At 42.5% G+C, this 121,387-nt stretch overlaps 2 protein-coding genes across 2 annotated transcripts; both read right to left on the bottom strand.

Moving 5' to 3' along the window:
* Window positions 1-4,659: 4,659 nt before the first annotated feature.
* On the bottom strand, window positions 4,660-27,798 carry LOC139155493 (NACHT, LRR and PYD domains-containing protein 12-like). Its single transcript, XM_070730642.1, is given in 18 exon segments — window positions 4,660-7,529; window positions 8,566-8,736; window positions 8,909-9,079; window positions 9,263-9,433; window positions 9,611-9,772; window positions 9,958-10,128; window positions 10,317-10,487; window positions 10,827-10,997; window positions 11,181-11,351; window positions 12,104-12,274; window positions 12,631-12,801; window positions 12,879-13,049; window positions 14,671-14,841; window positions 16,053-16,130; window positions 20,297-21,965; window positions 24,341-24,373; window positions 26,721-27,014; window positions 27,710-27,798. Coding segments are annotated over 17 exon segments (4,164 nt in total). The 5' UTR covers window positions 26,989-27,014; window positions 27,710-27,798; the 3' UTR covers window positions 4,660-7,456.
* Window positions 27,799-50,754: 22,956 nt separating this feature from the next.
* Window positions 50,755-119,555, bottom strand: LOC139155501 (ribonuclease inhibitor-like). The gene is made up of 14 exons (XM_070730652.1): window positions 118,347-119,555; window positions 116,448-116,618; window positions 80,149-80,319; window positions 79,554-79,724; window positions 79,196-79,366; window positions 78,625-78,795; window positions 78,270-78,440; window positions 65,893-66,063; window positions 65,536-65,706; window positions 65,021-65,191; window positions 64,664-64,834; window positions 64,149-64,319; window positions 63,794-63,964; window positions 50,755-51,146 (listed from the first exon to the last, which is right to left on the bottom strand). The coding sequence occupies exons 1-14, from the start codon at window positions 118,397-118,399 to the stop codon at window positions 51,086-51,088; spliced, it is 2,166 nt and encodes a 721-aa protein (XP_070586753.1). The 5' UTR covers window positions 118,400-119,555; the 3' UTR covers window positions 50,755-51,085.
* Between the last annotated feature and the right edge of the window lie 1,832 nt (window positions 119,556-121,387).

Raw genomic sequence — 121,387 nt, 5'->3', positions numbered from 1 at the left:
TTAATTTGGTTTTCTTTAAAGGAAATTGATTTTGTTATTTTCCAATTATACATCCATATCTTTTCCCATGTATCTAAATTTATCTCTTTGCCTAATTTTTTGCACCAACTAATCATATTATCTTTCAATATCCAACCTATCGTTCTATAATTTAATAATATATATACACATTTCCAATTATTTTTGGATAATTTTGAAATAATAATGCTCCCCCTTTTCAGCTCCAACTCCATGTAGGATTGGTTGATCTGAGTCAGAGAAACTCCCATTTCGTTTAAGCTCAAATTTAGTCTCTCTTCCATTTTGGGGCCTCTCAGCCTTGGAGGGTGGGCGCTGACTTTCTACATTGGTTTTTAATTGTTTAATAATGATGAGAAATTGCAGGTGCGTTACCTTTCCTTCTTCAGGTTTCAATGTTCCTTCAGGTTTCTCTCACAGTATAGAAAATCTCTATGACTTATTGTCTACCTTTCTGTCATATGGATGGTTTTGGTGCCAATCTTTGTAGATCGGCATTTTCTAGCTAAACATGTGGTGGGGGGACGACGACACTATGGATACCTCGTGCTCGGCTCGCAACTCTTTTTCAAAGACTTTTACATCTTTCCCTTCCTAAGAAAAAACTCTTAGGAAGTTTGCAGATTTGGCGCTGTGCGGTCAGGCGCTGCCCCCTTGCGGCACAAGCTGGGAGAGTCTCAAAAGAAAAAAATGAACAGGCGAAGCATCGGCGTCTCCGCCCCCTCCATCTTCGGCCCTTTTCTGTCCAAAATCGCCGGTGTTGGAGGGGGCGGAGACGCCGATGCTCCGCCTGTTCATTGGCCCAGAAGGCGTAGCGAGTTTTTAAAAGAAACTCCGTTTCTCAAGTTGGAGCTATTTCCACCCGAAGGAATTAGGATCAAACAACAAATTCGCCAGGCGGAAGAGGCCGGGGGTGCGTGTATCCGAATTGGCGATTTGAGACGGACAGCCTGTCTTCCTGCTTCTGACTCGATGACCATCAAACGTCTTTTGTTTCTTCTCATCAGAAATATCCATTAGCTGAGCAGACAGTATCTCTCAAGCAGGGATACTGAGATTAAGACCATCTTGCCTTTTCCCATCAAGTTCACTGATGATGTTACTATGTTTGGTAATGAAACATCTGAAAGAAAACAACCAAGCTCAGAGAGCACCAAGGACATCACATTTCAACCCTGAGTTACAAATATTCTCTTCCATCAGTACTTTTGTTTTGTTTTACTGGTGTTTCTCCACAGAATAGTATGTGCATTAGATGATGCAAAAATCAAGTTGAAAAATGCATTAGCCACTCTACATCAACTTTGGCCTGTTAAATCTCCAGAGTTTTTAGAAATGTGTTCTACTATGAGCTCTGGCTTTTTAAAACTAATTTTAAAGAGGATAAATCAGCACCTAAAAAACAATAACTTATTGGACCCAAATCAGCATGGCTTTACTGAAGGCAAATCATGTCAGACTAATCTCATTGATTTCTTTGACTATGTCACAAAGGTGTTGGATGAAGGTGGTGCCGTGGATATTGCCTATCTGGACTTCAGCAAAGCCTTTGATACGGTTCCACATAAAGAGCTGATAGATAAATTAGTGAAGATTGGACTTAATCCCTGGATAGTTCAATGGATTTGCAGCTGGCTGAAGCATAGACATCAGAGAGTTATTGTTAATGGCGAGTATTCTGAGCAGAGAAAGGTTACAAGTGGTGTGCCACAAGGGTCTGTTCTGGGTCCTATTCTTTTTAATATGTTTGTGAGTGACATTGGGGAAGGTTTGGTAGGGAAGGATTGCCTAATTGTTCTGAGTTGGGTTTTGCCCCGTGTAATATTTTGCATGTCTATGCAATGTTTCGGTGAAATCACATTCACCATCATAAGGCTGAAGTTGTAAGCTTCGTGCTGCTGTAAATATATGTACAACTATATTTGCAGCAGCACGAAGCTTACAACTATATATATCCATCCTAAGATAAAATACCCAGAAATAGTATAAGGGCAGACTAGATCAGTGTTTCCCAACCTTTTTTGAGCCGCGGCACATTATTCATATTTTCAAAATCCTGGGGAACATTGAGCCGGGGGGGGGGGGAGGGGTAAAAAAAAGTTTGGACAAAACTTTCTCTTCCTCCCTTTCGCACTATTTCTCCCTCCCTCTTTCTCTCTCTTCCTTCCTTCCCTTCTTTCTCTCTCCATCAGTCTTTCTTTCTCTCTTCCTTCCTCTTTTTTGCTCTCTTTCTCTCTCCCTCCTTCCTTCCCTCTATGTCTTTCTCCCTCCTTCCCCCCTCTCTTGCTCTCTCTCTCTTTCTTTCTCTCTCTCTCCCTGCCTCTCTTGCTATCTCTTTCTTTCTCTCTCTCTCTTTCTCTGTCTCTCTTGCTATCTCTTTCTTTCTCTCTCTGTCTCTTTCTATCTCTCTTTCTCTCTCTCTTGCTATCTCTTTCTTTCTCTCTTGCTATCTCTCTCTTTCTCTGTCTCTCTTGCTATCTCTCTTTCTTTCTTTCTCTCTCTTTCTGTCTCTCTTGCTATCTCTTTCTTTCTCTCTCTCTCTCTCTTTTGCTTTCTCTTTTCTCTCTCCCCCCTCTTCCTCTTTCTCTCTCTCCCTCTCTTGCTATCTCTCTTTCTTTCTCTCTCTTTTTTGCTTTCTGTCTTTCTCTCTCCCCCCTCTCTCCCTCTCTTTCTCTCTCTCCCTCTCTTGCTATATCTTTCTCTCTTGCTATCTCTCTCCTTTTTTGCTCTCTTTCTTTCTCTCTCCCTCTCTCTCTCTTTCTGTCTCTCCCTCTCTTGCTATCTCTCTCTTTCTCTCTCTTTTGCTTTCTGTCTCCCCCCTCTCGCTCCCTCCCTCCTGAAATGACCGAGAAACACGGTGACTAACTTTAAATCTTTATTCTCTGTAGGAGATTAACAAGACGCGGATGTACTTTCACTCAGACGTGAGCTATAGAGAAGTGCGTAAGACCAGAGGCGATTCCCTTTTATACAGTTTCACCCGGCAACAAGTGACGCCTGACAGCTCTGCAAGATTGGCGCCTAAACCGTACAGCCAATAGAAAGCAGGTAAACAACTTTTCATACAACAGTGATTTCTGCTTAACAACTCTACTTTTAAACTTTACCCAGCTACAGAATCTTGTGGAATCTTCTGGTCATAACACCCCTCCCCCTTCTGGATGGATTTTTACAGGTTTATTCGGACAAGCAAGTAATGAAGTCTTCAAGCCGAGCAGGTTTCCTGGGGGTGCGTTCTGACCGGGGAGGTTCATTCAGGAGGACGACGGTTCTTCTGGTCCTGCAGGTGAAGAACTTCCCCGGTTGGAGCATGGTGGAGTTGGGGCAGCGCTGGAATGGTCACTAAACCCAGGTAAGTCCCAATCTATTTGCTCTTGGGTATGGCTGGGTCTGGTACAACTCCCTGTGGGGACTGAAGCATTAGAAACCCCATTACTAATGTCAGCCATATTCCCTCTGATACTGGCTGTTTCCAGTCTACCCCTGACATGGTCTATGTGCCTCTTCCAGAGGCGTCCATCATCCAGTTTGACCATATATGTTTTGGGACCTGTTTGCTCAGTTACTATCCCAGTCTCCCACTGTTTGCCCCTGTCAAAGTTTTTTACATACACCTTTTGTCCCACAAACATTGACCTTTCGGGAATTGTTACATTATCAGGCTTAATTTTAATATAGGAGGGGTGCAGCCTGTCTAAAGGAGACCTTAATCTCCTTCCCATAAGTAATTCAGCTGGGCTTTTATTGGTAGTTAGGCTCGGTGTTATGTGCTGCGTTAATAGGAAGGTGTCCAGTCTCCCTTGTATCTCCCCTGGTGCTGACCTTTTAATGGCCTCTTTGGCCACCCGAACATATCGTTCAGCCATACCATTAGCCCAGGCTGCGTGGGGCGAGACCAAGGCATGTCTTACTCCCAATTGGGCTAAGAACAACTCCAGCTGCCTAGAGGTGAATTGGGGCCCATTGTCCGAAACCAGGACATCTGGACACCCATGGGTTGCAAACAACCTCCTTAGGACTTGTATTATTGCAGAAGATGTTGTGGACCCTAACAGTATAACATCCAACCATTTTGAGTATGCATCCACCACAATCAAGAACATATTGGTCCCCATCGGTCCAGCCAGAACTATATGTACCCTTGACCAGGGGCCTTGGGGTGCATCCCACTGTGCAGGGGTGGTTTTAGGGGGATTTGGCCTTGTTTCCTGACAAGGGCTACATGTGGACACCCAATCTTCGATTCCCTTGCCCAACCCGGGCCACCATAGGTATCCTCTGGCCAAAGCTTTTATCCTGACCACCCCAGGGTGCCCCTGATGCAGCATGTGCATGACTTGAGGCCTTAGTGCAGTGGGTATAACCACCCTGTCACCCCACAAAATGCAATCCTGCATTACAGAGAGTTCCACAGTAGTTTTGAAATAGAGCCCTTTTTCGGCCGTTGTCAGCATCTTTCATGCCGGCGGCTTCTAAGAAAATTTCAAATTTGGCCATATAGGCAGTCCAAGTGGACCTCTCAGGGTCAAACAAATCGGGTGGCTGGATGATCGAAGGGGTTACCATAATTATTTTTTTTCCGTTAAAAAAAATCGCCTCTACACCCTCGTCGCCAATGAAATGACCGAGAAACACAGTGACTAACTTTAAATCTTTATTCTATGTAGGAGATTAACAAGACGCGGATGTACTTTCACTCAGACGCGAGCTAGAGAGAAGCGCGTAAGACCGGAGGCGATTCCCTTTTATACAGTTTCACCTGGCAACAAGCGACGCCTGACAGCTCTGCAAGATTGGCGCCTAAACCGTACAGCCAATAGAAAGCAGGTAAACAACTTTTCATACAACAGTGATTTCTGCTTAACAACTCTACTTTTAAACTTTACCCAGCTACAGAATCTTGTGGAATCTTCTGGTCATAACACCTCCCTCTCTCTCTCTTGCTATCTCTCTCTTTCTTTCTCTCTTTTGCTTACTCTCTCTTTCTCTCTCCTCTCTTGCTATCTCTTTCTCTCCCTTGCTATCTTTCTCTTTCTTTCTCTCTTTCTTGTACACCACGCCGTAGCAGCGGCATTGGGCAGTAGCTGTGGGGTGGCGGCAGGGTGGTCAGCTGTGAGGCGGAGCTCCGGAATGGAGGCACCGACGGTGGTGGCTGGACGTGTTGCTAGATGCCGTACATGCTGGCGTTGCGCTGGGCAAGGGCATGGGGCTAGAGCCTCCATCCCGGCCCAGCCAGCAGGCAAGTGCCAGCCACGCAATGTCAGCTTGTACGGCGTACAGCAATATGTCCAGCCGCCGTCAGTGCCAGTACCTGTTGGCTATAAAAGCTGAGGAGAAAGGCAGCAATATGTAGTAATGTTGGTGTGCCGCAGAGAGGGAAAGAGGGGTGTGTGCATTTGTCTTTGGAGATAAAGCTGCCTGTAAAAACCTACAACGAATATGAAGAGAAACTGTTCCCCATCAGTAGGACTCAGTAGGAGTAATAATTAGAAGTGCAGTTGGTGCGGTAGAAGTGGGAAAAAGTGGAGCAGTGAGTACTAACCTTTGAGTTCTTGTATGTGACCTAAGTTTAGGTTAGCTCTCGTGGGTTTTGAGCCCACTGACTTGGGTGTACATAAAAGAACCTGTTGGTTTTAATTTTTACTATGGTAAATATTGATAAATATAAGCCATACAAACAAAAGCTCTTTTGAGATTCTCCCTAGTTTTTGAAAGTGAGAAGGGTTCTGAAAGAAAAAAAGTTTAATTAACAGCCTTAGAGCTCTTCAGCATTGCATTAAGTCACCCTCATCCTGTATTGATTCTTCTTCTTCTTCCATATCCATCATCAGACATTGGTGATTATGTTGGCAATCTTACTTTTGTCAACAGCCGCATGAAAAAGTGCTGCTGAGTTTTGTCCAAACCATGTTGAAGCCATAATGTTCTTCTTCTGCCTGGACCTCATTTGCCTTTAATCATTCCCTGGAGGATTAAGTGAAGGATGCCATATTTGTCTGGGTGTCGTATCACATGTCTGAAATATTCTAACTTTTGCTTTTTAATGGCTTTGATTATTTCCTTTTGCTTTCCCAGTTGGCTTATCACGTTCTCATTTGTGATTTTGTTAACCCATCTTATATGTATTAGCTGTAGTGATGCTGTCTAAATTCTATTCCAGTTCATGGAGACTCTGCTTAGATTGTGATGCTTCAGCAGTGACTAGCCAAGTGCTCTGTCTGAAGTGTGGGATAGCTACCTGTGTCCCCATTGGCCAATTCTCTGCTCCTGCATCCTCCCACTGCTAGAGCTTGCTGTAGGTGGACACATAAGGCTGACCCTTCTATGGGTTGCCTTTTCCTGCCTAATTGATCAATTTTTCCTTCTTCTTCTGAGAACACTGAAAGAAAACGGGAAGAGACCAGGTACAAAATTTATTTATTTATTCATTCATTCATTCATTCACTCATTCACTCACTCATTCATTCATTCATTCAGGGGTTTTTTTTATGCTGCCCTACTCAGACTCAGGGTGGCTTACAACATGTTAGCAATAGCACTTTTTAACAGAGCCAGCATATTGCCCCCTCAATCCAGGTCCTCATTTTAGTTCGAAGGATGGAAGACTGAGCCGGTGATGAGATTTGAACCACTGACCTGCAGATGTAGCAGTCAGCTTTAGTGGCCTTGCAGTATGTCCAGAATCCATCATGGATTTTCCCATGGGGAGGGGGGGTCAAAGGAAAGGACTGCAGTAGTTTTACTACTCCATCAGTGAACTTGTGGAGGAAATTGGGAGGACAAAAGAGTGAAAACAAGTAAGTTGGAGGTTAAATGTTCCAGGACCAAAATGGTCATGCAGGGCAATAATTGCATCTCAATGCTAAATAAAGGGCAGGAGTTTTCTAGATGGAAGAAAAGCAGAAGCAGCAAACTAAGCTCTGCTGTAATTGGTACAATCCAGATAGGATTCCTTTCATCTTGGAGCAGGAAGACAGGAATGGAGATGGCATTGGCAGTGGACTGGGGATAAGTGCAGCACATCAGATCCTCCCTTCTGAGAACGGTTGGGGTCCTGAACACCTGGCTGGCTACCTGGCCATACAAATACTGAAAACCAGACAGCTTTAGTCTGCATAGTCACTAGGGGTCAAGGCGAAATTGATGGCCCTTAATCAAACAGTCAAGCAACCAATGTTTCCTTCTCTTATTCAGACTTCAAAAGACAATAATCTGACAATATAAAAGAATTGTTGTCACTTATAATTTTGGGGGCTAATTTTGATCCCCCTAGTTTGGTATTTTTCATTTTCAAAAGTCTTCAGTTCAAATTATAGTTGCTGAAGGAAAGTTCTTTAAACTTTCACTTGAAAATACCATATTAAATCCCGGCTCCTCCTAACCATATTCTGAATGAAAATAAAAATAGATGAAACAAATAAACATGAAGAAACAGTGTCTACATGGAGGTCCTAGCAATGTGGTTCATGTCCATCCATTCTCCATACCGTGCGATATATTTTCCATTCAACCTATAATGAAACAAAAACTTATTTTAATCTATCAAACGATGAGTGCTCAGTAATGTCTCTATCAGAGCTATGAAGGGACCCACCTAGATATCTCTGAGGGTAGATCCAGATATCTAATTATCTGATCCACCCCACAGAATTCCACGGTTTATTTGATTTCACAATTTCAAGGTACATTTTGTCTGTTTCAAAAAACTTGATTTCCATTGTCTTTGGGGGGATTTGCTATCCCTATAAATTTATCCATTTTAGGAGGGGTTATTATGATTTACCACACAGTCAGCCAGATGTTCAGACTGGATTTGACATTTTTTGTCTACCTACCATGGCTGCTGCTTCTCAGTGCCACAGCGCTTTCCGGACGGGACTTAAGAGGAAAGTGGCGGCTCACAGATGCTAAATTGCACAAGATGCTCTCCCAGCAGTGTGAAGAGAAGCAGCCATTGCCCTAGAGAGCAGAGATGGAGGGGAGGAGGCCCCGAAAGGCTGCTCAGTCAACCTCACCACATAGAGGAAGCTACATGTGTGCATTCATGTGTGGAAACCATGCGAATATGCATGGAAGCCATGCATGAATGCATATGTAGAAGTTGCACGTGCACACACTGAAACGCACATGCTCGTATTTTCAGTGAACTAGTGGTGGAATTATTTGACTCCCACCACTGACTAAAACTCACCCCCTTCACTGTCACATCACATGGCCCAATCAATCCCCTGTGTCAGCTGCTGTCAAACTTCACTCCCTCCCCTCCAGTTGCCAGTAGCCAGACCTTGATCACATGTGAAAGAATGTTGTTGTTGTTATTATTATTATTATTATTATTATTATTATTATTATTATTTATTAGATTTGTATGCCACCCCTCTCCGCAGACTCTATACTATAGTTCCTTTGCTACTCTCCCATTCCTACTGTGGCAGCCCTGTAAAGTCTGACCAAAGATGGATCCAGGGCTGACAGATATATTTCCAGATAATAAACACTCAAGAGATGATTAGCACATCAACTGAAAAGAAAACAATGGATACTTACTCTAGTGCCTCAATATTACATTGAGGATGTTTGAGCCCTTTACACAGCACTTCCATTATTTTATCATCTGGGTTTTTGAGGGACAGTCTTAGCTCTCTCAGTCTCTGATTTTTCCTGAATAATAAGGCAAGATCCCTGCTAGAGGATTCATTCAAGAACTCTCCATCAAGCCTGCAGAAAGGATCCAAAAATTATTATTATTTCTTGAAAAATAGGCACGGAGTGTATTTGTGAATTGAAGTGGATGTTATTATGTATGGCAACTCCCTGGATATATTTCAGGAATATTAACTGCCAAAAATACATTTGTACAAATCAATCTGAAAGAATAAAATTCACTTACTGTAGCATCTTTATTGTACATTCTGGATGTTTGAGACCATCACACAGAAGTTCCATTTTTCTGTCATTTGCATCCTCAAAAGAGAAGTACAACACTCTCAAGCTGTGGTTTTTCCTGAATACTTCTGCAAGATGTCTACAGCAGGATTCTGTCACACTCTGAAAAGAAAGTCTGCAGAGAAAGGCCAAGAAAATATAATTACCTGTTTAAAAATAAGTATTTTTAATAGAAACTGAAGGGAATGTAATCATATATGCCAACCAAACTGCCTCTCTCTGGATATATTTCTAGAATATTAACAGTCCGTAGACATGTATGTATGACATTGAAAGGAAAAAAATAACAATGGCTTACTCTAGTGTCTGTATTGTACATTCTGGATGTTTGAGCCCATTGCATAGCAATTCCATTATTTTGTCATCTGGGTTCTTTAGGAACAAGTATAACACACTCAATTTTTGGTTTTTCCTGAGTAACTCTGCAAGATATCTGCTGCAAGATTCAGTCAGGGTCTTTCCATCCAGCCTGCAGATAAATAGACTGAATAATTAAAGTTATTTGCACAGAATGTGTTTTGTAGGAACTGAAGGAAATGGGATTATGTTCAGCAACTTAACAGCTTTCTCTCTTGATATATTTCCAAAATATTAACCATCAAAAGACAGTTGCGAAGATCAAACTGAAAGAGGAAAAATCACTTACTCTATTTTACATTCTGGATGATTGAGCCCATCACACATTAGTTCCATTCTTTTGTCATCTGTGTTATTAAGGAACAAATATATCTTTCTCAATCTCTGGTTTTTCCTGAGTACTTCAGCAAGATGCCTGCTGCAGGATTCTGTTTGGATCTCTCCAGCAAGTCTGCAAAAAAAAGTATGAAAAAATCACCATTATCTTTTGACAAAAAAGTCTAGAATATATTTTTAGAGAATGAAGTGAATGTTATTCTGAATGGCAACTGAACTGCCTCCGCCAGATATATTCCCAGAATATTAATAGTCAAAAACAGTTGTGCAGGTCAAATTGAAAGGGGGAAAACCATTTACCGTATCGTTTCTATTTTACATTCTGGATGACTGAGCCCATCATACATCAGTTCCATTATTTTGTCATTTGTGTTATTAAGGAGCAAATCTAACTCTCTCAATCTCTGGTTTTTCGTGAGTACTTCAGCAAGATGCCTGCTGCAGGATTCTGTCATGATCTCTCCGGCAAGTCTGCAAAACAAGTATGAAAAAATCACCATTATCTTTTGACAAATAAGTCTGGAATATATTTTTAGAGAGAATGAAGTGAATGTTATTCTTGATGGCAACTGAACTGCCTCCACCAGATATATTCCCAGAATATTAATGGCCAAAAAACATTTGTACAGATCAAATTGAAAAGGGAAAAGATCACTTACTGTAGCGTATTTACAGTACATTCTGGATGTTTGATACCCTCACACAGCACTTCCACTGCTTCGTTATTTTCATTGTCTAGGTACAAGTTTAACCTTTTCAATCTCTGTTTTTTCCTGATTACTTCTGCAAGATGTCTACTGCCAGATTTGGTGATGAACCCTTCAGTAAGGCTGTCCAAAAAAGGAAGGAAAATAACAATTATCTGTTGAAAAAAGAAGCATGCAATTTATTCTCATAGGAATTAAAGGAGTGTATGGCAGCAGAATGTATTCAAGGGAAAAAACAAAGTCCAATTGCCTTTTGGGAGGGGAGGGGGAAGCACTTTTGGGACAACCATAACCTGGATGATTGAGAATATCCATGGACAAAAGTATGGAATGTGTTTTATAGGAACTAAAGGAAACGTGATTATGTGTGGCAAATCCTCTCCCTGAATACATTTCCAGAATATTAATTTCCAAATGATGGTTCTGCAGACCAAACTGAAAGGAAAAATAACTGTCGCTTACTTTAGTGTCTCTATTGTACATTCTGGTTGTTTGAGCCCATCACACAGCACTTCCATTATTTTGTCATCTGGGTTCTTGAGGGACAGTATTAACGTTTTCATTCTCTGATTCTTCCTGAGTACTTCAGCAAGATGCCTGCTGCAGGATTCGTTCAAGACTTCTCCAGCAAGCCTGCAGAAAGCAGTCTGAAAAATTACAATTAAGTCCTGAAAAACAAGCATATAGCTTATTTTTATAGGAACTGAGGGGGATGTAATTATGCTTCAGCTGCTTTTCTCTGGATATATTTCCACAATGTTAATCATCAAAAGACGATTGCAGAGATCAAACTGAAAGGACGGAATAGTCACTTACTCTATTGTTTCTATTTTACATTCTGGATGACTGAGCCCATCACACAGTAGTTCCATAGTTTTGTCATCTGTGCTATTGAAGATCATATGTATTGTTCTCAATCTCTGGTTTTTTCTGAATAATAATGCAAGATATTTGCTAGAGGATTCAGTCAAGAACTTTCCATCAAGCCTGCAGAAAGGATCCAAAAAATTATTATTATTTCTTGAAAAATAAGCATGGACTGTATTTATATATGAATTTCCCTCCTGTCTCCAACCTTCCCTTTGTGGGAAGGTTGTAGAGAAAGTGGTAGTGCTATAGCTCCTAAGGTAATTGGAAGAAATGGATTATCTAGACCGTTTTCAATCTGGCGTCAGGCCTGGCTACAGCATAGAAACTGATGACTCTGATGGATGATCTCTGGCAAGCCCGAGATAGAGGTCATCCTCTATCTTGGTGCTACTTGACCTCTCAGTTGCTTTCAATACCATTGACCTTGCTATCCTTCTGTGATGGCTAAGGGAGTTGGGAGTGGAAAGTACCATTATACATTGGTTCTCCTCCTATCTCTCTGATCAGTCAGTGTTGGTGGGAGGACAGAGGTCGACCTTAGGCCTCGCCTCAGGGCTCGGTCCTCTCTCCTCTTTTATTTAACATCTGCATGGATAGATGGATAGATAGATAGACAGACAGACAGACAGACAGACAGACAGACAGACAGACAGACAGATGATAGGTAGGTAGGTAGGTAAGTCTGCAGAGAAAAGCCAAGAAAAATACAATTACCTATTGAAAAACAAGGTGGTTTTTTTACAGAAACTGAAGGGAATGTTATCATACATGCCAACCAAACTGCCTCTCCCTGGATATATTTCCAGAATATTAACAGCCCATAGACATGTACATTCTGAAACTGAAAGGAAAAAACAACAATCACTTACTGTAGTGACTGTATTGTACATTCTGGATGTTTGAGCCCATTGCATAGCAATTCCATTATTTTGTCATCTGGGTTCTTTAGGAACAAGTATAACACACTCAATTTTTGGTTTTTTCTGAGTACCTCTGCAAGATGTCTGCTGCAAGATTCAGTCAGGGTCTTTCCATCTAGCCTGCAGATAAATAGAATGAATAATTAAATTAAATTATATTTGTTCAAAAACAAGCATATAATGTATTATGTAGGAACTGAATGAAATGTGATTACGTACGGCAACTTAACAGCTCTCTCTGGATATATTTCCAAAACTATTCCTAAGAGGTCAGTAAGGGGCATGCATAACTACGCGAGAGTGCCTTCCATCCCCGTCCTAATGTTCCTCTTTTACTAGTATCATGTATATAAATATTATTATATTTTTGTATACTAATACGTACTGGACAAAACAAATAAATAAATAAAAAATAAAACATTTAACTATCAAAAGGCTGTTGCAGTAATTAAACTGAAAGGAGGAAAATCACTTACTGTATGGTTTCTATTTTACATTCTGGATGACTGAGCCCATCACACAACAGTTCCATTGTTTTGTCATTTGTGTTAGTAAGGAGCAAATATAACTCTGTCAATCTCTGGTTTTTCCTGAGTACTTCTGCAAGATTGCTGCTGCAGGACTCTGTCAGGATCTCTCCACCAAGCCTGCAGGGAACAGTAATCATGAAAAGACAGTTGCTGCAGAGATCAAACTGGGAAAAGGTGGGGTGGGGATCACTTACTGTAGTATTTCTATTTTACATTCTGGATGTTTGAGTCCTCTACACAGTAACTCCATTGATTTGTCATCTACGTTCTTTAGGGACAAGCCTAATGCTTTCAACCTTTGCATTTTACTGAGTACTTCTGCAAAATGCCTGCTGCATGATTCACTGATGGCCTTTCTTGCAAGCCTGGAGAAAAGGGGAAATTACAGTTATCTTTTGAAAAAGAACACTTGAATGTATTTTTATAATTATTGAATGAAATGTGATTATCTGTGGTATCTGAACTGGCTCCCTACTATTATGTGCACCAGGGTGCCTATTGTCCCTCTCCTAATGTTTGTTTGTTTGTTTGTTAATTGATTGATTGGTTGGTTGGTTGGTTGGACTTATATGCTGCCCCTCTCTGTGCACACGGGACAGCTTACAACATTCCCTCTTATTAGTACCCATCTTTTAGATATGAATAATGTTATATCTATGTACTGTATATTACCCACACGTACTTGACTAAATAAATAAATAAAATTGTCTAAATTAAGAATATTCATAGCTTCCCCAGATTGGAAGCTTTGTCTGCATTTTGGGGTTGAAAAGGGAGACATTTTAGCCTCTCCAGAACTGAACGGCTTCCCTTTGTCTTAATCCCTGCCAGTTAGCCTTCCTTTCCCTTTTTGTTAAGTTGCTAATGATGCACTCTCTTTGCTAGCCTTTCCCTCCTAGCTTCCTGCATTGTCTTCACAAATCTTTCTGAAGATGGTGCAGCTTTAGACATATGTAGGGAATGTTTACTAAGAAGCTGTGTCTAAAAAGGAAAGAGGTCCTGGGTGCTGGGAACTGAGAGTTTAAGTAGCTATGGGAATAAATGCTTGCTGGCACTTACTGAGTCTTTCTGGGCATGCTGTGAAATTCTGGGCATGCTTGTCACCTTGCAAACATAGTCCAGTGTAGTATTCTTTGTATAGGTCAAATGCCATATGGTTGGGCAAGCCCAGATATGACCAAAAGCCACATGTGGATGCTCAGTTCATATAATTCTGTTAGCACGGAGTTTCTGGGTAGGCCTGGGAAGCTCAAGCCTGGGGCAAGAGAAATGTGCCAGGGGGCTTGTTGCTAAGACTTCCTAAAAATAACTCCCTAAAGTTTGTCCTTGCTTCTGCTACATTATCAATGATATATTGTTCATTGTATACAAGTTATCACATCATGTAAAATTGTGCATGTGCACAGCCGAAGTAGGTTAGAGATAACAATTCTTTGTATAAGAAAGCTGGCTGGAAAATAAAAATTATTTTACTCTCTCCCACACGGTCTCTGGCTATCTTTGAACCCTTCACAACTATTCAGTCCAGCCAAATAACAAAATGATTGCTGTAAATTTCAAATAAAAACTTGAGATAGAGTTTTTAAAAAATTAAAGTATCTTGAGAATTTACAAAAAATGACCAAATACAAAATATGTAAAGTCCATCTCTAAACTTTTAACACATTAGAATTGAATTGAATTGAACTGAATCCTTTAGTTGATATTTGCAAATTGCTTAATTATCATTTATAAACTTGTGAGCTCAACTACTAGGAATCCCCCCTCCATCTAATATCTTCTAGAAAATTGTTATATTAAATTTTTGTGGTCTTTCGATTATGATCACAAATATAGTATAATTGTATCTTAGAAAACAGTAATCTGGAAGGAACAGAAAAGAATATGGTTAAATTTCAAAACTATAACCGTCTTTTCCTGGCTCTTTTCCAGAGCTCAAGAGAAAGCATCACACATCAAACTGTGAAAGAAATACTGAACACTCACACTAATGTTTCTATTTTACAGTCCATGTGTTGGAGCCCCTCACACAACAGTTCTGCTGCTCTGTCATCTATGTCCTTGGGGGCCAAGCGTAACATTTTCAATCTCTGGTTTTTCTTGAAGACTTTAGCAAGATGCCTGCTACAGGACTCTGTGAAGGACCAGCCATCCAAACTGAAAGAACAGTAATCACTCAGAAGAATTAAAATGATACCTTCTGATTAGTAGTACCACATATAAAAATAGATGGTAAAGACAATAATAATTAAAAACAATTAAAAGCAATAGTTATGGGCAGTTAATCAAGAAATTTTCAGAGTTTATATTCTCTTACATTCCATTTATTTTATTTTTGAGGCTTAGAACAATTTTTTCTGTGCCAGCACTAATGGCTATCAGGCAGCAAGGTAGTAATGTGGATGCTTTCCCAGTCCAGTGACATGCAAGCTCCCACAGACCCTTGAGATGTTTTTAATCAATATTCAATGACAATGTAAATGTAGCCACAAACTGACATAGATTGATACTGGGAACCCAATTACAAGTGACAACTGCAAATTAAAAAACCCAAGAAACCCAGTAATGGGAAGCCTCACAGATCTGAGGCTTACAAAGTTGTTCTCAGCATTTGCTCTCAAGAAGTGAGGCCAATAAATCAACTACACTGAGCTCCCATTCAATATGCAGCTGTGGCAGTTTCCTTCTCAGCTTTGACTCTTCTGCAGGTTTCTTGCCAAATCTCTCAAATATTCCACATTTTTCTTTATAGGAGTTGTTGCTGGGTGCAAACAAGGCATCCTGGGGGCTTACTGGAATTGAACTTTGGCTCCACTGCAACTGGAATCATCCAAGCCAAGACAGGTCAAGAAACTTCTCTTTCTCTCCATCCTCTTTATCAAAGGACATGACCAGTACATTTATACAACTTTGGAGTCAAGAATGGTATTTTAAAGAATAAGATTGCCATGGCCAAAGCCACTTTAGATCATCTAGTCGAGGATGTCAAATTCCTGACCTGTGGGTTGGAAGCGTCACTGGCCATACCCACGCCCATTTTAGCAAAGGGGGAAAAGTTGCAATATGTCATGTGACAACTTAATGCTGCGAGTTTCACCCCCCGATCCAGTCAATCAGTTACACACAGAACTATTATGCATAGGCAGTGAAGGACTACCAAACTTATGCAGGATGGCCTGCATTTTCTTTCAACATCTTTCAATGCAAATTGGGTGGTCTGGGGTGGAGCTCCATTTTTGTTACCCAACTGCGTCGTCGTTGTCATCTTCCCCGCCCCCCCCCCCCCCCCCGGTTCAGGCAGTAACCCACCCCTGTGCATAGGTTTCTGTATCAATAACATTTAGGATAAAATTCATGCAGTTTCTTACCGCAGATCTCTTAGCTTTCTCAGCTTTGTCAGTGCTTTAAAGAAATCTTCCATATACCTTTCATCCAAATTCCATTCCCTATAAGGGGAAATATATTTTTGCTGTCACTTTTCGTTCAATATTTTCAGTTCCATAGTTTACAACTATAATTAGCATGCCAGTCTATTTGTAAAGTAATCATAAATAAATGTATTCATGTTCCAATATGGGAAATTAATAACAGAAAAAGATCATTTGTAAATGAAAAGTTTATAGAAATTGGTAGTCCGCAACTAGCAACAATAATGGAGCCTGCCAATTACATTCAGAAATTGTGACACTGTCAAGTGAAGTGCCAATGTAATTGGCTTATGACTGCCCCATTCAGTCTGCCCTTGGTTTAATTATTAAATGAAGAACAGGATGCAGCAGGGTTTCAGAGAGAAGTTCCAGGACAGAATGGGACAACTCTCCGAGTCTTCGGAGAGAGGCGGCATACAAAGCTAATAAATAAACTTGTTTCAGCCAACTTGACACAGTCCACTTGCCATAGTCAACTTGACATGGGACAATTCATTATGGGACAATTTAACAATACTATTTAAGTATTTTTAAAAATATATTTTTAAAAAATCTTGCTATTTGCATTTCATTTCCCCCCCTCCTTTTGCATTCTTTCTTTAATGATTCAACCCCACCATTTCTTTGATATTAGTGTAACTCTTGTCCCAGCAAGTTGCAACAAGACCGCCTTCTGCCGCACGAATCCCAGCGACTGGTTAGGTCCCATAGAGTTGGCCTTATCTGGGTCCCATCGACTAAACAATGCCGCTTGGCGGGACCCAGAGGAAGAGCCTTCTCTGTGGCAGGCCCAACCCTCTGGAACCAGCTCCCCCCAGAGATTAGAATTGCCCCCACCCTCCTTGCCTTTCATAAACTTCTTAAAACCCACCTCTGCCGTCAGGTATGGGGGAATTGAGACACCTCCCCTGGGGCCTATACAGTTTATGCATGGTATTTTTGTGTGTATGTTTAGTGATTTTAAATTATTAGATTTGTTATACATTGTTTTATTGTTGTGAGCCACCCTGAGTCTACGGAGAGGGGTGGCATACAAATCTAATAAATAATAATAAATAATAATAATTATGGCGAACCTCTATGGCATGTGTGCCACAGGTGGCATGCAGAGATATCTCAAAGGGTATGTAAGGCGTTGTCAACTCCAGTGCACATGCATGTACTGGCCAGCTGATTGTTTTGTCTTGGGGAAGGCTCTTTTCACTTTCTGGGGGCTTTGTGGGGGGGCTTCCCTTAAACCTCTGGAGGGTGAAAAATGGCTCAATGAGCAAACCGAAAGTTGAGAAAAACAGACTTCTCTCTTACCCGTTAGAGAACATATGCACCAAGTCAAATTCCTTGTGTGTCCAATCACACTTGGCCAATAAAATTCTATTCTATTTGGGGGAAATTACAGTTACCATTATTAGGTAGCAAGGTAAGGGCTGGGCCGGGTGGCAGAACAGGTTGTGAGCGGGCTATTTGTGGCGGAGCGGCCGCTTACAGTGGGATAAGAGGGGGAGCGGTGGAGCGAGCGGCAGTGAGCAGGCGGTGAGAGAGCAGTGGGAGCAGCTGCGAGCGGCGGTGGTCACTTACCTTGTTTTGGCCTATTTGCAGGCCTTTTTGCTTCTCCGCATGCGCAGAAGTAAAAATAAAAAGAAATCTCACACACGGGCATCCCTGCGTAGATTTCAGCTTCTGCGCATGCACAGAAGCTGAATTCTGCGCTGGGCACGAGTGATCCCAGCCCATTCCGGTAGCACCTGGAATAGTGGCCCACCCCTGGATGGGAGGAATAAAATAAGCATTGGGAGCTGTAGTGAGCACAGTCTGAGCAGAACATGAGCTCACCCTTATGGCTACAGCAGAAGAAGACACTGAAATCTGGAAAAAGCTCTTCAGACAGCTTCATTTCCAGTAAATAACAAACAGCTCAAAACTACAATGAGGAAATTATCCATGTTTCAATTTTCATTTAAGCCAAAGTTCACAAGTATTTTAAAAAGTATTGCAAAATTAATAGGAGTTCCCTTAAATGTTAATCCTACAGTATTCAGTATAGCCATTCTCCCAACAACACTAGAAAATGTGTTCTTTATCAATTCAGTGCTGAAACAGAGAAAATATTCTAAGAACTGGTCCAAGTCACACCACAGGGAGGAATTGCTTTAAATTCTCAATCTAACTCCTTATTTAAGATGAAAAATGAGGTAGCGTTTGAATTAAAATTCTAAGATAAAACTATATAGTCCATTTTTTAAACTTGCTAATTTCAAAATGACCTTTTTAAAAGGGGATACTTAAGAGGTTTCCAATTATTACAGATGCATCTTCTTATGCTATCTGCAACTTAAGATGAAAATTTTATATACTTTGGAGCATTTAAGGGTGTTAAATGTAGCTCTTTTTAGTTAAAAGGTGATTTCTGGTAGAACTTTAGCAATTACAAATAACTCTTACTAAATGCAGTATTTCATGAACAAAGAAACTCCATTTTATTCTCTTCTCTTCCGTATTCAAACACATTTCATACTAGGACATTGCTCTCAGCCCCCTATCTTTCTAAACTGCATTCCTCGCATTCCTTCTAGCCTTCTCCAGTTAACAAGATTTATGTCCTCACAGCATGATTCTAAAACAGCAGAACTGACTGTTAATCAACACAGAATGCTTTTGCTTACTTGGAAGCCGAACGGAAACCTTCCATCTTTTTTCTCTGCAACGTTGAAACTCCACTCTTCTTCCCCACTGACCCCCTGACGTACCAAATACATCACTACAGTATTTAACTCATTCCTCCCCTTAATATCTTCTTCCAAACACCTGTTCCTTACGTTTTTGGACCCTTCTGAATTTAGGATTTACCCAACGAACGTCTGATTCTTCCTCGCTAGATTCTGAACTCATAGCCCCATCCTGTGGCTGGCCTCCCACCCGATCTACTACCTGTAACCCCGGGCCCATTATCTGTATCAGAGTCCTCAATTTCTTCATCATCCTCCAACTGACCAGGAGTATGTACAACAAAAGGGAGAGAGATACTGGCCTTTGCTGTGGCCAAGAGAGCTTCCAATCAATCTTTAAAGACATTAGTGTCAGGCTATGTATAAAACAATAATCCTCCGCCCTTTTTGGTGGTTTATTTAAAATTACTGCATCCTGTAGATCTCAACAGCAATTGTCTCTCTGATCTTGAACTGAGCACTTCCTAGAGATATCATTATTAGGTTCTTTAAGTGCAAGAGAAATTGACTGCTATTGGACAACTGCTTGTTTTCAGTTAATCATCCTCTGAGCCTATCTAGCTAAAGCCATCTTCACTCCTTCACTGTTAACGCCTTCACTGCCAAGAATTGAGCTCTCTAACTTAGCTGCTCAAAGACATTTATGCATACTTCTAAGTGACATTTTTCTGGTCTATTGTTATGCTCGCATCACTTCGAGGTTTGACTACTGCAACGCTCTCTACATGGGGGTACCTCTGAAGAGTGTTCGAAAACTCCAGATCGTGCAGAATGCGGCCGTGAGAGCTATCATGGGGCTCTCTAGATTTGCCCATGTCTCATCAACACTCGGCGGCCTGCATTGGTTGCCGATTAGTTTCTGGTCACAATTCAAAACATTGGTAATGACCTATAAAGCCCTACATGGCATCGGACCAGAATATCATTGGAACCGCACGAATCCCAGCGACCGATAAGGTCCCACAGAGTTGGCCTTCTTCGGGTCCTGTCGACAAAACAATGTCATCTAGCAGGCCCCAGGGGAAGAGCCTTCTCTGTGGCGGCCCCAGCCCTCTGGAATTAACTCCCTGCGGAGATCAGAACTGCCCCCACCCTCCTTGCCTTTCATAAGCTATTGAAGACCCACCTATGTCATCAGGCGTGGGGAAATTGAGATACCCCAGGGTTTATATTGTTTATGTATGGTATGATTGTGTTGCATGGTTTTAGAAATGGTTTTTTAGATGTCTTTTAAATATATTAGATTTGTTACACTTTTGGTATTGTTGTGAGCCACTCCGAGTCTCTGGAGAGCGGCGGCATACAAATCTAATAAATTATTATTATTATTATTATTATTATTATTATTATTATTATTATTATTATTATTATATTTAAGAGTATAGGTTAGAGACTAGTGGTGGTAGAATTGGAAGCTGAATTAAATGCCCAGTGGGTTATAAACTTACAAAGAATACTTACTCAATTTTTGAAAAAAATATTTTTTCCTCTTCCCGATATGGAAATGTAGGGATTTCAATATAGAATTCCTTCAAATTTTTGCAGTGTTGTATACAATAGGCCAGGAATATCAATTCCATATCAGAGTTGCATCAAAAATTTATTTTAGTGACACCATATAGTGCATCATTTACAAAATTGTCATCTTGTGTCTCATATAAATAAGCGAATGTTTTTTTTTTTCTTTTGTCAATTTTAAATTTCACCCAGTCTAATAAGAACTCTTTATTCTTAGGAGAAATTTCCCATCCAAATTCTTTTTTCAGCTGTCTCATTCTTTTTTCTTCATTTAAAAAACCAAAAAGAAAGCGAAATCCTACTGCAAAATCACTCCTAAAAGATTTATGACACTTTAACAGTGTCTGTAAATTTGTATTCCAGTTTTCAGAATGGTGCTCCTGTCCTACTTCTAGGACATAAAACAAGGCAGCAAAAAACTCCTGGAAGCTTAAATGAATGAAGCTATAGGTTTGAATACAATCAATGTCTCTTTTGAAGACATGTTGATTTAGAAAGAGGGGGAGGTAGTCTCTTTGATCTAAACCATGCTTCTTGACATCTTTCTCCATAAACAATATTTTCCGTTTCCAGACTCCCTCTGCAGCTAAAGAGCACAAACCTTTAACATTTGCTTGGACATCCTGTTTGGATTCTTTATGATGAAACTTTAACAAACTGGAGAAATATAGCATATATATTGCAGTGAGGGTGTATGGTGTCTTCTGGAGATCCTTGCCTCTCTCCAGCTCCTGTTTCATCACTGTGCAGATGATCCAGCTCACAAGAGGAATCACACACATGGTGAAAATAGTATCATTTTGTTTAACAAATCTGAGAGCTTGCATTGCTTGGTCTTTGTTTTCAAAAAACTTGTAGAAATATTCTTCTCTCTCTTTGGTGGAAAACCCCAATACCTCAAAATAATGTGGATGTTCTAAACATTGATTGAGTTTCTCCAAAGCAGTTGGTCTTGTTGTGATTATAAGAGAGGATTTAGGAAGAATCTTCTTTTGAAATAAATTACTCAAAAGAATTCTCACTGGCTCCTTCTTCCAGGGATCAGTGCAACAGTAGTTTTCAGTCTGATTAAAGGAATGTCTTAATTCATCAAACCCATCAATTATGAACAGAAGCTTCTCTTCATTCTTCAGTATGTTTTGAATGACATTTTTCACTTTTTGACACTTGAGCCATTCATTTGAAATTATTTCTGCAATGCTAGTTTTCTGGGACTCTGCATGAAAATTCATCTCACTGCAGCTAATATAGAAAACATAATTAAATTTATTTTGGTAAAGTTGTTGAGAAGCCCAGTCAAACATGATTTTTTTGGCCATCATTGTTTTTCCAATTCCTGCAGCTCCTTGCAACACAACAATTTGTGGAGTTAATCCATATTTATCAGGGTTAAATAATGTTTCAATGCTGGTTGAAATCTCAGCTCTTTTGTTGATGATTTCAAGATGTTTCCTTCCCATAGCCAGAATTTCATCTTCTTTCTCTTCTTCTGACTGGTGATAATCTAGCAAGATTAGCTCTGAATATCTCTGGTTTAGGGGCACGTATTCACCAGGAATAGCATTCGGATCCTTGATCATTGCAAATTTTTGTTTAATGTAGTTTCTGTATTCTAAGGGAAGAATGAATGGAATTAGAAGCATTAAAAATAAGCCTGCACAAGACACGCAATTAAGTGTTTTGTTTCTGTATCTTTTTCTTGGGACCATCTCATCTGCTCTCTGAATTAATGAATTCTGGGAAGTTTTAGAGTACTTTTTAATTGGTTTGTCAGAATTGATGAGAATAGAAAAAAATCTTGTTAATCAATACATGAAATATTTCATTTTAAACTCTTTTATTCCACATAATGTTTCTCAAATGATTGCATTAAATACCTATAAATTATATAAAGATCTTTTTTTGGACCTCAATAAATGGAAATCTTTAAACAATACCCCCTTGGGAAATAATTAATACTTCCATAATTAGTGTAATCCAGGATTCCTACCAGTTCAGACCAGTTCTATAAAATCGGTAGTAACTTGGCGACCTAGGTCCCTAGAACCAGTAGCAACCTAGGCCTGCCATGCCCCTGAACCAATTTTGCTTTTTGCTTCATTGCCTGCACAAAAGTTAAGTACTGTGTATGCGAGCGCACATGCGTGGCACATAATAGGTATGTGTGCATGCACAAAGTGCGTCCCTGAGTGAACTGGCCGCAAAACAAACCGGAACCACTCCTGGTGTAATCCCCAGCATATTTCATATTTAATATGGATGTCTTTTTTATTCAGAGAACATATACATATATACGCAAACACAGAGATGATGGATTGTCCATAAATTAAATATATTATTTTATAAATTTTTATGGGGTTCTTCAATTCAAGCTAGTTATCTCAATGTATTATTATCAAAGGTTGTTGGTTTTTTTTAAAGATGCACTTGTTACTGAAAAATGTGACTTGGGTTTCCATAATTCTGAATTATACTATTATGCATATATTCAGATGATACCAAATTTGGAGCAACTTCATTTAATATAAATTCTTCTTCCTACGGTCTTTTGGAATATTCATATGTGGCATTCTTGGAAGCACTGTCCTCAAAGCATAATAGATTAGACATAAACCCTGTCACAATAACATTTCTGAATATTGTGAGATATTATTTCAGGAAATGTTTGATCTTATTATACTTTTTCTTATGTTAAATTGATGCAGTGCAATAATCCAGAACTTACAATTAAGATTTGGATACATGCTTAATTTTTTAAAATTTATTTTAGATTAGTTAAGGGAGTTAAGGGAGAGAGGCCAGCTTATGCCGCCTTTAAAGGGCAAGGCACCCTGCAGCCGCGTCCTCTCCGCGGTGGGCCGACACAGAGGGAAGGAAGCCTCGCCCGAGAAGAGCAGACGTTTTTATTATTATTTAAATCTTCTCGCCTGCCTGCCTGTCATCGCCATGACCGAAGGAGATATTGCATTGATTGGCCTGGTGGTCATGGGTCAGAATCTCATCCTCAATGATAATATTGAGATTTTATTATTTCCTTTTTTAAAGGATAAATATGTTTTTATTTCATTGATAATAATAAGTTACAGGTAGTTCCCTCTAACTGCAATTGGAAATTACAACTCAGTTGCTAAATGATGCAGTCGTAAAGAGAAAAATCAGAGACTACACCTGATTTATGACTTTAATTCTAACTGTGGTTGTTAGCAAATCACCACAGGCATTTAAGGATAATCTCATGTTACCATGATTTGCAATTTTCTCCCAGCTTCCCCCTTGACTTTGATTTTTGGAAGCCAGCTATGGAGATTTCAAATGGAATGCTGGTGACCATGAGAAGCTGTGACCCACCATAAATGCATATCAGTTGCCATCCTAATTTGGACCAGTAGTATTTTAGCTTGAGAGAGACACATAAATCATTAGAAGGGATAATCAAATCTTATGACACTCAAAATCCCACAATTACTCTTTATAAATAATGGTATTCAATAAATCATTTTGATTTGCACATTTTAAAAAGTGAATAGAATAAATCAGTAGAGATTGGATCCAATTTAACAACAAAAGATTAATAATTTTGACATCAAACCTACATTAAAATGTTTAATAATATTGATATAGATTATTTTAAAAAAAATTCAACATAAAATAATACTTTTTACTTATATATCTCTATCACATTTGTACAGAAAAAGAATCAATAAGCATTGCCATTTTGGAGATGTACCAAGAATTACTTAGTTTCCTTTTGGGAAATTCAAAATCAGGAATCATTTAAATTTGTCCCTTTCTCTTTCCTTTCGTCTTTCCCTTCTTTTTCTCCTGGTCAGCATTGCAAAACCATCCTGGAGTTTTCCCCATCAAGATTTTTGAGATGATTAATATTTACAGTGGTTTGCATAGAAGGGGAAGGAGAAGGGAGGAATTGCTCATGCTAAATTAATTTTACACATAATACAATAATCCTTTGAATGATTCCTACCTTACCTTATAAAACTGGAAGTTGGTGAGCATCAACATCTACAATTACAGATAAACTAGAATTAGTAAAACACACATTATAAAAATTGGTAAATCACAGAGCATTTAAAAAAATAGATAAGTGCATCGGTATACATTTTCTATCAATGTCTACATTTACAATGTATATTAGATTTCTTATAATTCCTGTTCCTTTCTATATACTTATTTTCCTCTTTCCCCTTCTTCTTTCATAAGCAGGCTTGAATGGACTAAGAGGCCACATGTAGTGGTGAAAATTACAGTACTGCTCTTGCCCTCTCTCCCAGCCCTGCATTGCTTAGAAGGGGAGCTGCCATCAAGCCTTTCTCTCGGTTCCTCAGATACTAAGCCAAAAGAATATTGTAATCAATAGTATCAATATCATTCATAAATCAAGAAGGGCTAGGACAAATATATTACCTATGTCCTAGGTCCATGATGGTGAACCTATGGTATGGCATGTGGGGCCATCTCAGCGGGCAAGTGAGCCAACATTGGGTTTTGGACAGAGATGCAGGAGCATGCGCAGGGTAGGGGTTCACACAGCCTGTTTTTAGTTCCAGGCGGCTTCAGGAATCTCTGCTAGCAGAAAAACGGAGCATGCAGGAGTGCGGCACTCTCCCTCCGAAGCCCATTTTTAGTTCCAGGTGACTTCAGGAATCTCTGCTAGCAAAAAAAAATGGGACATACGAGGGTGTGTTTCTCTCTTTCTGCAGCCCGTTTTTTGTTCCAGGCAGCTTCAGGAAACTCTGCGGCCATGCAAGAAGCCTGCTCGGCTTGGGAGACTTATAAATTTGATAGAAATCCCTGGCCTCCTACAGAGTGGGAAGAAAGTTTCTCCTTTAAAAGAGGAGGGGGTCCTCCTCCAAGCAGCTTTGCCTCCCCCTTGTCACCCTCCTTGTGTGCTACTAAGAACAACTTTCCAAACCAGGGTAGATGCCTTTCCAAGCCAAGGGAGACACCGGGGGGGGGGAGGGTGTTTGATCTGGGGGATTGTTGCCCCCTCCCAGGCAGGGAGTTGCTGATGTAAATCTGCCTTAGCCATTTTGGCTTCGCTGAGTTGTACTAGACAGCTGGTTAGTGGAGGAGCAGGAGTGGCTCTGGCCCCATCACCCCGCCCAGATACCTTTCTGGATTTCGGGTGTCCTGGAGGGCGGAGGGAGGGGGTCCACCTCTGGGAATTTTTCCAAGCCAGGGGAGATACCTCTTTCTTGGGGGCTGATGGATGTTGCCCACCTGTCCTTGCCACTGCCACCTCCTTGCCTCTGGTGATGGTGGTACTTGGCAGTGGCAGGAACAGTAGGCCACGGCTTCCTTCCTTCCCTCCTGGAGAAACCACTGGCATGGAGGGGAGCTGTCCCAGGAGGACCAGAGGAGAGAGCAGCTCCTCACTTATGAAGACAAGCTGGCTGGGAAGTGGTAACAGGTACACTGGCCCAAAATAGATGCATGCGCAGGGGAGATACGCATGCATTATGCATGGCACATGCAGAGGGTGAGCATGGGAAGCACATGTGCAGATGGGGTGTGCATTGCATTATGGGTGCAAGCACATGCATGGTCTGTCGAGGGCACACCCACATACTTTGTGCATGCAATGCCAAAAGGGTTCGCTGTCACTATCCTAGACTCTTTCATTAATGTTATCAATACCCAACCTGAAACACAAATGGAAAGGATCTGTAGCCCAACCTGAAACACAAATGGAAAGGATCTATATAATTGTTCCCTGCCTTAGAGCTGTAAGTCTATCATCTTCTCAAAAACCTTCCCCAAAAAGGGAAATTTGCAGATAAGGATAAAATTATTTACTGAAACTGGATCCAGTGATAGATCCTTTCTTAAGGACAGGGTAGACAGTTACTTCCTTTTTAAGTAGGTAGAATCATCCCTCCCATCAAAAATAATTTTTATCTCTTGGACTCAGTTACATGTGACCACCTGGAAGGCCTTAATTAACCAATAGGGACATCAGTCTAAAAGAGGGTAGGATTCAACACCCCTCCCCCTAAGGACCCAAGGCATTTTCTCAAGACTTAAGTGGCTCAAAACCAGAACAAGATGCTCCAATTTCAGTTCTTTTACCCTCTGTGAACTTAACATTTTTATTTGAGAGTGATAGGAAAGTGCCAAATTGAGTTACAATGTTGGTGCTTAGCTTAGATTTGATTCCAGGCTCAAGATAAGGTATTTCAAACGAAAGTCCCACTCTGAAGTTCCAGCATACCATTGCTAATCATAATAAACAACAAATAATTGGATTCAAGGTTGAATCCGAACAAGATTCAGCTGGAAAGAATAGGTCTCTATTGCCATTTGATCTTAAATGGAAATAACATTTGTGTAATGTGTTGGATTTTCTTACCTTTATTTTCTTCAAGATTTTTTGCAAGATCATTTCTATTGCATTTTCGAAGGACATCAATGCATACCTCTAGAGCACCTTCTCCATAATATTGAATCAGGAGTTCTGCAACCTCTTGTTGTAGATCAGCTTTATCCAATAAAGCCATAGGACTGTTTGGCCTTCCATCATAATTAATACTATTGAGCCTCCATTTAAATTCTTTAAATTGCTTCTCCACGACTTCAATCAATGCATTGAAAATATCTTCTTTCACAGTGCTACTCATTGCAACTGTGATGGAGAATATCCAATCTAAAATTTAAATTTAAAAATTAAACTAATGTGAAAAATGAAGTCTGAAAGGATCACATACCTAAGACCGCCTTCAAACAACCCAAATGATGCCTCTATATATAGACATCACCAATGTTCCCTCTAATTTTTTCCCGGTGTGGGCGGAAAAGTATAGTGTATGAGCGACAGTTCCTTTGGGACTGGGCGGCATAGAAGAATAAATAAAAATAAATGAATAAATAAATAAATAAGGAAAAAAAATCCTTTTTTATTAAAAGAAATTAATAATAAAACAAAACCAAAATCTATTTTATTACTATCTTCTCCTCTTTTTCCATCCCTGTCTCCTCTCCCCTTGTGTGTGTGTGTGTGTGTGTGTGTGTGTGTGAACTCTTGAACCATTTCCAATAACAGGTGAGCTATTGGAAATGGTTCAAGAGTTCACACACATACACACACACACACACACACAGCTGGGGTTTTTTTTCTCTGTTATTATTTGGGTGCTTTTTACCACATGCTTTAAATCAGAGGTCCCCAACCTTTTTTGCACCAGGGACCGGCTTTAAGCTAGACCAGTTTTCCATGGCCCGGTATGTGGGGGGGGGGGGGGGGGCTTTGGTCATATGGGGGTGGGGTTATGGAGGGGTGGAGCTTAGTGCATACTTATCATATAATTATGACATTTATAATGAGAATGCAATTCAACTTACCATAGGTTCAGAATGAGTGGGAGCACCAGGCTTGTTTCCCTGGATCAGTGGGAGCACTGGGCTTGTTTTCCTGCAACAAGACGGTCCCATCTAGGGGTGATGGGAGACAGTGAAACCCGAAGTGTGTTCCTTATGTCCAGTCTACTCCGTAATCTCGTTTTTGCTGTTGTCATGGCAGAAAACCCAGTTTCACAAAGATAGGATGTTGGAAAAGGAAGCAGAGTTTTCAGTGCTTTGGTGGCGATCCCAGGATATTCAGCCTGGACTTTAATCCAGAATGTTGGGAGATTTGAAGTCTCAAACATACTTTTAAGGCTACCATCATTTGCAATCTCAAGCAGTTGGTCTTCTTCAAGCACGGACAAGGTCGATTCACCTGGCTTGTTCACAAATGGGTTGCGAATCCATTCCTTCCTAGTTCGTGGGTCTTTTGTGGTCGGAAAATAGCGCTCAAACTCTTCTGAAAGCTGAGATAGGTGATCATGTACCAGCTGGGAGAATGAAGGCTCAGGCTCGGTCTCTTCCAAAATTCCTGCTAATGTTTGAAACATGTCAAATATCCCTGTTCTCACTCGCAGTCCCCACCAGAGCCGCCATCAGGAATTTTGGGGCCCCATACAGCCTAAGTGTCTGCCCCCCCCGGCCATTTTAAAACTACTGCCCCCCAAATCCCGTGCCATGCCCACCATGGCCACACACCCTGGGCAAGCCATCCCCCGGCCCTCTGAGGTCAAACACAGCTCTGATGTGGCCCTCAATGAAATTGAGTTTGACACCCCTGGCCTAGAGGCTAAATCCTATGAACAAGGGCTTAGAGAATGAGTATGTTTAGCTCAATATAGAAAACTGAGGGGGAATATAATAGTAGTTTCCCAATCCTTAAAGGGCTGCCACAGAGCAGATGGCATCTATTTATTCTCCATGCCACCTGAAGATAGTACAAGAAGCAATGAGCGGAACCTCACCAAGAAGAAATGCAATCTGGAAATAAGGAAAAACTTGGGACTGGGCGGCATAGAAATAAATAATAAATAAATAAATAAATAAATAAATCCCTTCTTTTTTATTAAAAGAAATTAATAGAAACATAGAAGACTGATGGCAGAAAAAGACCTCATGGTCCATCTAGTCTGCCCTTATACTATTTCCTGTATTTTATCTTAGGATGGATATATGTTTATCCCAGGCATGTTTAAATTCAGTTACTGTAGATTTACCAACCACGTCTGCTGGAAGTTTGTTCCAAGCATCTACTACTCTTTCAGTGAAATAATGTTTTCTAAGGTTGCTTTTGATCTTTCCCCCAACTAACTTCAGATTGTGTCCCCTTGTCCTTGTGTTCACTTTCCTATTAAAAACACTTCTCTCCTGGACCTTATTTAACCCTTTAACATATTTAAATGTTTCAATCATGTCCTCCCTTTTCCTTCTGTCCTCCAGACCAGCGTTTCCCAACCAGTGTGCCGCGGCACACTAGTGTGCCGCAAGACATGGCCAGGTGTGCCGCGAAATTCCTAGGGCAACTCCAGCTGGGCGGGGCGCTGCCGGTGCGGCTACTGCCCGATGCCGCTGTTGCCGGCACTCTCCTGCTGGGCCCCAAAGAAGGAAGGCGGGAAAAAAGGAGAGCTTCATTCTTTGCACCGGCAGCAAGAGGAGGAGGGCGCCATCAGCAGCGGCACCAGGTAGTAGCCGGGGGATGGCGGTGGCAAGAGCTCCAGGGCGGAGGCACCAGCAGCACCCCGCCCAGCTGGAGCTTCCCTGGCGGGGGCGGCAACCAATGTCCTTTGGGGCCCGGAGGGAGGGCACTGGCTGTGGGAGCAGGAGGGTGCCGGGCCACGCACGCCTGTGCCAGCACACCCCAAAATGCACCCCCGCGCACCCTTTTCCAAGGGCGCACCCAAAGCCGCGGCTTACTTTGAATGTGGCAGGGGGAGGGGGAGAGTGCACGCCGGCCCGCGCCCCCGACATTGAAAATCACTTTCGCCAGCCTCCGGAGAATGAGAGAGATCGCCTTCGCCGCCTCTCCTGCAGCCCCCTCGCTGAGAGCCCGGGACAAAAGCACTTTCGGCAAAGGCAGCAACGAGTAGCCAGGGGCGCGAGGGGGGTAGAGGCGCGTGGGGGGTGGCAGCGGCTTCGGGTACGCCCTTGGAAAAATCACTTTCGCTAGCCTCCTGAGAACGAGAGAAGGAGAGCGACAGAGCAAGATAGAAAATGAGAAAGAGAGAGAGAGAGACAAAGAGGGGGTAGAGAAAGAGATAGCAAGAGAGAGAGAGAATGAGAGAGAGAAAGTGTGAGAGAGAAAACCAGAGAAAGGTAGAGAGAGAAAGGGGGGAGAGAAAGAGATAACAAGAGAGAGAACGAGAGAAAGAAAACAAGAGAGAAAGAGAGAGAAAGCAAGAGAGAGAGAAAGAAAACAAGAGAGGGAAACTGAGAAAAAGAGAGAGGAGCAAGAGGGGGAGAGATAGAGAAAGAGAAAGAGGGGGAGAGATAAAGAGAAAGAAAGAAAGAGAGATGAGAGAGGAAGGAAGAGAGTGAGTGAGAGAGAAAAAGCAAGAGAGAGATAGCGAGAGAGAGAGAGAGAAAGTGAGAGAGAAAGACATAGAGGGAGGGAAGGAGGGAGAGAGAAAGAGAGCAAAAAAGAGAGGAAGAAAGAAAGAGGGTTGGAGAGAGAGAAAGAAGGGAAGGAAGAGAATGAGGGAGGGAGAAATAGAACAAAAGGGAGGGAGATATTTTTTTTGTCCAAACTTTTCTTTAGCCCCCCCCCCCCCCGTTCAATGTTCCCCAGGATTTTGAAAATATGAATAATGTGCCACGGCTCAAAAAAGGTTGGGAAACACTGCTCCAGACTATACAGATTGAGTTCATGAAGTCTTTCCTGATACGTTTTATGCTTAAGACCTTCCACCATTCTTGTAGCCCGTCTTTGGACCCGTTCAATTTTGTCAATAATAATTTAAAAAAACCAAAATCCATTACTATTAAAACTAAAACAACCAGCAAAACTATTAATAAAAACAGGTGAGGGCTGGGTTTTTTTCTCTGTTATTATTTAAGTGCTTTTACCATATGCTTTAAATCAAGAATCACTTCTCTCTCTGTTTCTCTCTCTTTTCTGTCATTCTCTGCCTCAATCATTTTCTCATTTCTCTTTTTTTCTCCCCTTTTTTCTATCATTTCTCTCTCTCTTCCTTCCACTCTTCTCTCTCTCTCTTCCTTCCTCTCTCATCTCTTACTTTCTTTCTCTCTCTCTTTCTCTATCTTGCTTTCTCCCTCTCTCTCCCTCTTCCTTCCTCTCTCATCTCTCTCTCTTTTCTTTCTCTCTCTTTCTCTATCTCTCCCCCTCTTTCTCTCTCTTTTTCTCACTTTCCCTCTCTTGTTTTCTTTCTCTCTCTCTCTTGCTTTCTCTCTCACACTCTTTCTCTCTCTCGTTCTCTTTCTCTTGCTATCTCTTTCTCCCCCTATTTCTCTCTCTCTCTCTCTCTCTCTATCTATCTATCTATCTATCTATCTATCTTGTTCTGTCATTGCTCTCACTCTCTCTCGTTCTCCGGAGGCTGGCGAAAGTAATTTTCAATTACTTTCAATTGTAATTTTCAATTACAATCAACCTATCTCTCCTTCCTTCCTTTCCCCCCTCCCTCTTTTCCTTTCCTTCCTTCCCTTCCCATTTCTCCTTCTTTCCCTTCTTCCTTCATTCCAACCAACCTATCTCTTCTTCCTTTTTCCTTCTCCTCCCTCTTCCCCTTCCTTCCCCTCCGTCTTTCCCTCCCTTCCCTCCCTATTTTTCCTTCCTTCCTTCCCTTCTGTGTCCTCCCGGCCCTCTCTTCCCTCACATCGTGTAAACTTCACTCAATCTCGGCCTGAAAAAGGGATGCAATTTTCCTCATGTAGGATGCTGTGCTTCACCCCAGGAGGGCACTCAGATACAAATACTGTACAGATATAAAGAGGGAAACCGGGGAAGTGACTGTCATAATTTATTAAGGTGCCACTTCTTCAGGTGGGTTTTTTTTTGGGGGGGGGGGGGACATGCTAAAACCAAACAATCTGAGGTAAAATTAAAGATCCGACATGTCCATGAAACTGCCGTCTGCAAGTCCGCTGAGAGAAGAAACGGAGCACGGATCTTAAAAGGCAGGAGACCGGCCATGGGTCAACTCTGAGTGACCCGCCAACAGTGCTGAGGGACCCTGACCGCTGTGGGGGCCAGCAAGGTCCTCCACGAAGCCACGAGGTGCTCGGGTGGGAAAGCAGAGCCAGGCTGAAGGCCACGGCGGCGATGGCAGAAGAAGAAGGAGGGATCCAAGAATGCCTGCAGGGAAGAGAGGCGGAGCAGACGGGCGGGCAAGGGCAGCGGCGAGTAGCCACGGGGGCGCGAGGGGGCTAGAGGCGCGGGGGGCAGGGGCGGCCGCGGCTTCGTGCATGCCCTTGGAAAAGGGTGTGCAGGGGGGGGGCTTTTGGGGGACGCTGGCGCACGCGTGCGAAGCCTACAACTTGCGCTTGTGTTAAATTTTGTTTCTTTCCTAAGCAGCCTTCTGTGTAAAAAAATCCATTTGGGAACGAGTCGTTCCCAAATGGATTTTTTTACACAGAAGGCTGCTTAGGAAAGAAACAAAATTTAACACAAGCGCAAGTTGCAATCGCCACCCCGAAGGGGCTCCTACCTTCGCCGCACGCTTTACTGGGACTGGAGGCCCGCGCCGCTGCCAAAGGCTCCGTCGGGGCTTCTTCAAGTCCTGCCTCACGAGGGCCAGAGGGCCCGCCTTTTTCGTTGGTGAGGCAGGCAAGAGAGGGCCGGTACTGCGCATGTGCGATGGCGGGCAAAACCGGGCCCCCTCATGGCCGGGCCCGTTACACCACTACCAGTAATACCCCCCTATCGGCGGCCCTGGTCCCCACACTTCCAGTTTGGCTTTAAATACAGCAACTTTATCTGCCAACTTGAAGGCAGTTGTCATTCTCCCCTGAAGTGACAGATTAAGTTCGTTCAAAAAGTTGAATATGTCACATAAGTAAGCAAGTTTTGTGACCCATTCCTTACCACTGAAATGTGCTGCAAGTGGCGATTCTTTTTCTAAAAGAAATCTATAAAGCGGGTCTCGTAACTCAAAAACTCTGGCCAGTGCTCTACCTTTAGAAAGCCATCTGACTTCTGTGTGTAGGAGAAGACGTTTGGGCTCCGCGTCCATCTCCTCACAGAGCTGCTCGAACAGACGTGAGTTAAGGGCATGTGCTTTTATGTGATTAATAACTTTAATCACATCTTGCAAAACGCTGTTAAGTTCAGGTGACATTTTTCGGCTTGCCAGCATTTCTCTATGGATGACACAGTGCGTAGAGTCGCATTCAGACGCAACCTCTTTGACCCAGGTAGTTAAACCAGAAAGCCGTCCAGTCATGGCAGCTGCTCCGTCTGTGCATATACTGACACAAAATGACCAGTTTAGGTTTCCTGATATGTAATCATCCAAAGACTTGAATAGTTCTGCACCTGTGGTGTTGGCTGGCAACAATAATACACATAACATATCCTCATGCACATCCTCTTGAAAAATATATCGCACATAAACAAGCATCATTGCCTTGTTGTCAACGTCAGTAGACTCGTCAACCTGGATTGCGTACCATGGTGACGCATTAATCCTCTCCAACAATTGTACCTCGATGTCTTCTGCTATTTCATTAATTCGTCTACTGACAGTGCTCGCTGAAAGAGGAACCTGTGCCACTTTTTTAACCGCAGCCTCTCCTAAAAGTTCCTGGCAAATGTCCTTAGCAGCAGGCAGGATCAACTCTTCACCAATAGCCTTGGCAATGCGGTTAGCCACTAAGAATGATGCTCTCAGAGCAGACACATTTGTTGATGTGGTGGCCTTCAATAATTGCTTCTGTCCTTTGTGTTCGTGTTTTTTTCTTTCAAAAAACTCCAAAGGCTTGTCTTTTGATGCAGGGTGCTTGGTCTGTAAGTGGCGAACCAGTTTTGAAGGCTTCATGGCCTCGTTGGATAGCCGGTCGCCACATATCAGACAGAGTGGGCTTGGGGCATGTGAATCGCCAGTTGCGATGAACCCATAATTTAAGTAGGACTCATTGTATTTTCTTTTAAATGCAGCTTTCTTTTTTTTAGCAGTCATGGAGTCTTCATCTGTCTCATTGGGTCTTTCTTCCTTTTCAAAGAAGCTCTTCAGTGATGTTTGTTTTTTACTCATTTTACAAGGGTTAGAGGTGAAGGCGTAGTGGGCCCCTAACACAGAAAGATGGCTATTGCTACTGGAGACGGGCACTGATGATGATGACCACTACTGCTGCTACTGGACACAGCCACTGCTGCTATGAATTTTCACTGTTATTTGCTTTTTTCACTTTAACCAGAAAATCTGCTGCTGGGCCGCACGACACCAGAACACAGCTACAGGAGTCATAAGGGTGGGACACCTGACGTCATATCTAGCTTTCCATTAGCATCCAGAGCCCCACCCCCTCCAACTCGCAGCTAGCAGGAGGGGAAGGAGCGCTGGACACACATGACCTGCTTGTCCCTGTTCCTGCCTGAGCACATTCTGCGAGTAGCAGCACTGTACATTGAGTTTCAGTGTACAGCACTGCTACTAGCACTGCTATATGCACCAGACAGCGCTGTATGGGGAGGATGCTGGCGGGACCTCTGTGTACAGCGCTGCTAAGTAGCAGCATTGTACATTGAGCGTCAGTGTATACAGCGCTGCTGCTTAGCAGCGCTACACACTGAACACCGGTACCGGGAGCCGCGTCACTGAAGCCTGTCTGCTGCCCCAGCACGCCCCACATAACATGTTCTGCCGGGGGCGTGTCAGTAAGGAGAGCCTGCCGCCCCACCCCGTCAGGAACACACCATGCTGTGCAGGAGGACCGCGTCACTAAGACCCGCCCCGTGACGTACAACAGGTACCATGCTGTGCTGTGGAGGGCTGCGTCACTAAGACCCGCCCGACGCCCCACCCCGTCCTGAATAATGTTCTCTGCCGGGAGCTGCGAGCTGTCATGGCTATGGCAGAAAACATTATAAATCCACACAGAGCGAGCTCTGACCAGGCGCAGGGCCGCGGAGCTAGCTGTCAGTGGCGCCGCGGACCAGCTGAAAAACCCCAACGGCCCGGTCGTGGTCTGCGGACCAGCGGTTGGGGACCTCTGCTTTAAATCAAGAGTCATTTCTGTCTCTTTCTCTCTCCCCCTCTTTCTCTCACACACACCCCTTTCCAATTTAAGGGAACAGAGAAAGTTTATAAAGGTAATTGGGCAGCTGTGGGGGGAGGAGAAGAGAAGAGAAAAGACAAGGATGCAACAAAGACAGCGATGCAACTTTCCCAAACAAGTTTAAACACGATGGGCGAACGAGTCCAGGGCGCTGCCGAAGACGGGCAAAGGTGGCAGGAGAAACTGCCCCGCCAAGGTTTCCTTGAAACGTAGGGAGGGCTAACACGGGATTTCATTGCAGGCTGACTTGGGGACGGTCAAAATAGTGAGCGTGTGTGTGTGTGTGTGTGTGTGTGTGTTTGAATGGGAACTGAAGCAAAAAAAATAGCGTTTTTCCTTTCTTGCCTTCCAACCATCCTTCCTGCATCTATAAACACTATCTTCAAAACCAAACATTTTCAATCAATCAATCGTAAACTAGCACCCCTTTTCCATTCCATGTCTTCAGGCTGCCTTTTGCACTCCCCGCCTCTAGCGTTCTCCCCCCCCTTCCTGCTTTCTTCCTCCTCCTCTCTTCCTCTTCTTTCCCTCCCTCCATGTATCTTCTCTCCCTCTTTCTACTTTCTTCCACTTTCTTTAAAAGGAGCATTTCGCTCGCTTCTACGCCAAGGAAGAGGCTGGTGGGGAGGAGGGTGCGCCACAGCATCCTGACTAGTCCGGCCATCTGACGGTCCCTTTCAGGTTCAGTAATCCACACACACACACACAAAAAAAAAACCCCATGACCGAGCGAGCCTAACTAAGGTGCCTCTCGGCCGATCGCCTCACCCTCTTCCCTCGGAATCCGAGACTCGCACGTTGCCTTTTGTTTTCTCTCTCTCTATTGCTTTCTTTCTTTCTCACTCACTCACTCTTTCTTTCTATCTCTCTTGCTTTCTTTCTCTTCTCTCTCTTTCTATCTCTCTCTCCTCCCCCTTTCTCTCTCACTCTCTTTCTCACTTTCTCTCTATCTTGCTCTGAAGCTCTCACTCTCGTTCTCTTTAGGCTGGCGAAAGTGATTTACAATTTTGGGCGAGCAGGCCGGCGCGCGCTCTCCCCATCTCCCTGCCAACATTCAAAATAAGAAAACCCTTTGCTCTTATTTTGAATGTTCCCGCCAGCCTCCGGAGAACATCTGCCCCGCCTCTCTTGCAGCAGAGGAGAAAGAGATGTGGAGCGTGCATGCGAGTGGGCGGGCGGGCGGCAGCCGGTGCGCGCACCCGCCAGCCTCCGGAGAATGCCTGCCCCGCCTCTCTTGCAGCGGAGGAGAAAGAGAGGCGAAGCGGGTGGGCGGGGGGCAGCCGGCGGGTGCGCAGGCAGGGAGATGGGAAGTGCGTGACCGAGGAAAAGGGTGCGCGCAAGGGTATTTTGGAGCACGCGCACGCTCACATGCGCAGCTTACGGGGAACAGTGGACATCACTAGAGTGTATTATTGCTAAAGGGAGGTGGAGGACCTCAATTATAGCATCAAAGGCATGGTCAGCGCTTACAGTATATCAGATCAAGAACTGCTAATATGAAGAAAAAAGAGATAAGGTATGATATTGAATATATACCTGTATTTTCAGAGTATAAGACACTCCTGAGTATAAGACACACATTAGTTCTTGGGGAGGAAAATAAGAAAAAAAATCTGCCTCTGCCTACCAGTGCCCATTGGTATTCATCTGGCTAACAGCCTTGCAATAATCAGCAAATGGCTGGTAAGCTTCAGCACATTATTGTAGCCTGATTCAGCACAACCAGCTGATTGGCGGGTGGATAGGCCTTCTGGAATACCCCAACCAACTTTTCCAGGCTCTGGGATCATCACAGCCCATTGCCGCCCCCACAAGTTGTGTTTTTTGCCTCTGCACATTGTGTATTTGGACTCTGCACTTCACGGTTTTGGGCCTTTGTGCTTCACATTTTTGGCCATCATGCATCACATTTTGGCCTCTGTGTGCTGCGCTTTTGGCCTCTACCCTTTCCGTTTTAGACCCTTTCCAGTGAACATTGCTAAAGCTCTACCCACCTGCTGCCCCCACCTTTTGGACATTTCTGCCCTCCACGCATTGCATTTTCAGCTCCATTTTAGACTCATTCCATGCTGCAAAGATCAGCACAGCACATCGTTGCCGATCACCGCCTCTGTGCATCGCATTTTCAGCCTCTGCAGGTCACATTTTTGACCTCCACATGCTCTATTTTATACCTGTTCCAGGTGTGGGGATCCCCACAGCACATCACCACTGATTACTGCCTCCGAGCATTGTGTTTTTGGCCTCCAAATATTGTACTTTCAGCCAGTTCCAGGTGACAGGGATTGGTGGTGACAGCAATCCCCACCACCTGGAAATAACTGAAAATGCAATGCGTGGAGGCCAAAACAACTTTTTGCTATATTTGCCAACCTAGGGTTTTTTTAATATAAAAATAATTAATAATAAAAAGGTAAAGTAAAAAACTAAAAATAAAATAGCTAATGCTGAGAAAGGTGGAAGGAATTAGAAGATCACCAATCGGAATGTGGATGGATTCAGTTACAGTGGCAATGGATGGTTGGAAGACTTGAAGACTTGAAGGATCAGGCTGGGGACAGTCTATCATGGATGAAATCTAGGTACTTATTAATAGTCAGCACTAAATTGATAGCACATAATCATGACCATCAATGGGAATTACAAAAGAACTACTTTGGGATCACTTTTTGGCAATGATAAAATCAACCTTAATGCCTGAGAAGGAAATTTTCTGGGGATTTTATATTTCAGAGAATTACTGGTAGGACAATTCTCTCAAAGAGGAAAGCTATATTTACCATATTTTTTGGAGTATAAGAGGCAACTTTCCCCCCCCAAAAAAGAGGATAAAAATCTGGGTGTGTCTTATACTTCAAATGTAGCCCCACCCACGTGCTCTACACATTGTATTTTCCAGGTGGCGGGGATCCTAAGTTCCACATGGAGCCTGATTCCTGAGGCATCCTGGGAAAGTGCATTGAAAGCCAGGCTTCCCCTCAGAAAGTCCCGATAGAGAGGCAGCATATCAGTCCTCCTGGACCTGCCATTTTGTAAACATGCTACCTTTTTAGCAAGCCCCTGCAACTTGGCTACCTCCGTCGGAGTCTGATTCCTGAAGCAGCCTAGGGAGCTGCATTGAGAGCCTTTTAAAGGGAAGTACTTTCAGGTGGCAGATTCCCCTCCGTTTTCCCCCAGATCTTTCGCATTTCAGGCACCAGATTCCCCCTCTCCAATTGCAGGAAGGGGGCCTGAAATGCAAGCATCTGGAGTGCACACAGCCATGGAGGGGAGGCCCATTTCTAAGCAAAATAAATAAGCATCAATTTTTTCATTTCAATTTTCATATCATTGTGTTCAGAAATGTTCAAATTAGTTATTTCAATGTCAAAGATGGTCAAAAAAGTAATATTTTGCAGCCCAATCTAGATGAAAACAAAACTCATTTCACAAAAATGGGGGGGGGGGGCTTTTCTGAGAAAAATAAACAAATCAGCATTAATTTTTTTCATTTCAATTTTCATATCGTTGTGTTCAGAAATTTTCTAATTAGTATACTAGTGAAAAAAGTATTCAAAAAGACCATTCCAGTAGCTAGAACCAACCCAGAGGGTAACATTGGTAACTTTTTTGGCCCAGCAAAAACTGTACCCCCCCCCCCCAAAAAAAACACCCCACCCTTAGAAAGATGAGAAAAAGTCATGGAATTTCAAGTTTCAGATATGCAGGGAATTTTTTTTACAGGGTCTCAAACTTCATTTCGGACCCTTTTAGATCTGAGGAGAACACCAGGGTTAAGCTCAGCTGAAGGGCTTCTTCCTTTCCAGGACACTTTTCGTGCCTGCAGAAATGATCGAAAAAAGTCTGTATATTTGGACCAGGCACTGGTTCCTGCAACACAAGTCTGCCACTCAAATATGTACCTCAAAATACAACCTTCCCATGTTTAAAGTTTTTCAATGTGAGGCTTACCGTTCTGTGGTGAAGAAAATGAGGTTAAAAGCTACATCGATCCTGAATTCGTAAATAGAGAGATAAAGCATTGGCCTCGTTCTGCTTTTAAAAAGCACTTTCGTTTTCAAACATGCCCCTCCCTTCCTCCTTGTAGCTTAATGGGTGAATGGTGTTTCCTGTGCTGCTGCTTCAAGAGAGGAAAAGTTTCACACCAGTTCAGCTTAATCGGTTATCAAAAACTATGTTTAAAAGCCTTGAAGGTGCCTCGCCACTGCAAAGCTTATAAAATAAATGAAATAAGTCTGCGCTTCTATTTCTACTAGTTTTTTCTCATCATTCCTATCATTCTTTCCTCCCACTGAGGACTGTATGACTGTAACTTTAACGGTAACTTGAGATTTTTATTAATATTGATTGTTTCTCCATTGCTTATTTGACCGTTATGACAATCATTAAGTGTTGTACCCCATGATTCTTGACAAATGTATATTGTTCTCCCATTTGCAAGTAATGCAGAGAAGGCTACAGGGAAAACAAAGCTCTTCTAAGAGGAACCCTTCCTGCTCACACAAGGGCGGCATACAAATCTTAATAATAATAATAATAATAATAATAATAATAATAATAATAATAACAACAATAACAACAACAATAATAACAATAACAATAATAACAATAATAATGATGCTCCCGTTTCAGCTCCAAGTCCTTGTAGTCAGAGAAACTCATTTTCTCAAGTTTAGTCTCTGTTCCATTTTGGGGGCTCTCAGCCTTGGAGGGTGGGCGCTGGCTTTCTACATTGGTTTTTAATTGTTTAGTAATGGTGAGAAAATGCAGGTGGCTTACTTTTCCTTCTCCCGTTTTCAAGGAAACCACTCTCTCGCAGTATAGAAAATCTCTATGACTTATTGTCTATCTTTCTGTCATATAGATGGTTTGGGTGCCAATCCTTATTCTTGTAGATCGGCATTTTCCAGCTAAACATGAGGGGGTGCGCTGGGCTCGCAACTCTTTTTCAAAGACTTTTACATCTCTTAGGAAGTTTGCAGATTTGGCGCTGCACGGTCAGATGCTGTCCCCTTGCTGCACAAACTGGGACAGTCTCAAAAGAAAAAATGTTCTTTTGGCCCGGAAGGCATAGGGAATTTTTAAAAGAAACTCCGTTTCTCAAGATTGGAGCTGTTTCCACCCGGAGGAATTAGGACCAAACAGCAAGTTCGCCAGGCGGAAGAGGCGGGGTGTGTGTGTGGCTTGGCTGGAGTTGGAGAGAAGGGTTGGAGCTGCCGCGCTTCCTTTTGGCTGAAAGTTTGGCGTTCATTCGAGGGCTAGTGGGACTGATTTGGGTCATACTGGTGATGTCTTCCTGCTTCTGACTTGATGACCGGCGCCTCTTTTCAGAACTTCTTCTGTTCCTTGGGAATATTTCTGGGCAGATGGGCTGGCTGTTCCCGAGACAGCAGCAGCCTGAAGTTTTGGACTACATATTTTCCATTAGTCTACTAAAAGGTGATCAGGATTTGCTGGTGGGTTGCTCCTTCTCAAGATCCTGTAAGACTTGCCTGCCTGCCTGCCTGTCCTTTACACCCTTGCCAAACAGAATGGATTCCACTTGAGTCCTTCTTTCCATGTGGATTTTAAGCTGATCTTCAGTGCCAGGCTCTGAGTATAAAAATCCATCTCTTGGCACAATGCCATGCAAACAGAGCAGTGTTTCTCACTCTTGGGAACTTTAAGATGGGTGGATTCCAGGTACCTGGGGAATTCTGAGACTTGAAATCCACCCATAAATTCCCTAATGTGAGGAAACACTAAGATAGAAGACATATTATTGTGTGCCTGGCTTTCTTTATTCTTTTTTTTTTGCAGCTGGAACTCCATTGATTTCTTTTAAAAGGGGCTTTTTGCAAAAATGGGGGCATTTGGCTGGATGAGTACCAATAGGCTCAGACTCAATCCAGACAAGACGGAGTGGCTCTGGGTACTGCCTCCCAAGACACATCCATCTGTCCGTCCATCACCCTGGGGGGGAATTATTGATCCCCTCAGAGAGGGTTCACAACTTGGGCATCCTTCTCGATCCACAGCTGACTCTAGAACACAATCTGTCGACTGTGGCGAGGAGGGCATTTGCCCAGGTCTGCCTGGTGCACCAGTTGCGGCCCTATCTGGACAGGGAGTTTTTGGCCACAGTCACTCATGCCCTTATCATCTTGAGGTTCGACTACTGCAATGCTCTCTACATGGGGGCTACCTCTGAAGAGTGTTCAGAAAATGCAGCCACGTGAGCGATTTTGGGCCTTCCAAGACATGCCCATATCTCATCATCGCTCGGCAGACTGCATTGGCTGCCGATCTGTTTCCAGACACAATTCAAAGTGTTGGTTATGACCTATAAAGCCCTACATGGCATAGGACCAGACTATCTCCGAGACCGCCTTCTGCCACATGTATCCCAGCGACCGGTGAGGTCCCACAGAGTTGGTCTCCTTAGGGTCCCGTTGACCAAACGATGTCAGCTGGCAGGACCTAGGGGAAGAGCCTTCTCTGTGGGGACCCCGGCCCTCTGGAATCAGCTCTCCCCAGAGATTCACACTGCCCCTACCCTCCTTGCCTTCCGAAAGAGCCTAAAAACTCATATTTGTCATCAGACCTGCAGTTACTATATCTTCCCCGACCAACGAATGTTTTTAGTATGATTGTTGAATAAATGGTTATGGATGATTGTGAGCCTCCTTGAGTCCTCAGAGAGGGGCAGCATACAAATCAAATTAAATAATAATAAATAACTGTTCTGCCAGGCTCTATGTTATGAGTCTCCTGAAAATTCAAGGGTAACAATTTCAGACACACACACACTTGAAAGTCCAAAAACAATGTTCTTTATCACAAAATTCAAAAGAAACAAAACACCCTTTTTGTATTGCAAAGAGTACTCGTCCCAAAACAACCTTGTATGCTGTGCAATCCATATGACCAGGTTGGAGTGACTTTCTGGCCATGTGACCAGGTGGGAGTGGCTTGACAATCATGTGACTGGGGTGCCTTAAAGCTCATGTGACTGGGTGGGAGTGACTTACTGACCAAGATAAGTTTTCAAATAGGTGCTTGGACTCTTTTTCAGTTGATTAAGTCATATTATTTTAATAGCCACAAAAAGGACAAATAATAGACAGCAATATTTGTTTTGTTTTATTTTTTAATTTCTTTTTATTGTTTTCATAAATACATATATCACATTTTGTTTGTTCAGTTTACAGATCTTGTCCAACGTTTTTACCTGTTACAATCGTTCTTAATTATGTTAGGTCTTATAAGTAACTCTATCTTAATACTATGCAATAAAGAACAGAATAAAAGCATTCAAAAGGTATTTGTTGTTTACAATTTGTACTGCAATTTTGTATCGTATTATACAAGAAATTTCTTCTGAATCCATTCGTGCCAATTACACCACATGCTTTTAAATTTATTGATTCTATTTCCCTTAAGTAAGTTTGTCATCTCGTCCATTTCTGCACATGAGTATATCTTGTCTATTATTAAGTTTGTATTGGGAGTCTGTTCATTTCCCCATGTTTGCGCTATCGCAATTCTAGTAGCTGTATTTATATGTGTCAATAAGAAAAGTGTTTGCTTAGAGTATGATCCTTTCCAAATTCCAAGAAGCATACCCTCGGGTGAATATTCTATTTCTTCCTTTGTAATTTCCTTGAGCCAATTGTGAATGGTTTCCCAGACTTTTTGAATTTTAGAGCAGGGCCACCACATATGGAAAAAAGTGCCTTTTTCTTTTTTACATTTCCAGCATAAGTTTTGTAATGCTGGGTAAATCTTGGCTAATCTTGCCGGCGGTAAATACCATCTGTATAGGAGCTTATAATAATTTTCTTTATATGCTGAGGATAAAGTAATTTTAGTTATTACATTCCATGTTTTTTTCCCATTCTGCTATATGAATTTCTCTTTGTATATTTTTCTCCCAGGCTACCATAGGGTTTTTAATCACCTCTTTTTTTTTGTCCTGTTCTAATAGAATCTGATATAATTTGGTTATCTGTTTATCCTCACATCCTGTTAAAATCTTGTCCAGAGTTTGAGTAGAAATTGTTATGCCTGGTGTTTGTTTGTCCTTATTGTATCTAGATTTTATTTGTATATATGTCCACCATCAATCTTATAATTTTGTGACTCAATTCTTGTTTAGTTTTTAGGTCCCCGTTTGGGTGTAAGATATCTTTGCAACTAATAGTCTTAGTTGGATCTACCAGGTTTGGATATGCTCTAGCTTCCTTGACCTCTTAGTGGCTTTTGATACCATTGACTATGGTATCCTTCTGCGCCGTCTGGAGGGGTTGGGAGTGGGAAGCACCGTTTTACAGGGGCTCTCCTCCTACTTCTCCGGTCGATCACAGTCGGTGTTAGAGGGGGCTCTTAGGGTCTGGTTGGGTGCCAACAGGCTCAAGCTCAACCCTGACAAGCTGGAGTGCCTGTGGGTTTTGCCTCCCAAGGACAATTCCACCTGTCCGCCCATTACACTGGGAGGGGGATCATTGACCTCCTTCAGAGAGGGTCCACAATTTGGGTGTCCCCCTTGATCCACAGCTGACTTTTGAACGCCATCTTTCAGCTGTGGTGAGGGGGGTGTTTGCCCAGGTTCGCCTGGTGCACCAGTCCAGCCCTATCTGGACAGGGAGTCCCTACTCACAGTCACTCATGCCCGTATCACCTCAAAGTTTGACTACTGCAACACTCTCTACATGGGGCTAACTCTTAAAAGTATTCGTACAGATTTTGCAGCTTGTACAGATTTTGACACAGCAATAACCAACTTAGAACTCCAATCCGCATTACACGGCTTGAGGTTTCAAAACATTGATGAAGAAAGAGATGAAAATTTGCCCACAAAAATGGCAGAAGTCATGGGATATCTTGAAATGAGATCCAACAGAACTGATAAGAGAAATTGATGAAGTCTACCGAGTCGAGACCAGCTATGTAAGGCGTCGTAATGTACCTAGAGAAGTCCACATTAAGTTTTCAAGAAGAATCATCAAAGATGAGATATTGAGATTGACAAAAAATGAGACCTTTCAATGTAATGGGAAAGAAATCACAATTCTGAAACAAGTTCCGGGGAAAGTTCGAGAGAGTAGAAGACAATACTATTTTCTTACAAATATCTTAATTAGAAAGAACATTGTTTTTAGATGGCTGATACCAAAAGGTTTGACTTTAACTTGGCACTCAACGAGAGTGAAAATAGAAAGTGTGGAACAAGCAAGATCTTTTCTAGCATGCAGCGGATTGGATAGCGCCGTACAAATCCAGATCCAACCAAAGAAAGTGAAGACACGATGGGGGCTACAGGTGGTGGAGGGGAAGAATCATTGGTTGTGAAGCAAAAACAACCACAGATTTCACAGGAGCTAATCTTGGAAACTCGACTTCAAGAACCAAAAGAAGCTAAAAGGTACTATAAATAAAGATGACACTTGACCTGAAAATATTTTCAGTCAACGTAAACGGATTGAACATCCCAAGGAAGAGAAATCAAGTATTAACTAAACTTACGAAACAAAAAGCCCAGATAAATATTTTACAAGAAGTTCACATTAAAAAATCAAAAAGAAATCTTCGTAAAAACTCAAAATTGGGAAAACTATACACCAGTTTGGCCAATCAAAAGAAAAGAGGAGTAGCAATGTATATTGATGAATTAATTGAATTTAAAGAAATATATAATGATAGTGATGGAAGGATGTTGATAGTACAATTAGATTTAGAAACAAAACCACTTACAATTGTCTCAATTTATGCACCAAATGATAATCAAAAACAATTTTACAAAGATTTACATGAAAAAATTTATGAGTTATCAATTGAAAATAGGGGATTTTAATACAATTTCAGATGACCAAATGGATTATAATGGGAAAAGAAAAGAAAAAAAAGGTGACATTTACCGGTGACATTTTGGAAAATGAGCTCAGAATTATCATTAAAGGATGTATGGCGAGAACAGCACTTAAAAGATAAACAGTATACCTTTTATTCCAATCCACACAAGACATGGTCTAGAATTGACATGGCTTGGGCCCCTACACATATAATGGAACAAATAAGTAAAATAGAAATAGAGACAAATACTTGGGCAGATCATAACCCTTTATCTATATATTGGAAAGGTAAAAGGAAAATAAAGAATTGGTCAATGAATAGAACTATAATAAAAGATCCAGAATTTAAAAAATGGATAGAGAAAGAACTAGAGATCTTTTTAAAAATAAATAAAAATACTGATACTACTCCTCAAAATCTATGGGATACAACTAAGGCATACATACGTGGACTAACAATATCATTTATAGCAAAAAAAAATAAAGAGAAGAAAAAATACTATGAAAAATTAGAAGAACTAAAAAAATTAGAAATCTTAATGCAAAAAGAGGATAAGGACGACAAACTAAAAAACCAGAATGAATTAATAAGACAAACTGAGATTAATGGAACAAGAACCAATTTTAGAAAAGATAAAGAGAGCGAAACAATAATATTTTGAACATGCGAATAAACCTGGAAGATGGTTGGCATACAAATTAAGAAAAGAGAGAGAAAACAAAATTATAAAAAAATTGACAGATTCAAAAGGTATAATAAAACATAGAATAGAAGATAAAAAGGAAATAGCATTGGAATTTTATAGACAATTATATAAGAAAGAAGAGATAAGTATTTTTAAATACTTGGAAAAAATAGAACTACCAGTCTTAATCGAAACACAACAGCAAAGATTAAATAAACCCATTACTGATATAGAATTAAAACAATCTATAAAGAATCAAAAAAATAATAAAGCGACTGGCCCAGATGCAATACCAGCAGAATTTTATAAATTAGAAATAGAAATACTCTTCTCAAATATGCTTGAGACATATAACCAAATACTGACAGTAGGTAAACTACCAAAAACCTGGTCAGAAACTTTAATAACTTTAATACATAAGGCTGATACCAAGAAAGAAAAAATTGAAAACTACAGACCTATTTCATTGTTGAACATTGATTATAAAATTTTTAGATCAATATTTGCTAATAGACTCAAAAGTATTATAAATAATATGATACACAGTGATCAAAATGGATTCCTACCAGGAAGACAAATTAAAAATAATTTAAGAATAATAGTCAATTCTTTGGAATATTATGAGCAGCATCCAGAAAAGCAAATGGCAGTTATATTTTTAGATGCTAAAAAAGCATTTGACAATGTAGATTGGAATTTTATGAAAATACAATTAAACAAGATGGAAGTAGGAACAATTTTTTTTAATATAATAGATGCTATATATTCCGAAGAAATAGCTAAAATTATAATAAACAGTGAACAGACGGAAAAAGTAGTTATACAAAGAGGAGTAAGACAAGGTTGTCCAATATCACCATTATTATTCATTTTAACATTAGAAGTATTGTTGATAAAAATAAGAGCAGATAAGGAAATAAAAGGACTGAAGATTAAAAAAGAAACTTATAAAACACAAGCATTCACCGATGACGTAGTGTTTGTGCTGGATGATCCAATAGAATCTATTTTAAACTTAATAAATGTGATTGAAGAATATGGGAAAGTTGCAGGATTGAAAATAAATAAGGAAAAGACACAGATATTAACAAAAAATATGACTGAAATACAGAGAAAGTATTTAGGAGATCTATCAAACATGAAAATTACAAAAAAAGTGAAATACTTAGGTATATGGATGACTTCCAAAGCTGTATCTTTAAAAAATGATAATTACTTAAAATTATTAAGTCAGGTTAAAAAAGATTTAGAAATATGGAGTAATTTACAACTATCATTTGTAGGAAAAATCTCTACAATTAAAATGAATATCCTTCCAAAAATTTTGTTCCTTTTTCAAGTAATTCCAATAAATCCAGGAACTACATTTTTTGCCGAATTGAATAAGACAATAAGAAAATTTATTTGGCAAGGTAAAAAATCAAGAATAAAACAAAACTCATTAGAAGATCATAAGGAAAGAGGAGGCCTTGGTCTCCCAAATTGGAAATTATACTATCATGCCACCGCCTTGACATGGATAAAAGAATGGTTGACCCTAGAAAACCAAAGGATGATTAACCTAGAAGGTCATGATTTGATGGTTGGTTGGCATGCACTTATATGGTACGATAAATTAAAAACACATTCTTATTTTAGAAATAATATTATTAGGAAAGCATTGATAGAAGTATGGAATGAAATAAAGAAAAAACATTTTTTAGTAATGCCAGAATGGGTTTCACCTATTGAAGCTATTACACACCCGAACCTTAAAGAAAAAGGTAAGATGTGGAAATATAGGGATTTGTTAGATGATCAATTTAAATTAAGAACAAAACAAGAACTATATGATTTAGGTATTGACTTAGATTGGTGGCAATACAGTGATCCCTCGAGTTTCGCGATCTCGAGTATTGCGAAACGCTATATCGCGAGTTTTCAACCCGGAAGTAAACTCCACCATCTGCGCATGCGTGCCCTTCCACGCATGCGTAGATGGTGGAGTTTCCCCGCCGGGCAGAGGCTTCCCTGGGTCTTCCCCCTCTTGCCCCGGTAAGACAGCGGTGGCGCGAGCAACGGCGTGGGCGGGCGGGCGGCACGTGCGCGGGAAACCCCTGCTCCGCTTCCCAGCTGGGAAGCGGCCCCAGCAACGGCGTGGGCGGGCGGGCGGCGCGCGCACGCTTCGGGACACCCCCAGCTCCGCTTCTCAGCTGGGAAGCGGAGCTGGCAATGGCGGGCGGTGCGCGCGAGTGCGGGGATACCCCAGCTCTGCTTCCCAGCTGAGAAGCGGAGCTGGGGTGTCCGCAAGCGCGCGCTTCGGGACACCCCCAGCTCCGCTTCTCAGCTGGGAAGCGGAGCTGGCAATGGCGGGCAAAGGGCGGGCGGCGGTGGAAGTAAAAACACCATCTGCGCATGCGCAGATGGTGTTTTTACTTCCGCACCGCTACTTCGCGAAAAATCGATCATCGCGAGGGGTCCTGGAACGGAACCCTCGCGATGATCGAGGGATCACTGTATATGCAGATCAGTTCTAGATACCAAACAGATGTAAATACTTATATTTTAAAAAAAGAAAATAACGTACTGAGTAAATTATTACTTCAAAATCATCCAAAAACAATTGGAAATGTGTATAAATACTTATTAAATTACAGAATGATAGGTTGGATATTGAAAGACAATATGATCAGTTGGTGCAAAAATTTAGGCAAAGAGATAGATTTAGATACATGGGAAAAAATATGGATGTATAATTGGAAAATAACAAAATCAATTTCTTTTAAAGAAAACCAAATTAAGATGTTCTACAGATGGCACCTTCCACCATATAGAATTTCTAAAATGTTTTCGTCTGTATCGCCTATTTGTTGGAAATGTGAAAAAGAAATTGGTACATATTATCATGCGTGGTGGACATGTTCTGAGACAAAAATATTTTGGAATAAAGTAGAGAATTGGATAAATGAAATAACAAAGGAAAAGATAAAAAAATCTCCAGAACTCTTTTTATTGGGTATTTCAAATACAAAGTATAAAAAAGAAACTTATTATTTAATAATACATATATTGCTTGCGGCTCGAATAGTATTTGCACAGAAATGGAAAGAAAAAACAATACCAAAAGATACTGAAGTATTTTAAAAAATTATAGAATGTGCAGAACTAGATATGATGACTAAACGTTTAAATAATCAAACTGAAACAGAATATTATAAAATATGGAATAAAGTATATGATTGGTGGAATTTTAAAAATGGTATTAATAATCAATCATAATATAGAATGTAATAGTAAATAGTATTACTAATAATCTTTTTTCTTCCTTTTCTTTTGTATAAGCATAGAATATTTTAAAATATAAAGAAATTCAATTAATAAGTTTAATATTAAAAATATAGAGTTAAATCTAACAAGAATGTAACTTACATGTGTGGTATTTCTGCTTTGATCTGATTACAGTTAGGATTTTTTTATATTTTTGTATTAGTTAGACTTCTACAACAAGCGGAGCAATGGTAGCTCCTTAAATGTTTAGTGTTGTATGTCCTTGTTTGTCCTTTTGAAAATTTAATAAAAAATATTTTTTTTAAAAAAAAAGTATTCGGAAACTTCAAATCATGCAGAATGCGGCTGCGTGAGCGGTCATGGTTCCCCAGATATACCCATGTTTCTCCAATACTCCATAGACTGCATTGACTGCCGATTGGTTTCTGGACACAATTCAAAGTGTTGGTAATAACTATAAATCCCTACATGGCATCAGATTACTTACGGGACCGCCTTCTGCCGCATAAATCTCAGCAGCCAATTAGGTCCCACAGAGTTGGTCTTGTCCAGGTCCCATCGACCAGACAATATCGTCTGGCGGGACTTAAGGGAAGAGTCTTATCTTTGGCAGCCCCAGCCCTCTGGAATCGGCTCCCTCCAGAGATTCGCACTGCCCCCACCTATGTCGCCATTAAATGTTATGTGTGGATGTGACTGAGTTAATTGACTGCTTTTTAATGTAATGGGATCTTAGCTTATAGTTTTAACTAATTAGATTTGTATACATATTGTTTTTTTGTACTGTATTCTGTGAGCCGCCCCAAGTCTTCGGAGAAGGGCATCATACAAGTATAACAACAACAACAACAACAACAACAACAACAACAACAACAATTTTCCTTCAACATCTTCCAATGCAAATTGGTTGCTCTGGGGTGGAGCTCCATTTTTACTACCGCACGGCATTCCCCTCCATCCGGGCAGTAGCCCAACCCTGGCTACATCCCCACTGGCCAATGCTAGACTAAAATAGCTATTAGCATCGTCCATCCAGTATAACGTAGCTTTCTCTTTTTTTTTTAAGTGTTCATTTAAAGTTCATGCTCAGAATCACAGTTTACAATATTTCCTTTTGTTTCATCTTTATCACCTTTTTAAAAAAAATCAGCAGTCCAGCTGGTTTCTTTTTTTTTCAGGCCAACTGAATAAACAAGTGTTCTCAAATCAACAATTTTTTCACCAGCAGATGGCACCATCATTTAATCCCCCCAAACTCCTTAAAACTTATTATAAATCCAGAAAAAAGGAAAAAGTTTAAAACTTTAGGTCTTTTAAATCTTTAAATTATTTTTAAATTCAGCTTTTAAATCCACAAGCAATCCAATTTTCCTCCAGCATGGGTTTTAGTTATAGCTTTTCTACTCATTCCTCGCAAATTAAACAGTTCCGGTATCTATTTAGCAGCTTCCCCCAGCTTCTCTGTATGCTTTCACCATTAAACACAAGGCACAGTTCTCTCTGTCTTTTTTTAAAATTCCTTTGGCAAAAATGCTCACCCAAATCATCAATTCTCTGTCTCTTCTTCCTCCAGCACAACACTTACATTTCCTTTTCTTCCCAGATGACTTCCATCTCTTCAGTTCAATCTTCCCATTACATAGTCGTCATGGCTAAGAGCAGCTAGCCGCTTTCACATCGCTACTGGTGGAGGCTCTCGGTCAGCCCTCTGTGGGGTATGCAGACCCCAAAACGGATACCTGACCAGGTCCCCTTCTTCACCTCCCCTTCAGGGAGCTTCTGGGTTGATTAAAAACTGAATCAGCACAGTAGGCGATTCGGCGTTCCCTGCATGAGTGCAAAGAACGCAGTGTCGCCACAGTGCTTGACCATGCCCCTCTCTAGTCAAAGTGAATTTGATGGCACTTAATCAGTCAAGCTGCCAGTGTTTCCTTCTCTTATTCAGACTTCAAAGAGCAATAATAACCTGAGAATGTAAGAATTTTCATTTATAATTTTGGGGGCCAACTTTTATCCTCCTAGCTTGGCATTTTTCTTCTTCTTTTTAAATGTTTTATTTTTATTTTAATAATGAAAAACAAAACAAAACAGAAATAAACTTGCAAACATAATCAAGCACAGGATCAATCAACTTCATATGTTACAATTCTGTTTTCAACTATTCTTTTTCTTAGACGTTAATTTGATTCTTTTTTCATTTACAGAAGTCCGGAGTCCAAGTCATAATTGCTGAAAGAAAATTCTTTACACTTTCACTTGAAATATCGTATTAAATTCCAGCTCTTCCTAACTATATTCTGAATGGAAAGAAAAATAGATCAAACAAACAAGCATGAAGAAACAATATTTATATGGAGTTCCTAGCAGTGTGATTCATGTCCATCCATTTTCCGTGTGATGCAATATATATTTCCATTGAACCTATAATGAAAAACAAAAAACTTATTTTAATCTATCAAAATATAAGGGCTCAGTAAGTCACCAGAATAAAATGAATTACATTCCATCAAATCACCAGGACCAGAAGGATTGCACCCCAAGGTTCTGAAGGAACTGGCAGATGAGCTCTCAGAACCACTGAACTATATCTTTCAAAGATCCTGGAGCACCAGAGAACTGCCAGAGGACTGGAAAAGAGTGATGTAGTTCCCATCTTCAAAAAAGGGGGAAAAAAACCCAGATCCAGGAAACTACAGACCTATCAGCCTGACCCAGTGAAGCGCTACCAAAATTTTTATGACCACACTGTGGGTGTGCCTTAATTTGTGGATGTGGCTTGCCAGTCATGTGAGCAGGTGGGAATAGCTTGATGATCATATGACTTCACCAAGGATTTTCCAAGAACCTCAAAACAATACCCATATATCAATATGCTTGAAATAAGTAGGTCATCGAATTCACCAACATCTATAAGTGAGCAGCTATAGAATAGTAAAATGACAGAAACATCTCACTTAGAATTTTGAAAGCACATTTTGAGCACTGTCATAAAGCTGCCTTCATGATTAAAATGGCCACTCACAAAATAATCACTTACTCAAAGGCAACAATCTAAAGTGTTCCTTGCTTCTTTCACAGCCTAAGTGAATATGTTTAAGTTTATTGGATTTATATGCCGTCCCTCTCCGACAATATAAAAAAGACAATATACAGTGGTACCTCAAGATACGAATTAATTGGTTCAAGGAGGAGGTTCGTAACGTGAAAAGTTCGTAAGACGAAACAATGTTTCCCATAGAAATCAATGGAAAAGCGATTAATGCGTGCAAGCCCAGAAATTAGAAACCCGGAAGCCGGTCTGCCATCGCCAAAGGAGTCCCGAGTCTCCCGTTCTCTTCTCTCCCCCTCCCGCCCCTTCGCCATCCCTGCCTTCGTTGCCAAAGCGCTGAGCGCTGTGAATTAAAGTTGCCTGCAAGGATCCCGAGTCTCCCGTTCTCTTCTCTCACCCCCCCCACCCCTTTGCCTCCCTGAGCTGTGTGAATTAAAGTTGCAGGAACGGATCCCGAGTCTCACATTCTCTTCTCTCACCCCCCCACCCCTTTGCCGTTCCTGAGCGCTGTGAATTAAAGTTGCAGGAACGGATCCCGAGTCTCTCGTTCTCTTCTCTCACCCCCCCACCCCTTTGCCGTTCCTGAGCGCTGGGGGGGGTGAGAGAAGAGAATGGGAGACTCGGGATCTGTTCCTGCAACTTTAATTCACACAGCTCAAGGAGGCAAAGGGGTGGGGGGGTGAGAGAAGAGAATGGGAGACTCGGGATCTGTTCCTGCAACTTTAATTCACACAGCTCAGGGAGGCAAAGGGGTGGGGGGGGTGAGAGAAGAGAATGGGAGACTCGGGGTCCGTTCCTGCAACTTTAATTCACACAGCTCAGGGAGGCAAAGGGGTGGGGGGGTGAGAGAAGAGAATGGGAGACTCGGGATCCGTTCCTGCAACTTTAATTCACACAGCTCAGGGAGGCAAAGGGGTGGGGGGGGTGAGAGAAGAGAATGGGAGACTCGGGATCCGTTCCTGCAACTTTAATTCACACAGCTCAGGGAGGCAAAGGGGTGGGGGGGTGAGAGAAGAGAATGGGAGACTCGGGATCCGTTCCTGCAACTTTAATTCACACAGCTCAGGGAGGCAAAGGGGTGGGGGGGTCAGAGAAGAGAACGGGAGACTCGGGATCCGTTCCTGCAACTTTAATTCACACAGCTCAGGGAGGCAAAGGGATGGGAGGATGAGAGAAGAGAACGGGAGACTCGGGATCCGTTCCTGCAACTTTAATTCACAGCGCTCAGGAACGGCAAAGGGGTGGGGGGGTCAGAGAAGAGAACGGGAGACTCGGGATCCGTTCCTGCAACTTTAATTCACACAGCTCAGGGAGGCAAAGGGATGGGAGGATGAGAGAAGAGAACGGGAGACTCGGGATCCTTTCCTACAACTTTAATTCAAAGCGCTCAGGGACGGCGAAGGGGCGGGGGCAGGGGGAATACAAACTTTTTTTGTCTTATGAACGCCAAACCCGAACTTCCATGTTTGGCGTTCGGGAGTCCGCTGGGAAGCCCCGCCGCCCGGCTGTCAACTTTTAAAACAGCCGGGGGGCTTCCCAGCAGCCTCCCGAACCCCAAACCCGGAAGTTCAGGTTTGGCGTTCGTAAGACGAAAAAAGTTCGTAAGAAGAGGCAAAAATTTTCTGAACCCCGGGTTCGTATCTCGGGTTGTTCGTAAGACGAGGGGTTCGTATCTTGAGGTACCACTGTATATCGAAATCCAAACAATTAAAATTCAAAGTTACAGCTGAAAAAACTAAAGAAGCAATTAAAATACATATATAACCATTCAATCAACAAACACACTACACATTCATCGGCCAGGGGGGAGAATCTAATTACCCCAAGCTTGGCAGCATAGGTGAGTCTTTAGACCAGTGGTCCCCGGCTTCTCTGGCTGTGTCTGGGGGCCATGCCAATGTCCCCTGTAAGGCGTGTTGCCACGCACACAAAAACAAGACCCCGTGCAGTCTTTTCCAAGGCCGCACTGGCAGCACACCTTACAGGGGACATTGGCATGGTGCCCGGACACAGCCAGAGAAGCCGGGCGGGGCTCAGAGCCCATGGGGGTTTCTCCAGGCCGAGAGATTCACCTGCGGGCTGGATAAATGGCCTCAGCGGGCCGCATGCAGCCCCCAGGCCATAGTTTGGGGACCACTGGTCTAAAGACTCACTTACACTGCCAAGCTTGGGGTAATTAGATTCTCCCCCCTGGCCGATGAATGTATAGTGTGTTTGTTGATTGAATGGTTATACAGTGGTACCTCGGTTCTCGACCACAATCCGTTCCAGAAGTGTGGTTGAGAACCGATTTGGTTGAGAACCGAATTAATTTATCCCCTAGGAAATAATGGAAATGGATTTAATTGGTTCCCAGCCCATTGACTTGCTGGGAACCAATTAAATCTACAGTATTTCCTCTATTTCCTATGGGATAAGGATCTGAGGGGACGGGGTGAGAGGGAATGGGAGTCGGAATCCCGACACGCCCCTCCTGGCCACCCTCTTAATAGCCTCCCAGTCTCTACCTTGTAATTGCTCCAAGCTGCAGGAAGGGTAGGGCTGGCTGCAATACCGGCAGTTTTGGGGGGCTCCTTTCCTCAGCAGTTCAGTTCGGTACCTCCAGGCAGCTGCACCAACTTTTTCCTTCCCGGCAGCGACGGCTCCGGCGGCTTACCTTCATCACATGACGTTCCTGACGCTGCTCCTCCTCGTAGGGAAGCCGCCGGAGCTGCCACCACCGGGAAGGAAAAAGTTGGTGCAGCTGCCTGGAGGTACCGAACTGAACCGCTGAGGAAAGGAGCCCCCCAAAGCTGCCGGTATTGCAGCCAGCCCTACCCTTCCTGCAGCTTGGAGCAGTTACAAGGTAGAGACTGGGAGGCTGTTAAGAGGGCGGCCAGGAGGGGTGTGTCGGGATTCCGACTCCCATTCCTTCTCACCTCATCCCCTCAGATCTTACATTTCGGATAGTAAACAAAATTTTCTGTTCAGTATCCGAATTTTTGTTTGGATACCAAAGCAAATTTTTGCAGAAAATTTTGTTTGAAATCCGAAATGTATGAAAACCGAGGCATTTGAGAACCGAGGTACCACTGTATATGTATTTTAATTGCTTTTTTAGTTTTTTTAGCTGTAACTTTGAATTTTAATTGTTTGGAATTTAAGATGGCCTTTTTTAATACAGTCCACTGGGTGCTCGCTCCTGCCATTTTATCCCTCCCCTTTAATTCATTATTTAAATATTCCCCCATTGCATTAAAATTTGTTTTTCTGAAATCTAATACTTTGGTTGCAGTATAGGATTGCTCACAATCAGTTTTTACATCAAATCACAAATATAGATGGTCACTGCAACCTAATTTTTCTCCCACCTTAACCTCTGAAACCCAATTCCCATTCGTAAAGACTAAATCTAGAATATTCCCCCCTCTAGTCGGTGTCTTAACCAGCTGTGCCAGAGCTGCTCCTTTAAAGGCCTCTACTATATTCTTACTTTTGCATGTAAGGGCACTGGGGATATTCCAGTCAACATCAGGCATGTTGAAATCACCCATAACCACAATATCTCCCTTTACTGCCATTTGGGTAATTTCATCTACCATCTTGTTGTCATATTCCTCAGATTGCCCTGGAGGCCTATAGATCACCCCAATTCTAATGACAGAACCTTCTTTATTTTGCATGCAAACCCAGAGAGTCTCCAGATCTTTACATGTATTTTGAATTAGCATTGTTTTTAGACTTTCCTTAACATAAATGGCTACTCCACCTCCCCTTCTCTTTATTCTATCCTTCCTATATAGTGTATATCCTGGGATGGATATTTCCCATTCATTAGAATCCTTAAACCATGTCTCAGTCTTACTTATCTTCGGTGGCGGGGGCAGCCCCCAGCGCAGTGGATGGGAGGAGGTGAAGCTCAGGGATGAGTCCCAGGCCCAACGCCCCTGACAGAAACATGGAATTGGGCAGCGGAAGGAACCTGGTGGTAGGGGGAACCCCCCAGCATGGCAGCAGGGGAGGAGGCGAAGCCGGCTGCTGGAGAAGCGGCGCGTTTGAAAAGCACGCCGTTTCCCTGGGCGCAGGCCTTGACGTTAGCCCAAAGCCCCCTCTGCCACCACCTCCACTCTTCTGTCCCAGTGCAGGCCGAGCCCCCCACCTTGCCCCCTCACAACCTGCTCCCCTCCTTCCTAATGGTAGCGGCAGCAGCAGCACCCATCCCCCCGCCGCTACTTGCCGACGTCCTCGTTGCCTGGGTTCAGCACCCGAAGGTGAGACTCAGGGAAAGGGTGGAAGTGCCTGATGGCACGGCCATCTTTTCCTGAACGGGCAGGGAATAGGGAAGTTGAATAGGGAGTGCACGGTTTTTCAAATGAAGAAAAACCTTGTCGCTCCCCGCCCCCATCTCTGACGCCCGGCTCGGCTGGGCAGCCTTGGAAAAGGCTGCGCGGGGGTATTTTTGTGTGCGCCCCCACACGAGCGCGCACCTTAGAGGGAACATTGCTCCCAACCCCTCCAGTCGGCGCAGAAGGATACCATGGTCAATGGTATCGAAAGCTGCTGAGAGGTCAAGGAGCACCAGGATAGAGGATAAACCCCTATCCTGGGTCTGCCAGAGATCATCCATCAGTGTGACCAAAGCAGTTTCCATGCTGTAGTTGGGCCTTAATCCTGACTGTTGAGGGCCTAGATAATTGACTTCATCCCAGGACCATTGGAGCTGGAGCGACAGTACCTTCTCAACAAGCTTCCCCATAAAGGGAAATTTGAGGCAGGACAATAGTTGTTCCAGGGAAGGCTTCTTGAGGATGGGGCGCACGAGTGCCTCCTTGTAGAGACCCAGAAAGGACCCCTCCCTGAACCAAGTGTTGGTAATCTGCTGGACCCAGCATTGGGTCATCTCCCTGCTGGCCAACACCAGTCAGGAGGGACATGAGTCCAATAAGCTGGTGGCGGAACTCACAGCTCCAATGGCCTTATCCACTTCATCAGGTGTTACCAGATCAAACTCCTCCCAAAGAGATGGACAAACAAAACATATAACACTTAATGGAGCTACAGTCGCTCCACTCAAAGTAGAAGTCTTCATATAAAAGTAAAAAGTTTATCTGTAAAATACATATTGTTATATAGAGTAAAAATTTCAATCTTAATATAAATCTAAATCTGTATCAAAATTTATAAAGATATATGTGAAAAAGAAAAAGGTTTTATGAAAAAACAAAGAGAAAAAAGGGAAGAAAAAAAAGAGATGAAAGAAATTTATATTTGTACTAATAATTACCATCTTATACAATTCTAATACTAAATTCAAATGTGCAACATAATATAGCAACACACTTATCTCTTATTCCTTGTTTCCCACCAAATATATACTTTCTGCCAGATATCATAAAATTCTGATTCTTCTTGATTATTTAACCATCTCGTCATCATATCTAATTCAGCACAGTCTAAAATCTTCTTAAAAATATCTTTCTTTTGGAATCTCACTATCTTTCCATTTTTGTGCAAAAACTAACCTAGCTGCTACTAATATATAAACTATTAAATAATATATATCTTTTTTGTATTTATAATTTGATATGCCCAATAAAAAAAATTCTGGTGCTTTCTTAATATCTAATTGAGTTATTTCTTTCAGCCATTTTTCTATTATGTTCCAGTACTCTTTAGCTTTTGGGCACGTCCACCAACAATGATACCTATTTGTATTTTACATTTCCAGCAATTTGGCGAATTAGTTTGGTACATTTTTGAAATTCTACTTGGTGGTAAGTGCCATCTATAAAACATCTTGATCTGGTTTTCTTTATAAGCAGTTGACTTTGTTATTTTCCAGTTATACGTCCAGACCTTTTCCCAGGTATTCAGATCTATCTCTCTATTTAAATTTCTACACCAGCTAATCATGTTATCCTTTAATATCCATTCTATATTTTTACTATTAATTAGAAATTTATATGTTTTCCCTATCAATTTTCTTTGATCTGTGGCTAGTAATTTACCTAATATATTATTATCCTTCCTAAGTATATATGTTGTTTTGTCTTTATGAAATCTCGACTTGATCTGTGAATATTGCAACCAGTCTATTGCCAGACCCGATTCCAACAGTTCCTGCTTTGTTTTCAAGTTCCATTGATTATCTACTAAATCTTTATATTTCCAGATCTTATCCTCTTGTAATAAATTTGGAAAAGTTATGGCTTCAATGGGAGATATCCATTCCGACATAACTAAAAAGTGATCTTTTTTAACCTCATTCCAAACATCTATAAGTGCTTTCCTAATGATATGTCTTTTGAAGTAGGAATGTATTTTATACTTTTCATACCATATAAAGGCGTGCCATCCTAACATTAAATCATGTCCTTCTAAATTTAATAATCTTCTATTTTGTAAAGTGAGCCATTCTTTAGTCCAAGTCAAAGTTGCGGCTTGATAATATAACTTCCAATTTGGATAAGCAAGGCCTCCTCGTTCTTTTATGTATTCTAAAGCACACTGTCTTATTCTAGGTTTTTTGTCTTGCCATATAATTTTTTTTGTTATTCTATTTAATTCTATAAAAAAATCTTTCCCTGGGTTAATTGGAATTACTTGGAATAAAAATAATACTTTGGGTAGAATATTCATTTTGATTGTGGAAATCCTACCTAGTAGAGACAATTGCAAATTACTCCAGGTCTTTAAATCATTTTTAATTTGTTTTAAAAGTTTGGTGTAATTATCTTCTTTTAATGTCATAGATTTTGCTGTTATCCAAATACCTAAATACTTAACTTTTTTTGTTATTTTCATATTTGATTTTCTTTCTAGTTGTTGAATCTGAGAATCTATCATATTTTTAGTTAATATTTGTGTCTTATTTTTATTTATTTTCAAACCGGTCAGCGATCCATATTCTTCTATCTGGTCTATTAACTTTAAAATAGAGTTTAATGGATCTTCTAATATAAAAACAACATCGTCAGCAAAAGTCTGTAGTTTATATATTTCTTTCTTGATTTGTAAACCTTTCATATTTTTATCTTTCCTTATCTTTATCAATAAAACTTCTAGTGATAAAATAAATAATAATGGGGAGATAGGACAACCTTGTCTAACGCCTTTTTGTATTTCAAATTTTTCTGTTTGATCATTATTTAAAATAATTTTTGCTGTTTGAGCAGAGTATATGGCATCAATTATGTTAAAGAATTTGGTTCCAAAATTCATTTTGTTAAGTAATAATTTCATAAATAGCCAATCCTCATTGTCAAATGCTTTTTGTGCGTCTAAAAATACTAATGCCATTTGTTTTCCCGGGTGCTGTTCATAATAATAATAATAATAATTATTATTATTATTATTATTATTATTATTATTATTTGGATTTCTATGCCGCCCCTCTCCGAAGACTCAGATAATATATTCATGATTGTTCTCATATTATTTTTAATCTATCTATTTGGAAGAAACCCATTTTGATCTTCATGTACTAATCCAGACATAATATTTTTTAATCTATAGGCGTATACTGTAACAAAAATTTTATAATCCACATTTAATAATGAAATTGGTCTATAGTTTTGAATTTTTTCTCTCTTAGTATCAGATTTATGTATTAAAGTTATTAATGCTTCAGACCATGTTTTGGGAATTTTGCCATCTAATATTATATTATTAAATTTTTCTAACATGTTTGTTATAAGTATGTTGCTGTTTAGTTTATAAAACTCTGCAGGTATGTCATCTGGGCCGGTGGCCTTGTTATTTTTCTGACATTTAAGTGCTTGCTGTAGTTCTATCATGGTGAATGGTGCGTTTAATTTCTGTTGTTGGTCTTCTGTTAAGATAGGTAAGTCTATTGAACTTAGGAAGTTGAAGACTTCATCTTCATTTTTATCTTCTTTTTGATATAAATTTTTATAAAATTCTAAGGCGATTGCTTTCTTTTCCTCAATTCTATGTTTAAGTATGCCTTTGCTATCTTCTAGGTTTTTTTATTATTTTTGCCTCTTTTTGGTTCCTTAGTTTAAATGCTAACCAGCGTCCTGGTTTGTTAGCATGCTCAAAATATTCTTGTTTAGCCTGTTTAATTTTTTCAGCTACCAGTTCTTGTTCTATTAATTTTTTTTTGTGTTTAAGTAGCTCTCTTTTCTTTTTATTCTCATCTTCACCTTGATTATTTTGTGATATTATTTCTAAGTCTTTTAATTCTGTCCTCAATTTTTGAAGTTGACATTTCTTTTCTTTATTTTTTTTTGCTGTATAAAATATTGTTAATCCACGTATGTAAGCTTTTACTGTATCCCATAAATTTTGTGCTGTAGTATCTGTGTTATTATTTAGATTTAAAAAAAAATCCAATTCTTTTTCTATCCAATCTTTATATTGAGAGTCTCGTAAAATATTTCTGTTCATTCTCCAATATCTTGGTTTTTTGTTTCCCTTCCAAGTAATTGTCAATGGATTGTGATCCGCCCAATCATTTAATTCAATTTCAACATTTGAGACATACTCAGAAATCTGAGTTGAGATCCATGCCATATCTATTCTAGTCCATATTTTGTGCAGGTTCGAAAAAAAAGTATATTGTTTATCTGTGGGGTGGCGCTCTCGCCATAAATCCTGTAATATTAATTCTGAAGTTTCCAAAAAGTTACGGGCAGGATCGTTTTCTTTTTTTTATTTTTCTTATTACCTGAATAGTCCATTTTGCTATCGGCTATTGCATTAAAGTCTCCAATTATGTTCATATTATCAATAGATAATTCTGTTATTTTCTCATGTAGTTCTTTGTAAATTAAGTTTTGATTTTCATTTGGAGCATAAATCAATATAATGACGAGAGGTCCTGTTTATAGATTTATTTGTAAAATTAAAATTCTACCATCATTATCACTGTAAAGTTGTTTGACCTCAATCGTTTCATCAATATAGACCGCTATACCTCTCCTTTTTTTCGCAGCTAAACTGGTAAACAAATTATCTAATTTGGAATTACATAATAAATCTCTACTTGTATTTTTAATATGAACTTCTTGTAAAATCATAATTTGAGCTCTTAGTTTTTTAAGTTTTGAAAATATTTGTTTTCTTTTTCTTGGGTGATTCAATCCATTTACGTTTATAGAGAAATTTTTTAAGTCTGAGTACATTTCTATACATTCTACATTTCACTGCCTTTCAACTGGAGTCAAGGTCTGTCTAGATCTGAGTGATTTTATCTGTGAAAAACTTATTAAATTCCTCAGCACTACCTGTAAGGTTTCATCAATTCCCCCCTGATTAAGGAGGGAGCAAGTCACCCTTCTGCAGATGCAATCAGGGCAACATTAAACACACATCTTATTGCTCTGAGCACCACTTTGTTAATCTCCATATGACCTTTTACAAGTATTCGGTCAGATTCGGATTGACTTCTCCAATGCTTCTCTAGACATCTCTTCTTACGTTTCATCCCACGGAGTTCCTCAGTGAACCAAGATCTCCAGGGCCTACTCCCACAGAGAGATTGCAAAGGCACAATTCAGTATAGAGTCCCTGCCACTGCCATATTCCAGGCTGCAGCAAGAGACTCTGCCGAAGTGTGTGCAAGCGAATCCGGCAGAATCCTAAGCACCTTCTGAAAGCCTTCTGGATCCATCATGCATCTGGGGCGGAACCTCCTAATCGGTTCCACTTCCCTGTGGGGGAGGATTGGAGTCTTGAAATCCAGCTGTAGTAGAAAATGATCTGATCATGACAAAGGCAAGGTATCTAAGCCCCTTAATTTCAGATCACTGATCAAGTGCTCTGAGAGGAATACCATATCGGGAATACCTTCATGAGTCAGGCCCTGAACTACTTCGGTGAGGTCCATGGTTGCCATGGCGGCCATGAGCTCCTGTGCCAAGCCAGAGGATTTGCCGAGCGATAGCAGATTGAAAACCCCCAAGACAATAAGTCTGGGGAATTCTACCACCAGCCTGGCTACCCCCTTGAGTAGCGCACGCAGGGCTGTTGACATATAGCTAGGAGGCAGGTATGTGAGCAACAAGCCCACCTGTACCCCTAGGTCCAACTTCACAAAAAGGGACTCACAACCCGGTATCTCAAGAGCAGCGAGCCTGCATAGATTGGTGGTCTTCTTGGCTATGACAGCCACTCCTCCCCCCTTTCCCTGGGGTCAGAGCTGGTGTCACACCTGAAACCCAGCTGGGCACATTTCAGAGAGAGGAACCCCTTCCTCTGGACCCAGCCAGGTCTCAGTACACATACCAGGTCGGACTCCTCATACAGGAGTATATCCTGGGTGAGGTGAGCTTTATTTACAACAGACTTGGCATTAAGTAGCAGCAGCCGGTGCCCAGGGTCAGTGTTCCCTCTAATTTTTTGGGGGGGTGGGCAGAAAAGTATAGTGTCTGAGCGGCAGTCCCTTTGGGAGTGGGCGGCACAGAAATAATAAATAAATAAATAAATAAATAAACAAACAAACAAATAAAAAACCCACCCTGTTGTGCCTCAGAGAGTTTCAAAATAAAATACTGTACTGTGTGTCTATAACAGTGAGCTCATAATAGGGCAACTCTATCAATATCAAAATGCCACTTAAATAGTTGAGCTAGTTTCAAACTAGATTTTGATTTTCTTTCTCTCTTCCTTACTCCCATTCTTTTTCTTTTTCTTTTCCTTCCTCTCTTTTTTCTGTTTCTCTCTCTTCCTCTCTCTCTCCTTCCCTCTCACTCTTTCCCTCTCGGCTTCTGGGCAGGTTTGGAAAACTCTGAGTTGATGATTTTTAAGTGAGCGATTGCTCACTGCTCAGCTTAGAGGGAATTATGCCCAGGGTCTATATTTCACTTGTCATCAGCACCCTGGGCTGAGTTCATGGAGCCAGAAGAAGGGATTGGTTTTAAGCAGCAAGCTCTTTTTCCCTAGGAGCGGCCTACCCTATGTCTCCCACCATATCCCACCCAGCAAGACCAGGATCTTCTGGCCCTCTGTCACCGCAGAGATGGGCTCCCCCACTCCTCCTGCCTCTACATCACTAAGCAAACTGATTCTTCAATTCATAACATTCATCCCAATCATACTCTCCGTCCAATCATTCCCAGTCATCCAGCTTAAAATTACCCCCAATACGTTAATTAAAAATAGCAATTAACAATATAAAACCCCCAATATAAGAACAATTCTCCCTTCTTAGCATGCTTTCCATCCATTCATACTCCATTTATCTGTCCCTAAATTTAACCCTCCCCCAAATTAGTTTAAAAGATTAAAAATATAAAAGCATTAAAATATTAAAACTACAATTAATATAATTTAATCAACAATTAATCCATTAATCCATTAATTCATTCAGGCCAGGATCTAAAACAGATATAACCCCCAGCTCAGCCAAGCCCCAAGATCATTCATTGGGGATATGAATTGTCCCCTCTTCAATAGATCCTTTCATAAGTCCGATACATAAATTCATCCTGTGCTCTTCTCACCTAGGTGAGTTCTTAAATGGGAAATCTGTAAGAGTTCTTTTTCAAATCCCTTCCCTCTTAGTTCAATGTCTCAAGCTATTATAATGAATTCAGTATCTCTAACTATTATAATGAAAATAATAGTAGATATAGTAGGGAGTGCTGACATCCACAACCCCTCTTCCCGACCACTCCTCAAAAGAGAATTGTCTTGAACCTCTTCAGGTCCTTTTAGTCCGGAAATGAAATTGCCTGCATATCTAAAACCTTTTAGTCCGGAAATGAAATTGCCTGCATATCTAAAATTGAAATTACATGACTTTGTCTCATTTGAGGGGTTCTTTCTAAGGGGGGAGGGGTTTGTTGTTTAGTTTTTGCTGGGTAAAACTACACTTGTTATCCTCCGGGTCCTTTTAGACCCAGAGTAAAAAAGGTTGGTTTTACCTACTGGAAGTGTTTTTTTGAATACTTTTTTTCATTAGTATACAAATTTGAACATTTCTGAAAACAATGAAAGGAAAAATGAAATGAAAAAATTAATGATTATTTGTTTATTTTGCTTAAATAAGCCCAAAGGAAAAATAACTGCCACTTACTTTAGTGTCTCTATTGTACATTCTGGTTGTTTGAGCCCATCACACAGCACTTCCATTATTTTGTCATCTAGGTTATTGAGCAACAGCGTTAATTCTCTCAAACTCTGGTTTTTCCTGAATAGTTCTGCAAGATTCCTGCTGCAGGATTCTGTCAGGATCTCTCCAGCAAGTCTGCACAAACAATTGAAAAAAGTATTATCTTCTGAAAAACAAGCCTGGAATATTTTTTAGAGAGAATGAAGTGAATGTTTTTCTGAATGGCAACTGAAACGGCCTCCTCCAGATATATTCCCAGAATATTAATGGTCAAAAACACTGGTGCAGATCAAACTGAAAGAGGAAAAACATCACTTACTCTAGTGTCTTTACAGTACACTCTGGATGTTTGAGGCCCTCATACAGCACTTCCATTGCTTCGTTATCGTCATTGTTGACATAAAAGTATAATGTTTTTAATCTCTGTTTTTTCCTGATCACTTCTGCAAGATGCCTACTGCCAGATTTGGTGATGACCCCTTCAGTAAGCCTGTGCAGAAAAGGAGGAAAAATAACAATCATCTATACAACCATGCAAATACAAGCATGCAATTTATTATCTTAGGAATTAAAGGAATGTATGGCGGTGAAATGTATTAAAGGGAAAAAACAAAGTCGTTACATTTTCGGAGGGGAGGGGGAAGCACTTTTGGGACAACCATAACCTATATGACTGGGAATATCCATGGACAAAACCATGGAATGTGTTTTATAGGCACTAAAGGAAATGTGATTATGTGTGGCAAATCCTCTCCCTGGATACATTTCCCGAGTATTAATTACCAAAGGATGATTCCGCAGACCAAACTGAAAGGAAAAATAACTGCCACTTACTTTAGTGTCTCTATTGTACATTCTGGTTTTTTGAGCCCATCACACAGCACTTCCATTATTTTGTCATCTAGGTTACTGTTGAAAAGCGTTAATTCTCTCAAACTCTGGTTTTTCCTGAGTACTTCTGCAAGATTCCTGCTGCAAGATTCTGTCAGGATCTCTCCATCAAGCCTGCACAAACGTTTGAAAAAAAAGTATTATCTTCTGACAAACAAGCCTGGAATATATTTTAGAGAGAATGAAGTAAATGTTTTTCTGAATGGCAACTGAAACTGCCTCCCCCAGATATATTCCCAGAATATTAATGGTCAAAAACAGTGGTGCAGATCAAACTGAAAGAGGAAAAACATCACTAACTTTAGTGTCTTTACAGTACACTCTGGATGTTTGAGGCCCTCACACAGCACTTCCATTGCTTCGTTATCGTCATTGTTGACATACAAGTATAATGTTTTTAATCTCTGTTTTTTCCTGATCACTTCTGCAAGATGCCTACTGCCAGATTTGGTGATGACCCCTTCAGTAAGCCTGTGCAGAAAAGGAGGAAAAATAACAATCATCTATACAACCATGCAAATACAAGCATGCAATTTATTATCTTAGGAATTAAAGGAATGTATGGCGGTGAAATGTATTAAAGGGAAAAAACAAAGTCGTTACATTTTCGGAGGGGAGGGGGAAGCACTTTTGGGACAACCATAACCTATATGACTGGGAATATCCATGGACAAAACCATGGAATGTGTTTTATAGGCACTAAAGGAAATGTGATTATGTGTGGCAAATCCTCTCCCTGGATACATTTCCCGAGTATTAATTACCAAAGGATGATTCCGCAGACCAAACTGAAAGGAAAAATAACTGCCACTTACTTTAGTGTCTCTATTGTACATTCTGGTTTTTTGAGCCCATCACACAGCACTTCCATTATTTTGTCATCTAGGTTACTGTTGAACAGCGTTAATTCTCTCAAACTCTGGTTTTTCCTGAGTACTTCTGCAAGATTCCTGCTGCAAGATTCTGTCAGGATCTCTCCATCAAGCCTGCACAAACGTTTGAAAAAAAAGTATTATCTTCTGACAAACAAGCCTGGAATATATTTTAGAGAGAATGAAGTAAATGTTTTTCTGAATGGCAACTGAAACTGCCTCCCCCAGATATATTCCCAGAATATTAATGGTCAAAAACAGTGGTGCAGATCAAACTGAAAGAGGAAAAACATCACTAACTTTAGTGTCTTTACAGTACACTCTGGATGTTTGAGGCCCTCACACAGCACTTCCATTGCTTCGTTATCGTCATTGTTGACATACAAGTATAACGTTTTTAATCTCTGTTTTTTCCTGATCACTTCTGCAAGATGCCTACTGCCAGATTTGGTGATGACCCCTTCACTAAGCCTGTGCAGAAAGAGGAAAAATAACAATCATCTATACAACCATGCAAATACAAGTATACAATTGATTATCTTAGGAAATACCGCCGGTGGTCTTCATCCCCCGGTGCATTTTGCAAGAGGCCCGGAGGACACAGAGACTGGCGGCAGCCGCCATTTTGTTCTGGGCCGAGATCTCGCGAGGCTTCACAAGATCTCGGCCAAACGATCAGGCCAGAGTGGTCTGATCGTGACGTTGTCCGGGCGGAGCCTGCCGGCCCAATAAAAAGGCTGGCAGGCTCGGAGTCGGCCTTTTCGCCCGGACTCCGTCTTCAGAAACACTCGGCCGGGTGTCTGTTCGTTGCGGCGGCCATCTTAGGTGGACTCGTGGGCTGGCGGCCATTTCAGAAGGCCTCATCGGAGGCTCTAAGTGGTCTTAGTCAGGCGGGAAGCCTTTTTAAGTCCTCCTCGGGACCGAGGCGGGCCTTTCCCCCCCGCGTCTTCCCCTCAGTGGGGCAGTTGTCGGGACAGTCCCAAGGGGGTGGTTCAGCGCTGGGAAGGTGCCCAATAGGCCCGGGTTCCTTTGGGTCCTTGAGCTTTGGGTGCGGGTTTTTCTCCTCGGGACCGAGGAGTAAATTGTTCCCCCGCTGTTTCTTTCCCTTGGGGTGGGTTTTCATCCAGCAGTCCCTTGGGGACAGGGGGGGTATGGCACAGTAGGCCCCAATTTTGTTTTCAAAGCCTTTTGGGCCTTAGGCCGTCAGGCTTAGGTTTATAAAATAATAATAATAATAATAATAATAATAATAATAATAATAATAATGATGATGATATAGATAGATAGATAGATAGATAGATAGATAGATAGATAGATAGATAGATAGATAGATAGATAGATAGATAGATAGATAATAAAACATTCAATGGCCCCTAAAAGGCAGAAGGCCCCAGCTCCACCGGCTTAGCCTGCGACAAGGCTGAGGAGGGCGATTAGGCCCTCGGCCCGGGCTCGAGCGAGTATGGGGGAGCTCCAGGGTGGAGCCCCGAGGGGGGGGTAGGAGGTCCGGGCCCCCGGTTGCTGAGAATGACATGTCTTCTCTTTCTTGGGCCAGGGTCATTCAAAGATTGGATGACCTTGAACATTGGCGGTCTGCGTCCGGCCCAGGAGGTGCCTCCAAATCAGCGCCTGCGGCCCTCGGTAGAGCGCCTGATGAAGCAATGGCCCAGGTCGGGCAGATGGCCCAGCCCGGGCAGATGGCGGCGTTCCCGGGCCCCGTAGGAGCGGGGCTCCCATGGATGGCTTCTACCCCTTTGGGGGCAGGTGAGATCGCACCACACCTAGCATCCTCACCGCTCCTCCCTCTGCCTGGACAGGCCATTGTTCCACCGGGTTTTGGGAGTGGGGTCAATTTTTTAGTACACCTGCGGGCACCTGTAGCCAGGTTTGGACCCCGCCAGCTCTGTCTGCGATTGCTCAGGCCCCTATGATGGCTTTTCCGTCGGGGTCAGGGGTGTCAGGGGCGGGGGTCACCACAGCTTGGGACCCTCTTGCCAGTATTAGGGCGGGGACCATCCCGTGGGGGCTGCCAGCTACGCCTCTAGGGTTTCACTTACATCCCTCAGTTAGGGAAACCATTTGGAAAGGGGAATATGTAGACCTTTTCTGCCTCCTTAATAGGGAAGTCCCCAAAAAAGATAAGGAATGAGAGGCACAGGTTGAGAAGCCTAAAAATACGAAAGTCAGTAAGTGCTTCAGCTCTTGGCTGTATGCTTATCTGACTTACGCCACCTTAATGCTTCAGAGGCGGCCTGCTATGGCTGCCTCGATGCTTAAATATATTGATCTGATAGCCCGTGCTCATTTCGAGTACAAGGGCTCAATTTGGCGTCACTATGACAAGGCTTTTAGGATGCGGGTGACATTCGATCCCACTCTCCCCTGGAACATGGTCGTTCCCGACTTGTGGTTTCAAGCAACTTACATGTCTGGGAAAGAGGGTTGTGATTACACAGATAGTGGGCACTTTATGGAAGAGGAGTCTCCAGCGTCCACCCCAGCTAAGGCCGCCACAGGGGGTGCGGCAAAGGCAGCCCCTCCCCCATGTCATGAATTCTCTGCAAAGGGGGCTTGATTTCGCCCCTTTTGCAAGTTCAGGCATGCTTGTGGGAACTGTGGGGGTACCCATGCCGCCTCGGTGTGTCCCAGGCCGAAAAAGGGGAAGGATAAGAAGGGAGGGGATCAGGCTAAACAACCCCTGCCCGCTGGGGGTAAAGGGGCCCAGCCCAATTAAGCTTCCAGTGCTAAGGGATTGGCTAAAGAATTATCACCCTCGCTCGAGAGCGGCTGCTCTCCTGCAGGGCTTCTCTGAGGGATTTAGGATCCCTTATGTGGGGATACGGAAAGCTTTCATGTCTGACAACCTCAAGTCGGTTGTGGGACATGAAGACATCGTTAGGGCAAAAATACAAAAGGAGGTGGCCGAGGGCAGGGTTCTGGGGCCTTTCCCAGAGCCGCCCTCCCCAACTCTAAGGGTGTCCCCTTTAGGTGTGGTCCCCAAAAAGGCGAGTGGTGAATTTAGGTTAATTCACCACCTGTCTTTTCCAAAAGGGGAATCAGTGAATGATTTCATTCCTGATGAACTTTGTTCACTCTAGTATGCATCGTTTGATGCGGCCGTGGCCATGGTTAGGAAGTGTGGGGTTGGTGCCCTTATGGGAAAATGCGACATTAAGTCGGCATTCCGGCTCCTCCCCATACACCCAGACGACTTCGAGCTCTTGGGCTTCCACTTCGAAGGTGGCTTTTATGTTGACAGGACATTGCCAATGGGATGCTCTGTCTCGTGCTCTCTTTTTGAGAGCTTTAGTACCTTCTTGGAGTGGGTGCTCCGGAGGCACAGTGGTCTGGGTTCGGTCATTCACTACCTCAATGATTTCTTGTTAGCGGGGCCCGCGCGTACAGAGCAGTGTTTTGCTCTAATGCGGGACTTTGAAGCCCTTTGTGATCAATTAGGGGTGCCTTTAGCCCCTGAGAAGACCGAGGGCCCGGCTACCAAGATTACCTTTCTTGGAATTGAATTGGACTCAGAGGAGCAATCTTCTAGATTGCCTCTAGACAAATTGGTTAAGATACGGGGTAAGCTCGATTTATTGTTAGGCTGCCAGAAGGTCACCCTTCGGCAGCTTCAAGAATTAGCGGGGCTTCTTAATTTTGCCTGCCGGGTCATTGTTCCCGGCCGGGCTTTTTCCCGGAGGTTGTACAACGCGATGAAGGGGCTGCGCTTGCCCCATCATCGTACCCGCTTATGCACCGGGGTCAGGGATGGCCTACATGTATGGCGGGAATTTTTAGATCAGTTTAATGTCATTTTGGAGGCATGAGCTTCTTTTGGAAGCTGAGTTGCAGTTATGCTCAGATGCTGCGTGGGCCTGTGGTTTCAGGGTTATATTAGGCGACCAGTGGTGTCGTTCCACTTGGCCTCCGGAATGGAGGGCCTCACCCCTGGTCAAGGACTTGACCTTTTTAGAGCTCTTTCCCTTGGTAGTGGCCTTAGAGCTTTGGGGGGAGCAGTTTAGGGGCAAAACCGTGCACTTTTGGTGTGACAACCTGGCTGTAGTCCATGTTGCGAATGCCCTGTCCTCTAAGAGCGACAGGGTCATGCGGCTTGTCCGCCACTTTGTGCACAGGTCATTGTCCCTAAATGCCTTATTTTTGGCTCGACATGTCCCCGAGTTAGACATCGGGATTGCTGACGCCTTGTCCCGTGGTCAGTTGTCCAGGTTTCAGAACCTGGCTCCGTGGGCCCGCGCATCACCAGAGGCTTTTCCCGACCACCTTTAGAGCCTGGGCGGGCTCCCAAGCAGTGGAGAGCAGAAGCATGCAGGGCCATGGCCCTCTCAGTGGCACCAGGCACCCTGAGGGCTTACCAGCAAGCAGGTAAGGAGTTTGGGGATTTCAGGAAGGATAGGGGTTACACCCATAGTTGGCCTGCCCCAGTAGAGCACTTGATAGAATTCTGTGTCCAGCTTAGGCAGCATGGCCTTTCAGTTAGGACAATTAGGTCCAAGTTGGCCGGTCTCGCCTTTCTGTCCAAGGTGGGGGGGATTTAGGGACTTTTCTGGTGACTTCCGCATTCGGAAGATGCTGGAAGGCTGGGTGAGGAAGCGACAGGGGACCCCTTTGGATAGTCGCCAGGCTCTGACGGTGCAGCAGCTGTCGCTTATTAATCAAGCTTTGGACAGTCTGTGTGCCTCTCTGTACGAGGCCCGTCTCTTTAGGGCAGCGACTTGTGTCATGTTTTTTGGGGCCCTGCGGGTCAGCGAGGCGATGGCCTCCTCACAGGCTGACAGATCGCTCCGTGCCTTCAAGTTCGCTGATCTGGAGTTTAGGGACGGAGGGGTCTCCCTTTTGGTGAGACAGTCCAAGACGGATCAGTTGCATAGAGGGGTTAGGATATAACTTAGTGCGGCCGCCGATCAGTCTGTGTGCCGGGTGGCCGTTCTTTATCACTTTTGTAGCATGAGAGGATCGGGGCAGGGGTACTTTTTTAAACACCAGGACGGTACCCCTCTGACCCGCTATCAATTCTGGGTTCTAGTGTCTAGGGCTATGGTCAAGATAGGTATTGATCCCGCCGGCTATGGAACGCATTCGTTCCGTATCGGCGCTGCCACTAGCGCGGCACTTTCAGGTTTCCTGAGCCAGAGGATTCGGGAGATCGGCCGCTGGCGGTCAGCAGCCTATTTGGGTTATGTACGGCCTGCTGAGGGTCTAGGGCAGGGTCTTAGGCTAGATAACCTCTCTGTGTCCTCTTCCAGATAGCCCCGCTGGTACGAGACCGACGGCGTTGCTTTGCAGTCACAGCATATTTTGGGCCGGCCGCTCAGCAGCAAGAACCGCCGTGGGAACCCAGCTGTCATTGGGCCGATGGGTCAACGTCGTATGGATGGGGAGAAGAGGCATGCGGTGGAAAGGTCTTCTACCACTTTTACTGGGAGGGCGGCATCCCATTGCTGCGCCCAGGTGGCTGGTCTTGCACCTCGGTGGCAATGACCTGTGCATGTTTGGAGGTCTGCCCTTGATCTGCCAGGCTAGAAAGGACCTGCGGTGGCTTCGTACTGTGTGGCCCACCACGCAAGTGGTGTGGTCTAAGATCCTCCCGAGGATCACTTGGAGGGACGCCATTTCCCTTAGGGCCATTCACCGGGTTAGGCGGAGAGTTAAAAAGGCCCAGGGAAGGATATTTAGAGAGTTAGGTGGGGTTGTAGTGGCCCATCCCCACATCACCATAGATCAGCCGTGGCTTTACTGGGCTGACGGTGTTCACCTGTCAGAACAAGGGAACACCATCTTCTTACAGGACCTGCAGCAGTCACTGCACGAGCTGGTGCAGTTAGCGGGGGGAGTCGGGGGTCAAGATAGAGATCTGACCCCCACTCCATGGCAGGTTAGGGGCGGAAAACTGGGTGGTGGTTTAGCAACTGCGTGTTCTCCGTTGGGCATCTTTGGGGATGATTGACAGGTTCTCTCCAAAGGCTTGTGGTTTTGACGACCTGAGCAGTTGGGGGGAACCTGTCTTTGGGTCCTGCCCATTTAATTCCCCTTGTAGGGGTTAGCCAGTGGGACTTTCCACATGCAAGTACATGGCAAGGTCTCACATGAGGGAGTGGTCCCTCACCTGGATGAGCATGAAGCAATTGTTTGACCCTGCGGGCCCTTGTTAGGGTTATAGTTAATTATGCTAATTATGCTAATTTATTTAAAATAAATTATGCAAATTTATTTTAATAAAAATGACCCAGTTTTAAATCCAGCTCTTGTGTCCGTGTCATTACTCTGCCTCTCCTGCAAAATAACAATGATCTATGCAAGCATACAAATACAAGCATGCAATTTATTATCATAGGAATTAAAGGAATGTATGGCGGTGAAATGTATTCAAGGGAAAAAACAAAGTCGTTACATTTTCGGAGGGGAGGGGGAAGCACTTTTGGGACAACCATAACCTATATGACTGGGAATATCCATGGACAAAACCATGGAATGTGTTTTATAGGCACTAAAGAAAATAGCACCGGTGGTACTTACCCACCGGTGCCTTTTGCAGGAGGGCTAGGGAGACCGGCCACACGGCGTAACCACCATCTTGTCAATTTCAGCCGAGATCTCGCGAGATTTCAGCCGATGATCAGGCCAGGGTGGCCTGATCGATGACGTGTCCGGGCGAGGCCTGCCAGCCCTATAAAATGGTGTGCAGGCCCGAGGCTGGTCCTTTTCGCCCGGACTTGCATCTCGAGCAGACACTCGGCGGGGTGTCTGCTCTAGGCTGCCATTTTGAGGCGGCCTCGTGGACGGCCGCCATTTTGAGTGCCTCATCGGAGGCCTTTGGTGGCATTCAGAGCGGCTGGGGTCCAGCGGAAAGACCCTCTTGGAGCACTTCTCTGCCTGGGAGGCAGAGTTTCTTCATGGAGTACGTCCTCCTCAGGACCGAGTGGGACCGCTCCGCGGGCTTGAGGGGGAGGGTTTAGACTGGGCACAAAACCCCATTAGCCTTCGCGTGGCGAGGCCTTAGTTGGGGGGGTATGACTGCCCCCACGTCACCTCGGGACCGAGGTACGTGGAGTGGGGTCAATTCGGCCCCTTGGAGGGTAGCAGCTTCACTGCTATTTCTCTGCTATCTGGCAGAGGCCACCGTTTCCTCCCTTTAGGGCTTGGGCCATTTTGGTTCAGCTTCATTGTTTTTTTTTTTCTTTTAAAAAAAGAGGAAATAAATATAAAAAATAATAAGTAAATAAATACTTAAAACAACGTAGCTTAATGGCACCAAAGAGGCGGCAAGCTCTGGCTCCACTGGCCCAGCCGGTAGTTCGACCAAGGAGGGCGCTGAGGCCCTCGGCCCGGGCTCGGGCAAGCCAGGAGGGGGCTCCCGTGGGGGTCCCAATAGAGGGGATGGGGTTTGTGCCCCCTGGGCTTATCAGGACATCTCTTCTCTCTCTTGGGCCAGGGTCCTCGAGCGCTTGGATGACCTCGAGCGCTGGAGGTCTGGATCCGGCGCGGGAGGGGCCTCCACGTCGGCGCCTGCGGCCCTTGGAAGGGATCCGGAAGAGGCAGCAGCCCAGTCCGGGCAGAGGGCCCAGCCTGGGTAGATGGCGGCATTGCCGGGCTCCGGGGGACTGGGGCTACCCTGGATGACTTCTACCCCTTTTGGAGCAGGTGAGGTCGCACCACACTTGACATCCACTCCGCTCCTCCCTCTGCCCGGGCAGGCCTTTGTCCCACCGGGTTTTGGGAGTGGGGTCAATTTTTAGGGTCCCCAGCAGGCACCTGTAACCAGGTTTGGTCCTCGCCGGCTCCGGTTGCTCAGACCCCTCTGCCGGCTTTTCCGTCGGGGCCCAGGGTGTCAGGGGCAAGGGGTTGGATCCCGCCAACTTCGACAGCGATAGCTCCGGCCCCTGTGATGGCTTACCCGTTGGGGCTGGGGGTGCTGGGGGTTCGGGCCACCACGGTTTGGGACCCGTTTGCCAGCATTAGGGCAGGGGCCATCCCGTGCGGGCTGCCAGCTACACCCCTGGGGTTCCACCTTCATCCCTCGGTTAAGGAGGCTATCTGGAAAGGGGAGTACGTGGACCTCTTTTCTATCCTGAATAGGGAGGTCCCAAAAAAGGATAAGGAAGGGGAGATACCAGGTGAGAAGCCCAAAAAGACAAAGGTCAGTAAGTGTTTCAGCTCTTGGCTGTACGCTTACCTGACCTATGCCACCGTAGTAATCCAGAGGCAGCCGGCTAGGGCTGCATCAATACTTAAGTACATAGCCAGGGCCCATTTTGAATACAAGGGCTCAATTTGGAGGCACTACGATAAAGGATTTAGGATGAGGGTGGCATTTGACCCCACTCTCCCCTGGGACATGGTGGTTCCCGACTTGTGGTTCCAAGCGACCTACATGTCTGGGAAAGAGGGCTGTGATAGAACAGACAGTGGGCACTTTATGGAGGAGGAGTTTCCAGCTTCCACCCCAGCTAAGGCCGCCACGGGGGGTGCTGCAAAGGGGGCTTGTTTTCTCCCCTTTTGTAAATTCAGGCATGCGTGTGGGAACTGTGGGGGTACCCACGCCGCTTCCATTTGTCCCAGGTCTAAAAAGGGGAAAGACAAGAAGGGAGGGGGTCAGGCGAAGCAACCCCTGCCTGCTGGGGGAAAAGAGGCCCTGTACTTAAGGGTTGGTTAAAAAACTACCACCCTCGCTCGAGAGCGGATGCTCTCCTGCAAGGATTCTTTGAGGGATTTAGGATCCCTTATGTGGGGGTTAGGAAAGCCTTCATGTCCAACAACCTTAGATCGGTTGTGGGACATGAAGACATTGTTAGGACAAAGATACAAAAGGAGGTGGCCGAGGGCAGGGTTCTGGGGCCTTTCCCGGAGCTGCCCTCCCCAAACTTTAGGGTGTCCCCATTAGGTGTGGTCCCCAAAAAGGCGAGTGGTGAATTTTGGTTGATTCACCATTTGTCTTTTCCAAAAGGGGAGTCAGTGCATCATTTCATTCCTGACGAACTTTCCTGACAAACTTTGTTCAGTCCGGTACGCATCCTTTGATGCGGCCGTGGCCATGGTTAGAAAGTGTGGGGTTGGAGCCCTTATGGGTAAATGCGACATTAAGTCGGCATTCCGGCTCCTCCCCATACACCCGGACGACTTCGAGCTCTTGGGCTTCCACTTTGAAGGTGTTTTTTATGTGGACAGAGCTTTGCCTATGGGTTGCTCTGTCTCGTGCTTTCTTTTTGAGAGCTTTAGCACCTTCTTGGAGTGGGTGCTCAGGAGGTGCAGTGGTCTGGGTTTGGTCGTTCACTACCTTGACGATTTCTTGATGGCAGGGCCTGCAGGTTTGGAGCAATGCTTTGCTCTGATGTGGGACTTGAAGCCCTTTGTGCTCAGTTGGGGGTGCCTTTAGCCCCTGAGAAGACCGAGGGCCCTGCTACCAAGATTACCTTTCTTGGTATTGAATTGGACTCAGAGGAGCAATCTTCCAGATTGCCCCTAGACAAATTAGTCAAGATTCAGGATAAACTTGATCTGGTATTGGGCTGCAGGAAGGTCACCCTTCGGCAGTTGCAGGAATTGGCAGGGATTTTTAATTTTGCCTGCCGGGTCTTTGTTCCTAGCCGGGCTTTTTCCCGGAGGCTGTACAGTGCTATGAAGGGGCTCTGTTTGCCCCATCATCGTACCCGCTTATGCACGGGGGTCAGGGATGACTTACGTGTATGGCGGGCATATTTAGACCAGTTTAATGGGTTGTCTTTTTGGAGGCACAAGCTTCTTTTGGAAGCTGAGTTGCAGTTGTGTTCAGATGCTGTGGGGACCTGTGCTTTTGGGGTTGTCTTGGGTGACCAGTGGTGCTGGTCTGCTTGGCCTCCGGAATGGAGGGCCTCTCCCCTGGTTAAGGACTTGACCTTTCTGGAGCTCTTCCCCTTGGTAGTGGCCTTAGAGCTTTGGGGTGAGCAATTTAGGGACAAGACTGTGCATTTTTGGTGCGACAACCTGGCGGTTGTCCATGTTGTAAATGCCCTGTCCTCCAAGAGTGACAGGGTCATGCGGCTTGTCCGCCATTTTGTACACAGATCTTTGTCCCCGGGTTAGATAACGGGATTTTGTACACAGGTCTTTTTGGCTAGACACGTCCCCGGGTTAGATAACGGGATTCCTAACGCCTTGTCCCATGGTCAGTTGTCCAGGTTTCGGACCCTGGCCCGTGGGCCCGAACGTCACCAGAGGCTTTTCCTGACCACCTTTGGAGCCTGGGTGGGCTCCCGAGCAGTGGAGAGCAGAGGCCTGCAGGGCTATAGCCCTTTCAGTGGCACCAGGCACCCTGAGGGCTTACCAGCATGCAGGTAAGGAGTTTGGGGATTTCAGGCAGGGTAGGGGTTACACCCATAGTTGGCCTGCCCCAGTAGAGCACTTGATGGAATTCTGTGTCCAGCTTAGGCAGCGTGGCCTTTCAGTTAGGACAATTAGGTCCAAGATGGCTGGTCTCGCCTTTCTGTCCATGGCGGGGGGCTTTAGGGACCTTCCGCATTCGGAAGATGCTGGAAGGCTGGGTGAGGGAGTGACAGGGGACCCCTTTGGATAGTCGCCAGGCTCTGACGGTGCAGCAGCTGTCGCTTATTAATCAAGCGTTGGACAGTCTGTGTGCCTCTCTGTATGAGGCCCGTCTTCTTAGGGCAGCGACTTGCGTCATGTTTTTTGGGGCCCTACGGGTCAGTGAGGCTTTGGGCCGATGGGTCAACATCGTCTGGATGGGGAGAAGAGGCATCCGGTGGGAAGGTCTTCTGCCGCTGTTGCTGGGAGGCCGGCATCCCATTGCTGCGACCAGGTGGCTGGTCTTGCACCTCGGTGGCAATGACCTGTGACAGATCAAGGTCTGCCCTTGATCTGCCAGGCTAGCAAGGACCTGCGGTGGCTTCGCACTGTGTGGCCCACCACGCAAGTGGTGTGGTCTGAGATCCTCCCGAGGATCACTTGGAGGGACGCCATTTCCCTTAGGGCCATTCACCGGGTTAGGCAGAGAGTTAAGAAGGCCCTGGGAAGGATAGTTAGAGAATTAGGTGGGGTTGTAGTGGCCCATCCCCATATCACAATAGATCAGCCATGGCTTTACCGGGCTGACGGTATTCAGCTGTCGGAACAAGGGAACACCATCTTTTTACAGGACCTACAGCGGTCACTGTGTGAGCTGGTGCAGCTAGATGGGGAAGTCGGGGGGCCAAGATAGAGATCTGACCCCCACTCCATGGCAGGTTAGGGGCAGAAAACTGGGTGGTGGTTTAGCAACTGCGTGTTCTCAGTTGGGCATCTTTGGGGATAATTGACAGGTTCTCTCCAAAGGCTTGTGGTAGAAGCGACCTGAGCAATTGGGGGGAACCTGTCTTTGGGTCCCGCCCATTTAATTCCCCTTGTAGGGGTTAGCCGGCGGGACCTCCCACATGCAAGTGCATGGCATGGTCTCAGGTGAGCGAGAGGTCCCTCACCTGGACTAGCATGGAGCTATGCCCAGAAGTTGCCCCGGAAGTTTATTCTACGTCATTTTCCGCCCCGGAAGCATTTGTTTGACCCTGCTTGTCCTTGTTCGGGTCATAATTAGTTATGTTAATTATGCTGATTTAATTAAATAAATTATACAAATTTATTTTAATAAAAATGACCCAGTTTTAAATCCAGCTCTTGTGTCCGTGTCGTTACTCCGCCTCTCCTGCAATAGCACCGGTGATACCCAGAAGCGCCTTTTGCAGGAGGGCTAGGGAGACCGCCCACATTATGTAACCGCCATCTTGTCAATTTCGGCCGTGATCTCGCGAGATTTCGTGAGATTTCGGCCGATGATTAGGCCAGGGTGGCCTGATCGATGACGTGTCCGGGCGGGGCCTGCCAGCCCTATAAAAGGGTGTGCAGGCCCGAGGCTGGTCCTTTTTGCCCAGACTCGCATCTCGAGCAGACACCCACCCGCCCTCGCTATCTTGCAGTGTGTTATTCTGGGTCGCCCTAGGGGGCCGAATAGGAATTTTTGGCGGTCTAGCCTTGACCAGTTTTTCACGTATTCCACACTGTGGAGACGGATAAGGCGGTTAGGGGGTGTTTGCACCTGTTTAGGTTAATTGGCTTACTTTTGGTCATTTGGGTAGGCAGATTAGGGGCTGAAAACTGGGTTGTGGTTTAGCAACTGCGTGTTCTCCATTGGGCATCTTTGGGGATGATTGCCAGGTTCTCTCCAAAGGCTTGTGGTAGAAGCGACCTGAGCAATTGGGGGGAACCTGTCTTTGGGTCCCGCCCATTTAATTCCCCTTGTAGGGATTAGCTGGCGGGAACTCCCACATGCAAGTGCATGGCATGGTCTCAGGTGAGGGAGGGGTCCCTCACCTGGACTAGCATGTAGCTACGCCCAGAAGTTGCCCCGGAAGTTTATTCTACATCATTTTCCGCCCCGGAAGCATTTGTTTGACCCTGCGGGTCCTGGTTAGGGTCATAGTTACGTTAATTATGCTGATTTAATTAAATAAATTTTGCAAATGTATTTTAATAAAAATGACCCAGTTTTAAATCCAGCTCTTGTGTCCCTGTTGTTACTCCGCCTCTCCTGCAATATGATTATGTGTGGCAAATCCTCTCCCTGAATACATTTCCCGAGTATTAATTTCCAAAGGATTATTCTGTAGACCAAACTGAAAGGAAAAATAACTATCACTTACTTAAGCGTCCCTATTGAACATTCTGGTTGTTTGAGCCCATCACACAGCATTTCCATTATCTTGTCATCTGGGTTCTTGAGGTATAATGTTAGCTCTCTCAAATTCTGGTTTTTTCTGAGTACTTCTGCAAGATTCCTGCTGCAAGATTCTGTCAGGATCTCTCCACCAAGCCTGCACAAACGTTTGAAAAAAGTATTATCTTCTGACAAACAAGCCTGGGATATATTTTAGAGAGAATGAAGTGAATGTTTTTCTGAATGGCAACTGAAACTGCCTCCCCCAGATATATTCCCAGAATATTAATGGTCAAAAACAATGGTGCAGATCAAACTGAAAGAGGAAAAACATCACTTACTCTAGTGTCTTTACAGTACACTCTGGATGTTTGAGGCCCTCACACAGCACTTCCATTGCTTCGTTATCATCATTGTTGACATACAAGTATAACGTTTTTAATCTCTGTTTTTTCCTGATCACTTCTGCAACATGCCTACTGCCAGATTTGGTGATGATCCCTTCAGTAAGGCTGTGCAGAAAAGGAGGAAAAATAACAATCATCTCTACAAGCATGCAAATACAAGTATACAATTGATTATCTTAGGAAAAATAACAATGATCTATGCAAGCATGCAAATACAAGCATGCAATTTATTATCTTAGGAATTAAAGGAATGTATGGCGGTGAAATGTATTCAAGGGAAAAAACAAAGTTACATTTTTGGAGGGGAGGCGGAAGCACTTTTGGGACAACCATAACCTGTATGACTGGGAATATCCATGGACAAAACCATGGAATGTGTTTTATAGGCACTAAAGGAAATATGATTATGTGTGGCAAATCCTCTCCCTGAATACATTTCCCGAGTATTAATTGCCAAAGGATGATTCCGCAGACCAAACTGAAAGGGAAAAAAACTGTCACTTACTGTAGCGTCTCTATTGTACATTCTGGTTTTTTGAGCCCATCACACAGCACTTCCATTATTTTGTCATCTAGGTTCTTGAGGAACAGCGTTAATTCTCTCAAACTATGGTTTTTCCTGAGTACTTCTGCAAGATTCCTGCTGCAGGATTCTGTCACGATCTCTCCAGCAAGCCTACACAACAATGTGAAAAAAGTATGATTATCTTCTGATAAACAAGCCTGGAATATATTCTTAGTGAGAATGAAGTGAATTTTTTTCTGAATGGCAACTGACCTGCCTCCCCTGGATATATTCCCAGAATATTAATGGCCAAGAACAGTTGTGCAGATCAAACTGAAAGGGGAAAAACACCACTTACTCTAGTGTCTCTACAGTACACTCTGGATGTTTGAGGCCCTCACACAGAAATTCCACTGCTTCATTATCTTCCTTGTTGACATACAAGCATAACAATTTCCATCTCTGTTTTTTGCTGATTACTTCTGCAAGATGCCTTCTACCAGATTTGGTGATGATCCCTTCAGAAAGGCTGTGCAAAAAAGGAGGGAAAATAACAATTTTCTGTTGAAAAATATAGGCATGCATTTTATTCTCATAGGAATTAAAGGAATCTATGACAGCGAAATGTATTCAAGAGAAAAAACAAAGTCCAGTTACATTTTGGGAGGGGAGGGGGAAGCACTTTAGGGACAACCATTACCTGGAGGACTGAGAATATCCATGGACAAAACTATGGAACATGTTTTATAGGCACTAAAGGAAATTATTATTATTATTATTATTATTATTATTATTATTATTATTATTATTTAGATTTGTATGCCGCCCCTCTCCGTGGACTCCGCAGACTCGTAGACCGTGGCAAATTCTCTCCCTGAATACATTTCCAGAGTATTAAGTGCCAAAGGACGGTTCTGCAAAGCAGGCTGAATGGAAAAATAACTGCCACTTACATTAGCGTCTCTATTGTACATTCTGGCTGTTTGAGCCCATCACACAGCACTTCCATTATTTTGTCATCTGGGTTCTTGAGGTACAGCGTTAGCTCTCTCAATCTCTGATTCTTCCTGAGTACTTCAGCAAGATGCCTGCTGCAGGATTCGGTCAGGATCTCTCCAGAAAGTCTGTAGAAAAATGCATATAAATGTATATATCTTTTTTTTATAGCAACTGAGGGGGATATAATTATGCTTGAGCTGCTTTTCACTGGATATATTTCCACAATGTTAAACATCAAGACGGTTGCAGAGATCAAATTGAAAGGATGGAAAAATCACTATATTGTTTCTATTTTACCTTTTGTATGACTGAGCCCCTTCACACAGTAGTTCCATTTTTTTGTCATGTGCGTTATTAAGGGAGAAATTTAACGTTCTCAATCTCTGGTTTTTCCTGAGTACTTCTACAAGATTCCTGCTGTAAGATTCTGTCATGATCTCTCCACCAAGCTTGCAGAGGACTTAACTGAACGGTCTTCTCGATGCACTGCGAGGAGAATCCAATGTGGGTAATAGTCTAGCCTGATTGGTAGGGATTGAGTTTAAATCTAAATATTTGTTAAGTCCCGCCCTCTACGTGCCCGAATAGGCCAGACACAAAAATGAAGGAATGGTGTAAAAGAACAATACTTTATTTACCATAACTCAACAGGAAAGCCAAAGTGACCGCAAACCAAACAGCACCCCTGGGTCCACTGCTGGGAGCTTTGGACTCTCTTCACAGTGCATCGAGAAGACCATTGAGGTAGGTACAACGGTCCTTCTCCAATACACTGCTATGCAGAATCCATTGTGGGATATACCCAAGTTTTAGTTTACAGGGCGGGAAAGCTGGACCAGGGGTGACGGAGAAACACACGCCCTCTGTAATATCTGCCTCCCAAAGGATGCCTCCACTGAGGCAAAGGAGTCAATGTGGAAATGCCGAATAAACATGGACGGGGATGCCCACGTTGCGGCTCTGCAAATGCCCTCCACTGACAATTGGGCAGCCCATGCTGCCATAGCAGCCGCACTGCGTGTGGAATGGGCAGTAATTCCAGATGGTACTGGGTGACAGCCCGCCCTATAGGCATCTATAATGCAGGCTCTAAGCCAGCAACTAAGTCTGTGTGGAAACCCTTGAAACCATTGATGAAGGGCGGAAAGACACAAATAAAGATAATGTCTATACATGAGAAAAATGTCCCCAAGAGTTGAGACAGAAAGGCCAGGGAGACTCTCTTGTGATGCTGGAGGGAGAGCACCAACTGCTTGATTTTCTCCTGACACTCGGGGAACAAGTACACAGTACAAGTGGATGAGTCTAGGTCAATGTCCCCTCTAATTTTTTTCTGGTGTGGGCGGAAAAGTATAGTGTCTGAGCGGTAGTCCCTTTGGGACTGGGCGGCATAGAACTCTAAATAAATGAATGAATGAATGAATGAACGAATAAACAAATAAATAATCTCTCATCTCTCTTTCCTTCCTCTCCCTCCCTTTCTCTCTTTCCTTTCTCTCCCTCTTCCTATCCTTTCTATCTCTCACTCTTTCTTTTTCTCCCTCCTTCATATCTTCTTTCTCTCCCCCTTCCTCCCTCTTTCCTTTCTCCCCCTCCCTTTCTCTTCCTTTTTCGCTATCCTTTCTACCTCTTACTCTTTCTTTCTCTCCCTCCTTCATTCAATTTTCTCTCCCTCCCTTTCTCTCTCTTTCCTTTCTCACCCTCCCTCCCTGTGCCCCCCCCACACAGAGGGAGATCGGGCTGCGAGGGCAGTGGATCTGCGTCCCCAGCCACCGGAGGGAGATTGGGCTGGCAGGGGTAGTGAATCCACCTCCCCAGCCGGGCGGAGGGAGATTGGGCTGGCGAGGGCGTTGGATCCGCGTCCCCAGCCACCAGAGGGAGATCGGGCTGGTGGGGGCGGCGAATCCACCTCCCCAGCCGGGCGGAGGGAGATCGGGCTGCCGAGGGTGGCGAATCCACCTCCCCAGCCGGGCAGAGGGAAATCGGGCGGGCGGGGGGCAGTGGCGAGTAGCCAGGGGCGCTAGGGGGCTGGAGGCGCATGGGGGACGGGGGTGGCCGCGGCTCCCTGCGCGCCCCTGGAAAAGGGTGCACGGGCGGGCATTTTGGGGTGCGCTGGCGCAGGCATGCGCAGCCTACATGGAAAGGTGTCTAGGTGTGCCCAAGTGGGGCAGGATCATCGTGGGAGTCATGTGGCTTTTAAGGTGGTTCACCGAAAAGCCATGCAGTTCACCGTGGTCTCGAGGTCTGCTCGTGCCTGCTCGGGGTTCACCGTGGTCTCGAGGTCCGCTCGTGGCTGCTGGGGGCTCCTGGACAGGATGACGATGTCATCCAGGTATGCCATGAGGCGAAATGAGTGGTGCGCAAGTGCACTGTTAATACATCAAGCAGTTTGGTGAACGTCCTTTGGGCTGATGAAAGCCTGAAGGGCATTGCCCTGTACTGGAAGTGGCATCCTTCAAGACAAAATCTGAGAAACCACCTGTGGTCCGGATGTATGGGGACATGTAGATAGGACTCCTTCAGGTCGATTGATGTCATCCATTCTCGTGGATGAATCAAAGCCAGGATAGTCTGTAAGGAGTGCATTTTGAAGCGCCAATAATGGACATACAGGTTCAATTATTGCAAGTTCAATATGAGACACCATTTTATTTATTTATTTATTTATTTAGGTCAAACAAAAATAGTATTATAGTACATATTAACATAACATAACATAACATAAGTAGAACGTTGTAATAGAAAGGATAATAAGACAGTAGGACAGGGAAATTAGGCAAATAATTGCACTTATGCACGCCCCTTACAGACTTCTTAGAAAAGGGGAGAGGTCGATTGTAGATAATGTAAGGTTGAAGATTTTGGGGTTGGGGGAAGCAACAACAGAGTCAGGTAATGAGTTCCAGGCGGTGATCACTCTATTGCAATCGTATTTTCTGCAGTCAAGTTCGGAGCAATTTACCTACAGTTTGTATCTATTACGTGCTCTTGTATTGTTGTTGTTGTTAAAGGTGAAGTAGTCACTGACAGGAAGTACATTATGATGTGGGGTTTTTTGTTTTTTTTTATAATAAATTTTTATTGATTTTATAAAATGATTACATAAAACAAACATATAACAGTGCACAGTGCGTGTGCCCATCACCTAACCGACAAAACACCCCCCTTCACCACCACCACCCATACAAAGGGATTCAAAGATTTTTAATTTTGTTTATCTGTATTTCCTTGGCTCTATCTTGCATTAGATATTACTAAAAGAGTAATTGCAGTTTATTTTTCACATTTATATCACAGATTCTACTCAACATATAATCCTTCACCTTATTCCATCGTACCATCAGCTTCTCCAGTTTGTTTTCATCAAAGTTGTTTAATCTTATTTCCATAATTTCAAAATGTATGTGGTCCACCATGTACCAGTACTAATTCTGTATTGTCCATTTTGTGGAGTCTTTCCAACCCAATACCACTACTGCTTGAGCACTTTCCAATGGCTGCAGATTTCATTTCCTTGAATTCTCCTAATTTTCTTTGTTTAATTAAAATCGCTATTTCTTTTGTAATTATCCAGTTAATATTTAACATTTTGTTAATTTCGTTCTGTACTTCATTCCAGAATATCTGAATTTCTGCACACTCCCAGAACATATGCGTAAAGATTCCCTTTTTTTGGCAGCCATGCCAACAATTACCCTTCTCTTTCCCCTGGAAGTGTGCAAGTTGAGCCGGTGTATAGTACCATTTATGTAAAATTTTCCTTCTCATCTCTTTAACTCTTGTATTTTTAATCTTATATATATTTTCTACTATATCTTTCATTTCACTTTCATCTATTTGTAAATCATTTTGCCAGCATCTTGTCAAACTTTTTATTACTTCTTCTTCCACCTGCAATAACATTCTATATATATTACCGGCTTGGGCTTTTATCTCATTAATCTTTTCTTTTATTATTTTTTCTAAACAATTTTCTTCTCGTAAGAAAGCTTCTTTATTCTCACTTTTATTCAAATATTTGCTTATTGCATTAATGTAATATGTTCTTTTTTGTATAAATTCCCATAAAAGTCACTCATTATTTTTTCCATTTCTGCATTAGTACGTTTTATTACACCTTCCTTATCCTTTAAAGCAGAGATATGAGATTTCTCTTTTCTTTTTTTCAAATAATGTACCATTTGTTTCATGGATTTGTTCCCCCATCCCCTGATTCTCTGTTTTACAATCATCTTCATTTTATTCCATCTTTCTTCATCAAGTAATTGTAATTTCTTTTTCTTAGATAATAATAATGTATTCCAAGCTCTATTTCTTGTAATTTTTAAAATTTCTTGTATTAGATCTATTTCTTTTAATAGGTTTACTCTTTCAACTTCCTAGGATTTCCTAATAAAAGCTTCAATGCTAATACAATTACCCCTCATGACAGCCTTGTGTGTATCCCAAACTATTGTTTGCTTTATTTCGCCTGTTGCATTAATACTAAAAAATTCACTCAATTCCTTTTGTAATTTGAGTCTATTTTTCTCACTAGCTGAAACCACAGGGTTATATCTCCAAATCCTTTGTTGCCTACCACCGTCTATCTCAATCACTGCTAACAGTGGGGCATGGTCTGATAACCAAATGCTTTTAACTTCTACTTTCTTAAGCTGTACCTTGGCTGTTTTATTAATTAATATATAATCAATGCAACTAAATTTATTGTGTCTTGCTGAATAAAATGTATCCCTGTTTACAATATTTTCATGTAGGTCCATCATATTAATTTAATTTAAGTGTAACTTTTTCTTTTCTCCCCTCCCTGCTGTTAATTCCAGGTTGAAATCGCCTGCTAAAATCACTGTGCCTTCCGCAAAATTATCTAATTTACGCTTTACATTCTTTATGAATTGTTTTGCATTTACATTGGGGGCAAAGATTACTGCTAAGGTTACTAGCTTATTATTTATTTTCCCTTTAATAAATAACATTCTACCGTCTTTGTCTCTTTTGATATTAATTAATTGGAATAATAGTCTTTGATTAATCAAGATGGCGACTCCTCTGGATTTTGCCGTCCCTCTCGACTCATAAGCCCGTTGCCACTCGCCATTTGTAACTAATTTATCTGATTTTCCCTTCCTTTATGAGTTTCTGATAAAAATAAGATATCAGCTTTACTGTCCCTAGCCAGCTTCATGATTCTATAACGTTTTTTTCTGTGATGAAAGATTATTTACTGTTTCACCCATTTACATAATTTTAAATATATTTTCCCCTCCTGCAAAACAGAGCCTGCTGGAAAAATGCTTGTTGATTATCATGAATCCCCACCCTAGGGCCTCTTCCCTTGCACCCCCCCCCCAAGGGGAGGCAATGAAAAAACCTTTCGTTATCCAAGAGGCACTCCTGAATTTACGTTCCACTAGAAACCTCCCCCATCTCTCCCCTTTCAATACAATAAAGAAAGATCCCCCCTCCTTCCCTCTTTTCCCCTTGTTGGTTAGCAAAAAAATACACGAAGAAGTTAGTTGAGAACAATAATACCATATTGGCAGATCAGCTCAGTTCAGTTCATTATTTCTTCTTCTGGCGCGTGATTCTCGGTTCTTCTCTTTTTTCCTTCTCCTGAAGTAATTCAAGTTCCTTTTGCAGAGCTGCAATTTTTTCCTCTTTACTTTGTTCTGCTGCACGAGTTGGTTGGAGCATAAACAAATCCTCCTCTCCTCTTCCGTGTCTCCCGTCCCCGTCTCCTACTTCTGGCTTGCCCTTCGATGTTGATGCCTGGGAAGTTACCTTCAAATCAATCCCCAGCTGTTGAAGCAGTTTCTTCCCCTCCTCCAGAGATCTCGCCTGGAAAACTTTGGAGTCTTTAAAAATGATTACTGTGGCAGGATAACGCCATGTGAAACAGATTCCATTTTCAAATAATTGGGAGGTGACGTCTCTCATCTGGTTTCTCATCTTGAGTGTGTCTGCAGACAAGTCTTTTAAAATGCGTATTGGAATGGCTTTGTAACGTAAGTTTGAAATCTGCTTTAGTTCTCTGAAGATTTCTGCTGCTTTCCTTTCCGAATTAAATCTTACAATAACATCTTTTTGATCTCCTTGATTCCGAGATCCAAATGCCCAGTGCGCTCTTTCAAATTCACTTAAATCACATTTAATGTTGTTTTCACTGAACCATTGGTAAATTGCTTGGATAAGATGTTTACCCTCCGCAAAATCTTTTTTGAATCCCCTCAGGCGGAGATTAGCTCTTCTTTGTCTGTCCTCCAAGTTAATTATACGTAATTCCTGACGACTCTTTCCCTCCTCCAGTTTCACAATTCTTTGATCTTGTGTTTTCGACTGCTCCTTTAAATCTGCAACCCCAGCCCCCACGGCAGCTATCTCTTTTTTCATATCTTGGAGCAACTGTCCCATATTGGCAAATGCCATTAACAATGAATCCATTTTTCCCTCCAGCTCCATAGTAGACGCCATCTTTTCTTTGTTCTCACTTTTTTCCCCTACTCACGTTTAAAACTGTGACTTAGTCCTTCTTTTGACTCTTTTTTGTAGAGTTTTCAACAGCACCGTTCAATCCACTTCCTCCCAATCCACTTTCCACCAAGCTAGAGAGGGTTGTCAGGGGTTAACTTTCACTTTTCCTAATTCACATGAGGGAGCTTTCTGTAGATGCGTCTAGCTAGTTGGACGCATGCGCAAATCCACCGGGAGTACATTATGATGTATGATTTTATGAACAACAGTTAAATCAGTTTGGAGACGATGTAGTTGTAAATTTTCTAGATTTAGTATTTGAAGGCTGGAGGGGCAGGGTAATTTGTTACGTGAGGAGAAGTGAAGGACTCTTCTTATGAAGTATTTCTGGACTCCTTCGATTGTATTAATATCTGATATGCAGTGTGGATTCCACACAGGTGAGCTATATTCTAGAATAGGTCTGACAAATGTTTTGTATGCTCTGGTTAATAAATCAGTGTTTCTAGAGAAGAAGCTACATAAGATTAGGTTTATAATTCTTAATGCTTTATTGGTAATGCTGTTACAGTGGGCTCTAGGACTTAGGTCATTGGAAATGAGTACTCCAAGGTCTTTGACTCAGTGAGGGTCCTCTGTTAGTTCAATTTTACCAAGTATGTATTCACTATTTGGATTCTTTTCACCAATGTGTAGGATTGAGCATTTGTTGGTAGAGATTTGAAGTTGCCAGTTGCTAGACCATTCAGCTACATGGTCAGAGTCCTTTTGAAGGGTGGAGGTATTGTCAGTGGTATTAAATAGTTTAACATCATCAGCAAAGAGAACATAATTGCTTGTCATTTTGTCACAGAGATCATTTATGTAGAGTATAAAGAGAGTAGGTCCTAAAAAACTGCCTTGTGAGACACCACTGTTAACTGGAGCAGGATTAGATATGGCATTACCTATTTTGACCACTTGTTGTCTGTTGGACAGGAACGCTGAAATCCAATTATGCAGGGATGCCATGGGATTTTAGTTTCAGAAGAAGTTTGTCATGAACTACTGAGTCAAAGGCTTTGCAAAAGTCTATATAAATTGCATATATTGATGTACCCTGGTCAAGTTGCGTAGTTCATATGTTTTTACAGTGTAATAGTTGCAGATTGCAGGATATTTTTTTTCTGAAACTGAATTGTTTGTTGGAAAGTAGATTATTAGTTTCAAGATGAAGTGTAATGGATTGGTTTATGATGAATTCCATGACTTTGCAAGTGACACAAGTCAGGGAGATTGTTCTGTAGTTTTCAACATTGCTGGGATCACCTTTTTTGAAGATAGGGATGACTGTGGCTAGAGACCAGAGTTTAGGTAGGGAACTAGTTGTAGAAGATATTTTGAAAATTATGCTTAGGGGTTCAGCCAGGGTTGAGAGCTTTTTAAAGAGGTATGCACATAGTCTGTCTGGTCTGATAGAAAGGGAAGGTTTTAGGTTGTGTAATTATTTTTTAACATTTTCCTCTGTACATTCAATTTGTGTTAGATCATTGAAGTTAGTTGAGTTGTGACTAGGAAATGCTGGGCATGAGCCATTGCTGTTAACAAAGACAGAGCTGAAGAAAGTGTTAAAGAGATTAAAGAGGTGTTAAAGGGGTGGGATGGATCTAGAGTCTTTGAGTTTATTGTTTACAAAGTTATAGAAGGCATGAGTTGATTTTGTACGTAGGAGGTTTTCTTCTTGATTAATGAAATAGTTGGTATATTCAGTCTTTATTTCATGACATAATTTTTTATAGCGGTTTTTAAAGTTTGCAACATGGCCTATTTTATTTTTATGCCAGAGTTATTATTATTTTTGGGATTGTAGCTTTCTTATTTTTATAGGTAATTTATTTTTCTTGGTTTTGGTGAATAGTAGAGGTACATATAATTTTATGACTCTTTGGATTTCAAGCAAAAATATATTGTAATAGTCATCTACAGTGATACAGCCGGAGAATATTGTGGTTCTATGTTTTCATAGTTGGCCTTTTTAAAGTTGAAATTGGTTGTCTTGTTCTTGGGGTTGCTTATTTGAGGAAGTACATTGAGGCAAAAGTCGATTGTGCTGTGGTCGCTGTTGGAAAAGGGTTCTCTTACTTTGGGTCCATAAATTGAGTGTAAACTGTTGCAGAAGATGAGGTCCAGGCAGTTGTTGAGTCTGGTGTTGTCTGTAACTAGTTGCACTAGTCCTAGACTACAAAGAGGGTTGAGTGGATGGGTTCAGTTGTGCATTCATTTAGGGATCAGTTAATATGTGGTAGGTTTAAATCACCATATAAGAGGATGTTGGTAGGAGGTTGCCCACATTAGTAGTGTGGTTAGCTGTTTGCATGTGAGATGTCATAGTCACGGGCTCTAACATAGGAGGAAGTGGAGTGTGGTGACTGAGGTTAGTTAACATATGATAGTTTCTGGAAGGTAAAGATCTTGTTTAACTTGGATTTCCTTTAGGTTGAGTGATTTTTTATAGGAGATTGCAACTCCACCCCCTCTTCAGATAGATCAGCAGGGGATCCGACATGCGCACAGGCAGATCGCTGGGGTTGATTTCCTGAAAGGGTACAGAAACCTGACGCCATTTAGATTTTATGTCCACCTGCCATGTGAGAAGCCACAGGAGGTGGCGGGAGGACAATGATGTTGCCATGGCATAAGAAGAAAACCATGCTGCACTCGAGGTTGCATCCACTGAGAATTTGGCCACCGCGAGGAGCTTATTGCGGGAGTGGGAGGCACTGTCCTTCAGTGGTTCTCCGCCTACCTCTCCGGTCATTCGCAGTCAGTGTTAGTGGGGGGTCAGATGTTGACCTCTAGGCTTCTCCATTGTGGGGTGCCTCAGGGGTCGGTCCTCTCCCCCCTGCTATTTAATATCTACATGAAACCGCTGAGCGAGATCATCCAGGGGCATGGGGTGAGGTATAATCAAATCTCCACCCCATGTCCAGTCAGTGAAGCAGTTGAAGTGATGTGCCAGTGCCTGGAGGTTGTAAGGGTCTGGATGGGTGTCAACAGACTCAAACTCAACCCTGATAAGATGGAGTGGCTGTGGGTTTTGCCTCCCAATGACAATTCCATTTGTCCGTCCATCACCCTGGGGAGGAGGAATTACTGACCCCCTCAGAGAGGGTCCGCCACTTGGGCATCCTCCTCAATCCACAGCTAACATTAGAGAACCATCTTTCAGCTGTGGTGAGGGGGGCATTTGCCCAGGTTTGCCTGTTGCACCAGGTGTGTCCCTACCTGGACTAGGAGTCACTGCTCACAGTCACTCATACCCTCATCACCTCGAGGTTCGACTACTGTAATGCTCTCTACATGGGGCTACCTCTGAAGAGTGTTCGGAAACTTCAGATTGTGCAGAATGCAGCTGCGAGAGCAATCATGGGCTTCTCCAGGTATGCCCATGTCACACCAACACTTTGCAGTCTGCATTGGTTGCCGATCAGTTTCTGGTCACAATTCGTGAGCTGAGGTGACCGGCAGCTGAGCAAGTGGAGTCGAGCGGAAACAAAGCAGGTGAAAGCTGAGCTGGTAAGATCAAAGGCGGATGGGTGGCTGGGAGCCCACAGGAGCTGGCTGGTGAGAGCAGGCAGATCTGGGGCACTAGTAGTGAGAGCAGTCAGTGCTGGAAGACCTGCCAGAAGAAGATCTGCGGGTCACAGGGGCCAGGACCGGCCATTGAGAGAGGAGTTGGCAAGGACAGTGGCCGGCCGTATTGTGGCCATTTTAAGACCATGTGGTGTACCAGGAAGCCAGAGATGTCAAATTGTGAGAGGGGCCGTCATTCGAAAGCAACCTGTCGAAACCAAGAACTGACCAATAAGGACCACGTTACCTGTATGGAGCCAGCTGAGCCAGGAGGAGACCGAAGTTACAACAATGGGGGTGAGAACTTACTTAGAAGACTGGAGACGAAGGAGATATCCCCCCTTACCACCCTGGACTACTATTTTTGAAAAAGACAGTCCTTTCCCTTTATTGCCTTCAGAAGAATCTTACCGTACCCTTTGTGGAAGAACTGTGACTCAGGAAACTTGTAAAGGACTGACTCAAACTAATCTAATGTATTGTATTTCTTAATGAATTGTTTTTAGTATAAGTTTTTAGTGTAAATTAATTTAACTGATTTTATCTATATCCTTGCTATTTATTATTAGTACTAATTTTGGAGTAATTGGTATTTATTAGTATTAATTAATTAGTATTAATCTGTATTTTTAATTCTATATTTTAATTTTATATTTTAATTAAATTATTGGGGGATTTTTAATTGATGGATAAGTGGGGTGGGTGTAGTAATATGTATGGAATGCATGGCTGGTATGGTTGGGATTATGGTATGGATGAGGTAAATGGGAATGGTATGAATGACACATTTGGCCCACCTGACACGAGAGAGACAGGAGGGGAGGGGGCACCTATCTCTGCGATGGCAGAGGGTCAGAATATTCCGGTGCTGCTGGGGAGAGGCAGATATGGCGGGAGCCACGGAGCTAGCCATTCCAGGGGAAGAAGGGATTGCTGCTTAATAACAATCCCTTGTTCTGGTTCCTTGAGCTCAACCCAGGGTGCTGGTGATGAGTGTAATTCTGGCTCTGGGCTCAGGCTGCTGCTACTCAATGCCAGGTCAGTGGTAAATAAAACTCTCCTCATCCAGGATTTGTTCCTCTCTCTGAAATTTGCCCAGCCGGGTTTCAGGTATGGCATCAGCCTCGACCCCAGGGAAGGGGGGGAGGAGTGGCTATTATAGCCAGGGAGAGCCTTGGCCTGTGTAGACTCATTGCTCCAGAGATTGCGGGTTGTGACTCCCTCCTGGTGAAGTTGGACTTAGGGGTTCAGGTGGGCTTGTTTCTCATGTACCTGCCTCCCAGCTGCGTGTCAACAGCCCTGCCTGTGCTGCTCAAGGAGGTAGCCGGTCTGGCAGTGGGATTCCCCTGATTTATTGTCTTGGGGGACTTTAACCTACCGTCGCTCGGCGAAACCTCTGGGCTAGTGCAGGAATTCATGGCCACTATGACAACAATGGACCTGACTCAAATAGTACAAGGTCCGACTCACGAGGGGCGGCACACACCTGACATGGTATTCCTCACTGAGCAATTGAGCAATGGTCTGAGACTTTTTAAAAAAAAATTTTTTTTATTGATTTTTATAAAATAGTTACATAAAACAAACATATAACAGTGCACAGTGCATGTGCCCATCACCTAACAAACAAGACACCCCCCATCACCACCACCACCCATACAAGAGGATTCAAAGATTTTAATTTGTTTATCTATAATTCCTTGGCTCTATCCTGCATTGAATATTACTAAAAGAGTGATTGCAGTTTATTTTTCACATTTACATCACAGATTCTACTCAACATATAATCTTTCACCTTATTCCATCGTACCATCAGCTTCTCCAATTTGTTCTCGTCAAAATTATTTAATCTTATTTCCATAATTTCGAAGTGTATGTGGTCCACCATGTACCAGTACCAATTTTGTAATATCCATTTTGTGGAATCTTTCCAACCCAATACCACCACCGCTTAAGCACTTTCCAATGCTGCAGATTTAATTTCCTTAAATTCTCCTAGTTTTCTTTGTTTAATTAAAATCGCTATTTCTTTTGTAAGTGTCCAGTTGATATTTAACATTTTGTTAATTTCGTTCTGTACTTCATTCCAGAATTTCTGAATTTCTGCACACTCCCAGAACATATGCATAAAGATTCCCTTTTTTTGGCACCCATGCCAACAATTACCCTTCTCTTTCCCCTGGAAGTGTGCAAGTTGTACTGGTGTATAATACCATTTATGTAAAATTTTCCTTCTCATCTCTTTAACTCTTGTATTTTGGATCTTATATATATTTTCTACTATTTCTTTCATTTCACTTTCATCTATTTGTAAATTATTTTGCCAGCATCTTGTCAAACTTTTATAAGGGTTTTTTAAAATTGTTTCTTTAATATTGGATTTGTAGATGTATTGCTTGTTATGAGCCTCTCCAAGTCTGCGGAGCGGGGTGGCATACAAATCAAATCAAATCAAATCAAATTAATAAATAAATAAATAAATAAATAAATAAATAAACTGTTGATACGACATTGAGTTACAGTTTTTCTGAACTGGTCCTTAGTTTGCTTCACCTTGAGAAGCTTCCTATTGTTGACCTCCATCAACGCTGACTCTTTGCTCTCCTTCACATAGTCAGCTAATGCATTCTTCTCTTCTTCCACTGTCTAATTCACTAGCAAAAGTCCTCTGCCGCCTATTTTCCTATACATACACTACACCCCCACTACACTGTGGGGGTGCAGTGCATGATGGATAGTCATTAATTTTCTGGTTTTCCTGTCCAGGTTGACCAGCTCTGCTTGAGTCCAGTTCACTATGCCAGCTGTGTATCTAATGACAGGTATAGCCCACATATTTTGCAATCGACAGAGGGAGATCTTGTCAATTCTGATCATTTTCAAATGTCCTCTGAGATCCCTTGGCACTGCGCCCAGCATGCCAAAGACCACTGGGACCACTTTCACTGGCCTATGCCAGAGTCATTGCAGCTCGATTTTTAGATCTTCATATTTACTAATTTCTCTAGCTGCTTCTCCTCAATTCTGCTGTCTCCTGGGATTGCAATGTCGATGATCCACTTTCTTTTTCTCCACAATCAGGATGTCTGGCGTGTTATGCTTCAGAATTCGGTCAGTGTCAAGTTGGAAATCACACAGTAGAGTTTTGCTTGCTCATTTTCGATCACTTTTTCGAGCTTATGATCCCACCAGTTCTTTGCCACTGGTAGATGGTATCAGAGCTTGCATTTGCAGAAGCTAGCCTGTTTGTGCCCAAGAAGCAAACCAGTCCAGCCAGCCAGCCCACCAACCCAACCAGCCAGCCAGCCAGCCACAGACCAGCAGAAATGGAGTTGAAATCTTCAGTGAAACACAGCAGCAGCAGGAAGTTGTGGAAAAATATATTTACTGCTTTATACCACTACTACTACCAATGTTCCCTCTAATTTTTTTTTGGTGTGGGCGGAAAAGTATAGTGTCTGAGCGGCAGTCCCATTGGGACTGGGTGGCATAGAAGTATAAATAAATAAATAAATAAATAAATACATAAATACATATATACATACATACATACATACATACATACATACATAAATACATAAGAAAAAAAATCAGTAGGTAATATCTTTTTTATTAAAAGAAATTAATAATTTTAAAAAACCAAAATCCTTTACTATTAAAACTAAAACAACGAACAAAACCAAAAACATAACTATTAATAAAAACAGGTGAGGATTGGGGTTTTTCCCCTCTTATTATTTAAGTGCTTTTACCATATGTTTTAAATCAAGAGTCACTTCTCTCTCTGTTTCTCTCTCTTTCCTGTCATTCTCTGCCTCAATCATTTTCTCATTTCTTTTTTTTCTCCCCTTTTTTCTATCATTTCTCTATCTCTCTCTTCCTTCCACTCTTTTCTCTCTCTCTTGCTATCTCTCTTTCTCTCCCCATCTTTCTCACTCTCTCTCTCTTTCTCACTTTCTCTCTATCTCGCTCTGTCTGTTGCTCTCACTCTCTCTCATTCTCTTTCCGTTCTTCTCACAGCGGAGGCCGGCGAAGGTGATTTTCAATCTCGGGCGCATGGGCGCGCGCGCTCCCCATCCCCCTGCTAGTCCGCCCGGAACATTAAAAATAAGAAAAACCCAGGGATTTTAAATTCCTGACGCCCCTACTAATATCTTAATGCAGAACTACACAACTTCTTTATCAAGGCATTACATTTGCTTACATTTCCATTGTTGCATTTACCTTCTTCATATACACCTATACATAATTTTTAATCCATCCAGATCAGACCTAGGCAACCCCACCCCACCTCTCAGAGGAAAAAAAGGAAGGAGGAGGAAGAAGAAAAGGAATCCAAAGCTACTTTCAGGCAAAGCCTCCGCTATGTTTTCTCAACTGACAATGTAGGTCAGTTGAAGAGAGGCACCTGAAAGGGATATTTTGAGGCTTCCGGTCTGGACCGAGACCGCTGCGGAGACTCCGGGGCAGGGCTCTGTCCCCGAGACTCCTTTCACCCCTCCAGAGGTTGCGGATTGCGGTTGGATCGGGTCCGGATGGCCCGATCGTAGAACAGGGGGCTTCCCTCTGTCCGAGGAGCTATCACTGAAGCTCCGGAGGCAGCGGTCTGCTCTGGAAAAAGGGAGAACCGATCCTCGGCACCCAGAGGATACGGCCATTGTGATCCCCCCACACCAGTGGGAAGCGAGAAAGTGAAAGAAGAAAGCCGAGATTTCCGAAATTTAAAAGAGTGAAAAAAGAATACCAAAAGAAAAGAAGAATTAAGGTAAAAATTTCATTGTTCCATGTTAAATACAGAAGATTGAAGTATAGTGAAAGTTACAAGTGAAAGTTTTCTTAACAAGGCGAAAGAGAAAGTTGTCAGAAAAATTCATATCCTGGAGCCAAACAACGTCTGGATCTATTTTCTCTCTCGTTTCTCGAGTTGAATCTGAACTTGAACTTTTGAACTTTTAAATTTGGAAGAAACTTGACTATAAAATATAATTTGACATGAAAATATGAAGAGTTATAATTTGGCAAAGCTGAAATAAAGATTGAAATTCCTAAATCATTAGAACAACATTGAATCCCGGGCACTACTTTTGATAGCGGAGGGATTACATTTCTTTTGTTCTAACTTCTAATTTTAAAATGAAATAAACCTGCAATTTGCAATCAATTAAACAACTTAAAGAATCGATGATTTGGTGACTGATGGACTAAAAAATTAAGAAGATTTCTACAGTTTGAGTGATCATGTTTGGAATCGTTGTTATTGGATTATTGGCTGTCTCTTTGGACTTGCAGTAAAGAAGAGATCGTCTGCTTTCCTTGGACTGCTTTCGTAGGATTTATTTTAAAATCTGGAACTGATCTAAACTTAATAAATTTGGATTTGGAAAAATACCAAACTTTGGACTTTAGCATTGTGACTGAATAAAATTTAACAAGACTTGGACTTTCTTGGCATTATTTGGCATTTTGAGACTTTGGGAATTATTATAAAAGACTTTGGAAAATTAAATAGAACTTCAATCAACAAGGAAATCTACGCTTAAAAGAAGATTATAAGTATATTATTGTTGTATTTTTTGATATCTTTTTTTCTATTTCCTTGTTTTTCTTTTTCTTTATATTACTTCTGGTTTTTTTCCCTTGCTTTCCTTGTTTATAGACATTAGTATTAATTTTAGAAAAGAAAAAATAGAAATAGTTTGAAATAAATGAATTGCTAAATATCCCTTGGTTCCCTCTCTCTCCCTGTGGTGGTGTTCCTTTTTCTTCCTTCCATTTTATTTTTTTTGTCCCCTTCTTCTTTTCTCCTTATTTTCCTATTTCTGCTTCTTTTTCCCCTTTTGCTGCTTTTCTCCTCTTTTACTTTTCCTTTCTTTTCTCTCTTTTATTTTTAAGATTAGCAGATTTGTTAACTGAAATTGATTTGTTATAATAATACATTACACATCATTGCTTTTGAAATTGAAAGGAATTTTTTTTATTTTAATTGAAAGAAACCTTAAAGGCTAATTTCTTTTTTAAAATTATTAAAATTTACATTCTTAAACATTGATAAGGTATATAATAAGGATAGACATATATAGATTTTAAAGCATTAAGATTACTGACATTTCTGCTGTGCTTGTTGTGTTTTTGCATTGTGATATTTAGAAATAACTAGCGAAGTTTAACTTAATAAGCTCGGAGTTTGTTGGAGTTTTCTTCCCCTCCTTTAAATTTTACAAATAAGAAATATTACAGAAAATTGTTGAAAAGCCAAAGATGTCGAGTACATCTACATATACTAAGACTATTAAAAAACAAACATTAACGTCAGCTTCATCTCCCCAAGTGTCGCCTCATCCATCTCCTGTACACCAAAGTACTATTGCAACCATGTTAGCTAAAGAGAAGGAAAAAGAGAAAGCACAACAGCCTACCCTTGTAACGATACAAGAGACACTAAACGCAATGAAAGAATTTATGCTTAAATCACAAGAAGATGCAAATCAACAACGAGAAGCCTTAAAAGCAGAAATGGGCGAATTAAAGGCAGATACAAGAGAGATGAAGGAGCAGATGAAGGAAATTCAACAAACTTTGAAAGAAAATGAAGATAGGGTGAAGGTGGTGGAAGAGAAAACTGAAAAATGGAAAAGAGAATGGACTATTTTGAAGGCAGATCTGATGTACATTATCGAAAATATGATGAATCAATCACACATCTTGAAGTGCAACGAGCATCCTATGGTCTAAGATTTCAGAACATAATAGAAGAAAAAGATGAAGATTTACAAGCAAGAATGGCAGAAATTATCGGAGGAATTCTCCAGATGGATCCCACAGAATTAACAAAAGAGTTTTCAGAGTACAAACTAGCTACGTACGTCGGCACAACCTACCAAGAGAAGTCCATATCAAATTTGTTAGAAGAACCATAAGAGATGATATTTTGAAATGGACAAGAAATGAAAAATTACAAGACAAAGGAAAAGAAATCACAATACTGAAACAAGTTCCAAGAAGTGTAAGAGAAAGCAGAAGAGACTATCACTTTCTGACTAAAATTTTGATTAAAGAAAACATAACTTTCTGTTGGCTTATTCCAGAAGGACTATCACTCTATTGGCAAACTAAAAGATATAAAATAGAAAACTTGGATGAAGCAAAAGACTTTTATGAAACTTGTGGAATACGCCAACTGGAGCAACCAATGAAAGAACTGCCAGAAAGAAGGGAAGAGGACATGGGGAGCGCCGCACAGGGAGGTGAGGAGGACCTAGGTGCAAGAAGAAAACAACCTCAGCGCGAAAGTAAAGATACCAAAAAATATTACAAATGACTATGTTAAAAGATTTGAAAATCTTTTTTGTAAATGTGAATGGTTTAAACGAACCGAGAAAAAGAAAACAAATATTTACAAAAATTAAAAATCAAAAAGCTCAAATAGCAATATTACAAGAAGTTCATATAAAAAAGACAAATCAAAAATTATTATTAAATCCAAAAATTGGAAATATGTATGCTGCATTGGCAGACCAAAGAAAAAGAGGGATTGCGATGTATGTTGAGAACTCCACAAACTCCAAACAATTATATGCAGACAAAGAAGGTAGAATATTAATTGTGCAGATTAATATAGAGCCTAAACCTCTTGTCATTGTTTCTATTTATGCCCCAAATGAAAATCAAACAACATTTTATAAACAATTGCATCAGAAAATAAATGAATTAAATATTGAAAATATGATTATAATTGGCAATTTCAATGCAATTTCAAATAGATGATTAGATCATTCAGGGGGGGAAAAACAGTAAGAACAAGAAAAATATACTACCCACTACTTTTCAAAAGATGAAAACAGAATTATTATTAAACGATATTTGGAGGGAAAGACATCCCCAAATAAGACAGTATACTTTTTATTCAAACCCCCACAAAATTTGGACAAGAATAGATATGGTGTGGACCTCAAAAATAACTGCAGAACAGATAAAAGAGGTTGAAATAGATGTTAATACTTGGGCAGATCATAATCTGGTAGTAGTTTATATGAAAAGTAATAAGAAACACTCAAATTGGCAGATGAATAGAAACATTTTAATGGAAAAAAATATAAGGAATGGATAGAGAAGGAATTAAAGATTTTTTTTGAAATAAATAAAAATTTAGATACTACCCCACAAAACTTATGGGATACTGCCAAGGCATACATCAGAGGATTAACTATTTCCTATACAGCAAAGGTAAATAAAGAAAAAAAATACAATATGAACAATTAATTAACGAATTAAAACAAGCAGAATCTTTATCGCAACAAAATGCTAAGAACAGGGAGCCAAAGGGAAAGATAGAAGTAATTAAACGTAGAATTAAACTTATAGAGCAAAATCAAATAGCAGAAAAGATAAAAAGAGCTAAACAACATTATTTTGAACATGCCAATAAGCCAGGAAAATGGCTTGCGTATAAACTAAGGAAACATAGACAGTCAAAAATAATTTAAAAAATAGAGGATGAAGATGGAATAATAAAATACAATATAGATAAAAAAGCAAAAATACTACACATTTTTTTCAAAGACTTATATACAAAAGAAGACATTAGTGAAGATGAAGTTTTTAATTATTTAGAATCTACAAAGATGCTGCAATTAATGGAAGAACAACAGGAAAGTTTAAATAGTCCAATAACAATTGAGGAACTTCTTACAACTATTAAAAAACAAAAAAATAATAAAGCCACTGGACCTGATGCCATACTGGCAGAACGGTACAAAATAGATAGTGAAGTAATAACAAATAATATGTTGGAAATTTTTAATGAAAGTAGACTGGATGGTAAAATCCCAAAATCATGGTCAGAATCCTTAATAACTTTAATTCACAAACCAGGAACAGCAAAAGAAAATATTAAAAATTACAGACCTATATCATTATTAAATGTTGATTATAAAATATTTACTACAATATATACTGATAGATTAAAAAGGATTTTAAATGAAAAAATCCATCATGACCAAAATGGTTTTTTACCAGGTAGACAGATTAAAAAGAATCTTAGAATGATTATTAACACATTAGAATATTATGAACAACATTCTGGAAAAACAGTATCATTAATGTTCCTTGATGCCAAAAAAGCTTTTGACAATGTTAATTGGACTTTCATAAAAATGCAACTAAACAAAATGAGATTTGGTACTAAATTTGTAAACTTAATAGACACTATTTATTCAAAACAAACAACAAAAATTATATTAAATAATGAGCAACTGGAAACATTTGAAATAAGTAAAAGTGTTCGACAAGGATGTCCGATATCACCCTTATTATTTATTTTATCTTTAGAAATTTTATTGATAAAAGTAAGAGCAGATCCAAAAATAAAAGGTTTGACTATTGGAAAAGAAATATATAAAGTCCAAGCATTTGCAGATGATTTGACTTTTATAATACAAGACCCGATAACAACAGGTCCAATACTAATACAGACAATAGAACAATATGGAAAAGTTGCAGGATTAAAAATAAATAAGAGTAAAACACAATTTATAGTGAAAAATATGAATAAAATTCAAGAAAGAAAACTTGAACATATTACAGATATGAAAATAGTTAAGAAAGTTAAATATTTGGGAATATGGATAACATCAAAAACAATATCATTAAAAAATGACAATTATATGAAATTAATTGCAGAAATGAAAAAAGACTTAGAAATATGGAACAACCTAAAAATATCCTTTTTGGGGAGAATTGCCACAATTAAGATGAATATTTTACCTAAGATCTTGTTTTTGTTTCAGTAAATCCTGGGGGGAAATTTTAAAAACTTAACAATGATAGTTAAAAAATTCTTATGGCAAGGAAAAAAAGCAAGAATAAAGATAAATATTTTGGAAGATATTAAAGAAAGAGGAGGATTTGCTTTACCTAACTGGAAATTAGTATTATCAGGCAGCCGCCTTGACATGGATTAGAGATTGGATAGTATTAGAAGATAAAAGAACATTAAAATTAGAAGGACATGATCTTATGCTTGGTTGGCATGCCTTTATATGGTATGATAAGGATAAAATTCATACATATTTTAAAAGACATACAATAAGAAAGTATTTTTTGGAAGTCTGGAAAGACATGAAAAAGAATCATTTTTTGACTATTCCCGAATGGATCTCCCCCCCCCCCCTAGAAGCAATAACACATTCAAATTTAATAAGGGAAATGAAAATAATAAGATATAAGGAATTACTGGATGATCAAATGAAATTAAAGTCAAGAAATAAATTACAAGAAGAAGGGATTACAATTGACTGGTGGCAATATGCTCAGATACAATCTAGATTTCAAAGAGATAGTATGACATACATTTTTAATAATAAAAAATTCTTAGGTAACTTATTAATTACTAACCAGACTAAATTAATAGGGAAAGTTTATAAACACTTGATTGCCCATAAAAATATAGATTTGACCTTAAAGGATAATATGATAAGTTGGTGTAAAAATATTGGTAAAGAAATCGATATAGATACATGGGGAAATGTTTGGATCTTAAATTGGAAAATGACAAAATCAGTTTCCCTAAAAGAAAATCAAATTAAAATGTTCTATAGGTGGCACCTCTCACCAAATAGGATAGCAAAAATGTTCCCAAAAATTTATCCATTATGTTGGAAGTGTAAGAAGGAAATAGGGTCATATTACCATCAATGGTGGACATGTAGTAAAGTTAAGCTTTATTGGAAAATGATAGAAAGAATAATACCTCGTCTTACGAACTTAATTGGTGCCGGGAGGAGGTTCGTAAGGTGAAAAGTTCGTAAGACGAAACATTGTTTCCCATAGGAATCAATGGAAAAGCGATTAAGGCGTGCAAGCCCAAAACTCAGAAACCCAGAAGCCAGCCGCCACCACCGAAGGAGGCTTGAGCCTCCCTTTGCCCCACGCTGTTTTGCCCTGCCTCTTGTCCTGGGCGAAGTGCTGGGGGGAAGGGAGTCAGGAAGGTCCTTCTGCTCCCCCCCCCAAGCCAAAACCACAAAGACGGTCTGCCGCTGCCTGCTTGAGCCAGGATGACAGCTTGGCCAGAAGGCGTGCTCAGCTCTGCGGCTCCAGCCCCTTTCGGCCGAGCCCCTCCGGCCAAGCAGCCAGGGAAGCCGAGCCGGGCGTGGTGGCGATGGCGGTGGTGCTGCAGCTCCGGTCGCCCGATCGTCTCCTGCCTCCCGCGCCGATGTTCCCCGCCACGCCCGGCGGTACAGGGGCGAGAGGTGGGAGGCAAATATCTGCATCTCCAGCCCCTTTCGGCCGAGCCCCCCCGGCCAAGCACCCAGCAAGACGGGGCGGGCAGCGACTGGGTGCGGCGGCGGTGGCGGCGAGGGTGTGTCCGACTCAGGGCTGGAGACGCAGAGATTTGCCTCCCACCTCTTGCCCCTGTGCCGCCGGCGTGTCATCTTCCCTCCCAGACAAAAAGGCCGGCCTTTGGGGATGAAGGAGCGTGCTCAGCTCTGCGTCTCCAGCCCCTTTCGGCCGAGCCCACCCAGCCAAGCAGCCAGGGAAGCTGAGCCGGGCTTGGGGTGGAACATCGGCGCAGGAGGCAGGAGACGATCGGGCGACCGGAACAGCAGCACTGCCGTCACCACCATGCCCGGCTCAGCTTCCCTGGCTGCTGGGGACGCAGAGATTTGCCTCCCGCCGCTCACCCCGCGTTCGGCATTCGGAGGCTGCTGGGAAGCCGCCCGGCTGTTTTAAAAGGTGACCGCCGGGCTGGGGGGCTTCCCAGCAACCCCCCAAACTCCGAACCCGGAAGTTCAGCAAAAGTTCGGGGTTCAGGAGGTTGCTGGGAAGCTCCCCAGCCCGGCTGTCACCTTTTAAAACAGCCGGGCGGCTTTCCAGCAGCCTCCCGAAGCCAAACGCCAAACCTGAACTTCCGCGTTTGGCGTTCGGAGGCTACTGGGAAGCCGCGCGGCTGTTTTAAAAGGTGACAGCCGGGCTGGGGGGCTTCTCAGCAACCCCCCGAACCCCGAACCTGGAAGTTCGGCAAAAGTTCAGGGTTTGGGAGGTTGCTGGGAAGCCCCCCAGCCCGGCGGTCACCTTTTAAAACAGCCGGGCGGCTTTCCAGGAGCCTCCCGAAGCCGAACGCCAAACCCGAACTTCCGCATTCGGCATTCGGGAGGCTGCTGGGAAGCCCCCCAGCCCGGCTGCGACCTTTTAAAACAGCCGTGCGACTTTCCAGCAGCCTCCCAAAGCCGAACGCAAAGCCGAATTTCCGCGTTCGGCGTTCGGAGGCTACTGGAAAGCCGTGCGGCTGTTTTAAAAGGTGACCTCCACGCTGGGGGGCTTCCCAGCAACACCCCGAACCCTGAACCTGGAGGTTCGGCAAAAGTTCAGGGTTCGGGGGGGTGCTGGGAAGCCCCCCAGCCCGGCTGTCACCTTTTAAAACAGCCGGGCGGCTTTCCAGGAGCCTTCTGAAGCCGAACGCCAAAGCCGAACTTCCGCGTTCGGCGTTCTGAGGCTCCTGGAAAGCCGCGCGGCTGTTTTAAAAGGTGACCGCCGCGCTGGGGGGCTTCCCAGCAACCCCCCGAACTCGGAAGTTCGGCAAAAGTTTGGGGTTCGGGAGGTTGCTGGGAAGCCCCCCAGCGCGGCGGTCACCTTTTAAAACAGCCGGGCGGCTTTCCAGCAGCCTCCCGAAGCTGAACGCCAAACCCGAACTTCCGCGTTTGGCGTTCGGAGGCTCCTGGGAAGCCCCGCCGCCCGGCTGTCACCTTTTAAAACAGCCTGGGGGCTTCTCGGCGGCCTCCCGAACGCCAAACCCGGAAGTTCGGGTTTGGCGTTCGGCGTTCGGGAAGTCGCTGAGAAGCCCCCAGGCTGTTTTAAAAGGTAACAGCCGGGCGGCAGCGTTTTTTTGCGGTTTTTTTTTTTGTTGTTGCACGGATTACTTGACTTTACATTGTTTCCTATGGGAAACAATGTTTCATCTTACGAACCTTTCGTTTTACGAACCTCCCTCTGGGACCAATTAGGTTCATATCTTGAGGTTCCACTGTAGTTCCAATGATTTCTTTTTTTTGCAATGGATGAATTTTTCTGTACAAATCCCTTCATAACAAGTCTTGCTCTGAATTTATTTCTCCCATCAGGCATTGACTTTATCCTGTATACCCATTTTGTACTAATTACCATTCTGTCCTTGGGTACATCAACTATATCAAAAACATTTTGCTTCTGCAATTCTTCCAATTCATCTTTCATTGCACTTTGCCATTCTTCCACTTCCTCCGGTGGCCTCATTAGCATTTCACTATAACTACCTGGCTCATCCTATCACACTACATACACAAACACTGTTTGTATAATCATACCTATCTGGAGGCTTCCCTATATTGGACCTTTCAGACCTCCTACATAACTCTCTTTTTTCAATAACTACTGGTGTTTCTTCAGGCTCTACTATCCGTTCCTCTTCTGCTTCACATTTCACACTGCTTTCAACTTGTGGTCTATCCTTAACCTCACTTTGCTTAGACTCTGCTGGCTTATTCTCCAAAAAATGCCTCTGTATTGGAATGAATCCTACCCCAATTACTGTGCTTTTCAAAATTTGCACTACTAGATATCATAACTCTACCATAAATTGTGGAAAATCAGTCACCTTTTGAGTGTTCATCATATCCCACAAACCTGAGTTTCTTCCATTTCTGTCCTTTTATTCTCTGTTCCTCAAGTTCCAACACATAAGCATAAGAACCAAAAATCCTTAAGTGTTGCAAATTGGGATTTTTCCTAAACAATCTATAATATGGAGTCTGATCAATTACTGTATTCCATGTCCTAATTATTAGGTAATTCGCTGTATCCACAGCTTCACCCCAGAAATTAAAGGGCAAATTCGTGTCTGCCAACAACGTGTCTCTCATACTAATTAACACTCCTATTTTTCTCTCTGCAACCCCATTCTCAACTTGGGAGTGGGAATTAGTCATACTATGAAATATCCCTTTTACCTCAAGCCATCTTTTAAATTGCAAATTAACAAATTCACCACTTCTGCCCATCTGCAGCTTTTCAACCTTGTAATTAAACTGTCTTTCAATTCTATTCACCCATTCCCCAAACTTTCCAAAAACCTCATTCTTGTACTTTAATAAGATGCAAAATGTATATCTGCTAAAGTCATCTACAAGAACAAATACATACTTAGTACCACCTTCACTGGCTTTAAATGGACCAGACAAATCACCATGTCCCAATTCAAATGGTCTCTTGGTTATGTGTGTGCTAAACTCTGGAATAGGGTATTTCTTCACTTTTACACTACTGCAAACTGAGCAGTCTATAAATTTTCTGCAGTCTTTTACCTTTAAACCACAATTCACTGTTACCTTTTTCACAGCACCAAAATTAATATGATCTAGCACTCTATGATAATAGTGTAAACAATTATCATGTAAAGGTTGGTTTACAATACATGTAGCTTTTCCTTTAACAATATTATTCTTATTTTTCATTACATACAAATCATTTTGTAGTTCCCCTTCAGTACAAACCACACTGTTTTTCATAATACAACATTTGTTTTCAGAAAAATTAATTATATAACCTTCAGCAGCCAGTTTTCCTATACTTAGCAGACAACATTTAAGCGTACGTACACAAATTACACTCAATTATCTTACCTAAGCATGAAACATATGCTGATCCTGATACTTGTACTTTTGACTCAGTTCCATCTGCCAAACTAACATGGCTTATCTGCAAAGACTTTAAACCACCATGTAAAAAGTTTTTATTATTAACAATATGTTGAGAACATGCAGAATCCAGGATCCATTTCACTTCCTCGGGTGATCTCTGTCAGACACCAACATCGCTGAACTCTCCATGGCAGCTTCGATACGCCCCTTCTTGGTTGTAAACTGCTGATTTCTTTTCTTGCTGAAGCAATTCCTAGCTACATGGCCTTTTTTACCACATGTGAAGCATTTTCTTACAGCAATGTGCTCAGTTCTCTCTTTAGCAGTCCCTTCTTGACTCTCAGCCATAAATTGTCTCTGTTTATCACAATCTAACAACTTGGATGTCACAAAGTCCAAATTCAATGAACTTTCAGAAAAACTCTGCATACTTAACACAAACTGCTCCCAAGTCTTCTCTAACGAGGATAGCAAAATATACGCTTTATGCTCCTCTGGAAAATGCAAACCGTGTGAACTCAATTCTGCAAATAACATCTTCATGCTTGTTAAATGTTCATTTATACTTTAGCCTGGCTGCATCTTCATATTATACAAACATCGAGTCAAAATGACCTTGGCACCAGCTGGGTCTCTCTGATACAGCTCCTTAAATCTTTGCTAAACTTCAAAAGCACTTTTTTCACTTTTCACATTAACAAGTTGGCTGTCATCCAAAGCTAACACAATAGTTGCTTTTGCTCTTTGAACTAACCTCTGTTTCTCATCTTTATCTTCATCATCTTCCTCAGGAGGAGCCTCTATCACTTTCCAAAGTCTTCTCTAATTAACAGACTTCGCATTTTCATGCTCCATGCATAATAGTTTATTTCATTTCATTTATTTATTTATTTATTCATTTATTGTTAGAGTTGAAATGGACCATGAAGGCCATCAAATTCAACCCCATGCCCAAGCAGGAACCCTATAGCACATCAGTCAAGTGGCAGTTCAATCTTCTCTTAAAAATGTCCAGAGTGTGGGAGTTCACAACGTCTGCTGGTAGATTGTTCCATTGATTGATTGCTCTGACCGTCAGGAAGTTCCTCCTTATCTCCATGTTGAATCTCTCCTTGGTCAGCTTCCAGCCGTTGTTCCTTGTCTGGCCCTCTGGTGCCCTGGAGAATAAAGTGATCCCCTCCTCTCTGTGACATCCCTTAATATACTTGTAGACTGTTATCATGTCCGCTCTGGCCCTCCTTTTCTCTAGGCTATCCATGCCCAGTTCCCTCAGTCTCTCTTCGTAAGTCTTGGTTTCCAGTCCCTTAATCATCTTGGTTGCTCTTTTTTGTACCTTCTCCAGAGTTTCAATGTCTCTTTTGAAGTGTGGTGACCAGAACTGAATACAGTACTCCAGGTGTGGTCGGACCAGGACGTAGTAGAGTGGTATTAAGACTTCCCAGGTCTTGGAGTGTATTCCCCTGTTGATGCATCTTAGGATTGTGTTGGCTTTTTAAGCTGCTGCTGCACATTGTTGGCTCATGTTTAGTTGATTATTCACCAAGACTCCGAGGTCTCTTTCGCAGTCGCTACTGCTAAGAGGGGTTTCTCCCAGGTTGTATGTGTGTCCAGGGTTTTTTCTGCCTAGATGAAGGACTTTGCTCTTGTCGATGTTAAACATCATTTCATTGGTATGGGCCCACTGTGTTAGTCTGTCTAGGTCTTTCTGTAATTTTAGCCTGTCTTCTAGGGTATTGGCTACCCCCGCCAGCTTGGTATCATCTGCGAATTTGATCAGATGCCCTTCTATTCCCTCGTCCAAATCGTTGATGAAAATGTTGAAGAGCTCAGGGCCCAGGACAGAATCCTGTGGTTAATCTTTCAAATGACATTGTGTCTATGCTTGTAGTCAGTCTGTGTGATCATTTTGCAGCAGCGAGTAAGTTTCATCTGTTTTTTTACAGAGTCTGCACTTTGGATCATTGGTTGATCTTTCAATTCTAACGGCCTATTCTTGTGCTGCCAGTATTAGTCCATCTGTGTCCTTTTCGAGTGTTCCACTTGTAAGCCATGACCAGGTCTTTTCTTTATCCACTTTGCCTTCAATCTTCTCTAAGAACTGGCCATGCAATGCTTTGTTCTGCCAACTGTCCATACAACATTGAGTTACAGTTTTTCTGTACTGGCCCTTAGTTTGCTTCACCTTGAGAAGCTTCCTGTTGTTGATCTCCATCAACGCTGACTCTTTGCTCTCCTTCACATAGTCAGCCAATGCATGCTTCTCTTCTTCCACTGTCTGCTTCACTTGCAAAAGTCCTCTGCTGCCTATTTTCCTTGGTAAATATAGCCTGTCAACATCACTGCGGGGGTGTAGTGCATGATGGATCGTAATTAATTTTCTGGTTTTCCTGTCCAAATTGTCCAGCTCTGCTTGAGTCCAGTTCACTATGAGTTCAGTTCACTATGCCAGCTGTGTATCTAATGTATTTATAGCCTTGATAGTGTTGCCACTATTCAGTTTGCTCTTCAAAATTTTTCTGGTCCTCTAGATGTACTCTTTGCTAATCACAGTTTTCACATGATCATGCTTGATATCATCCAGTTGCAAGAAGCCCAAGTATCTGTAGGCTTCTGGCTGGTGACACTTGATGGTTTGACCATTTGGCATTTCAATGCCCTCACTCTCAGTGATTTCCCCCTTTTTCAGTGCCGCTGTGGCACATTTATCAGGCCAAACTCCATGCTGATGTCATTGCTGAAGATTCACACAGTGTTGGTTAGTGACTTTATCTCAGTTTCTGATTTTCCGTGAAACTGCAGGTCATTCATATATAGCAGGTATGAAATTTTCAGTGAATTTCTAGCAGTTTGGTAGCCTAGGTTTGTTTTCTGTAGGATGAGTGACAGCGGGATTATATGAGGAATAGCAATGGGGACAAAGAGTCCCCCTGGAAGATGCCCCTTCTGATGTTGATCTGTCCATAGCTTTCGTTCCCAACAAAAAGCTCAGTCTTCCAATATTTCATCACCTTTTCTATGAATTTCCTGATGTTTTCATTGACTCCAATGACTTCCAGGCATTTTATGATCCAGCTGTGTGGCAATGAGTCAAAGGCTATCTTGTAATCAATCCAGGTCATGTATAGATTTGTTTTCCTGTTCTTACAGTTCTCCAAAATCATTTTATCTATTAGGAGCTGGTCTTTCGTACCTCTGCTTCGTCTTTTATTGCCCCTTTGCTCCAATGGCATGATGTCATTTTCTTCTAGGTAGTCCTGAATTCTGTCAGCTATGATACCTGTCAGCAGTTTGAGCATGGTCGGCAGACATGTTATTGGCCTGTAGTTTCCTGGCATGGCTCCTTTCACTGCATCTTTCTGTATTAAATACGTTCTGCCAGTTGTAAGCCAATCACTGATATTTCCTGTCTGCAGCATTTTGTTGAACAATTTGGCCATTTTTGTATGCAGGTTGGTCAGGTATTTCAGCCAAAAACCATGCACTTGATCAGTGCCAGGGGATGTCCAGTTCTTTACTTTCTTCATTCTTTTTGCAATCATTTCAGGTGTTATTTCCAGATTCTCAAACTCCTTTATCCACCTAGCAGTTTTGTTATAGTCCTTTTCAACCTCCCAGAGATCTTTCCAGAACTTTGTTGTTATTTTCACTTCTGGTGTTTCAATTTTCTTATCCATTTGCTGATGAAGTTCTGGTAGAACTGCCTCTGGTTGGATTGAAGTGTTTGATTCTGCCTATACTGGCTGATCCTAGCTTCATATCGGTCAATTTTCTGTTGCAGTAACCCTAGTTCTTCAGTTACTATCACAGCTGTACTGTAGGCAAGCTGATTAAATTCTTCAATTGAAGTTACATTGACAGTTGCATATGCACACACTTTCCATCAATGGGACAAGTTGTTTCTTTTAAGGCTGGCAGTCTCTTTCGCTCTGCATTGGACCCTGCATGAGCAAGTATTTGGTCCTTCAGTTCTTGCTGCCTTTGAGTCATATTGCCAGGTGTCTCATCTGCAGCTTCTTGCTGTCTTTCCAAATTTTCATCAGGTTCCAGTTGTGCAGTAATTCCAGGTCTTATTGGAATTTCTACTGGTGCCAGATCATATTTTGGTGTTTCTACTTTGTAAGTGTTTGCATTTCTTCTAATTTGACTTCACTGAACATTTGGTTCCTGATTATGAGTCGTCACTGATCGGCTAGTCAAAGTTCCATTATTTTTGAGTCTGCATGTTCTTGTTTCCATAATTGGTACATCTGTCTTTGATATTCACATTTTTCAGGCTCTGAATTGTAATAACACTTCATGATTGTGTGATTCTCTGACATTGAGAATTTCTGTCGCTTTTTGATTTGTAAGCATTGTTTGTTTTGTTCCTGTAGCTCATTTGTCGATGGCTGCCCAGGTTCCACAGTAGCCACCGTGGTCATTTTTATCCTGGACTACGATTGAGCCAGTATGGACTTCTTTTTGTTTTGTCTCTCCATTAGTTTAAATGGGTTAGGTACGTTTAGTCTGGCTCCTCTGCTTTGACCACTCTGGCAAGGTTAGACCTACCAGTAGTTTACACTACTGCCGGCACAGTTCTCAGCTTCACTGAAGCACACAATCCCTACTACCATAACAAGGCGTACCCATCAGCAATGTTCCCTCTAATTTTTTTTCGGTGTGGGTGGAAAAGTATAGTGTCTGAGCAGCAGTCCCCTTGGGACTGGCCGGCATAAATAGATAGATAGATAGATAGATAGATAGATAGATAGATAGATAGATAGATAGGAAAATAAATAAATAAATAGATACATACATACATACATACATAGATAGATACATACATACATACATACGAAAAAAAATCCCTTTTTTATTAAAAGAAATTAATAATTTAAAAAACCCGAAATTCATTACTATTAAAACTAAAACAACCAGCAAAACCAAAAACTATTAATAAAAATAAGGGGAGGGCTGTGGGGTTTTTTCTCTGTTATTATTTAAGTGCTTTTGCCATATGCTTTAAATTTCTCTCTTTTCTGTCATTCTCTGCCTCAATCATTTTCTCATTCCTCTTTTTTCTCCCCTTTTTTCTATCATTTCTCTCTCTCTCTCTCTTCCTTCCACTCTTCTCTCTCTCTTGCTTTCTTCCTCTCTCTCTCTCTGTCTCACTCCCTTCCTCTCTCATCTCTCTCTTGCTCTCTCTCTCTCTCTCTTTCTTTCTTGCTCTCTCTCACTCTCTCTCTCTTCCTTCCTCTCTTCTCTCTCTCTCTTGCTTTCTTTCTCTCTCTTTCTCTTTCTCCCCCTCTTTCTCTCTCTCTTTTTCTCACTTTCTCTCTCTTGTTTTCTTTCTCTCTCACTCTTTCTCTCTCTTGTTCGCTCTCTCTTGCTATCTCTCTTTCTCTCCCCCCTCTTTTTCTCTCTCTCTCTCTTTCTCACTTTCTCTCTATCTTGCTCTGTCTGTTGCTCTCACTCTCTCTCGTTCTCTCTCCATTCTTCTCACGGCAAAGTTTTTTCTTATTTTGAATGTTCCGGGCGGACTGGCAGGGGGGTGGGGAGTGCGTGCGCCCGCGTGCCCGACATTGAAAATCACCTTCTCTGGCCTCCGCTGTGAGAACGCCAGCCCCGCCTCTCCTGCAGCCCCCTCGCTGACAGCCCGGGACGAAAGCGCTCTTGGCGAAGGGATTGCGAGAGGGGTGGGGCGGGTGTTCCCAAAGCGCTCGGAACGGCTAATAGCCGGATGAGGAGGACGAGAGGCGGATTAGGCGGGCAGGCGTGGGGCAGCAGCGAGAAGCCAGGGGTGCGAGGGGGCCAGAGGCACTGGGGGGGCTGGGAAAATTAAAATGTATCTGGTGATAGAGGACTTAACTCGATACCAAACACTGTAAAATTCACAGAAAGGCAGTCAAATACAATTTAGCCCTTATATTATAACGTTAAGCATAAGCATCCTACTTATAGTATGTGCTACCTGCTTAATCACTCCTCATTTTGTCAAAACTCACTTTCTAGGAAGCCCTACATTTTGGTAAAGCACAAAATCTCTCAACAAAGATGTTCCAAGGAAACTCCTTTTGCACACTGAAAGAAAACCAATCCCAAAAATATACTAGGCAAACATTAGTGAAAGTGAGAAAAAACAACAAACCATCAGAACCAGTATTGCAACCAGGGGCAACTGGATTTATTTCTAAAATAGAAATTTTAGAAATTTTCTATCAGGAAAATCAAAAGTACTGGTATATGTGTTAGTAACATTACCCTTCCCTTAGGCCTTTTTGCATTGGCTGGGTATAAAAGCTTCCTCCATACACGAGAGTACAATGTACCTTTTTTTTTTTTAAAGTATTTTTATTAATTTTCTTAAAATAGACGGACACACATACAAACATTAAACATAGAGTGGGGGTACATTTCCCCCGCTTATCTTGAAAGTATAAATTCAAATACAGAAAAAGAATGCATAGTTAGATATATATTGAATATTAAAAAATCTAGTAAATTTAAGTTGACGTTTTCCAAATTTTTACTAATATATGTATATAAACCAAAATTCTTACTGTGTTACTTATACATAGACTAATTCTACCATAATCATCAAAAGGTGTGTTTAAACTAATGTTAACATTGTTATTACCCAGGTAAAAACAAATACAAAAAATTAACTACAAATAAGTTTGTATATCTTATTTTTTCTTATCCATCCATTTATAAACATTGTTCCATGTTTCATAGAACTTAGTATCTTCTTGATCATTTAAACGTCTTGTCATCATGTCCATTTCAGCGCAATCTAATACTTTTGCTATAACTTCTTCTTCTTTGGGGATTTCTTCCCCCTTCCAATTTTGCGCGTATGTAATTCTAGCCGCAGTTAGTATGTGTATAATTAAATATAAAATTTCTTTCTTATAGGTCTGATTAGTGATTCCTAGTAAATAGAATTCCGGAGTGTTTTCTATATCCTGCTTTACTATTTCTTTTATTATTTTCTCTATCATCTTCCAATATGTTTTAGCTTTACCACATGTCCACCATTGATGGTAGTAGGTTCCTATTTCTTTCTTACATTTCCAGCACAATGGAGATGTTTTGGGAAACATTTTTGCTATCCTGTTTGGTGGGAGATGCCACCTATAAAACATTTTAATTTGATTTTCTTTTAATGATACTGATTTAGTCATTTTCCAGTTATTAATCCAAACTTTCTCCCATGTATTGATATCTATTTCCTTGTCAATATTTCTGCACCATCTTATCATATTGTCTTTTAATGTCAATTCTATATTTTTGTGTGCGATAAGAAATTTATATATTTTGCCTATTGTTTTTGTTTGGTTGATAGTAATTAAACTGCTTGGCAAGTTTTTACTTTTATTAAAAATATAGAGGGTTTTATCTTTCTGATATCTAGATCGAATCTGGGCATAGTGCCACCAATCTATTGTTATCCCTTCTTCTTGTAATTTAGTCCTGGATTTTAGCTTCATCTGGTCATTTAGTAAATCTTTATATCTTATAATTTTTTTCTTGTCTTTTATAGACTTCGGATGTGTTATTGCTTCTAAGGGGGCAAGCCATTCTGGAATAGCTAAAAAGTGATTTTTCCTTATATCTTTCCAGACCTCTAGTAAATATTTCCTTAATGTATGTCTTTTAAAATATGAGTGGTTTTTCTCCTTATCATACCATAAAAATGCATGCCATCCGAGCATAAGATCATGCCCTTCTAAATTTAATATTCTTTTATTCTCTAGAGTTATCCAATCTCTAATCCATGTTAAGGCAGCCACCTGATAACATAATTTCCAATTTGGAAGACCAAATCCTCCTCTTTCTTTAATATCTTCTAGACAGTTTATTTTTATCCTTGCTTTTTTCCCTTGCCATAAATTTTTTTTAACTATATTTGTTAAAGTTTTGAAAAAAAATACCCCCTGGATTTATTGGGATTACCTGGAATAGAAATAAAACCTTAGGTAAGTTATTCATCTTAATTGTTGAAACTCTTCCTAAAAAAGATATTTTTAAGTTATTCCACATTGCTAAATCTTTTTTAATTTCTGTTAATAATTTTATGTAATTATCATTTTTTAAAGTTATTGTTTTAGCTGTTAGGCATATTCCTAAATATTTTACTTTTTTAACAATCTTTATTCCAGAGATACTTTCTAGTTTAGTTTCTTGTATTTTGCTCATGTTTTTAGTTAAAAATTGTGTTTTACTTTTATTTATCTTTAAACCTGCTACCTTTCCATATTGTTCTATAGCTTGCATTAGTATAGGGACTGTTGTTATCGGTTCTTCAATTATAAACGTTAGGTCATCTGCAAAGGCTTGGACTTTATAAGTTTCATCTCCTACAGTTAAGCCTTTTATTTTAGAGTCTGTTCTTATCTTAATTAATAGAGTCTCCAGAACCATAATAAATAGCAATGGTGATATGGGGCAACCTTGGCGAACTCCCGAGTACAATGTACCTAAGCCACCATGGAACCCATGTACCTGCTGCCATCATATGTGTGTTGCCAAAAATGCAAGGAGCCATTTCTCCCTCCCCCCAATGCTCCAACCCAGTGTCTCAGGTGGGCAGAGGAGGTGGGCGTCATCCCCACCGCTTGGAAAACATGACAATTCCAGGTGTAGGACCTCCGATACCAGACGGCCTCAAATGCTATCAGCCGCCATGAAAAGGAGGACGGTTAGCAACTAAGATGGAGTGTGCCCAATGATCAGTACACTCCCAGGTGCCGGGTGCTGCTGCCACCAAAACCAAAAGTTGGATGGGGGGGTAGGCTAGCCCTTCTGTCTGCGCCCCCCCCCCCCCGGAACAAGTGTTCTCTTTCAGACATCATTGGTAGTGATTCCGCATGAGGCGAAGCAAAACACAGCCACCGTCGGCCTAACAATACTGTCGGCTGGCCAGAAAAAGGAAGATGGCTGAGACTGAAATGGTGCGCGGCCGGTGAACGGTATGCTCCTGGGCACTGGCTGCCGTTGCCATTGCCCCCCGCCCTCCAGCAAATCTGAGTTGCCCCTGGCAATCATTATCAATCCCAGAGGCTCTGAGATGGTGCCATCATCTGCTTCTTCCTAGGTGCCATGCAGGAGAAAAGGCTCGCCGATCTAGAAAAGACTTCCTTGCTTTTCCATAGCGTTCGTCTGCAAGGCAGCGAGCTCGGCATGAAAGGGAAGCATGGGTGGCGAGCAGGCCCTGATATAGGGTGGTAGCCCCACCCACGCTTCCCAGAATGCCCGTGCAACTGGTAGAATCCTCTGGGGTGCTCCTGCGCTACCACGTGAGATCACCCCAGCTGATAGGCAGTGCAGAGTTGCTTCCCACCTTCAGCAAATGTCAGCCGGGTGTTAGTTTGCCCGGCCTCTCAATTGTCTTAATCTCTGTCAGGTAGTCTTTTTTCCCTATTTGGTAAGTAGCTAATGGTTCTCTCTCTTTGCCAGTCTTCCCCTCCTAATTTCCCAAGTAGCTAAAGCTGCATTCTCTTCACAAACCTTTCTGAAGATGGTGCAGCTTTAGTCATAGGTAGTGAATGTTTACTAAGTAACTGTTTCTGAAAAGGAAAGAGGAAATGCAGGGAGGTCCTGGGTGCAAAAAGTAAAAAGTTAGTGCTGGGAACTGAGAGTGTAAGTAGCTATGGGAATAGATGCTTATTTGCACTTGCTGAGTCTTTCTGGGCATGCTATGAAGTTCTGGGTATGTTTGCCACCATGCAAGCATAGTCCACCCAAATAACAAAATGGTTACTGTAACTTTCAAATAAAAACTTGCCATAGAGTTTTTAAAAAATCAAAGTACAGTGATCCCTCGAGTTTCGCGATCACGATTATTGCGAAATGCTATATCGTGATTTTTCCACCCGATGACGTCACTCTCTTCCTTCCTTTCTCTCTCTCTTTCTCTATCTTGCTTCTGGGGTTTCCCCTTTGCGTGGGCGGTGAAGAAGACCAACTTTGGACTTCCCATTCCTCCAAGTCACTTCGCCGCTCGTGTCCTGGCTAAACCGGGCGGCAGGAGACAGGCTTTGAGTTTTGGCTGCGGGGGGAGGGAGTTAGGAAAGTCCTACTTCTCCCCCCGCAGCCAAAAACTCAAAGCCTTTCTCCTGCCGCCCGGTTTAGTCAGGACACGAGCAGCGAAGTGACTTGGAGGAATGGGAAGTCCAAACCGCCCGGTTTCAGCTTCCCATTCCTCCAAGTCACTTCTCCGCTCGTGTCCTGGCTAAACCGGGTGGCAGGAGACAGGCTTTGAGTTTTGGCTACGGGGGGAGGGAGTTAGGAAAGTCCTACTTCTCCCCCCGCAGCCAAAAACTCAAAGCCTTTCTCCTGCCGCCCGGTTTAGCCAGGACACGAGCGGCGAAGTGACTTGGAGGAATGGGAAGTCCAAACCGCCCGGTTTCAGCTTCCCATTCCTCCAAGTCACTTCGCCGCTCGTGTCCTGGCTAAACCGGGCGGCAGGAGACAGGCTTTGAGTTTTGGCTATGGGGGGAGGGAGTTAGGAAAGTCCTACTTCTCCCCCCGCAGCCAAAAACTCAAAGCCTTTCTCCTGCCGCCCGGTTTAGCCAGGACACGAGCGGCGAAGTGACTTGGAGGAATGGGAAGTCCAAACTGCCCGGTTTCAGCTTCCCATTTCTCCAAGTCACTTCGCCGCTCGTGTCCTGGCTAAACCGGGCGGCAGGAGACAGGCGAGTGGGCGGGTGAACGGGGCGAGCGGCAAACGGCGGGTGAACGGGGCGAGCGGCAAACGGCGGGTGAACGGGGCGAGCGGCAAACGGCGGGTGAACGGGGCGAGCGGCAAACGGCGGGTGAACGGGGCGAGCGGCAAACGGCGGGCGGGCATCAGCGAGGATCCGAGGCGGCGGGGAAGACCCAGGGAAGGTTCCTTCGGCCGCCTAGCAGCTGATCTGCTCGGTAGCGCAGCAGCAGCGAGGAGAGCAGATCAGCTGCTAGGCAGCCGAAGGAACCTTCCCTGGGTCTTCCCCGCCGCCCACACGCAAACCCCACCATCTGCGCATGTGCGGCCATGAAAAAAAAGGGTGCGCATGCGCAGATGGTGTTTTTACTTCCGGAACCCTACATCGCGAAAAATCGATTATCGCGAGGGGTCCTGGAACGGAACCCTCGCGATAATGGAGGGATCACTGTATCTTGAGAATTTATAAAGAATGACCAAATATATAATATGTAAAGTCCATCTCTAAACTTTTAACAATAGAATACACTTCTTTAATTGATATTTGCAAATTGCTTAACGATCGTTTATAAACTTCTGAGCTCAACTACTAGGAACACCCTCTCCCCACAATCTAATATCTTCCAGAAAAATATTATATTAAATTTTTGTGGCCTTTCAATTATGATCACTGGTATAATTGTATCTTACAAAAAAGTAATCTGGAAAGAGCCGACGAGAATAAGGATAAATTTCACAACTGTAACTGTATTTTCATGGCTATTTTCTAGAGCTCAAGAGAAAGCATCAAACTGTGAAAGAAATACTGAACACTCACACTAATGTTTCTACTTTACAGTCTACGTGTTGCAGCCCCTCACACAGCCATTCTGCTGCTCTGTCATCTATGTCCTTGGGGGCCAAGCGTAACATTTTCAATCTCTGGTTTTTCTTGAAGACTTCAGCAAGATGCCTGCTGCAAGACTGTGTGAAGGACCAACCCTTCAAACTGAAACAACAGCAATCAATCAGAAGAATTAAAATGATACCTTCTGATTAGTAGTATCACATATAAAAATAGATGGTAAAGACGATAATAATTAAAAACAATTAAAAGCAATAGTTATGAACAGTTAATAAAAACATAGAAACATAGAAGACTGACGGCAGAAAAAGATCTCATGATCCATCTAGTCTGCTCTTACACTATTTTCTGTATTTTATCTTAGGATGAATATATGTTTATCCCAGGCATGTTTAAATTCAGTTACTGTGGATTTATCAACCACGCCTGCTGGAAGTTTGTTCCAAGGATCTACTACTCTTTCAGTAAAATAATATTTTCTCATGTTGCTTTTGATCTTTCCCCCAACTAACTTCAGATTGTGTCCCCTTGTTCTTGTGTTCACTTTCCTATTAAAAACACTTCCCTCCTGGACCTTAATTAGCCCTTTTACATATTTAAATGTTTCGATCATGTCCCCCCTTTTCCTTCTGTCCTCCAGACTATACAGATTGAGTTCATTAAGTCTTTCCTGAATATGTTTTATGTTTAAGACCTTCCACCATTCTTGTAGCCCGTCTTTGGACCCGTTCAATTTTGTCAATATCTTTTTGTAGGTGAGGTCTCCAGAACTGAACACAGTATTACAAATGTGGTCTCACCAGCACTGTATATAGTGGGATCATAATCTCCCTCTTCCTGCTTGTTATACCTCTAGCTATGCAGCCAAGCATCCTACTTGCCTTCCCTATTGCCTGACTGCCCTGTTCACCCATTTTGAGACTGTCAGAAATCACTACCCCTAAATCCTTCTCTTTTGAAGTTTTTGCTAACACAGAACTGCCAATACAATACTCAGATTGGGGATTCCTTTTCCCAAAGTGCATTATTTTACATTTGGAAACATTAAACTGCAGTTTCCATTGCTTTGTTAATCAAGAAGCTTTCAGAGTTTATATTCTCTTACATTCCATTTATTTTATTTTCGAGGCTGAGAACAATCCTTTATGTGCCAGCACTAATGGCTGTCGAGCAGCAAGATACTAATGCAGATGCTATCCCAGTCCAGTGACATGCAAGCTCCTGCAGACCCTTGAGAAGTTGTTGACCAATATTGTTCAATGCCAATGTAAATCTAACCACAAGATTGATACTGGGAATCCGATTACAAGTGACAAATGCAAAGAAAAAACCCAAGAAACCCAGTGATGGGAAGCATCACAGATCTGACAAATTTGTTCTCAGCATTTGCTCTCAAGGAAATATTTTGCCAAATATCTCAGATCTCCCACATTCTTCTTTACTAGGAGTTGTTGCTGGGTGCAATCAAGGCATCCTAGGGGCTTATTGGAACTGAATTTTAGCTCCATTACAACTGGAATCATCTAAGCCAAGACTATCATCCTGGCCAAGAAACTTCACTTTCTCTCCATCCTCCTTATCAAAATTTATAACAATTTTGAAGTCAATAATGGCATTTTAATGAATAAGATTGCCATGGTCAAAGCCAGTTTAGATCATTTAGTCCAGGGTGTCAAATTCCAGGCCTGTGGGCTGGAAGCGTCATACACTAGCCATGCCCATCCCTTGGGGGGGGGGAGTTGCAATATGTCATGTGACAACTTAATGTCGCGAGTTTGACACCCCGATCTAGTCCATTAGTTGCCCACAGAACTATTATGCATAGATTTCTGTATCAGTAACATTTAGGATAAAATTCATGCAATTTCTTACCGCAGTTCTCTTAGGTTTCTCAGCTTTGTCAGTGCTTTAAAGAAATCCTCCATATACCTTTCATCCAAATTCCATTCCCTAGAAGGAGAAAGATATTTTTGCTATCACTTTCCATTCAATATTTTCAGTTCCGTAGTTTACAACTAGTGTTGGGCGAACCGAACTTGCATAGTTTGGATCCGTGCTGAAATTTCCGGTGTTCGGCATACCGAACATAAACCCGGACTTTTAAAAAAGTCCGTGTTCAGGTTCGGCATTCGAATGAACACCGTGATAGGCTAATCAACAACCGTGTTGTAAACCGAAGCCATGCTGTATCCAGGCAGGAAAAGCAAGGACTGACTGTGATTGGCCATGCGTCTTGCTTGCCAGTGATTGGCCAGCCGGACGCATGGCTGTGATTGGCCCGGCGGGACACTTGACCCTACCTGTATTAAAGGCAGGACCACACGCTCTAGCTCCATTAAATGAGCTCCGCATTAGAAAGGGATAGTGCTGTTGCTGCTGCTGACAGGGAGAGATAGGTTTGGGGAGATTTCTAAGGGCAGATCACCTAGGCTGCATCTGGGAGTGGCTGCCACTGAAAGGGGACATATCTCAACTGTGCCATTGTCTTCCTGAGGGCAGATCACCTAGCCATCCAAAGACAAACAAAGTGAAGATTTTTCTGGGACCTGTCTCGCTGCATCTGGGGGTGCCTGCCACTGAAAGGGGACATATCCCAACTGTGCCATTGTCTTCCTTACTGAATTACAGGCATTCCTAGGTCTATTAAACTTTTACTGTTTTCTTAAAACAGAAAGCCACAGCAGTGGAACCCCTGCATAGATTGCTACAGAAGGGATCCAGCTGGCAGTGGGGAGACTCGGAACAGTTCACTTTTAATAAAATTAAGAACCTTTTGTCCTCAAATAGTATGATTGTCCAGTACAACAACACCATGCCTTTAAGGCTGACTTGCGATGCCTCGCCTTACAAGGTAGGCGCAGTCCTCGCCCAGACAGCATTTTTTTAAAGGACCTTGTCCAATGCAAAATGAAATTAGAGCCAAATTGATAAGGAGGCATTAGCAGCAGTAGCTGGTATTTTAAAAATTCACGATTATCTCTATGGGCAGCAATTAGAGCTAATCACTGACCATCATTGGTCCCCTTTGCAGAAAACAAAGCTACACCTGCCTTTATGTCCCCTAGAATGACCAGGTGGGTGATCTTCCTATTCGGCTACAATTATTGCCTAAAACACAGGGGGGGGGGATTAGCCATGCAGACGCCTTAAGCCACTGCCCAGAGCCTAAAATACATAATAACCTGGCTCCAGCAGCAGATGTCCTGCTAATAGAATTGGACAATCACCTGACAGTCACAGCAGAGGAAGTAGCCAGAGAAACACAAAGGGACAAAACACTTAAAGCATTAACAGGTTGTATACTCAGGGGATGGGCAGAAGGAACACTTCAAGAAGAACTGAAACAGTACAAGAGCAAGAAAATGGAACTTTCCATACTGAGAGGGTGCATCTTGTAGGGGGAGAGGGTGATAGTACCCGCAACCCTAAAGGAAAAAGTAATGGACATATTGCACAAAGGCCACCCAGGGATAGTGAGAATGAAGAGCCTAGACAGAAGCCACTTGTGGTGACCAGGCCTAGACACAGACATTGAACAGTGGGTGGCCACTTGCAGCCCTTGCCAAGAATCCAGAGCAAGCCCCCCAAATAACAACACCTTCAGAATGGGAGATGCCTAGGGGCCCTTGGTCAAGATTACATATAGATTTTGCAGGGCCTATCCACTCACAGTCATTCCTCATAGTGGTAGATGCCTATTCTAAGTGGCTACAGATAATTCTCATGAATTCAATCACCACTTGTGCAACCGTAAAAGCGTTGCAGAAATTGTTTGCATGCATGTATACCCAGACTTAATTGTATCTGACAATGGACCCCAATTTATAGTGAGGCAGATGGAGTTATTTTTGGCAGAGCTGGGCATTAGGCATGCTCTAGTTTCGCCCTATTTTCCAGCTGCAAATGGGCAAGTAGAACAGATGGTGGGGGTGGCCAAGGAAGCTCTCAGCCATTCCACATCAGGGGATTGGCAAGAAAAGATTGACCAATTCCTCCCAATGAAACACATAATACTTAGCAGTTCAACAAATAAAAGCCCAGCAGAACTTCTCATGGGTTGGAAATTAAGGTCTAAATTAGATCGCCTTCACCCCTCACACATGAACGAGCAAGATAAAATAAAAAGTATTCCAGAGCATAATTTTGAGGTGGGAGAAACGATCTATGCAAGGAACTTTGATGTGGGGGGGTGAACTGGGAAAGGGGCATGGTTGTACATAAGACTGGACCCAAATCATATACAGTCAAACCTCGTCTTACGAACCTAATTGGTTCCAGGGGGAGGTTCGTAAGACGAAAGGTTCGTAAGACGAAACATTGTTTCCCACAGGAAACAATGTAAAGTCAATTAATCCGTGCAACCCAAAAAAAAACCCCGCAAAAAAACCGCTGCCGCCCGGCTGTCACCTTGTTTTAAAAGGTGACAGCCGGGCAGCGGGGCTTCCCAGCACCCCCCCAGAACCCCGAACTTTTGCCGAACTTCCGGGTTCGGGGTTGGGGGGGTGCTGGGAAGCCCTCCAGCGTGGCTGTGATCTTTTAAAACAGCTGCACGGCTTCCCAGCTGTCTCCCGAAGCCGAACACGGAAGTTCGGCTTTGGCGTTCGGCTTCGGGAGACAGCTGGGAAGCCGCGCGGCTGTTTTAAAAGGTCACAGCCGCGCTGGGGGGCTTCCCAGCACCCCCCCGAACCCCTGCCGAACTTCCGGGTTTGGGGTGGTGCTGGGAAGCCCCCCAGCGCGGCTGTGACCTTTTAAAACAGCCGTGCGGCTTCCCAGCTGTCTCCGAACGCCGAACGCGGAAGTTCGGCTTTGGTGTTCGGCTTTGGGAGACAGCTGGGAAGCCGCGCGGCTGTTTTAAAAGGTCCCAGCCGCGCGGGGGGGCTTCCCAGGAACCTCCCGAACCGAACCCGGGGTTC

Source organism: Erythrolamprus reginae, unplaced genomic scaffold (genome assembly GCF_031021105.1).
Source record: "Erythrolamprus reginae isolate rEryReg1 unplaced genomic scaffold, rEryReg1.hap1 H_23, whole genome shotgun sequence".
In the NCBI taxonomy this organism is placed as follows: domain Eukaryota; kingdom Metazoa; phylum Chordata; class Lepidosauria; order Squamata; family Dipsadidae; genus Erythrolamprus; species Erythrolamprus reginae.
Note: the sequence above shows the minus strand (reverse complement) of the source record. Positions and strands in the feature narration are given on the sequence as shown.

What these genes read in the sequence shown, in the direction of transcription:
- LOC139155501 (XM_070730652.1), bottom strand. Translation starts at nt 118,399, where the DNA reads ATGGAGGATTTCTTTAAAGCACTGACAAAGCTGAGAAACCTAAGAGAA. An exon ending in TGTACAATAGAGACGCTACA is followed by an intron (nt 78,796 to 79,195) that starts GTAAGTGACAGT and finishes TTTTCTGCACAG; the next exon opens with CCTTACTGAAGGGATCATCA. An exon ending in TGTACAATAGAGACACTAAA is followed by an intron (nt 65,192 to 65,535) that starts GTAAGTGGCAGT and finishes TTTTCTGCACAG; the next exon opens with GCTTACTGAAGGGGTCATCA.